The sequence below is a fragment of the Quercus robur genome, chromosome 1, assembly GCF_932294415.1.
Source record: "Quercus robur chromosome 1, dhQueRobu3.1, whole genome shotgun sequence".
NCBI lineage: Eukaryota > Viridiplantae > Streptophyta > Magnoliopsida > Fagales > Fagaceae > Quercus > Quercus robur.
This window is the reverse complement of record NC_065534.1, coordinates 12,435,452-12,563,182: the sequence shown is the minus strand read 5'-3', so window position 1 is coordinate 12,563,182 and position 127,731 is coordinate 12,435,452. Positions and strand designations below refer to the sequence as shown.

The 127,731-nt window shown below is 37.5% G+C and overlaps 7 protein-coding genes and 1 pseudogene across 23 annotated transcripts; 3 read left to right on the top strand and 5 right to left on the bottom strand.

Annotated features, from left to right (window-relative positions):
* Window positions 1-35,532: 35,532 nt before the first annotated feature.
* LOC126719132 (uncharacterized) lies at window positions 35,533-36,429 on the bottom strand. The gene is made up of 2 exons (XM_050421747.1): window positions 36,420-36,429; window positions 35,533-35,921 (listed from the first exon to the last, which is right to left on the bottom strand). Exons 1-2 carry the CDS (start codon window positions 36,427-36,429, stop codon window positions 35,533-35,535), a joined length of 399 nt encoding a protein of 132 aa, XP_050277704.1.
* A 10,401-nt stretch (window positions 36,430-46,830) lies between these two features.
* Window positions 46,831-50,754, bottom strand: LOC126719059 (uncharacterized; annotated as a pseudogene).
* A 2,429-nt stretch (window positions 50,755-53,183) lies between these two features.
* Window positions 53,184-56,361, top strand: LOC126721525 (60S ribosomal protein L10a-like). Its single transcript, XM_050424578.1, has 6 exons — window positions 53,184-53,300; window positions 53,524-53,572; window positions 54,115-54,334; window positions 54,956-55,121; window positions 55,579-55,784; window positions 56,091-56,361. Exons 2-6 carry the CDS (start codon window positions 53,568-53,570, stop codon window positions 56,142-56,144), a joined length of 651 nt encoding a protein of 216 aa, XP_050280535.1. The 5' UTR covers window positions 53,184-53,300; window positions 53,524-53,567; the 3' UTR covers window positions 56,145-56,361.
* A 4,638-nt stretch (window positions 56,362-60,999) lies between these two features.
* On the top strand, window positions 61,000-64,074 carry LOC126721515 (ferredoxin, root R-B2). 2 transcript variants are annotated; one of them, XM_050424571.1, is made up of 2 exons: window positions 61,000-61,209; window positions 63,427-64,074. In XM_050424571.1, the coding sequence occupies exon 2, from the start codon at window positions 63,435-63,437 to the stop codon at window positions 63,897-63,899; it is 465 nt and encodes a 154-aa protein (XP_050280528.1). In that variant the 5' UTR covers window positions 61,000-61,209; window positions 63,427-63,434; the 3' UTR covers window positions 63,900-64,074. The 2 variants fall into 2 exon arrangements, with proteins under 2 accessions (XP_050280528.1, XP_050280523.1); XM_050424566.1 differs by lacking the exon at window positions 61,000-61,209 and adding an exon at window positions 61,261-62,556.
* Window positions 64,075-87,753: 23,679 nt separating this feature from the next.
* LOC126721495 (glucan endo-1,3-beta-glucosidase 14) lies at window positions 87,754-92,129 on the top strand. 5 transcript variants are annotated; one of them, XR_007653892.1, is made up of 5 exons: window positions 87,754-87,928; window positions 88,652-89,694; window positions 89,888-90,034; window positions 90,158-90,267; window positions 90,404-90,708. XR_007653892.1 is itself a non-coding variant. In XM_050424548.1 (3 exons), the coding sequence occupies exons 1-3, from the start codon at window positions 87,877-87,879 to the stop codon at window positions 89,948-89,950; spliced, it is 1,158 nt and encodes a 385-aa protein (XP_050280505.1). In that variant the 5' UTR covers window positions 87,754-87,876; the 3' UTR covers window positions 89,951-90,036. The 5 variants fall into 5 exon arrangements, 1 of the variants encoding a protein (XP_050280505.1); XR_007653889.1 differs by lacking the exons at window positions 90,158-90,267; window positions 90,404-90,708 and adding an exon at window positions 91,707-92,129; XR_007653891.1 differs by lacking the exon at window positions 90,158-90,267.
* Window positions 92,130-94,289: 2,160 nt separating this feature from the next.
* Window positions 94,290-97,350, bottom strand: LOC126721493 (probable calcium-binding protein CML48). The gene is made up of 5 exons (XM_050424532.1): window positions 96,747-97,350; window positions 95,824-95,870; window positions 94,888-95,063; window positions 94,762-94,780; window positions 94,290-94,572 (listed from the first exon to the last, which is right to left on the bottom strand). Exons 1-5 carry the CDS (start codon window positions 97,159-97,161, stop codon window positions 94,462-94,464), a joined length of 768 nt encoding a protein of 255 aa, XP_050280489.1. The 5' UTR covers window positions 97,162-97,350; the 3' UTR covers window positions 94,290-94,461.
* Window positions 97,351-100,491: 3,141 nt separating this feature from the next.
* LOC126718876 (uncharacterized) lies at window positions 100,492-101,151 on the bottom strand. Its single transcript, XM_050421275.1, has one exon. It carries the CDS (start codon window positions 101,149-101,151, stop codon window positions 100,492-100,494), a length of 660 nt encoding a protein of 219 aa, XP_050277232.1.
* On the bottom strand, window positions 101,003-112,313 carry LOC126721435 (receptor-like protein 7). 12 transcript variants are annotated; one of them, XM_050424497.1, is made up of 9 exons: window positions 111,414-112,313; window positions 108,815-111,323; window positions 108,602-108,632; window positions 108,391-108,506; window positions 107,447-107,686; window positions 105,477-105,522; window positions 103,556-103,630; window positions 102,260-102,328; window positions 101,003-101,262 (listed from the first exon to the last, which is right to left on the bottom strand). In XM_050424497.1, the coding sequence occupies exons 1-2, from the start codon at window positions 112,309-112,311 to the stop codon at window positions 109,222-109,224; spliced, it is 3,000 nt and encodes a 999-aa protein (XP_050280454.1). In that variant the 5' UTR covers window positions 112,312-112,313; the 3' UTR covers window positions 101,003-101,262; window positions 102,260-102,328; window positions 103,556-103,630; window positions 105,477-105,522; window positions 107,447-107,686; window positions 108,391-108,506; window positions 108,602-108,632; window positions 108,815-109,221. The 12 variants fall into 12 exon arrangements, with proteins under 12 accessions (XP_050280454.1, XP_050280449.1, XP_050280424.1 ...); XM_050424492.1 differs by lacking the exon at window positions 105,477-105,522 and adding an exon at window positions 103,750-103,802; XM_050424467.1 differs by lacking the exon at window positions 105,477-105,522.
* Between the last annotated feature and the right edge of the window lie 15,418 nt (window positions 112,314-127,731).

The following is a 127,731-nucleotide window of genomic DNA, read 5'->3' as shown; positions in this document are numbered from 1 at the left end:
ATTGTTTACATTATTTTATTGTGTTAAAAGTTAGAATAAAATCACTGATGTTGGATGTTTTGTATGCGCGCCAAAAAATGAGGCTATTGGGCTGGGCCTCACTAGGGCTCATAATCTATTTGTAAAGTGGGCTTGGATTTCCTATGTTGGGTTGTTCTCAGCACAGAAACTCACCAAAACTATCTCTCTCTCACTCTGGGTTACTCACCTCACTCTATTCTCTATTTCTTTGCAAACCTTTCCCACCCCTTTTTCTCATTTAGCTTCTCATATTTATAGCCAAGTGTGAGTGGAGGGATTATAATTTCTTTCAAAGTTAGTGCATTAGGAGGTCCAATATCGGTAATCGTAAGTGGGTGTTTAGGTGGGAGTGGGGTGTGGTAAGAGTGGCCTTGGAACTGATTCCCACTCCAATAGATATGCTTGACAGTGATATTCCCCAAGGCACTACTGGGCATACAAGAGATGGTGTATCCAAACGCCTTTCTTCTTGCTCGAGAATGGTTCGCCGAGTAAGGACCAAGTGGCAAAACGAAGTGCGTGCTAATGTAGATTGTCTACTCTTCAGGCTTTTGAGAAGTACGAAGCTTGGGCCCGTGGCTTTTGTGGGTTCGAGCCGCGGTCATGGGTAGAAAGAGATTGGGGCCATGGGCCACACTGCTGAGTCAGAACCCAAGGCCCAAATGGGTCTAGGTACCACAATGCCGTACATTTTGTAAAAGGTAAAATAGATAAAGTAGCTTTTCATGGAGTCATAAATTTATGGCTCCACCAATGTAGATGCTCTAACAAGCTACTTATTCCACTCTCAATTATCCTTTCTTTCTTCTAACACCATCTAAAAAGTTACTTTATTTATTATACCATCTCACTTTACAATACACCCAACATCTTAGCTTTTATTTTTACATACAACATTTTAAAATAATATAAACAACCAAATAAAAATATCAATAAGTGAACAATAAAATAAAGAAAGAGAGAGACAATAAAATATAATTTAAAAAAATAGAAACTTGCTACAGTAACATTTTACATATAAGACGTTATAGGGTAACACATCTCTTTTGTGGTTTGTGTTGTATATATAGGTATATACAAGGATATGTGATAATAATGATATATGGTTAAAGAGTATTCATTTGTAAAATGAATAAAGTGAAAATTCAAATTTGAAATTCAGTATGTTCGATCGATCAAAGAGGTGAAGGAGATTATCCTAGAGTCTCTACCTATTTCAATTGACTTAATTCCTGTTCGATCAATCTAAAAGAGATTTCGACCGATACTCGATTCCTTTCGATCGATCGAGACTCATGAAAAATGAATTTTTGCAGAATTTTTTAATAACTGTTCTGAATGTTTGAAAAGGTTTGAAGCCTTGTAAATGGTTTTATGAAACATTTTAACTCTCCATACATACCTTTTGAAGGGTTATAACCCTATGGGTATAAATAGTAAGTTTAAAGAAACTCAAGAAATTGTGGGTATTCTTCAAAATTGCTATTTGTAGAACCCAATAAATTTGGTTGTATCTTGGGGACAAGTTTGTAGAACCCTTTAACAACTTGTATATGAGGACAAATATTGTCTAAGGATAACATTCAATTGTACCTCCAAGTCAATCACTAATTTCTATTTACTTGATGTGTTCATTTTGTTCTTCCATGATTGCTCCTTGATTTGGTGTAATCCCCAACAGTTTGATGCTATAAAATAAAAATAGAATATTTGGAGTATTACTACAATCCCACTACTAATACTCAAGCTGGGCTTGGCATGCCAATGTTCTTCTTTACCTCGCTCTTTTTTTAATTTTAACCACCTTTTCGCATCATAGTAGCAGCCCTGCCCCAAGTTCATCTAATTGCAAACTCTTACTTCAGGGAGCAACAGTCTTTCTGCTCCCAATTCTGTGAAATTCGATAATGGATCAATTGCGAGAATCATACTTGTCAGTGCACAAATAACATCTGCTCCAGCTCAACTAAGTTATGCTTTTTGTTTTTGGTTGTGGCTTCTTCTGTGATCAACCATGCAACAGTTTTCTCTTTGCCATTTTCATTCTTTATTACTAAACGGCACTGGTATGAAATCTATTGGTCCAATTCTAGTATGGTCTGCCAACCCAAAGAATCCAGTTGGCATTAATGCGACCTTGAAGCTCACTTTAGAAAGAGGTTTGGTGTTACAAGATACTGATGGAACCATAGCCTGGTTGACAAACGTCAGCAGCAAATTTGTGCCTAGCCTAAACTTAACTAACATGGGCAACCTCATGTTGTTGGATGTAAATAATGCAACAATTTGGCAGTCTTTTAATCACCCAACTAACACTCTGGTTGTTGTGCAAAAGTTGATGGCAGGGCAAAATCTCACTAGTGAAGGAGGATTGTTTTTGCTCTCTCTCACCCATGAAGGGTTGTCTGCTTGTATCAATTATTATGCTCCCTAATGCTATTTTTCTTATAATACAAGTTATTGCAAAACCGGGTATGTTCAATTTCAGAATCAAAGCATCAGTTTCTTCAAAGTTGATGATGATCCATCACTTGAACCAAAAAAAGGTTGAAATACCCATCACTTCTCAGTACATGAAAATTGAGTCTGACAGACATGTGAGACTGTATAATAGCCAATGGAATGAAGTGAAAGATGTTCTCACAGGATTCATTGGCAGCTGTGGTTACCCTACAGTTTGCGGCAATTATGGTATTTGTACAAGCTATTTTCGGCTAATCAATGACAAGCGCCCTAACCATGGATGCTCCCTATTCTCCTTTGTCTTGTGAAGCTTCCAAAAATCAGGTTCTTTTAGAGCTCGGGAACATCACATACTTACTCCTAACATATTACCCACCAGATGTAAATGCAGACCACTGACATAAAAGTTTAGAGAGTTGCAAACAGGCTTTGCTTAAAAGACCGTTCATGCAAAGTTGCAATTATAATTCGAGCAACCACGTGGGGAATTGCTATTTACAATCCCATATTTTTTCACTGATGTCCACTGATGAAAGACAAGAACCTTACTTTAAAGTATACATCAAGGTGCAGAATGTTCCTCCTAGACAGCAAAAACATTAGCTTGAAATAATATTGGGATCAAGCCTTGCATCTTTCTTTCTTCTATTTCTTTTAATTGGAATCTTTGTTTTTCTATTTTGGAGAAGTTGAGGATTATAATTTAGATCATGTGCCTAGAATGCCCACAAGATATTCTTACGATGATTTGCAAGTCATGACAAAAAATTTTAATAACGACATCGGTGCAAGAGGATTTGGCATAGGTTTTTAAGGAACTTTAATCGATGGCACTTAAGTCACTGTAAAGCATCTTGATGGTTTAAGTCAAAACAATAAATAACTAATTCCTCTCAAAAGAAAAGGTGAACTTGAGTCCCACATCGTCAAGCTAGGAACTAACATATAGGTTTAAAGCTTTCGCTAGACTTACAAGACTTAGGCCGTTTTGTCAGTTTACCGTATGTGATCTTAAACCTCATTTTTGTAAAGTTGTAATTTTCAATTATATTTTGTTGGCTTTAATTCCATGTCAAATTTGATTGTATTTCTTCAATTATTTCTCTCTATGTTTGTGGGATTCAATGTAAGGGGTTAGTGTGTGAAATTGATGAAGAACTGTGAAGAACAGAGCAACTCGCGACTTGTTCGCAACTATCTCGCGAGTCGACAACCAGTGAAAGATCACGTGAAAAGCACATGCTACAAGCTGAAGAGTCAAGTGCTAGAGAGCATCTCGCGACTCATCTCGAGACTTGGCCAACTCACGAGATGCTCTACTAGCCTATTTTGTGTGCTTTCTTCATTTCTTTACCCACACTATAAATGTAACACCCTGTAATTTTATTACTAATTTCTTTCTTATACATAAATTAAAAAAGAGGCCCACATTTAAATGGATTTAATTGATTTGGGCCTAAAATATTTAAATCAGATAATTATTATGGTATAAGAGGTCCAAGTGAGATGGCATAAGTATATATATATATATATATATATGCCTTGATAAGCTACACGTGTATAAGAGGGTTCCTTTTGTTTCAGTCGTAACATATGATTGAGCTTTTCTTTTCTTCTCCGCGGCTGTGCATGGAAACTACAAGTATGATTTTCTCCTGCTCTAAATTTAGGAAGTATGAATATTCAATGGCTAGCAATTGTCCCATGCTTACAAGAAAGACATGGATTTGTGCATGAATTTCTTTTAGTACCTATAGACGTCAGTCATGAACCTAATCTATCAGTATATTAATGGAAAAAGGACTCCTATGATTGTTATTATACTAGACTAGGCAAAGTACATTTAGGCATATGTCATGGAATGGAGCTAAGAGGCGTTAGTCTCATGAACCTCCACCTATCCTTATATTAATGGAAAAGATGTCCTAAAATTGTTTTTATATTAGATTAAGAATGATACATATGGTTGTATGTCAAGAAAGGGGTACTCCATAGGCTTTGAGATTGATCGGATAAAAAGTAGTACTTGATAGAGTAATAGGCTTGGACTTTATCAATTTAAGTTTGTCACCATGTGAATGGGAAAAGGTTGCTTTATGGTTGATATAAGGACTCAATTTGTAACGATCCCAAATTGGTGTTAGGTTCGAACGTTAAAGGCCCAAACAATAAATTTATAGAGCGTGAATATTAAAGAACTAGGTAAACTCCAAAAGAGAAACGATTTTTCTTCACGTTTATAGATGGATTAGCCCTAATATAACGATCAATTTCCCTTTGAAACAAGTTCAGTTCTTTCTTTCATATGGTTTTCTTCCCAGTTTTCTTTGTTTTGAAGTTCCGATCCCCCTCCCTCAATGCCTTCTTTCATGTTATATACTGCCCTCTTGATATCATCTTCACCACACACATGTAGGTTGGGTTCAGGGGATCTCTTTCTGTCCCATCTAACACCTTCTGAAACCTCCAACCAGCAGCTGTAAGGCTGCTTCATCACTGTTCATGCATCACCTCCACATTAATGCGGCCAGAGAGTTGGTTGAGAGGCAATTAATGCGGAGGCAACTATTGTTATAGATATTTGTTTACCTTTTCTTTCTTACCCTTGGTCCCATATCCCACCTTTAGTGGTAATGTAGCTCTGAAGTGTGCTTGCAACAACCTAGCATTCAGGTCATTCTCGGACACATATTGCCGAGAAGGATTTTGTCCTTGGACGAGCATTGAACTTATCTCCCTGGGTATCTACTCTTCTTTTCATTTGGTTACCCTTATAATTTGATATGGGCATCCTCGGATAGTTTTACGTTCTCGGATGAGCCACAGGCCCAATTGGCATGGTTTCAATAATTACTAATTAACCGGCTCCCACAATAGCTCCTCAAAATCTTGCTTTTCGACTCCTCGGGAGAAAAGATTGATTTTGATGTCACTTGCCCATACCCTTTTATGTTTTAGGCATCCTCCTGACACTTCAGCTTCCTGAGCGTGGCAGCATTAAATTTTTGCGACGCCCCTGTCTCCCACGTTCAACAATGAGATGTAAATCGAACGGTAAGGGGTCTATCTCGTTTTGCGAGCGGGAACTTTCCCACTCATAACTTCTGCACAACTATAAAGGGATTCTCAAATCAATTCTCTCTCTTATCTTTAGCAATCACACAATTCTAGAGGTCATACACTGAACCTGTCTTTATCCCTTTTCGTCGTTACCCTGGGCGTCTACAAATACTTAAGTTTTGTCCGAGGACCCTCTTTCAAACCTGTAAGTTTTCTCAAAAGCTTTACAGCTTTCATCTTAAGCTTGTCAATTTCTCTACTAAACTCTTTAGGAAAATGGGGAAAACGGAGGGTAAGTTTCGATGTTTGGTTGAGTCCGAGGAGGGTATGAGGAGTTTCCGCGAGAAGTATAGGATCCCCTCAACAGTTGGAATGAGGTACGCAGCCCAAGGGGAATGGGCCGGCGCTAGAAGAACAGGGGAGGTGGTTATTCCCATGATCGCCTTTATAAAAGGTGGGATGACCATCCCCATGGGAACTATTACTAGGAACTATCTTAGGGTTTTTAGGCTATCCCCCACTCAATGTGCCCCAAATATGTTTAGAGTCTTGGGAAGTATAGAGGCTTTTAATGAGAGAATGGATCTAAACCTGACCCATCATGACGTGAACTGGGTATACAACCTCCACCATTTGTCAGGCAGGGATATTATCTCAAGTCGAGGTATCTCGCGGTGAGACTAATTCAATGCCTTCCCACTTCAAACAAGAACCTAAAGGAGGATTTCCTTATCTTCTCTGGGGAATGGCATGATGGTCTACCATGCCCCGTGGAGGAAGGAGTTCTAGATGGGAAAGTAGTCATAGATTCATAACATTTGGTTTACACATACATGTCTTTTGCCCTTTCCGTGGAGGAAGGAGTTCTAGATGGGAAAGTAGTCATAGATTCATAACATTTGGTTTACACATACATGTCTTTTGCCCTTTTTCTCTTTTTTTTTTGTTTTGGAGTTTGAGTACTCTTATCCCTAATGAGGTTTCCTTTCAATTCAATGACTCTGCAGATAAACGCTCACCAAGCCCAAACTTGGTTTAGTCAACAAGGCAAGTTTAGACAAAGTATTGAGAGCAGAGATATACATGAACGAAGCTGACGGTCAACTTCGGGCAGCCCATTTGATCCTCGGCTACACCCCCATCTCGTTTGCTTTCCAAGCGCCAAAGTACGTGATCAGAGCCCGCGATCCTCGGCTTCAACGGGTTAGTGTGGCCTACAAGGGGTTCATCGTTCCAGAAGGTATTCCTCTTCCTGAGAACGAAACCCGCACCGAGCCCCTTTTTGTAGCTGATGTCTCAACAGGAGCCTCCTCATCCCAGCCTGCCCTAAGGGAAGAAGAGGAAGGAGAAGAGGAAGAAGAAGAAGTTGTGCAACTCTCAGATTCCTTGGAAGACTTTGGAGTTTTCGATCAACCTATACAATTCGAGGAAGACTTTGAAGAGATGGGAATACAAAGGAAACCTCAAAGAAGCTTGATGGAGTTGATTAAGAATCAATCCGGGAAGAATGCGCCGGCAAAATCAACACAATCCCAGATTCCATCTCTTCCCACTAGGTCTCCTCCTCCTGCTCCTCACTAGCCTTCTCATCAACCTCCCCAGCCAGTCCGACCTGATGCTGCCGAGTTAAAAAGGCGCAGGGAGCAGAAGGGTAAGGAGGTGGTGGACGTTGGTAAGTCTCGTCCTACTCGCGAGGAGGATGTTTAGCGAGCTGCAAAGCAGCAAAAAACCAGACACCAAGCTCAGTGAGGCCAGGAGAGGTCTGATACCCAACTTTCTGAGCCACAAGCATGGTTGCCAGCACCCATGCATGGCGGGGAGCCCCTATGAGATGATGCATCTATTAGGGACTTCAACGGCGACATTGGGTGCCACATAGCCTCGGCTATAGAGGAGGCCTTGTTGCTCCCAAGAGACATGGCCGAAATAAAGAATGTGAGGAAGAATGAACTTATCCTCAACAATAAAAGATACTTGGGCATAGTAAGGAGCTGACTCTTTTCTTTTTGCGATCATCGCTCACTGATGCGTATTTTTTACTGACTATAATGTTAATTTCTTTTTTTTTTTTAGGTCATCTAGAACACTTTTAAACTGGATGAGATGCTTGATCGCTGCTATAGTTAGATTGGCGATGAAAGGAAGCAACAGGCATCGGCAGTGCAATCTTTGACATAATCCGAGCAGGACTTGGCTGTAGCGAGGAAAAAATTAATTGCCGAGGAGTAAGCTCGCAAGAGCGCTGACTCGACCTTGGAAGGCTTTCAAAAGCAAGCCGAGGACCAGGGAAAATGCTTGCGTGAAGTGAATGCTGAACTGAAATCTGCCCAGGAACAGATCGCTGCTATTAAGAAGCATTTGGAGGAGACTCAAAAGCTGAAGGAGCGAGCTGAGAAGTCTAAGGAGGAAGCGAAGAAAGCAAAGGCCGAGGCCGAACAGGCAACGAATAAGGCTGAACAGAAGGGCTATGAGATCGGGGTAGCTGAGACGGAGGAGACTCTGAGGGCCGAGGTGCCAATGGTGTGCCGCATTTACTGCGCCCAAACTTGGAATGAAGCCCTTAACCGAGCTGAGGTTGAAGCTTCATCTGAGTTAAGGAGGCCAAAGAGCGTATTCTACCCTGAAGCAATCCGCCCCTCAGCTCCTCCACCCAGTCAGGCTGAAGACACTCCCTTAGCCGTTAACCCTAATGAGGGGGTTCTGCCTCCAAGTCTTCCTCCTCCTGGGCAACTAGAGCCAGTTGAAGAGCATAATGCCCCTCTAGGAGCTTCTTTGGACAAGACTGCAACTGCTTCCAGGGCAGAGGTGGCCTCTCAAGGCTTTCAGCAGGATTTGGCTTCCACGGTCATACCCGCTGGGGGAGCTATTAAGGATAAAGAGGGAATCACCACCTCGGAGGCAGATAAATCAGTCAGCCAAGCTCCCAAGCTCCAAATCAAATTGAAAAAATAGGACTTATCTTGTAATTTGATTAGGGCTTTTGTAAGGATATTTATATTTATTTGTTTATTGTTGTTGCCTTTTTATCTTATTTTTGTACTTGCTTACTGTGTTATCTTAATTTGAATAGATTCACTTTGACTATCTTTTGTTTGCAACATAAAAAATAACTTACAAACATCAATAATTGGCGATTAAAAATGGGTGATAAACATTAATACTTTGAGACCTCAGGGAGACCTTTTGGATGCACACATATTCCTTCTAATCAATTGGAACTTAAGGGAATATTCAAAAGTTGAATAAAGTTGGGTCCTCAGTACTTCGATTGTACATTAGGTAATGCTCATATGCTTCTATTTAATACTTCAGTAGATGCTAAAGGGCATTAATTTCCACTAAGTTTGTGGTCCGAGGACCTGACATAACTCAGTTTCTGTTTAATACTTCAATAGATGTCATAGGGTATTAATTTCCACTAAGTTTGTGATCCGAGGACCTGACATAACTCAGTTTCTGTTTAATACTTCAATAGATGTTATAGGGTATTAATTTCCACTAAGTTTGTGGTCCGAGGATCTGACATAACTCAGTTTCTGTTTAATACTTCAATAGATGTCATAGGGTATTAATTTCCACTAAGTTTGTGGTCCGAGGACCTGACATAACTCAGTTTCTGTTTAATACTTCAATAGATGTCATAGGGTATTAATTTCCACTAAATTTGTGATCCGAGGACCTGACATAACTCAGTTTCTGTTTAATACTTCAATAGATGTCATAGGGTATTAATTTCCACTAAGTTTGTGGTCCGAGGACCTGACATAACTTAGTTTCTGTTTAATACTTCAATAGATGTCATTTGGTATGGAAACACAGGATGCATGACTAGCATAAATCAAAGGAAAAATCCAAACTATACTACTTTTATTAATAATAATACCTCTTGAGATTATTTACATTCCAAGGATGAAGTACAGCTTTTTCATTTAGATCTTCCAGATAATAGGCTCCTATTTCGGCTACCGAAGTAATCCGATAAGGCCCTTCCCAGTTAGGCCCCAATTTTCCCCAAGCTGGATTCTTGGTGGTTCCCAGAACTTTCCTCAGCATCAGATCTCCTACGGCTAACGGTCTCAGCTTCACATTAATATCATAGCCTTGCTTGAGCTTATGCTGGTAGTAAGCCAACTGGACCATTACATTCTCCCTTCGCTCTTCAATCAAGTCTAAACTCTTTTCCAACATCCCATCGTTACTGTCCACGGAAAATATACTAGTCCTTAACGTTGGGAATCCAGTTTCCAGAGGGATGACGGCCTCGGCTCCATAGGTCATGGAAAAAGGGGTCTCTCCTGTCGACCGTCGAGGCGTTGTTCGATAGGTCCAAAGAACATGGGGCAATTCCTCCACCCATTTGCCCTTTGCATCATCCAGCCTTTTCTTAAGCCCACTAACTATTACTTTGTTAATAGCTTCTGCTTGCCCATTCCCTTGAGGATAGGTCGGAGTGGAATATCTGTTCTTTATACCTAAGTCTGAACAGTATTGCCTGAAGGCCTTACTGTCAAACTGAAGGCCGTTATCCGAGACAAGGGTGCGCGGAGTTCCAAATCGTGTGACAATATTCTTCCAGATAAACCGCTTAACATCTACGTCTCTGATGTTAGCCAACGGTTTGGCTTCAACCCATTTAGTGAAATAATCCGTGCCGACCAACAAATACTTTTTATTTCCTAAGGCTTTAGGAAAAGGGCCGACAATATCCAGCCCCCACTGAGCAAAAAGCCAAGGGCTGGACAGAGGATTAAGAATTCCTCCAGGCTGATGGATGTTTGGAGCAAACCTTTGACACTGGTCGCATTTTCTGACATACTCCTGCACTTCCTTCTGCATATTTGGCCACCAATACCCTTGAGTAATGGCCCGGTGTGATAGTGACCTTCCCCTTATATGGCTTCCACAAATGCCTTCATGCAGCTCTTCTAGGAATGACTCTGACATCTTGGGATGAACACAAAGTAGGTATGGCCCAGAAAAGGATCGTTTGTATAACTTTTTGTCCTCAGATAACCAAAACCGAGGAGCTTTCCTCCGTATTTTCTCAGTTTCTACTTTCTCTTCGGGCAAGATATCACTTTCGAGGTACTGCAATATGGGATCCATCCAACTTGGCGCTAGATTGACTTGATGAACTTGGCAAACATCAGTTTCTGGTGGGGTGGGGGTACACAAATCTTCGACAATGATCACTCGAGGAAGACTCCGTGCTGAAGAGGTGGCAAGGGTTGCCAAGGAGTCGGCACGAGTATTTTCACCTCAGGGGACATGCGACAAGTCGAAAGATTCAAATTTCGTTTGCCTACGCCTAACTTGACTTAAATACCCCTGCATTCTTAGATCTCGGGCTTCCAGTTCTCCCTTCACCTGGCCGACTACCAATCTTGAATCCGAGAATAATTTTGCTACCTTTCCACCCATTTTTTGGACCATGCTTATTCCCATCAATAAAGCTTCATATTCTGCTTAGTTGTTAGTAGCAGAAAATCCCAGCCTTAAGGACTTCTCAATGATGACATTCTCAGGGGATATCAAAACTAGCCCCAATCCTGCCCCCCGCTGGTTTGCTGCTCCGTCCACATATACTTTCCAGGAGGGAGCGCGTTGTGTGGAGATCAGACCAACCGATTTTTCATCCATGTCATTTTGTTTCATGTTAGCTTCCTCTGGACACTCGGCCTACTTAGCTACCAGATCAGCAAGGACTTGGCCTTTCACAGAAGTGTGATGCATATACTTGATTTCGAAAGCACCTAGGATTGTGCCCCACTTAGCAATTCTCCCAGTGTAGTCTGCACTTCTAAGTATGGATTTGAGAGGTAGTCAAGATAACCACAATATAGGCCTGGAAGTAATGCGGAAGTTTGCGTGTTGCATGGACCACCGCCAAGATGGCTTTTTCCAATGACAAGTATCTCACCTCAGCTTCATGAAGGGGCTTGCTTATGTAATAAACTGGCCTTTAGACGCCACTGTCCTCTCGTATTAAGACGAAACTAACTGCATGAGGGGCAACTGCCAGATAAGCAAACAGCACCTCATCCACCTCAGGACTAGACATGATCGGCGGCCTGGACAGGTACTCCTTCAACTGCCGAAACGCCACAACACACTCCTCGATCCATTCAAATCCTTTCCACTTGTGCAGTAGAAGGAAAAAGGGCCGACACCTCTCGGCCGATCTAGAGATAAATCGGTTCAAAGCAGCAGTTATTCTAGTCAGTTTCTGCACCTCTTTAGGATTCCGAGGTGCTTGTAAATCGTTGATGGCCTTTATCTGATCGGGGTTCACTTTAATTCCTCTGTGAGTCACCATATATCCCAAGAACCTTCCTAAACCTACCCCAAAGGAACACTTTGAAGCATTCAAACGTAGCTTATGCTTTCTCAGTATTTCAAAGATGTTCATAAGATCTTCCACATGCTCGGACACCACTTTACTCTTCACTACCATGTCATCGATATAAACTTCAATGCTTCTACCCAGTTATGGTTTGAACATTTTAGTCATCATCTGTTGGTAGGTAGATCCAGCGTTTTTCAAACCAAAGGGCATCACTTTGTAATGATAGTTTCCAATAGGGGTGACAAAAGCAGTCTTCTCTTGATCGTCCGATGCTAGTGGTATTTGGTGATATCCTTGGAAGGCATCCAAGAAACTCATCCTAGGATGACCCATAGTTGCATCCACAAACTGGTCTATCTTCGGCATGGGAAATGGATCCTTGGGACAAGCCTTATTGAGGTCCGTGAAGTCCACGCACACTCGCCACTTTCCTGTCTTCTTCTTTACCACCACCATATTGGCCAACCATTGAGGATAAAAAACTTCTTTGATAGCCCCAGCCTGCTTGAGCTTGGCCACCTCACTCTTGACAGCTTCGGCGTGCTCTTTCGATGGTCGCCGAGGTGGCTGTCTTTTAGGAATAACGGAGGGATTCACGTTGAGTCGATGACAAATGAAATTCGAATCTACACCCGGGGCTTCATATGGGCTCCATGCGAACACGTCTACATTTGCTCTGAGGAACTCCAGCAATCTCTCCTTTTCTTGCAAAGGCAACTTAGCCCCAACCTGGAAGAATTTTTCCGGATCGTCAGCAATAATTACCCACTCCAAATCTTCACACTTTACCTCGTCGGCTGGTACATCCAAGGGTAATACTGGGGGTTTTAATTGCTATAATTCATTATCAGCAGTAGCCGAGGTCTCTACCTCTGGCCGATGTTCTATAGTCGCTACTAGGCATTGCCGGGCTGCCACCTGGCTTCCTACTATCTCCAATACTTGGCCTCCGGATGGGTACTTCACTTTCTGATGCAGAGTAGACGAGATTGCTCACAGGGTATAAAGCCAAGGTCTGCCCATAATAGCCGTGTATGGAGAAAAAACATCTACGACAATGAAGTCCACCTCCACCACATCCATACCGGCTTGCACAGGTAGTCTGATCAATCCTTTCGAAGCAACCATCCTTCCCTCAAAACTCACTAGAGGGGAGCTGTAGGCTGCTAAGTCCTCTGGCTTCAGACCTAGCCCCCTATACAAATCTGGGTATATTATATCCACAGCGCTACCTTGATCTATCATCACTCTTTTGACATCGTACCCACCAATTCTCAGCGTGACCACCAGAGCATCATCATGGGCCTGTATGGTTCCAACCTTGTCCTCATTCGAAAAGCCCAGAATCAAGGGGACATCCACCCTGCCTCTCTTCGACGCTTGGCAATGATCCTCGACCGGAGGTCGGAACACCGACAATACCCTGGAAGGGCAAGATCCAATCCTCCCTAGGGCGGCAAAAATAACGTTGATCGTACCAAGGGGGAGTCTTGAAGAAGCGTCCCCACGCATCTCCGAGCCTGCTTGGCTTGCCCTACCACTGGAATGATGCAAGAGTTGTTTCAATTTCCCCTCTCGGACCAACTGTTCCAAATGGTCCCATAAATTCCTGCAATTTTCCGTCGTGTGCCCATGATCCTGATGATAGTGGCAATATAGGTTCGGGTTGCATTTCCTAGGTTCTCCCGCCATCTTGTTTGGCCATTTGAAAAATGGCTCATTCTTTATCTTCTCCAAGACCTGCTGCATCGGCTCCCGAAACACCGCATTAACCACCTGAGCGTCAGCAGAACCTGATTGCCCAACGTAGTCTTTCCGAGGTCGGCTACTATTGTAACGGTCCGATCTGAAATCCTTCCTCTCCTGAGGGATTACCTTAACCTTTCCTTTTCCCTGAAGCTGGTCCTCTTCTACCCTTCTGTACTTATCAATCCTATCCATCAACTGGTGTACACTGGTAACAGGTTTGCCAGATAAAGATTTCCTCAAATCATGATGGGTTGGAAGGCCAGCTTTGAAAGTACTTATGGCCACATCATCATGCTCTCCCTCTATTTCATTAAACATTTCCCAGTATCTATCTGAATAAGCTTTGAGAGTCTCGCCTTCTCGTACGGACATAGACAGCAAGGATCCCAAAGGCCGGGGAACCCTACTGCAAGTGATAAAGCGTGCGCCAAAAGCCCGGGTAAGCTTTTTGAAGGACTCGATAGAATTGGCCCTTAAACCGTTGAACCATCTCATTGCCACCGGACCCAAGCTTGATGGAAAGACCTTGCACATCAAGGCCTCATCCTTGGAGTAGATAGCCATCTTTTGGCTAAAATGGCTAACGTGTTCTACTGGGTCTGACCGGCCATCATACAAGGTGAATGTAGGCTGATGGAATTGCCGAGGAAGAATCGCATCTTCTATGTTCCTTGTGAAGGGTGATTTAGAAACTTGGCTCAACGCTTTGTTCATGGGGTTGTTCCCCAAGCCCCTGCTAGGCGGGCTTCTGTGCCTATGTTGATGGCTGTGCTCCTCTTCATAGGAAAAGGTCTCACTAGGCGGAGTTCTAGATCTCCGCCTATAACTAGCTCCATCCGTCTTCTCGATTGATGGTTCGGAGCAAGATAGGGAACGTTCACGCTGGGCATGGCGCAACTCTCTCTTCAACTCGTCAACCTCACGTCGTAGGTTCCTGTCACTCTTTGCATGGGAAATGTGACTCTTCCCACGAGAGTGACTTTTGGTAGTATGAGTTGTGCGCACACTCCCCTCGCGGCCTTCTCTCCGTTCGGGACTCCGGTGGGGATCACCACGCTGGGAGCCCCTTGACTCTGCTTGGAGTGGGTTGGCATCTTCTTGATGTGGTCCTGTTGCATAGTGATGTGGACCTGCTTCCACCATCATAAACGTTGCACCAGATTTCTTTTTAAGTTAGATCAAGCTCTCCCCACAGACGGCGCCAATTGTAAGGACTCAATTTGTAACGATCCCAAATTGGTGTTGGGTTCGAACGTTAAAGGCCCAAACAATAAATTTATGGAGCGTGGATATTAAAGAACTAGGTAAACTCCAAAAGAGAAACGATTTTTCTTCATGTTTATAGATGGATTAGCCCTAATATAACAATCAATTTCCCTTTGAAACAAGTTCAGTTCTTTCTTTCATATGGTTTTCTTCCCAGTACTCTTTGTTTTGAAGTTCCGATCCCCCTACCTCAATGCCTTCTTTCATGTTATATACTGCCTTCTTGATATCATCTTCACCATACACGTGTAGGTTGGGTTCGGGGGATCTCTTTCTGTCTCATCTAACACCTTTTGGAACCTCCAACCAGCAGCTGTAAGGCTGCTTCATCACTGTTCAAGTATCACCTCCACATTAATGCGGCAAGAGAGTTGGTTGAGAAGCAATTAATGCGGAGGCAGCTGTTGTTATAGATATTTGTTTACCTTTTCTTTCTTACCCTTGGTCCTATATCCCACCTTTAGTGGTAATGTAGCTCTGAAGTGTGCTTGCAACAACCTGACATTCAGGTCATTCTCGGACACATATTGCCGAGAAGGATTTTGTCCTCGGACGAGCACTGAACTTATCTCCCTGGGTATCTACTCTTCTTTTCATTTGGTTACCCTTATAATCTGATATGGGCATCCTCGGACAGTTTTACGTCCTCGGATGGGCCACAGGCCCAATTGGCACGGTTTCAATAATTACTGATTAACCAACCCCCACAGTTGATATATATCTTCCTTATCATCCTTCTAGTGACGTGTATTCAACTCTAATTTATTGTAGTAGGCAGCAATTTTTTTTCAAGCCTAGAATATCTTTTTAGCCCCTATAAAGTAGGAATAATAAATTATATATTATCTAAGTTAACCAATTTGTCATCCTAGCACTGCATTGTTCATAAATTTGTCTAGCAATATCTTTAAGTTTTGCGGCATCAAGGGAATAATGGGCTAGCTATGGAATTGATAAATTAAGATATAACATATGGCTTCTATTATTAGATTGATTAGATATCCATCATTTAGCCATATTGAAGTTTCATGAATATCTATGATTATATTAATGGAAAAATCTGATTAGGCAGAGTCAAAAATCTAGTTATGCAACAATATTTTTTTAAGCTCAAAAATCTGATCAAAGCTGAAAGTGAACTAGATAGTTGTAGGGACTAGGGCCCAAAATAATGTATTGGGCCTTGAGCCTTGTCCGAGGAGGATGAAATAACTATCAAATGATTCTCAGTAAAAGTCTGATAAGCGAGAAATGAAGGGAAGGAGATCCGAGGAGGAATTACTCCTCGGACACGGTGAATATAGTCCAAGTATATACTCTAGCAATTGAAATGTGCCCCATGAACATATGAGAGGGAAAGAGACTCAAAATATCTAAGGAAAAGCTGCTACCACCGCATTAAATGCACTGCAGCTACTTTCCTGGCCGCATTAATGTGGAGGGGACCTATGAACAGTGCTATCGTGGCTATCACAACTTATAAAAGGTTGAAAGGAGTGTCCGATGGGATGGACACTCAAGTAGGGATTCAAATGATCAACAAGTGTAGGGTTAAGATGATCAGAAATGAGCTATATAATGTAGAAGAACCCCCATAAGAAAGGGATCGAAAAAATAAAAAGAGAACACTGTAGCAATCTAAAACTGTGATCAATATACAATAATGGTGGCCTTCTCGAACTGAAAGTCTACTGACATCAAAATCTTTTATTTGTGCTTATTTGTCATTTGGTCCAATACTAGCCGTTATCCAACTCATTAGGACCCAGTTCTTTGACCCATTCTCTACAAATTCATTATATTGTGCTCATTGGACCAAGACTCCATACATTTGGACTCGGGCCCTAAATTGTGACCTTACAATTGGCGTTGTCTGTGGGAAAGAACTTGGGTGTTAGTGAGTACAACAGTTAGACATGGAAGGATCAGGTCTACACTAAGAAAACCCACGCCAAGCGAGTCCCCAACGGATAGACCCCTTGGATCCCAGCGACAAGGTAATTTTCCTGGCCCCGAACATGAACGAAATCAGGAAAATGAAAGGAATCGAGAGGGGAGTGTGCATATCACCCAGACGAGCAAAAGCCACTCCCAAGTGGGTAGTCACGTATCCCAGAGACGAAACAACCACCAAGCCATACAACAGGAGATAGACGACTTGAAAAAGAAACTGCGCCATGCACAGCGGAGACGGTCTCCTCCTCGCTCTGCCATATCCTCTAATGATGAAGAGGACGACAATTACAGGCAAAGATCAAGAACTCCTCCAAGCAAGACCTTCTCTTATGAAGACGAGTACCGTCACAGACGAAAACACAAGGGCCCATCCAGTAGGGGCTTGGCTAATGATGCCATAGTAAGGCTCTAGATCAGATCTCTAAGTCACCCTTCACGCACGGGATAGAAGGGGTTAGGCTACCTCGGCGGTTCCATCAGCCTACGTTCACCATTTATAATGGTCGAACGGACCCCGTAGAGCATGTGAGCTAGTTTAACCAAAGAATGGCCATCCACTCCCAGAACGAAGCTTTGATATGCAAAGTTTTCCCGTCCAGCCTAGGACCTGTGGCGATGAGATAGTTCAACGGCTTGAAAACAAACTCCATAGATTCCTATAAGCAGCTCACCCAAGCCTTTGGTTCTCACTTCATTATGAACAGCAGGGTTCCTTGGCCTCTGAGTTCGTTGTTGTCATTATCCATGCGTGATGGGAAAACTCTAAAAGCATACTCGGATAGATATTGGGAAATGTATAACGAGATGGACAGCAACTTTGATGACGTCGCCATCAGCACCTTTAAAAGCGGTCTCCTGACCAAGCACGGCTTGAGGAAATCCTTAACTGGCAAGCCTGTCACTAGCGTACGTCAACTTATGGACCGAATTAACAAATACAAAAGAGTGGAAGAGGACCAACTGCAAAGGAAAGGAAAGGAGAAGGTTATCCCTCAAAAGAGGAGTGACTTCAGGTCGGACCGATACAACAATAACAATAAGAGGAGAGATTTCGCAGGGCAATCAGGATCAACCAACTCACAGACGGTTAACGCCGTATTCAGAGAACCAGTACATCAGGTTTTGGAGAATGTCAAGAATGAGTTATTCTTCAAGTGACCAAATAAGATGGTTGGAGACTCCATAAAGCGCAATCGGAGTCTATATTATCAGTACCACCAGGACCACGGACATACTACAGAAGACTGCAGGAATCTTTGGAACCACCTGAATCAACTAGTTCGAGAAGGGAAGCTGAAGCACCTTTTGCATCCTTCTAGTGGTCATCAAGGCCAGGTAAACCAGGAGCCCTGAAGAGACACGTCCAAGAGACACGTCCTTAAGACCTCCCATAGGCATGATAAATGTCATCCTTGCTGCTCCGGGAAGGATCGGCTCTTATCCTTCCAAAGTATTGTCTGTGGCTCGGCTCTCCACCAAGGATAACGATCAAGAGTCCAAAAAGGTCAAGAAGGGAGCCTCACCTGTGCTGGGATTCTCGGACGAAGATAAAGTCGGAACTATCTAACCCCACGACGATGCTCTAGTAGTTACACTCAGGATTGGGGGATTTGATGTGAAGAGAGTACTGGTGGATCAGGGCAATGCTGTGGAAGTAATGTACTCCGACCTATACAGGGGGCTGAATTTAAAACCCGAAGACCTAACGGTGTACGATTCCCCTTTGGTAAGTTTTAAGGGGAAGACCGTTACTCCAAGGGGCCAGATCAGACTGCCTATATAGACCGGTTCGGACGTGGTGGAGGTAAATTTCATTGTAGTCATCACCTATTCACCCTACACGGCTATTGTGGCCAGACCTTGGCTTCATGCCCCAGGGCCCGTCCCTTCTACACTGCATTAGAAGGTGAAATACCCATCGGAAGGCCAGGTAGAAGAAATTGTGGGGAATCAGACCATGGCCAGACAATGCATGGTAGCTGCCATCTCACGCCAACCCAATGCCGAGCCTTCGGCATCTACCAGAAGGGGCTTATAGCAATCAGCCCCCTCGACATTGCCCGGTAACGAATTAGCTGAGGAGGTAAAATGTGAAAATCTAGAAAAGGTAGCCGTTGGCGCTAATCCGGAAAAGTTCCTTTAAGTCGGCTCGGAACTGCCTCCCCAAGATAAAGAAGAGCTGATTAGGTTCTTTAGGGAAAATGTGAACGTGTTTGCGTGGGACGCCTGCGAGGCCCCAGGGGTTGATCTGAGCTTCATCTGCCACCACCTAAACATTAACCCACCTGTTACTCCCAAAAAGTAGCCACCCCAGCGCCTGTCGAAAGAGTATGCCAACACCGTTAGGGACGAAGTGGTGAAGCTCAAAAAAGCAGGGGCTATCAAGGAAGTTTTCTATACCGAATGGCTGACCAATACTGTAGTGGTAAAGAAGAAGAGTGGGAAGTGGCGAGTTTGTGTGGACTTCACAGACTTGAACAAGGCGTGTCCAAAAGACCCGTTCCCAATGCCTCGGATAGACTAGTTAATGGACGCAACTGTAGGCCATCCTCGGATAAGTTTCTTGGATGCCTTTCAAGACTATCATCAAATATCACTAGCCCTAGGTGATCAAGAAAAAACAGCATTCGTGACTCCTATTGGAAATTACCATTACAAAGTGATGCCATTTGGTTTCAAGAATGCTGGGTCTACCTACTAAAGGATGATGATTAAAATGTTTGAGCCACATTTGGGCAAGAGTATTGAAGTATGCATTGACGACATGGTGGTAAAGAGTAAAGTGGTGTTCGAGCATGTGGGAGATCTCGGAGTTATTTTTGATATCTTAAGGAAACAGAAATTGTGTCTCAATGCCTCTTTAAGTGCTCATTTGTCGGGTCTGGCAAATTTTTGGGCTATTTAGTAACTCATAGGGGAATTGAGGTGAGCCCAAATCAGATCAAAGCAATCCACAATCTGCAACCTCCTCGGAACCCTAAAGAAGTCTAGAAACTCACTGGAATGATTGTAGCCTTGAATCGATTTATTTCCAGATCTGCGAATAGGTGCCGACCCTTTTACCTCCTGATGAACAAATGGAAAGGATTTGATTGGTCCGAGGACTGCGCTTTGGCCTTCCAACAACTTAAGGAATACCTATCACGGCCACCCATTATGTTCAGCCCTAAGGCCGACAAGGTTTTGTTCGCCTACATTGCAGTGGCTCCCCATGCTGTAAGCTTGGTGTTGATACGAATCGATGGTGGCATACAACGGTCAGTCTATTATGTGAGTAAATCATTGCATGAGGCCGAGGTGCATTATTTACCATTGGAGAAGGCGATCTTGGCAGTAGTGCATGCCACGCAAAAACTCCCTCATTACTTCCAAGCGCACACGGTCATTGTTCTAACTCAACTTCCACTTAACTCCGTACTCCGAAGTGCCAGTTACACGGGAAGAATTGCCATGTGGAGCACAGTTCTAGGGGCTTTCGATATCAAATACATGCCTCGGACCTCCATCAAGGGCCAGGTCCTCGCTGATTTAATAGCTGAATTTGCCGAACCTCCGATAGAAATAGTGGCGAAAGAGCAAAACATGGATGGAAAATCGGTTGATGCAATCTCCGTGCAAGAGCCCTCACGTTGGAAAGTGTGCGTTGATGGTGCAGCAAACCAAAGGGGATCTGAGTTGGGGCTAGTTCTAATATCCCCTGAGAATATTACCATAGAGAAATCGTTAAGACTAGGGTTCTCGGCCACAAACAATAAAGCTGAATATGAGGCTTTATTACAAGGAATGGAAATGGTACAGAAAATAAGGGGAAAGGCGGTGGAAGTGTTCTCAGATTCAAGATTGGTTGTAGGCCAAGTGAAGGGCGAGCTAGAAGCTAGAGATGTGAGAATGTAGAAGTACTTGAGTTAGGTCAGGCGCTTGTAATCAGATCTTGAATTCTTCGACTTGTCACACATCTCTAGGAGTGGAAACACGCATGCAAATTCATTGGCCACTCTTGCCACTTCCTCGGCACAGGGCTTACCTCGAGTCATCCTTGTCGAGGACTTGTATAGGGTAGATGTAGTCAAGGAGGACATGGTTCGAATCCATTAAGTCAGAGTGGGTCTGAGTTGGATGGATCCTATAGTGAGCTTTCTTAAAGATGATACACTACTTGAAGAGAAATCAGAAGTTGAGAAAAGACGAAAAAAAGCCCCTCGGTTCTAGCTGTCCCAAGATCACAAGTTGTATAAACATTCCTATTCTGAGCCGTATTTGCTATGTATACATCCTGAAGCATCAGAATTACTACTCGAGGAGTTGCATGAGGGAATTTGCGGAAGTCATATAGGAGGAAGATCTCTGTCCCATAGAACCATCACCTAAGGGTACTATAGCCGGTTGTATGCAGAAGGAAGCCCAAAAGTACGTCAAGAAGTGTGATCAATGCCAGAAGTTTGCTCCAAACATCCGCCAACCGGGAGGGGTCCTCAATCCTCTCTCCAGTCCTTGACCGTTTGCTTAGTGGGGCTTGGATATTGTAGGTCATTTCCTTAAAGTAGCAAGAAATAAGAGGTACCTATTGGTTGGCACAAACTATTTCACCAAATGGCCTTTGGCTAACATTAGGGATGTGGATGCTAAGAAAATTATCTGGAAGAACATCGTTACTCGATTTGGCGTCCCTCATACCCTTATCTCGGATAACGGCCTTTAATTTGATAGCAAAGCCTTCAGGAGATACTATTGTGACTTGGGAATTACAAACAGGTATTCCACTCCGGCCTACCCCCAAGGAAATGGACAGGCCGAGGCTGTTAATAAGGTTATAGTCAATGGGCTGAAAAAGATATTGGATAATGCGAAGGGAAGATGGGTGGAAGAACTGCTAGACGTCCTGTGGACATATCGGACTACACCACGTCGGTCAACAAGAGAGACTCCCTTTTCCATGACTTATGGGGCTGAGGCTGTCATTCCCTTAGAGACTAGCTTCCCAACGCTAAGAACGAGTACCTTCACTCCGAGCAATAATGACGAACTACTGGGAAAGAGTTTGGATTTAATTGAAGAAAAAAGAGAAAAGACAATGATCCAACTAGCCTATTACCACCAGAAACTCAAGCAAGGGTATGATGCTAATGTGAAGCTACGGCCACTAGCACCAAGAGACTTGGTGCTGAGAAAAGTTTTAGGCAATGCCAAAAACCAGTCCTGGGGAAAGCTGGAGCCCAACTGGGAGGGTCCATATCGCATCACTTCAGTAGCAGGAATAGGTGCATATTATTTAGAAGACATAGATGAGAAAGCTGTACTCTACCCATGGAATGTAAATAACCTAAGAAGGTATTATTATTAATGAAAGCAGTTTTATTTGCGCTATGATTTATTGTAATTGCGTGTCATGTGGTTCGCAACTATCTAAGTATTAGACAGAACCAAGGTCTTGCATGGCTCCTCGGGCCACAAACCTTGGGGAAACTAATAACTTATGGCAACTATCTAAGTATTAGATAGAACCAAGGTCTTGCATGGCTTCTCGAACCACAACCTTGGGGAAACTAATAACTTAAGGCAACTATCCAAATATTAGACAAAACCAAGGTCTTGCGTGGCTCTTCGGACCACAAACCTTGGGAAACTAATAACTTAAGGCAACTATCCAAGTATTAGACAGAACCAAGGTCTTGCGTGGCTCCTCGAACCACAAACCTTGGGGAAACTAATAACTTAATGCAACTATCCAAGTATTAGATAGAACCAAGGTCTTGCATGGCTCCTCAGACCACAAACCTTGGGGAAACTAATAACTTAAGGCAATTATCCAATTATTAGACAAAACCAAGATCTTGGCTCCTTGGACCACAAACCTTAGGGAAACTAATAACTTAAGGCAACTATCCAAGTATTAAACAGAACCAAGGTTTTGCATGGCTCCTCGGACCACAAACCTTGGGGAAACTAATAACTTAAGGCAACTATCCAAGTATTAGACAGAACCAAGATCTTGCGTGGCTCCTCAAACCACAAACCTTGGGGAAACTAATAACTTAAGGCAACTATCCAAGTATTAGACAGAACCAAGGTCTTGCGTGGCTCCACGAACCACAAACCTTGGGGAAACTAATAACTTAAGGCAACTATCCAAGTATTTAGACAGAACCAAGGTCTTGCATGGCTCCTCGAACCACAAACCTTGGGGAAACTAATAACTTAAGGCAACTATCCAAGTATTAGACAGAACCAAGATCTTGCATGGCTCCTCAGACCACAAACCTTGGGGAAACTAATAACTTATGACAACTATCTATGTACTAAACATAACCTAAGCCCAGCGTGGCTCCTCGGAGCATAGGCTTAGAGGAAATTAACCACCTTTGATGACTTCTCAAATAACAAACGGATCTTAAAATGGGTCAGGTATTTTGAACCACATATGGGGATGAAACTATGCATTTTGTGATCTTAAAATGCATATATGTAGAGGTTTAAACAGGACTTAAAGCCAAAACAGACCCAAGGCAAACTTAAACTTGTATTTATGCACAATACACAGACTGTCTACCCCTTTTTTGTTTCTTTTCCATATGATATAAGTCTATGCATGCCAATCTTCATTACCTAAGGTTCAATTCACAACTTTACTCTTGACACTTAGTCAGGTTAGCAAACAAAATATTATTGTAAAGTCTAATTGAAGGCACAATTACATCAACTCAGAGCTATGCAATAAAATTCAAATCACATCAGGCAAAAGAACAAAAGACGAAAAGAAGAGCATTTTCATTAAGTAATAAAGATAATACATTACGCACGGACATGATGTCTTTAAATAAAAATAAAATAAATACACTTCTACTACAAATGCTTTTACAAAAGAAACCCTACGGGCTAAGCTTTAGCAGGAGGGTCTTCGTTGTGGCTTGGCTGAGAAGAAGGAACATCCTTGGCCTGGGGGTTAGCTCCCTGATTCTCGGCCTCTGTTGGCTTCTCCTGGGCGGCATCCTTTGACTTGGTAGAGAGCTTCTTCCCTTTGCCCTTGCCTTTGCCCTTCTCCCCCTTGGCTCCCTGGCCTTGATCGCCAGCTTGGCTAGACCCCTTCGTAGTTTCAGTTAAAGGAATAGCATCTGGGATAGCCATAGGTTGTTCGGAAGATTCTGGGGCATTAGTAGGGACTTCCCGAATCTCTGGGGGATAGAAGACGCTTCCAGGCAACCTCCAAATAAAGTCTGCAGGGACACCTGCAACGCTAAGGGCCTTGTCCCACGTCACGCTGCAGTAATCCCTGCATACCTCTGATAGCTCCTCGGTAAGCATTACTTGCGTTTCCTCCACACCAAGTTGGTATGCAGCTCTCTTCTCGGCCTCAGCTGCTTCCTTGGCAAGCTGGACTTCTTCTTTGGCCTCCTGCAACGCGGCTTTGAGATCTAAGACTGTCTATTTCTCTGTGACTAGATTGATCTCAGTCACATGCAGCTTCTGGCACTAATCCTCAGCTTGCTTCTCCGCGCTTTTCAAGCCAGCCTTGGTGCTTAAACGAGCTGATTTTGCCTCCTTCAGCCTCTCAGTTAGCTTGTATTGCTCCTGCTTGATAGCCCCTAGTATTTTCTCAGTCTCGGCACGAGAGAGGGCTTCAGCATCGACCCGCTTGCGAGCATCACGATACCATTCCTCGGCCACAAAAATTTGCTGATTAATCCGCCCAAAGGTCACAAAACAACATGAGTTAAGACAAAATACGACTCAGCATTTATGTTTATAAAGGAATAAGCTGCCTTACCATTGCAAGGTCCCTCTTCAGGGACAGTAAGAGGTCATTTTGCGAGAAATGCCTGTAAGCCTCCATGTCCCTAGGAAGGAGTATGGGCTGCTCTAGGGCTTCAGCTATGTACCCTACTCGGCCCCTCTAGTATTCTCGGACAGAGGCGTTCCAAGGAATCGATGCCCCATCCACCTTGAGCCGAGGGCTCCAAATACGTGGTGCTACACACACTTCAGCTCTCTCTTGCTCCTCACGGCTGTCCACGGACTGGGACCTTTTGTCCCGAGGCTCCTGGACCACCTTTTGGTGCTTCGTCCCCTGCCGAAGACCCACCTCGCCTTCCTTGAGTGACTCGACCGGCCTTTTCTTCTTCAGGTCGGGGTTAAGCTTTAGGGCGGGGTTGGTGGGGACTTGTGAAGGGGAAGGAGGAAGATTGGAGGGAGCTTGGGACTTGGGAGGTGCCTTCGAGGTTGACCCCTTGCCCCTAGCAGCCATGAGCTCCCTTAGGCTCTTATTGCCTTTGTTTAAGGCCATGTCGTCTTCCTCCTTGTCAGAGGAGTTATCCGAGTAGGCGATCACTAGAACGGGGGTGCGAACGCCGGAATTCCTGTCTAACTCACCCTCGGCGTCCAAGAGGTTAATTAAAGGAGCCTTTGGATTGATTTCTTCGAAACGGAATTCGTCTATCTCCTCCTCTAATGAAAGGCGGGATGAGGCAATCTCCTCTTCAGGAAATGCTACTACTTTGACAAGGTTTTGTGGAGGTGGTTGTGCAGCTGGTAGAAGAATTTGTGGAATTGGCAAGGTAACCGGGGGAAGATCCCTTTGAGCCAAAAATCCTGGCTTAGAGACGTCAATTCGAGCCAACCTTGAACTCCCGGCCCTTATCACTTGGCCTATGTCCTGGAAGGTACGGGACAGAGGCTTGTAATCCAAGATCAGATGAGCAGCTCGCAATTATCTGTCCTCGCTCACAAAAATTTCCGACCTCAGAAGGTAATTAAGGGCCTGGACGTTGGTGTGGCTAAGCCGCAAAGTAACGTGAGCCTTATCTGCAAAACAGCCGAGAAGGAAATCATGGTCAGATCACCAAAAGAATATTTTCTACCAAAAGAAGACGAAATGTCAAGTAAAAAGAACAGAGCTAAAAGCCTAAGTCCCCTTCCAAAGGGACTAGTCCTAAAGGTACCACACCTGGATCTCCTGCCTGAGTTGGACAATGAAGACCGTCGCTCCATTCCCCTGAGGCAATTAGGTAGTCATCCTTCATACCCTTATTGGACTTGGGGAGACAGGATATTAGCCTAACGACCTCGGACTGGGATTTGAGGTAGTAGCCCGCACTGGCAAGCTTGTGGCATTCGTACATATGAACCACATCGTGCCACGTGAGCCCTAAACCCATCTGCTCGTTCAAGGTATCTATGTAGCCCAAGACCCTAAATAGGTTGGGGGTGCACTGGTAGGGGGTTAATCTATGGTTAAGCAAGTAGTCTCTAGTTATCCTACCTATGGGAAGCGTCATTCCTCCCTCTATGAAAGCAATCATGGGAATGACAACTTGACCCACATCTCTCTCAGTCAGTACTTCTTCTGAGGGGCAATATTCTAAAACCACCCCCTGTGGGATACGATACCTAGCCCTAAAGCCCTCCATACCAGCCGGTGTGTCTACTAAATGTTTGAATCTACCCATCTAGAAAAACTGAAAGGCCGAGGAGAAAGTTCGAGAGGAAAAAGGGTAATATAAAGAAATGAAAACTTACGGGCACTCGTATGACAATCTCTGAAACTTTGAGAGATTTTTTCGAAAGAACACTTCTTACAAGAAATAACTACGGAAACTCAAGAGTTTGGTGCATTTTATGAAGACTGGGCATTGGAGTTCTCTGGAGTTCTTGAAGATTCCTAAAAAAAAAAAAGGAAAAGGGGCTTCTTTCAAGGCTTTATATAGAAGGAGAAAATGGAAGGGAGTACTCCCGCTCAAAATACTAAAAGAAACGTCAGCCGTTGGATCTACATTTCGCCGTTGGATGCGAGGGACACAAAGCCGCCTGGAGTAATTAATAACGCTTCGTAGACTGCGAAGCGCCAGAAACAATCAAGAAGCACACAAAACCACACTCCCACACGTGTGAATCAAAAATCAATTGATCTTATCTCTTAAAAATCAAAACCCCACTTTTTCTCCTCGGATGGAAGGGAAAAATCGGAATTTTAAGGGGCTATTGTAGGAATTAGGGCCCAAAATAATGTATTGAGCCTTGGGCCTTGTCCGAGGACACTAACAAGTCCGAGGAGGATGAACTAACTATCAAATGATTCCTAGTAAATGTCTGATAAGCGAGAAATGAAGGGAAGGAGATCCGAGGAGGAATTACTCCTCGGACACAGCGAATATAGTCCAAGTATATACTCTAACAATTGAAATGTGCCCTATGAACATATGAGAGGGAAAGAGACTCAAAATATCTAAGGAAAAGCTACTACTATCGCATTAAATGTACTGCAACTACTTTCTTGGCCGCATTAATGTAGAGGAGACCTATGAACAGTGCTGCCTTGGCTACCACAACTCACAAAAGGCTGAAAGGGGTGTTCGATGGGATGGGCACTCAAGTAAAGATTCAGATGATCAACAAGTGTAGGGTCAAGGTGATCAGAAATGAGCTATATAATGTAGAAGAACCCTCATAAGAAAGGGATTGGAAAAATAGAAAGAGAACATTGTAGCAATCTAAAACTGTCTTAGTATCTAACTGTGATCAATATACAATAATGGTGGCCTCTTCGGACTGAAAGTCTACTGACATCAATATCTTTTATTTGTGCTTATTTGTCATTTGGTCCAATACTAGCCGTTGTCCAACTCATTAGGACCTAGTTCTTTGACTCATTCTCTACAAATTCATTGTATTGGACTCATTGGACCAAGACTCCATACATTTGGGCTCGGGCCCCAAATTGCGACCCTACAATAGTTAAGTGAATTAATGAAAATTTTGGAAATATCAATGTTGTCCAAGACTATATTGTTTAAGTGTGAAAACAGATTTTTAGTGGGGAATTCGTGTATTGATGGGCCTATTTTTGGTGTTGCTAGATTCTGATTCTACTAATTTATTGTGACTCAAGGGTGGTTGGTTTTATTTTTGCAACTAAGAGGTAAGCGATATTTACTAATTTGGGGATTTTTCCAAAAAAAAATTTGATTATGAAACTATTCTTATATCAAGGAAGTATGTTGATATTCTATAAATTTTTTGATAATTTATAATGTTTGATGTGCACATTATATGGAAACGTTGACTATTTGTTATATGAAAAACTAGTGGGACAACCTAAACTTATTTAAACTTGTATGTGTGGATAAATCTTTGTATTTTTTTTTTTTTTTAGTATTATAACTGGATTATTTGTTGAGAGCATCTTGAATTTGTTTTAAATTGTATGGCAAGTCATGATTAAAAGCTCAGTCTTGTATTAGTCCTTAGTAAGGGACAATCATACTGTAACCAGTCCTTAGCAAGAGACGGTCCCATAAAAGGGGACAATGCACATTTAGTAGCTCCTTAACAAGGAAGTATACCATTGAGGATCTGAAAAGTGAGCTCCTTAGCAAGGGAGTGCACCTTTAGGTTCCAAAGGAACCAACCTTCAGAAAAGGGATGAAAAGGGGTTTCAGCCTCAAAAATGGGACAACATAACCCTGTCAACAGGACGTAAATGTTGACCACGAGAAAAGTCTAGGAAATTGTTTATATGATGGTGTTGGTATATTATGATGGCTCACAATATAATGATATTTTTTATAGAAAATATTTGATGTTAAAAATATAGATGGTTTGAAAGTTATAAATTTGTTGTATGGATTATTCATTTAAAAGATTTGTTCCCACACCCCAATGTTAGTGAATTCCACTTATTGAGTTATCTCACCTCCCTTTTATTCCCCCTGGATACATTAGAGGGATTATTGGATTAGAGATTCTTGGAAGACAACAGTTACAAATTTTTTTTTTTTTAGAAATAATTACAACATACTGCTAACCCCACAGCTTGAACCTTTTCCCCCTTAGACCCCCAAGCACTTTGTATATAGGGAGGTGCCAATTCAGCTACAAGGCCTTTGGCGACAACAGTTACAAATTATATTGTGGAATTGAGAATTTTATTATTATTTTTATGGTATTAAATGTTGTACAGGGGAATTATTTTGAAGATATTTTATCTTTAGTGGGATTAGAGCTTTAACAATTATGATGATATTTTAGATTGCTGGTTGCATTTATTTAATGTTTTTATGGATTATTTAGATTGAATAGACTTTTATTATTTATGATTTTGGGGTGTTACAATAAAAGCGCACATTACCCACAAAATTGTAAGGAGAATCTTAGAGAGAAAACCCTAGAAGTCCATTTGAGAGTTGGAGATTGCACACCCACAATCCTCTACAAAATTCTCTTAGTTTTCCTCTACTCTTACCTCTCTAATTCCATACTCATTGAGAGGTTCTTAGTCCAAACACATACCACACCTAATTTGAGTATTGTGAGTTGTTTTGGTGCATTTGGGCAGCATTGGAGAAGCCATTCTTTGGTAGATGCAATTAGAGCTAATTGTGAGATTTGGATAACTAGTGAAGACATGACTCGGTGAAATCCATTGGGAGTTGGAACTTGGAGGGTTCAAGTACTTTGGGTAGATTAGGCTAGGAGTATCTTTTTGATATCCTTGTACTCCAACTTTATTCACTAATGGATCATTTCATCTTAGAGGGCCGCGAAGAGGTTTTTACATCAAGTACTTTAGTTTTCCTCTTCGATAACACATCACCATATTATCTGTGTTTGCATCTCTCTTCCCTTACTTTTTGTGTTTTACATTTAATTCTTTAGTATGTACATCTATGCACTAGAGAGTAGTTCCGGTTAATTGCATTTTGTTTGCTCTTATTCCGTACTTAGTTGAGTAGATTAAAAGCAATTAAGTCGTATCTTGAAAATTGGGGTCTAAACAAGTTTTAGTAGTTTTGATTAAGCTTTCAATTTCAACTTGGTGAGACTAATTAGATTTTGTGCTAAGATCTCTCATAGGCATCTTGTCTAAGAGCACATGTCTAATGAGTCTTTAGATAGATAAGTATTTGACAAAAATAATCCTGATATTTTGTTTGATTTGACAGCAAAGAAAGAAGATCATCCTTGACATAGCAAGGGGGATAACTTATTTACATGAGGATTGTAGACAGAAGATAATTCACTTAAAAATAATTAAAACCCCAAAACATTCTTTTAGATGAGAACTTTAATGCAAAATTCTTTCATTTTGGGTTGTCTAAACTAGTTGACTGTGAATAGAGCCAAGTTGTGACAACCAGGAGAGGAACTCCTAGTTATATGGCTCCAAAATGGTTAAGTTCAATAATTACAAAAAAGTAGATGTTTATACCTTTGCAGTAGTGATCTCTAAAAAAGTTAGTGGAATGAGAAATCTTGATCGCTCATTGCCAAAAGAAGCAGCATATCTACTTGATCTATTCAAGAAAAATATTGAGGTTGGATTTGGTTGATAAGTATAGTGAAGATATGTAATTACATAGAGCAAAAGTTGTGAATATAATGACGGTTGTTGCAACATGATGTTTGCAAAATGATTTCACAAAGAGGCCTTCCATGTCCACTGTGGTTAAGGTTTTGGGGGGTGTTGCGAATGTTGAATATAGATAAAATATAACAAAATATTCATAGCAAGTACCAATAGAAACACAACCACAACCACACAAGAACATAAAATCCCCAATTTATCTCATTGTGTGCATAGCTTGAGCAAAGAAAATCTCTCTACTTTTTCTTTTTCACTTACTATGTTCTTACACTATGTTTCTCTCAGAATTTTGAATTGCTTGCATTCTCACGATGTTTCAAACTCTATGCTAATAGAAGAAAAAGTCTAGAAACACACAAAAAAAAAATGTGACAACATTTTCATAACATTTTTGTTTTCAATTGTGATAGTTCCAATCTAACATTTTATTATTTAATTTAAATTTATTTTGACCAATGAGAAATTCACATCTTAGTTGTTTTGAAAATATTGTCAAGTGATTGGGATTAAGAATTGGTGCAATAATACAATTGCATCATGCAATTATCATCTCATGTGAGATGTAAAAAGTGGTAAGAATTTTTTTTAAACCTTTTACTATACTATTGCATCATTTCCTTATTTCTATGATTCTTATATTGGTGTTGATATAACTTCTATCTTATCTAACACTTAATAAAGGTAACAATGAGGTAAAACTCTTCTTACTAATCTATGTAAGTAACAGACAAGTTATCCCATCTCACAGGTTTAAACTTACTCTGCTCCTTACTTATTGGTAAGTTTAAAGGAGCAAAGGGATAATCAATTCTTAAACAAATGCCGGTAAGCCTGTAAATGCTTTATGTGATGCTCATGAACATCCACTTGAGTTTGCTATCACCATGAAGATCTTTGCCGTTTAGAGTAGCTGATCACATTTGACATTCAAGTAATTAATAAGAAATACTTATTTTACCTTAAGTATGTGGTCCAAAAGATCTGAGATGGACTAACGCTCTGCTTGGACATTTGTCAAAAATGATAGGAAGTATAAATGATTTAAAAGATAAATTTATCCAAGGTATGTAGTCTGAGGAGCCAAGCGTGACCAAGGTTCTATTTGATATTTAGATAGATGTCAAGAAGTATTAATTTTCCCAAAGCATGTGGTTCGAGGAGTCAAACATGGCTAAGGTTTTGTTTAATACTCAGAAAGTGATTAAAAGATATCAATTTACCCGAGGTATGTGGTCCGAGGAGCCAGACATAACCAAGGTTTTGTTTGATACTTAGATAGATGTCAAGGAGTATTAATTTCTCCAAATCATGTGGTCCGAGGAGCCAGGCATGACTAAGATTCTATTTAATACTCAGTACAATGATTAAAAGATATCAATTTACCCAAGGTATGTGGTTCGAGGAGCCAGGCATGACCAAGGTTCTATTTAATGCTTAGATAGATGTCAAGGAGTATTAATTTCCCCAAAGCATGCGGTCCGAGGAGTCAGGCATGGCTAAGGTTTTGTTTAATACTCAGAACAGTGATTAAAAGATATCAATTTACCCAAGGTATGTGGTCCGAGGAGCCAGACATGACCAAGGTTCTGTTTGATACTTAGATAGATGTCAAGGAGTATTAATTTCCCCAAAACATGTGGTCCGAGGAGCCAGGCATGAATAAGGTTCTGTTTCATACTCAGAACAGTGATTAAAAAAATATCAATTTACCTAAGGTATGTGGTCCGAGGAGTTAGGCATGACCAAGGTTCTGTTTGATACTTAGATAGATAGAAAAAACGCATGACACACAATATAACAAACCCAAACAGGGTGAAGAACGCCTTTATTAATAATAATATCTTCTAAGGTTATGTTCATTCCAAGGGCGTGGTATAGCCTTTTCCTCTAGATCTTTAAGATAGTATGCACCTATTCCAGCCACTAATGTGATACGATATGGCCCTTCCCAATTAGGTCCAAATTTTCCCCATGCTGGGTTCTTTGCAATTCCTAGAACCTTTCTTAAGACCAAGTCTCCCAGTGCCAATGGCCTTAACTTTACATTGGCATCATACCCTTACTTGAGCTTGTATTGATAGTAGGCCAATTAGACCATGGCATTTTCCTTTCGTTCTTCAATTAGGTCTAAGCCCTTCTCCAATAGTCCATCGTTGCTACTCAGAGTGAAAGAACTTGTTCTTAGTGTGGGGAATCCAGTTTCTAGAGGAATAACAGCCTCGGCCCCATAAGTCATTGAAAAAGGTGTTTCCCCAATAGACTTACGAGGTGTAGTCCGATAAGTCCAAAGGACGTGAGACAGCTCTTCCACCTACTTTCCCTTCACGTCATCTAGTCTCTTCTTGAGTCCACTTACTATGATCTTATTGACAGCCTCGGCCTGTCCATTCCCTTGTGGATAGGCCGGAGTAGAATATCTATTCGTTATTCCCAAATCGCAGTAGTACCTCCTAAAGGCTTTACTGTCAAACTGAAGTCCATTGTCTAAGATAAGGGTATGAGGGATTCTAAATCGAGTGACAATATTTTTCCAGACAAATCTTTTGGCATCCATATCCCTGATATTCGCCAGTGGTTCAGTTTCTATCCACTTGGTGAAGTAATCTGTGCCGACCAACAAATATCTTTTATTCCCTGCTGCCTTAGGGAACGGCCCTACAATATCCAAGCCCCATTGAGCGAAAGACCAATGACTAGACAAAGGATTAAGGACCCCTCCAGGTTGGTGAATGTTTAGAGCAAATCTTTGGCATTGGTCACATTTCTTTACATAGTCTTGCGCTTCTTTCTGCATACTCGGCCACCAATAGCCTTGTGTGAGGGCCCTGTGAGATAAAGATCTGCCCTTCGTGTGGCTTCCACAGATTCCTTCATGTAATTCTTTCAAGAGTAACTCAACTACTTCAGGGTGTATGCATAGCAGATATGGGCTAAAAAAGGACCTCTTATACAACTTTTGGTCCTCGGACAACCAAAATCGAGAAGCCTTCCTTCACACCTTGTCAGCTTCGGACTTATTCTTGGGCAAAACATCTTCCTTCAAGAATAGTACAATAAATTCCATCCAGCTAGGACCCACTCTTATTTGATGAACATGAACCATATTTGCTCTTGCTTCAGTAGGTTTACATAAATCATCCACAAGGATTACCCGAGGTAAACTTTGTACCGAGGAGGTTGCCAATGTGGCAAGAGAGTCCGCGTGGGTATTTCTACTTCTAGGGACTTGTGATAAATTAAAAGACTCAAACCCAGACTGTAAATGTCTAACCTGGCTCAAGTATTCTTGCATCCTGGGATCTCTGGCTTCCAACTTTCCTTGAACTTGGCCCACAACCAACCTCGAATCATAGAATACCTCTACTATTTTTCCACCCAATTTCTGAACCATAGTCATCCCTACTAGCAGAGCTTCATATTCAGCTTCGTTGTTTGTGGCTGAGAAGCCCAATCTCAAGGATTTCTCAATTGTAATCCTTTCTGGGGATACCAGAACTAGCCCCACTCCAGATCCCCTGTGGTTTGCTACACCATCAACATAGGCCTTCCAGGTCAAAGGTTCTTTCACGAAAATTACACCAACTGATTTTCCATCCATGTTTTGTTCCTCTACTTTCTCTTTTACTAGGGTCTTAGCAAACTCAGCCACCAGGTCGGCGAGGACCTGGCCCTTGATAAAGGTGCGAGGCATGTACTTGATGTTAAAAGCCCTTAGAATTGTACCACACTTTACAATTCTCCCTATGTAATCAGCACTTCGAAGTAGAGATCTGGGTGGGAGCTAGGTCAAGACAACAATTGTGTGTGATTGGAAGTAGTGGGGGAGTTTACGCATAGCATGCACCACTGCCAAAATGGCCTTCTCCAGTGGTAAATATCAGACCTCGGCCTCATTTAGTGACTTGCTCAGGTAATAAACTGGCCTCTGCACACCACTATCAACCCGTATCAGCACCAAGCTTACTGCATGGAAGGCTACTGCAATGTAAGCAAACAAAACTTCATCTATCTCGGGCCTGGACATAATGGGCGGTCGAGAAAGATACTCTTTCAACTGCTGGAAAGCCAGGACATACTCCTCAGTCCATGCAAATCCTTTCCACTTGTTCAACAACTGAAAGAAAGGCCTACACCGGTCTGCTGACCAAGAGATGAATCAATTTAAAGCAGCAGTCATTCTCGTTAGCCTCTGGACCTCTTTGGGGTTCCGAGGTGGCCGAAGATTATTAATTGCTTTGATCTGGTCAAGGTTAACTTCGATTCCGCGGTGTGTAACCATGTACCCCAAGAATTTTCCTGATTCGACACCAAAAGAACACTTGGAAACATTAAATCGTAGCTTGTGTCTCCTCAAGATATCAAAAATATTCCCGAGGTCATTAATATGCTCAGACTCTGCCTTACTCTTTACCACCATATCATCAATATAAATCTCAATGTTTTTCCCTAACTGTGGCTCAAACATCCTGGTCATCATCCTCTGGTAGGTAGCCCTTGCATTCTTCAAGCTAAAGGGCATCACCTTGTAATGGTAATTCCTAATAGGGATCACAAAAGCTGTCCTTTATTGATCATCCAAAGCCAAAGGTATCTAGTGGTAGCCTTGAAAAGCGTCCAAAAAGCTCATCCGATGATGACCTACGGTGGCATCCACTAGTTGGTCTATTCGAGGCATGGGGACAGGGTCTTTTGGGCAGGTTTTGTTCAGATCTGTGAAGTCCACACATACTCGCCACTTCCCAGTCTTCTTCTTTACAACCACAGTATTGGCTAACCACTTAGGGTAGAAAAACTCTTTAATAAACCCAGCCTACTTAAGCTTTATCACCTCGTCCTTGACAACGTCCAAATGATCCTTAGATGAGCCCCGAGGTGGTTGTTTCTTGGGGATGACAAACGGATTGACGTTTAGATGATGACAGATGAAGCTTGGGTCCACCCCGAGAGCTTCGTAGGCATTCCAAGCGAATACATCAACATTCCTCTTAAGAAATTCCACCAACTCTTTCTTCTCTTGAGGCGGTAGCTGAACCCTAACCTGGAAAAACTTCTCTGGGTCATTGCCTATAGCAAATTTCTCTAAGTCCTCACATTTCGCATCCTCGGTTGGCCCATCTATAGGTGAAGCTGGAGACTTTGACTGCTATAAACCTCCTTCAGCAGAGGCCGAGGACTCTGCTACAGGTTGACGCATAATTGCAGCCACGAGGCACTGCCTGGCCATGGACTGACTCCCTACCAGCTCCTCAATCCGGTCCCCTGATGGATACTTCACTTTCAAATGCAAGGTCAGCGAAATGGCCCCTAGGGCATGAAGTCAGGGTCTTGCCACAATGGCCGTGTAGGGAGAGTACGCCTCCACCACAATAAAGCCTACTTCAACCACTTCTGAACCCACCTGCACGGGCAGTCTAATCTGACCTTTTGGAATGACAACCTTTTCATCAAAACTCACTAAAGGTGAATCATAGGCTGTTAGGTCTTTGAGCTTTAAGTTCAACCCCCTGTACAGATCAGGATACATAATCTCCGCACCACTGCCCTGGTCAACGATTACCCTCTTCACATCGTATCCCCCTATCCTGAGGATGACCACCAAAGCATCATCGTATGGTTGGATGGTTCCTATCTTGTCCTCATCCGAGAAATTTAGCGCAGATCGGATCTCTACTCTAGCTCTCTTCGGCTTGGAATCAAAGTCCTCGACTGTAAATAAGGATGTCAATTTTTGCCCGACTTGCGAGTACCCGACCCAGCCCGACCCTAATGGGCCAGGTTTTACTTGATCCGATTAGGAATAGGGTCGAGTATGGGTTTAAAAAAAAACTTGAAGTGGGTTCGGGTCAGGTTCGGGTTTTATCAAAAAAATCCGAGACCCAACCCAAAACCCGACTCGGATAAAAACCCGGTACCTTGAAATTACAAAAATTCCCTCTATATATATATATATATACCTATAATCTAACCCTAATTCCTCATTTCTTTAGCAGCAACTCAGAACTCACGCCTCCCTCCCGCAGTCCTTACCCTCACTCCAACACTCCCTCTCCCTTAGCTCAGTCCTTCATTTCAGCTCATACAGTCAACCAGTCACTCCAACACTTCCTCACCCTTACTCCCACACTCCCTCAATCACGCCTCCCTCGCCTCCTCACCTTCACTCTGACCACTTCCTCAGCACACGACCTCACAGCCCTCACTCACTCTCAGTCATTGCCTCACGCACACGCCCTCACTCACGCAGTCACGCCATGCCTCGCCTTCTCATTCTCACAGCCTCGCTTTTCCTCAGGACCTCAGGTACACCTCGCTCTTCCTCTGTTGTCCGATTTGTAAAGCTTTTTTATATGATCTCACTCTTTGATGATAAAGAGGCAAAATGTATGATCTATCCAGGTTTTTGTTTTAAAATTTTGGATTTTTTTTTTTAGTGTTTCATTAAAATTTGTTTGGAGGTTTTGATTGTGTGGTGGTTCATTGAATTTGTTGTGATGATAATAATGTTTATTTGGGTTTTGGGTGGGTGAGGGTTTGGTTTATGGGTTAAGGTGTTTGTGGTGTTATTGGGTTTGTTTTGGTAATTAGGATTGGATTTGATTATAAGTAATACATTGGGGATGTTGAAATCAGTGAAACTAAGTGTGAAATATGGTAGTGAATTTTTGTACACATATCTTTTACCTGATTCAAGTCTCAAAGCATTCTGTTCCCTTGTTCTTTCCCTTCATATCTACATAGTTTGTTTAATGGAAGAAATTGTTTGTTGTTTTTTGTGTTTGTTGGGAATGTAGAGCCTAAAACGGAGATGGAAGACACAAACACAGACACAAACAAATCTGGTTCTTTCTCGCCAAACGGCTCTCCCTTGAGATCTAGACATTGTCCCTTGCCAATTATGCGGTCTTCTTCGCCATTTTCACGATCACCCTTGCCATTGTCGCCTGGCAGCTCACCCTCAGGATCACCATTAAACAATGAGTAAGTATTTGAATTTGTAGTTAATCATGTTTAATTATGATTGCGTTGATAAAATTTGTGAATCTATGTAATTATGAATTTGTGACTATTAATCAATAAGTATGTGTAATAATAAATTTGTGATAATTTGTTTTGATTCTAACTCCCAAACTTCTGAACCAATTAGGAATCCGAAATCCCTAACGGTGGACTTAGTGGGAGAAGACTTAGAGGTAGAGGAATAAGAAGGGACAGAGAAAGAGGGAGAGCAAGAGCCTACAAATGAGGACTTGGATACAAGTAAAAAAAGAAAGACTACCTCAGATATTTGGGCTCATTTTACAAGGAAGAAAGTTGATGAAAAATTTAAAGCCCAATGCCATCATTGTAACAAACTTTACTTGGGTGATTCTAGCCAAGGTACAACTCATTTGCGTAATCATTTAGCAAGATATCCACGAATGAAGTTTAAAGATATAAGGGATATGTGACAACAAGTCTTAATTAAACAACAAAATAAGATGGATGGAACTATGAGTTTGAATACTTACCAATTTGATCAAGTTAGAGTGAGGAATAAGCTTGCTCATATGGTCATCCTACATGAATATCCCCTTTCAATAATTGACCACATTGGGTTTAAAGAATTTGTGGCTGATCTTCAACCTATGTTTAAACTTGTCACAAGAAATACTTTGAAGAGTGACATTCTTAAAATCTATGATAATGAGAGGGGGAAAGATTTGAAGATGACGGACAAGAATGGAAGTAGGATGGCAATTACAACTGATATGTGGACTTCAAGTAACAAAAAAAAAAGGGTTTATGGTCATTACCGCTCATTTTATTGATCATACTTGAATGTTGCAAAGCTGAGTTTTAAGGTAATTTTTTTTTTTCTATAAATTGAATGTTAAAGACTTTACATTTAGAATGTTTATTGAGTTATGTTAAATTGAATGTTTATTGAGTTATGTTATAATTTTCATATTATTTTTCTAGGTTTGTTTATGTTCCTTCTCCACACACGAAAGATGTCCTTGTTGATTGTTTTTTAGAGTGGAACATTGATAGGAAGTAGTCCACAATAATTGTTGATAATTGTAGTATTAATGATGCCATGATAAGACTTCTCTTAAATAAGCTTGATACTAGTTCTCTTATGTTGGGTGGGTCTATGTTGCATATGAGGTGTGCCGCATATATTTTGAATTTGATTGTTCAAGATAGGTTGTCTCTTATTGGTGATGGTATTAAAAGGATTCATAATAGTATGATTTATTGGACTGGATCACCAAAAAGGAGGCAGAAATTTGAAGAAAATGCACGTCAATTACATGTTCAATGCACCAAAGAGTTAGTCTTAGATTGTAAAACTCATTGGAATTCAACTTACTTAATGCTTTCTATTGCATTGATTTATAAAGATGTTTTCTCGCGTTTAGCTAAACGTGAAACATCTTATACTTGTCTGCCACATGATTATGATTGAAAGGTAGCCAAAGATATTTGTGGGAAGTTGGAGTTGTTTCATAGTGTGACTGAGTTTTTCTCTGGTCGTAAGTACCCCACAACTAATATATATTTTGAAAGTTCAAAAACGTGTACAAAACACCTTTGAACGTTTAGACCCCCAAATTACAACTTAACCAATTCAAGCAATATGTCAAACAACTAGTGTGCGGAAACTTAACATATGCTATAATGTGAAATTGGTTAAAAACTATCTGAGCCATAACAAAATAAAATCCACAGCAGATAATAAAAAGGCAAAGATAGAGAGGAAGGAAAATGCAAACACAAAGACAACACGCGATGTGTTATCGAAGAGGAAACCGAAGCCCTCGGCGTAAAACCTCTCCGCCGCCCTCCAAGTGGTAAACAATCCACTAGAAAATGCAGTTGTGATACAAGGACAGCAATAGACCCTCCAAGTCTAATCTACCCAGTGCACCTAAGCCCTCCAAGCCTCTTGCTCCAACGAGGTTGCGCCGAACCTTTTTCTTTTCTAGCTTCCCGGATTCCGCTACTAGACCGTAGTATCAACCAATGAAGATTGGTTCCTTCCTAACTACTTCCCAGAAATCCAAACAACTGTCTCACAGTGATGATAATGGTGAGAACCAGGTTTGGTATAATGCCTCTCAAGGATTTGACAATGGAGAGGAAGAGAGTTGAGGAATTTGAAGAGACTCTAAGGTAGAGATTGTGGGTGAAACAATCTGGTTTTTCTTTAGGGTTTCTCTCTCAAAATTCTCTCTGGAAGCTCTCTTTCAATCGTGGGTAAAAGGGGTATTTATACTGGAGTGGGAGAGGAATGTGAAACGTCAGGTTTTACAAAACAGGGGTGGCTCGCGGCTTGACTAAGTCGCGAGATCTAGTCGCGAGTTAACCGTATGGCCAGTTGTCCTGTTTTGTCCTGTAGTGCTCCAGCTAGCATGACTGTTCATCTTCCAGCATGCTTGGCACGTGTGCTGCTTCTGGCGGCTTGCAGCCGCGAGTCACCCGTGAGTCCCAGCCACGAGTCTCTGTTTTCTTGCACACTCTTGAGCAATCTTCACTCTATCTCACTCACTACCCTTACAACAAACCCACCTAAATACAGGGTTACTAAATGCTGAATTACAAGCAAATTTGGCACGGAATAAAGCCAATTAGATGGTTGAATAAATTCAACCTTACATATTTTGCTTTGGTGTGTGAGTTGAAAATTGCATTGAATGAATGGAGTTTGTCTTCAAGTGAGATGATAAGTACGATGGCAGAAAGCATGCTTGCTAAATTTAATTCTTATTGGGCTAATGTTAGTGTTGTTATGGTTGTTGCTATTATCTTAGATCCAAGATATAAGATGAAGTTATTGGAGTTTTATTATCCTAACATTTATGGTGATAATTCTAATTTAGAGATTGAAAAAATTAAGAATCTTTGTTATGATTTGCTTGATGAGTATGGAGATTTAGATGAGTCTCCTAGAGATAATGACGGAAGTTCTCATATGCCTGCAAGTACTTCAAATCAAGTGGCACAAATGAAATTTAGGTTGAGTGGGGTAATGTCATGTTTTGATTTGTTTGTGAACAATAGTTCAAGTAGTTCAAAGAAACATAGGAGTGCTAGAATGGAATTTGATCATTTCATTGATGAGGGAGTGTTGAAGAGGAGTGAAGACTTTGATATTTTGGCATGGTGAAAAAGTAATGGTCTCAAGTATCCTACTTTACAAAGGATTGCAAGAAATATTTTAGCCATTCCCGTTACAACTGTTGCTTCAGAATCTGCCTTTAGCACTAGTGGGAGACTTTTAAGTCCACACCGTAGTAGGTGACATCCCAAGACTATAGATGCAATGATGTGTGCTCAGAATTGGTTATGGAGTGAAATCAACGGTTAGCAATTGTTTAATTTCTATTTATAAAATCAAAATTGTGTTTTTATATTTGCTAGTTACAGTTTGATGAAATTTATTCCATTTTTTAATTCATTGCTGTTGTAGGTTCTTCAACTATATCTGGAGATTGTACATTTCAATCAATTCTTGATGATGGGGAGCCAAATGAAAATGATGGGAGTTGTGTCACAATTGTGGATGACTAAACATTTTGTATTAATTTAGTAGCTTTTTTAATTTCTTAGCCTTATTGGATTAATTTGTTGGTTTGTAATTATTCTAAACTTGTGGGATTTATTTTGTAGCTTTTTAATTTCTTGGACTCGTTGGACTTTTGATACTTATTTCTTGGACTTGTTGGATTTATTTTATTTTTATGTTTAGCTAGTGATTTTAATTATGATTTTGTTGATTAATGATTAGATGGTTATCTTATCTAGGTGATTTATTGATTTAAAATCTTAGTTATGATTTATATTGAATTATGATTATGATATTAGTTATGGTTTATTGATTTATAGATTTATAAGTAACATGTGATTTATTGATTTATGATTAGTAGCTTATGATTTGGACTGATTTGGCATTTGGGCCATGTTATCTAGGCTTGAATTAGAATATGTAGGCTTGAATGTAGGAAAAAATAAATTTGGGCTTCAATTCTTTTTTTCTTTTTTTTTGGTTGGGCTTGGCATTTGGGCCACGTTATCTAGGCTTGAATTAGAATATGCAGGCTTGAATGTAGGCAAAAATAAATTTGGGCTTCAATTCTTTTTTTTTTTGGGCCACAAATTGGCCCCAATCCCTTAACGGGGCCCGCGGGGCCCTTCGGGGGCGGGTCCGGGCCCTAGGAAAAAAACCCGCTTAGTAAACGGGCCAGGTCTGGGCCACGGGTCTTGGCTCGTGGGTCGGGTCCGAGTATGGAAAAACTTGGCCCGAACCTGACCCGTTGCCATTCCTAACTGTAAACCGAGCTATCGACATTACCCTGGAAGGATAAGAACCAATTCTCCCAGGTGCAGCAAAGATGATGTTGATTGTGCCTATCGGGGGCCTCGAAGAAGCATTCCCCTGAGCTCCTGACCTTGATTGGTTTCCTTGCTCGTTAGGACAGTACAAAAGATGCTGTAACCTTCCCTCCTTAACTAGTTGCTCCAGATGATTTCACATAGTTCTGCAGTCCTTGGTGGTATGCCCCCGTTCCTGGTGTTATTGGCAATGAAGGCTCTAATTGCGTCTTAAGGGGTCTCTACTCATTTTGTTCTGCCAATTGAAGTATGGCTCGTTCTTGATCTTCTCTAAAACTTGATGCACCAATTCTCGGAACACAGTGTTAACGATTTGAGGAGCTGTAGGCCTAGATTGCCCAGCAAAATCCCTCCAAGGTCTGTTATTGTTATAGCGGTCCGACCTGAAATCCCTCCTCTCTTGAGGGATAACCTTACTCTTTCCCTTGTCTTGCTGTTGGTCATCCTCGACCCTCTTATACTTATCAATCCGATCCATGAGCTGGCGTACACTAGTAACAAGCTTCCCGGTCAAAGACTTCCTCAACCCATGCTCCGTAGGTAGGCCGACCTTGAAAGTCCTGACGGCCACATCGTCAAAGTCACTGTCTATCTCATTGAACATCTCCTAGTATCTATTCGAGTACGTTTTCAAGGTTTTTCGTTCTCGCATGGACATAGACAACAAGAAGTTTGAGGTCTGAGGGACCCTACTGCATGTGATAAAGTGGGACCCAAAGGCCCAAGTGAGCTCTCTAAAGGAATTAATGGAACCTGTAGCTGGGCCATTAAACCACCTTATCACCACAGGCTCCAAACTAGAGGGGAAGACCTTGCACATCAAGGCCTCATTCTTGGAGTGCACAACCATCCTCTGGTTGAAATGGCTCACGTGCTCCATGGGGTCTATTCGGCCATTGTACACTATGAATGTGGGCTGAGTGAACTGTCGAGGAAGCATCCCTTCCTCAACCTTGCGCGTGAAAGGTGATCCGGAAATTTGGTTGAGTGCCCTACTCATGGCATCATTTCCCAAATCTCTCGAAGATGAATCTCTATTTCTGTGCCCATAAAGGTAATCTTCATCATATGAGAATGACTCAGTAGGAGGGGTCCTTGATCTGCGCCTATAGCTAACATCCTCTTCACCGTCTGAAGAGAAGTCAAAAACGGAAGGAGCTTGCTTTCTCCGTTCGTGGCGTAAGCTTCTCTTCAAGTGATCAATCTCCAACTGCATGGCTTTGATATTTTTCTCATAAGAGAGGTAGCTACCACCCCTAGAGTGGCTCCTATTAGTATGGGTAGTATGCACACTCTCCTTCTGGTCTCTCTTTTGCTCAAGTTCACAGAAGTGATCTTAACGTTGAGACCTCATGGATTCTGCCTAATTTGAACCTGAACCTACCACTGTTGATCGTTAAACTCACTGTAACACCAGTAATTCCCACAAATGGCGCCAATTGTAAGGACCAGATTTGAGTTCCTAGCCCAAGATGTGGATGAACTTAGGTCCAAAAAACCCAGAACAATGAATTTATAGAGAGTGGGTTGGAAAACTGAGTTTTAATGAATCAGACCAACACCAAAATAGATTCAAATGACAAGGGAATGAAAATAGACAGGTTTATGATGAAGATAATCGTCCTCGGCAAAGTTCGAGAAGATCTATTCTTATATATTGTTCTTAAGTTTGATTACAAGTTTAGTTCTCGGTTGCTACAGTGTTTCTCTCTTGATTTCTCAATCCCCCTTTCCCACGGCTTCCTCCTTCTTTTATGCTCTCTTCCCCTTTCATCTTTTTTCTCCACGTGTATACTAGATGGTTGTTCTTGATACTTGTCCCATAAGCTTTTTCCATAAGTCTTTATGTAGTAGCTGTAAGACTGAAGACCACTGTTCAAGTATCACCTCCACATTAATGCGGCCAGAAAGTTAGCTGCAGAGCATTTAATACAGTGGCATTCCCTTAAGATATTTTAGGACTCCTCCCCGTCTGATGTCTCTGCAATGCTTATCCATACCAACAGAACTTCCTAGAACGTTACCCTAGACGACAAACCACCACTTCGAACCTCAGCTTTGGCTAGCCGAGGAGGCATTTTTCCTCGGCCCACCATCCTAAGCCATTATGACCAACACTATCTCCTTTATTTACTAACACAATTTCTTCTAACAAAGATTTCTCCTCCTCGGACAAACTCTCGTCATCAATATTGTTGGCATCTTTTAAAGATGATACATAATATTTTTGAGAAGAAGAAGCAGAGACGATGCTAACACATAATATAAAATTATTAAGTTTGCGTGATTTAAATTTGTGGCAAAAAAATATTAATGAATCTATGATAAAAGTTTTTATCTAAATGATATATAGTAGTTCATATTTTTTTTAGACTTGATTCAAAAAGTTCATTCTCAATAGCCTTTTAAGTCTACAAATTGCTCAATATATGGGCCTAAACACAATCAAAGGGTGCTATCTAGATTATAAATTATATGACCCTTTATCACACAAATATTTTAGTTCTCCCAATGTATGGTAAAGGAAGGCAAGTTTTGTTTAGCCATTTTTCTTGATTTGTGTTGCGTAATTTAATAGTATGGAGAATGTGATTGGATTTTGTAGGGGTAAAATTCCCAAAGTCAACAATGGGCCTTGGGCCCCACACGGAGCCCAACCATGACCCAAAGGGAAAAGGGGGACCAAAAGACTTCTGGCCCAATCTTGTTAAGCCCAATTTCTTTTAAAAGACGTCCGAGGAGGAATGTCTCCTCGGACACACAAATATGGGCCCGATGTGCAGCCCCTCCACAGTGAAGAACCATCCCAGACAAACGTGGGTAGTAGGATGAGCTTCACACAGCAGGAAAGAGAAAAATGTAAGACGTCCAGGGAGAAGCCACAACTGCCGCATTAAATGCAAGGAAGCTACTTTTTCAGCCGCATTAATGTGGAGAAGACAGGCGAACAGTGTTACATTGGCCAGTGCAACTCACAGAAAGATAAGGTGGATGTCCGATGGGACAGGCACTCAAGTGAAGGTCCAGATGGTTAACAAGTGTAAGGTCCTTATCAATTTAAGGAGGCTATATAAGAGAAGGAAATCCCCATGAAGAGGGGATCGGAGAATTTAGAGAAAAGAGAGAGAGAGGGTAAAGAATTTTGTAGTCTGTAACCAGAGTAAGAGGTGCACTTATACGTCTCCTCGGACCGGTATCCTATAAACTTAAATGGAATATTCTCACATTCAGACTGTTGCATGGCATACAACTAACTAACATTCACTTCGTCCAGCCCTAGTTCTATAACCCGCTCTCTACAAATTCATTGTCTAGGGACTTTTGGGCCAGAACTACTTACTTGTTGGGCCTGGGCCCCAAAAACCGTCCCTACAGATTTAAATGTTAAATAAAATAAGATGAGAGGAAAAAAGAGTAAATATAAAATATATAGCAATAAAAATCAAATTATCCAAGTCATTTTATATAATATAATAACATTATATTATTATATACTATATGAATAATGTAGTAGGATAATATTTAATCAAAGAAAATATAAAAGATAACAGATTAGAACACAAAACTAAATTGCATCAACCTAAAGTAGAATTCTAATTAACACAAAAATTCATCAACCTAAAGAATTGATGCAATTAAAAAAAATCAAACAAAAAATGAAAAACAAATTGTGAGAGAGAGAGAGAGAGAGAGAGAAGTAACCTTTTTTGTGTGTGAAAACTATGCATAGAATGAAAAAGAAAATGTCAAATTTATAGTAAGATATTAAGAATAAGAAGAGTCAAAATAAAGGAAGATAAAAAGGTAGAGAAAGAATGATATTAAGGTAGAAAGTAGTAGGAAGATGAAGAGGTAAAAGGGATGGAGAGTTTTGGAAAATTAATGATAAAAATAATGGTAAAAAGATATTTTAATTTTTAAATAATGTAGTTTTAAAGTCACCTTTAATGAGAAAATGTTTTAAAAAATATTTAAGAAAAATTGGAAAAAAAAATGATAATATGGCTGCTAATGTGGCTCAACGTGAACGTAGCAACATTAAATGCTACGCTTCAATTTTTAGTAATACTAGTCGCTAACTCGTGCAATGCACGGGCTAGTTGTGAAATTGGATTACTTGTAAAAAATAACTTACCTAATTTACTTAAAATTTATTTAAGGAAAATCAGTCCTAATTTGATCAAAATTTATTTAGTATTGGTCTTGTTGGATTAATAAATGAAATAGTATACTTGCATTTGTTTATAGTGTAATATGAGGCTAGTCATACCACATCAACCACTTTATCAAGATGTAAAAAAAAAGTGAAGAAAAGAAAAGAAGAACATTATCAAGCTTTTCAATTCAAAATTAACAATAATACTTCAGAAAGGAACTCTTAATCTTAGCCAAAGAATAAATGAAACTTAGAAACTCATAAGGTCCAGGCATATTTGATAAATTAAAGAATATACATCCCTAAATTTGCCATGGTCATGTCCAATTTAGGCCAAATATATAGGTTAAATTTGTTGTGTGGATTCTCTCTAGATTAATTCTTGGAGAAGTATATGCAAGTGAAAAACCCATAAACAACATTTCAATCACATGAATATGGTCTAAGCATATTTGATAACTCGAAAGATATGCATCCCTAAATTTGACTTGGTAATGTTCAGTTTAGGACTTTATTTGTTATTGGTGGTTTGAGTAGGTGCAGCGTGCTGCCTTGTCTCGTATCCTGCTTGCAGGTCATCTAGTTTGAATATGATTCTTATTCAAAGAAACAAAACAAAACAAAACTACTTAGTACTTACCCATCAGACAGTTTCTTGTCCCTCATCAACAAATCTTTCTCAAACACACTGAGATAACATTTCAAAATTATGTGGTCTTAGTGATGGCAAATCTTCCCAGAAACGGTGGCAAGGTCATTCAAACAAAATGGTGCCACGAATTATTTAACAAAAATAACAATGATTCAGGAAAGCTAATTTAATAACACTAACAAATTTCAATTCAAATCCTTTTCGTATGAGTTAGCTATTTTGCTCAGGGAATGCAAAAACTCTCCCATGGGATCTTCTACTTCCATAATAGTGACAATGCTCACAAGAAACATACTCCTACGAATTTATTTCTGCCAGAGCCTAGTTTGACAAAGAATTCTTTGGTTAAAGGACTATGTCACTGATTTATACCTCTATTAACTCAGTTGAATTGCAATTTCTCATCTGAGAATCAGCTTCTACCATTAACTTTATATTGTCTCCAAAACAGCTGTATGCCTGGGCTTGATGCAATACACACTGGATCCAATATGCTCAAGCTTCAAGACCAGTATTGGCACAATTAATGAAGAATAGGGACTCGTCTTCCTTCCCAATTCTGCGTCTCCAACTCGTTAAAAAATCTGGCCAGGGCAACTGGACCCTGCTGTTGCCAGTAAGAGGCATATAAATATAAGCAAGATTATCAATTTCAGTCTATCACATATAAGAACAAGATTTGCTATTACTGTACCACCATTCAGTTCAATATCCATCAGTGGAGCTGCTTTGTTATCCTTGGACTTGTAACTTTTGAGAAGAATGGAAAAGAGTCTTGATCAAGTTTGCTTATTGTTTCACATCTACAGGCAGAGAAAAGAAAAACATGTTAGGACTTACTTATTTTTCCTATTCTCTTTTTGGAGAGGTTTTTTTTTTTTTTTTTTTAAGGGTTGGGGGTATACAGCACTAGGAATATGTAATTTCCCGTTGGTAAGAACATCAGCTTAGCAGCCCTGGAGAGTACATGTTGTCCAGGTGGTTTGACAAGACAAACTCTTTCTCTCGAGATGGGCATCATTACCTATTTCAACAAAAAAAAAAAAAAAAAAACACACATACACAAATATTAAGAACTACTTTTTCCTTTTCTCTTTCTAGAGAAGGTGTTTTTCTTTAGGGTTGGGAGATATAACACTAAGAATATGTAATGTCCTGTTGGTGAGGACATCAACTTAGCAACCATGGAGAATACATGTTGTCCAGTTGGTATGACAAGACAAACTTTTTCTCTAAAGATGGGCATCATTACTTTTTTTACCAGACAAACCTCATCTGATACATTTGTGCTTAATCAAATTGTAAAGATAATCCAAAAATCACAAAACCAAATATTGTGAATATACTTTAACAACATCTTAACAAAAGTTCACAAGTCCATCCAGATCTACTTTCATAATTTTTGCTTCTTTTGATGTGAAACTATTTATAGATGAGATTGCCAACTCAGAATTTCTAGATTTATCCTAAAATTATCTATGTAATTAAGGTAGAGAGGGTGGAAAAGTTCTCACCAAAAGAGCCATAAATATCCATTGCAGGATATATAAATGAGATTGCCAACTCGGAATTTCCAGGTCTAGTGATGCATTGAAAGTATCAAGAATCAACTATGAACCACTCTAAAACAAAGACTAACAATGCCATGATATACATGACAAACCACAAATGACCTTATCCATGTGGCAACAGCTGAAAGTAGTGTCGCCAGTTTTTGACACCATGAGTGACTGTGACATTAACAGAGACAGTATATCAGTAAAGAACTCAAATGCTTTTGCTCCACCATTTAGCCCTTTTAGTATTCCAAACCTCCACAGAACTCCTAGGTAAGTATGGTGAGTCTTTTTGTCACTTAGCTTAGGATATTTCTTGTACTTTAGACTATTAATGCACCTTCCCCCAAAAGAAAAATGAAAAAGAAAAAGAAAAAGAAAGAGTGAAGTCAGACAAAATTTAACAGATCATAAGCTTACAAAATAAGATATCATTAGCAATAATCAGGTCTCAGTCTGAGTCAGCATCTAGAAAGGTGTCTCCCCATGTATCTGATAACATAAGTGTGGTCTAGAATTAGTAACACTTAATAAAAAAACACATAAGTTATTAAAATTGAATAATAGTGAAGGAGAAAATCAAGAAAATTATCTTCCAGTAGTAAGCCACATAAAAAGAACCCAAAGTTAGATTTCTCCAACTAATCACATCTGAATGCCAAATTCTATGCAAAACATGGCTCAAATAACCAAGGGGGCATAGAAGAGACTCACACTTTAGGTGAGGAAGGACAGGAGTAATCCCATTAGCCCTGCAGTTATGAGCTAACACATGTTCTCTTCAATTTCCTGATCATCATAGTCTGATGTTGTAATGTCTAGAAGAAACAGTTTTCGAAGATATATGGCTAAAGCACTGGTGCCACTGCCATTGAAAAAAATAAACAACATGACAAGAAGAAAAAACATATACTAATATTTGTAGGGGTTCTTTATGCTCTTGGGCTAGGGTCCTTTTTGCTGTGGGTTGGAGAGTTGGGTCTGGCCTGCTATCCTAGTAGGACCTTGTTGAAGGGCCAGTCTATGTACAATACAAGCATCCCAAAAGAAAGACAACAAATAATGGCAAATACATGCACATGAATATTAAATACATTAGCAAATGTGTTGTGGCAGAAAAGGTTAGTAAAAAAAAAAAAGGTAGTGTAGCTAAACAGCAGAATGCAAAAGTAATGGGTCTTTCTGCAGGAAGTGAACTAAAAGAGCCCAAATCCCAACTTGGACAACCTTATTACTGGGCTAGACCATTAAAGTTGCACATTTTGAAGAGCGGGTATAGATAACTACTTCTTGTCTTGTTGGGAATTACAAAGGGTGAGTTTGAGGTAAAAGAGAGAGAAAAGATTGTCTATTGATGCATGACTTTTTTGCCATATTCACTCTTTCTTTTTTGCCTTCACTTCGTTCTTTCTTTTTCCTCTCTTATTTCCTTTTCAATTCTCTTTGCTCCTTGCCTTAGTCGTTACCTAGTCGTTACCCCTTCCATATATGGTTACTATTTCTATTTATACTAGGTTGATCATATGAGATTTCTCTTTTAACCCCTATTGTTTACCAACCATTTTTGTCTGCTGTGAACACCTCTTTAGGCATGCCCAGTACTTTTCTCTTTCTTCCACTACTCATCCCACGACAAATCCTTATCCATTTGGGTCTGACGTGAGTCTTTCTCTCTCATCTCGATTGGTAATGTTTTGGATCTCTCTCTACCTATCTCTCTAGCTTACATGAAGTGATCCCAACCATTTACTACCTATTTTAGGCAAAGATGTCTTCCCAATAGAGCACCTCCCAAAAGAGGCCTTGGCTAGATACTAGAAGTAAGCCCTTTTTTCCCCCTCCATCAAACTACATGCTCTCTAAATCCCTTGAGCATTGGCCCACCTCCCTTGCATTGGTTAGGTATAGGCTGATGGTGCTCCGACTATAGCGTGGTTATCTTATTACTTCATGCTTTTATTTTCTTTCTTTCCCACGTTGTTTTTGCCGTTGCTACTTGGCTTTGTCTCATTCTACTCCTAAATCTCCTTCGCCCATACTCGTCCTTTATGGAGAAAGGTATGGGCTCATTAGGCTTGCCCCATTTTTGCCTCTTCTTGGGCTTGTGGGCTTGCCTATTGCCGGCTTCTACCAAACGGGCCTGTTAGGCCTCTTTCTTTCCTTTGGGCTTTTATAGCCCTTTGCTTCTGTCATTACTTTCTAATCTTTTCTTTATTTCCTTTTTGCTTGTTATTGGGCTTTTTTGCTATTGGGCTCCCTTTATAAAAAATGGGTATCAACACTATTTATAGCAATTGAATATGAGTAAGCACATTGGACTTGGCAAGAGTAAATTTCCATGAGCTATTATGCAACACGCACACACATATGCACCAAAATAAAGATTTGAGTGTCTAAAAATGTGTACAACCATGAAGGATTTGATTCAATTCTCATGCCATACCATCAATAATGCATCTATGTCTTTGCTAATTGTGGTGTTAGCTATATTAGGGTAAGACACAAATGCATTGCCTAAGAATCCTTCCAAGGAGAGTGGATATCGAAAGAGAAATAGGAAGAGTTTTTCTTCTCTTTTTCATATACACATGCAGTCTTCTACCCAATGAACATTCGACTCTATCTATGGCAAGTTTGGATATAGGGGGAGTAGAGGAGAGAATGGATCATTTTTTTTTGGGAGTATTTTTCTTTATAGAAAGCCTCCTAATTGGATTCACATCTACTTCTTTGGTAAGGCAGTTTTGATAATTACCCTGCACGGTAAGGCAGTTTTGATAATTACCCTGCACGCTCCATTGAAGCACAAGTCTACCTAGTTGGAACAAAAACAGTGATACAATTAGGGAATTTAAGGCACAAAGAACCGATGTATCCCCTTCATCAACATTCACTTCACCTTTAAAAATCCAACGGATCAAATTGAATAAGAATATTTTTAGTTTTTCTTTTTTGTACTTGACAGCTCTAAATAAACATTTTCTTAAAAAAAAAAAAAAAAAAAAAAACATACATTCATGGTTACATTACATACACTGATACACACACAAAAATAAGCAATAATGTTGTCTTTGTGAGGCATGTAGAAGGATTTTGATTTTCTTTATCTGTGAATTTAGTAAAATTGGAGGTTGATGTGGGACACGAGATGAGGACTATATGTACAATTAGTTTTTTTTTTTTTTTTCTTTTTTCTTTTTTAATTTAAAAAATGCAAAATACCATCTGTACATGGAAAAAAGAAAAAGAAAACGAAGATGAGAAAATTACCATCCATCTAGAAACAATAATGCCAATCGGAAACAAAGGCCATAAGGTATATCTTATTATTAGGTTTTTTTTTTTTTTTTTTTTTTTTTTTTTATAATTCAATAATTACACTGAGAAAAGGGAGGTTTGAATTTTGAGGGCTCTTCGCTCCTCTTTAATATTTACTAGTCGCTAACCCGTGCGATGCACGGGATAGTTAAACAAAATTTATACACATTCACTTTTATTGGTACAATCATTTGAAAATAATTCTAACTAATACCCAAATATAAGAGACACATTGACTTACTATTTAAAGTTGCCTTCTGAAGAATTTACACATATTGTGCAACTGAGCCTTAATTTCTCATCAACGGTTAGAAATATAAACTGCAAATATATAAATAAAGACCATGACTTGAGAAGGACGCATTAAACTTCAAATTAGAGTAGTAATGTTACTTTCTCAATCTTTGCTCAATTGTAATAATAATATAGAGGAAATTCAAAACATGGAAAGAAAATAAAAATTATAATAATTAATTTCATTATCTTTCATGCTATATTTTGTAATTGTACGAAATTAAGTCAACTCAATTTAAGTAGTTGCAATAAAATTGGCTTCTACTATTCTCTATTCTATAGAGATATTAACATATTGGATTTCTCAAACAATTACTGGTATTGCAATAAAATGATTTATTATTGAAAATAAGAAATAAAGAAAATCTCTCTATAGCTTAAGAAACACAATATACTAAAATTAAAGAGAGAAAATTTTCAGATGACAAAATATTATAGATAATTTAAAAGAATTTTTGTTTAATTCCTGAACACTGTAACTCCATAAAATTCATACTAATAATATTTTATGATAGCGCAGTTAGAATTTTGGTTTAATTCTTGAACACTGAATTGGAAATTGATTATATGAGTATTCAATGGTGAACAAAAATGAAGTTAAAATTTGAGCATTGTAACAACTTCTTCACACAGTATTCTACGAGTAGCAACGAATTTAATTTGATTGTGTTACTATATAATCCAAACTTATTAATATATCAGGACTATGAATTAGCTCAATAAAACTATCAAAGCCTTTCCACTACAAGAACATGTGAAGATTCTGTTAATTTGAGCAAACTTAAACCCCTCCATCAACTTAAATTTTAGAAACAGATTATACACTTAAAAAAAAAAAAAACACACAAAAAAAAAATAAAAAAAAACACCCAATTAACAAAATTGATCCAAAAGGGTCTAAAAAGCACACAAAATCAATTCAACAAAAATATGAGACAATGTAATTACTTTCCGCTGCCAATGAAATTGTCTTTTGTATTACTGTTCCAAACTGCAACACTTATCTCTCTAAGGCCTTCAATTAACGAAAACACAAACTTCTCATGGAATACCGAAGTATTATGACTATCTATACACACACACACATACAAAAAACAAAATCAACATAACTCACTATAACTCTATAGAAGCCTCAAAAATATAAAGATAAATTAAAGGGGTTGAATTTGATATTTATGATTGGAGAGAGAGAGTTTGCAGAAACCGTGGCTTTATATTTCTTAACTTGAGAGAGGGGTAAGATTGCTAGGGTTTTGAGGAGTTATAATATTTTTATTTTTATTTTTTATTTTCTAAATATTGTGCTGACGTGGAAAATTGTGGTGCCAACAGAGGCTTCGGTTTTATATATATATATATATATATATATAGATATATAAATTAGGTTGAAACACCACATCACAACTAATAATTTGTGCACTAATTGGGTGGGAGCTGAAAAGCCCAATTCATTTGGGTTAATTTGTGTGGGCCAGGAAAAAATGCTTAATACTCTTTAACAAAACTTGGATCAGAAAATCAAACAAGACTGACTTAGGCCTTAAGGCCAAGCCCATCTATCAATGATGTATAGCCCACCGAAGCCCAAAACAATTTATTACATAAACACCCTTTTAGGGTTTATCACAGAACAGAGTATAGAGCGAGCGCCTCACACCAGTCATTGCTTTGCTATATATACTCTCATTTTAGCCGCCACAAACCCTAGCTAGGGTTCCCTTCTCTTTCTTCTGGTACTTTCTCTCTCTCTCTCTCTGCAACCAAGTTTTCTCCTTCTTCGATCTGTAATTTCCGTTTGTTTCCTGAGAAAACACGGGAAAATATAATTGTAAAATCTGAGATTTTCATTTCTTGTACTGATTTTGTTTTATTTGAAAGATCATATTTTGTTTGATTATGTATGTGGATCCTTTTTTTTGGGCTTTCCGTGTGATGGTTTAGGGTTCTTTTTTGCAGGTACAAAATCTGCTAGTGGGTGTTTGGAAACAAGAGTTTCAAAGATGAGGTATGTGAAATGCCAGTTTGTGGGGTTTTCATTTTTTTCGTTGATTGGTTTTTGCTTGAATTGAAACATGTTAAGCTGGGTTTTGATTTTAGAATTTTATGAAATGGTCAACATTGAAATTGTAGGATGATTAATGCTGCAAATTGTATGATTGAAGGTTTTATATTCTATATGTGTTGTAAATCTATTTCTGAAAAAAACATGGATGAAATTGTGATTATTGAGACTATTTTATTGCTAGTTGAATCCATTTTATGATCTCATTTATTAAGTAAAAGTACCAATGATTAGTGGTAGGAACATTCATTTGAAATGGGTGTGATGCTTGTAGTCACATTTGATGGCTGCAGATGTAAAAAATGCTGTCTATGATTTGAAAAACGGCACCTTTTTTACCTTTTGGGTCCTTCCGTCCTGTAGTGTTCCATTAATGTGCCCTAATTATTTGAAACTTGTTCCTCCTTAGTCATGATAAATGAGAGTCATCGGGTGATGCTTCTTGATTTTTCTTCTGCTGACTCCTTTCATCCTTGTTTTTACAGTAAGCTTCAGAGTGACACTCTAAGAGAGGCTATCTCCACTCTTTTTGCTGGATCCAGAGATAAGAAGAGAAATTTCACTGAGACCATTGAACTACAGATTGGATTGAAAAATTATGATCCCCAGAAAGATAAGCGTTTCAGTGGTTCTGTTAAATTGCCACACATCCCTCGCCCAAAGATGAAGGTTTGCATGCTTGGTGATGCTCAGCATGTTGAAGAGGTAAAAATTATGGGCTACCTTGCTGAGACCACAGAAATGAAACTAAATTTCTAATTGAGTCAAACTTGTATATGTCTGGCTACATCCATTTGTATCATTTGAACTTTTATGATTCCTAATGCCTTCTAGATTTAAATGTATATGTTCTTTTGAATTGGTGGTATATTAAAGGAAAATTCTCACTACCTAAAAGTTGGAAGGGCAGATATATTTCAAGACTCTATGTTTCATCATACAGATTTGTTAGAGTGTAATACATCATGGTGTATTCTCATTATTGAATACATCACTAGATAAAACCTTTGAAAAAGCATCAATTTATTGATTGCTTTATAATATTACGTAGTCCAGGTTTTCCTTGATTATGGGGTTTGGTGCACTGACAAAAACTATAATTTGTGAATACTTTAAGATAAGATGTTTTTATATATTTTGTCAAGCATAGTAGCAAAGATGAGTCAAATATTCTCCCCCCAGAATTCCTGTTTTATTTGTGGAGGCATATGCCTACAAATTTTAATCTTTCAGTGACTGTTGCAGTTTAATTTTGTTGTTTACTATTTATTTGGTTAGAGATTATAGTCCTGTTCACTTCACATTGTTTGTTGATATGTACTGCAGGCTGAGAAGATGGGTTTAGATTATATGGATGTTGAAGCATTGAAGAAGCTTAACAAAAACAAGAAATTGGTCAAGAAACTTGCCAAAAAATACCATGCGTTTTTGGCATCAGAATCTGTCATTAAGCTGATCCCCCGTCTTTTGGGCCCTGGTCTCAACAAGGCAGGCAAGTGTATTAGAAATGTATTGCATCTGCTGTTGTGGTTTTTTATTAGTCAAGATACATGGCTTTCTCTGGAGTACATTTGAAATCAGAACAAACGTGACTTATTGTGCTGAACATGTTTTTTTATATTTCTTTTTGTCATTTGCATTTTTTGAATGGATTATCTGATATAGGCTTCTTAAACTATAACAAGCATGTAATCCTTTTGCCCAGTCACTTTTGCTGAGCAATTGTATTTAATTCTAATGTTATATATTGATTTAACAATAATAATTATATATCAATGTATGCCTCTTTTCTTGAGTGGTTTGTTTGCAGTGTTGTAAGTTATATTTTAAGATGCATGCAGCATTGAATATTAGTCCTTAGTAGAGAGCCTTTTTAATTGGGCGTAATGGGTGTCCTTCATGCAATTTTATATTTCTTTCTTATATACCCATTTATTATAATAATGCAGGAAAGTTTCCAACTCTTGTCACACATCAAGAATCCATTGATTCTAAAGTTAATGAGACAAAGGCTATGGTTAAGTTCCAACTGAAAAAGGTGCTTTGCATGGGAGTTGCAGTGGGCAACGTTGCTATGGAAGAGAAGCAGGTCTTCCAAAATGTTCAAATGAGTGTTAATTTCCTTGTTTCACTGTTGAAGAAGAACTGGCAAAATGTAAGCTATTAACTTTAAGATTAATTCCAGCTTCCTGTTTAAGTTTGTTTTATGGTTTGTAGGCACAATTTTTTTTTATTAGTATTTTTGTTCTATATTGTTGATTTCTTTTCTATCTATTTCGAATTTTCTTAGGTCTGTTTCTGTGTTAGTAATGGGCACTATCCTTGCAATTGAGAAATTTGTTTTGTTCTGGATTTTCTTCCTGCATTTGGCTTTCGTTCTTATGAAGATCTTGTTGTCTCTTCATTTTTATCTCGGTATCGTGTTTGATTTGAGGGTTTTTATTTTCTTGTTGGAAATCAGGTGAGGAGCTTGTCGCTGAAGACTACCATGGGGAGGCCAGTGCGCGTATACTAAAATCTTTTGGCAAGGGAATTTTGTAGGCGAGCTGTAATTCTTATAAGGGTGCTTTGAATGGTCAAGTTTTCTTGTTGGTTGGCTATTTTACCTTTTAACTGTTCTCTGAATTCTTAGATGTCATGGCCCTAGAATTGTTTTGGAATGTTTGTTCGAGGGTTGAACCAAGTTTTCATTTTCACTTGCCCTATAATACATTGATGAATATTAGGTCTTATATATGTTGCCGTCCAGCTGGAGTGAAATTGATGGTAAAATTTAATTATGTGGAAGATAAATTGCCCTCATTATATACTTGAAATCTGGCAGGCTGTGAAAATATGGACTAGAATTAATGCAGTTCAATTAGCACTTAAATTTCTTGTTTTCTCGAACAGTAATGGCTGTTTGGATTGAGGGGTGAGGGGAGAGTGGAAGGAAGTAGAGTAGAGTTGGCTAAAAATAGGTTAATTATGAGCCAACTTCACTCTACTTTACTCCTCTTTCCCTCTCAATTCAGTAGGCTAGGAACAATTTTTTTTACCACTTGCCTCTCACTCCACGCTGTTCATAGTTGTTTCAGAAAAACATGTCACTGTTCATAGACAACAATTTTATGTAAGTGGCCGTGTTCACCGATGGGCCTGCTCATCTGTTGAGCCCATTTGGAATTCTTTGCCAATATTCTGTATATTATTTCCTGCCCCTCCTGGGAGTTGCTCTGGATGTTTAGAATATGATTCGTCCCTGCGTGTTGTCTAGATACACTATTTCTGAGTACCTGAACAGCAAGGCCCAGGGAAAAAAAATGAAAACCTTTTCCAGAAAAATAGAATTACAATAATTTCATTGGACCACAAGAAATAACCTGAAAATTAGGGGGAAGAAAAGTGAGGCGATACAATTTTGATCCGTTCTTACGCCTGGATTAATTGAACTGGATGTCTAGCTTTTTCTGCTTAACTTATGGTAAAATTTTATGGAATGGTAAAAAATTTAATGGCATTTACCACATAAAAAATGTTACGTCTGTAATATTTTCACAAAAAATCATAGGGAGTTAATTGTTATTAATTTAAATTTCAATCTATCACTTAAATTACTTTTTTGTTCTAACAATAACAACTTTTGTTATGAAAATGTTGTGTACATATCATTTCTCTTTACCTAATTCTATTAAATTTAAAGGAATATTAAATGTTTTCCATAAGGCATCTCGCAAAATTTTGATTTTTGTTGTTAAATTCAAGCAATAATTGAAGGGAATATTGTTTAAGTTTTAATATTTAGATAGGCTGCAAAATAATTAGAAAGGAAAGTGCAACCTACCTACTGTTAATTTGTTATTCGTATTACATTGTCAGTTTGCGATGTTTTGACTTTCAAAAAAGAGTATATTTGTTGGTGAAGAAAGAGACCTCTAGTCCTTTACATCATTACATTGTGAATACTTAGTCGATGTCCCAGGGCCCAAATTTAGACTAGACTTCAGATGCCTCCTTATGCATTTTATGATGCATATGAATCTAGCATATCATAGTACTCTGATTGTTAGGTAACCTTCCATCCCATTGAAGACTGAAGCCAACATATGGTTGTTACCTTCTATTCGTTGCTCAAGAATCAGCCACCAATACAAAGAACCGTTGTTTCATAACTAAATGAGTAAAAGTATTGTTCAACTTGTTTTCTATATGATTATCCTTGGATCATAGCTCAACTATTTTGAAGATCACATCAAGAAACCTATAACTTGGTGGGATTAGAAGAACCAAAGCCAAGGTAGAATGACGAGAAATCGAATTGTATAGCCGCAAAGGCGGCATCCATCCTATGAATTGTGCTGACCAATTTTAGCACAATGGTGAAGAACTCAACTTAAAAATGAGCGTATGTTATTTAGCTTTGTTTATAAAGAAGGAGAAATTATATGGTCATCATGGTGGACCATTTCACTTATTCACCATTCCACTAAAAATCTCATACTTACTTAAAATTACTAAGTCAGTAGTTAGTTTTTGTTAAATATTTTTTTTGACTTAGTAATTTTAAATAGGTGGGAGTCATTTAGTGAAATGATGAACCATGTCGTTTGTCCACCAAAAGTACCTTATAATATCTCCTAAAAAAGAGCTTGTTATATAGATGCGATCATTTTGACATTATTACACCACAACTGTTTCACATTATATTTAATGCAACTTGTCTGTAATCATTTAAGTAAAATAATTGTAAAGTGGGTTGTCCATTCTTAATCGATCATTGTTACAATATATTTATTTAAATTAAATTTTAATAACTTAATAATATTGGATGTACTTATTTTATAAATAATTGAATAAAACTTTAAAATTTTCAAGAGGTTACCATAGAGCTTTAAGATGCTTTTAGGGGTTAGCCAAGTGATTCTTAAAGGCTCATGATATCCTTGATATCTTGAGTTCGAAACCTTTTATCAGCATCTTAGGGACATTTTATGAGATTCTTCCCTGTAATTACTTGGTGTGTGGAGGACAAGGGCATTGCATACACCTGAGAATATAATCAGATACTCGAAGAAGTCTAAATTCCTTTATTTATAAATAATAATAATAAAAAGTTAGGGGAGCTATGGACAATTATTCATCAGAAAAAAGTCTAGGTATTTGTTTGGATCCACGTTTACTCCTACGTTTCATGTTTGCGTTCCAACTTTTTTTTTTATTTTTATTCACGTGCAACAGCTTTTAGGAGACAATGCATTGTTCATGCACTATTTGTGCACTGTTCATGCATTGTTCACGCACTATTCATGCACTGTTCACGAGTCTCACGATACTATTCACACATTAAAAAATTATTTTGCTACAATGTTTTCAGTTTTCAATTTTCAATTTCAGCAAAAATAAGTTGTATCCAAACGGGTCCTAAGACTACAAAATATTTCACAACTTCTTGTCATAATTGTGACATAACATAGTGTGATTGGTGAAGAAAAAATTGTGAGTCTATATATAAGTGACGATTAACCATTCACGTGCAACAGCTTTTAGGAGATAGTGCACTATTCATGCACTATTTGTGCATTGTTCATGCAGTGTTCACGCCTTGTTCATGCACTGTTCACGGGTCCCACGACACTATTCAACATTAAAAAATTATTTTGCTACAGTGTTTTCAGTTTTCAGTTTTTAGTTTCAGCAAAAATAAGTTGTATCCAAACGGACCCTAGAACTACAAAATATTTCACAACTTCTTGTCATAATTGTGACATGACATAGTGTGATTAGTGAAGAAAAAATGTTGAGTCTATGTATAAGTGACGATTAACCACTCACGTGCAACAACTTTTAGGAGACAATGCACTGTTCATGCATTGTTCATGCACGGTTCACGGGTCCCACAGCACTATTCACACATTAAAAAATTATTTTGCTACAGTGTTTTCAGTTTTCAGTTTTTAATTTCAGCAAAAATAAGTTGTATTCAAACGGAACCTAGGACTACAAAATATTTCACAACTTCTTGTCATTATTGTGACATGACATAGTGTGATTGGTGAAAAAAAATGGCGAGTCTATGTATAAGTGACGATTAACCACTCACGTGCAATAACTTTTAGGAGACAGTGCACTATTCATGCACTATTGGTGCATTGTTCATGCATTGTTCACGCATTGTTCATGCACTATTCACGGGTCCCACAACACTATTCACACATTAAAAAATTATTTTGCTACAGTGTTTTCAGTTTTTAGTTTCAGCAAAAATAAGTTGTATCCAAATGGACCCTAGAACTACAAAATATTTCACAACTTCTTGTTATAATTGTGACATGACATAGTGTGATTGGTGAAGAAAAAATGGTGAATCTATATATAAGTGACAATTAACCACTCACGTGCAACAGCTTTTAGGAGACAATGCACTGTTCATGCACTGTTCACGAATTGTTTATGCACGGTTCATGGGTCCCACGACACTATTCACACATTAAAAAAATTATTTTGCTACAGTGTTTTCAGTTTTTAGTTTCAGCAAAAATAAGTTGTATCCAAACGGACCCTAGAACTACAAAATATTTCACAACTTCTTGTTATAATTATGACATGACATAGTGTGATTGGTGAAGAAAAAATGGTAAATCTATATATAAGTGACGATTAACCACTCACGTGCAACAGCTTTTAAGAGACAATGCACTGTTCACGAATTGTTTATGCACGGTTCATGGGTCCCAAGACACTATTTACATATTAAAAAATTATTTTGTTACAGTGTTTTCAGTTTTTAGTTTCAACAAAAATAAGTTATATCCAAATAGACCTTAGGACTACAAAATATTTCACAACTTCTTATCATAATTGTGACATAACATAGTGTGATTGGTGAAGAAAAAATAATGAGTCTATGTATAAGTGACGATTAACTACTCACAATTTACCATGTCAGAATTATGACAAAAAAAAAATTGTAAAATAATTTGTGTTCCGTAACAATTCAATGGCTGTATTTATAATGTGTCCAAATACCAACGAGTCAGTCCACGTAAGGAAAAATGAAAAAATGAAAACAAGGGGAGATGAAAAAACAAAAAGGAGGGAAAACAGGAGCCTAAGTCTTGTTAGACTAGCGATGGTTATAAGCTCCTAAGTTAGTTCCTACTTTGGCGATGTGGGACTCAAGTTCCTTTTTCTTTGAGATGAATTAGTTGTTAAGTTAGAACACAGGGATTTGGGTAGTGTACTAACGGCTTATTGAGACTAAACTCTGACCAAAGGTAATCTAACTTAACAACTAATTCATCTCAAATAAAAAAAAAAAAAAGGTTAGGTAGGTTTGGTTTGGGCAAATGACAAATTACTATTTAGGGGTCTTTGGGGTTTGTGGCTCATTATGGTGCCCCCAGCTTCCCACAGATGCCAAAAGCCGTCCTTTTATGCCAAAATCTATGTCACTCTATTAACACTCTAGAACATTCCCTCTCTCCCCTGAATTATTTATATATTTGAATCAGAGTTAGAGAGAGAGCTGAATCGTTTGAGTCTCTGACTTTTTGTCTTTTGAAGTTGCGCTCTACCTTGTATTCTCCGCTCAAACCAAAACCGTAAGCTTTCTCTCTCTCTCTCTCTCTCTTATCTCGTTTGCAATATTTCGTTTTCAACTTTGTTATATTGAAATTAAAATACGATAAAACATTGATGACTCTACTCTCCGTTTTTGTTGTTCTGAGATTTTCATGAGATCGGGTTTCAGGGCGAGGTCCGGTCGTGTTTGGTTCAGCTTATAATCCAAATGACTAGGATAACATGTTTTCCCACTTCTTCTTGAATATGTCCTTTTTTTTGTTTGAGATTTAGATTTATCCCTTTATTTATATTTACGGAATCATGAAAATCCCATGATTTAGATTTTTTTTTTTTTTGCTTTCATTTCTGGGAGACCAACTATATTAAACAGACCCATTTCACCACTGAATCTAAAGTTTGGAACTTGGACACTTAATTGTTATGCTGATGATAGACTCAACTATAGTATTGGGGTTTGGTGGTGTCAACTGTCAACTATAGTATTAAATTTCCGCTATATTTATTGACATAGTATTTTGTTTTTGTTTTGAGTTGTGCTTCAGTCACATTGAAATCTATGGTCTTTACTCCTTTGTCATTTATGAAGTACAGAGTGTGAGATGGGCTATTAGTTGGAATTAAAGGCAATGTATTTGTACCTTTCACACAAACTTGCTTATTGATGGAAATTCTAGTGGAACCAAGCTTATGCTGGGCCATCATATAGTCAAAACTGTGGAAATGAAAAACTATTGGTGTTCTATATGTTGCATTTTACTGCAGGATAGCCACCAGTGAATCACTTTACCAAGAGGTTAACTTATGGTTAGGTGCAGGTGGAGATGTATCATCTGGGTCATTTTTCTATTGGAGTTTTTTGGACTTGGAAACTCCATGCAATTCTGTGTTGGGCCAACATGGAGAAATATCATAAATTAGAAATCTTGGATGTTATATGCAATGCACAGTACTATGCTGTCTGTATCAGTAAATATTCAATTAATCATTGGTTACCTACGTTTTATCTGTATTTTTCCTGACAAAAAAAGGGTGCATTTGGGTCTATATTGTGAGGGGACCTTGACTCAACAGACAGACTAGTTTCAGACTACACATAGACTTTGATTAAATTATAGAGTGATACTATTTCTATTGCGCGGTTATTAAAATGGAGCCTCGAGTGAAGAGCAGAGAGCCTTTAGCTTGCATCTTCTCATAGTGCTCCAGACATCAATTGCCCTTTTGTTACAGAATGGATCTTTTATTCCGTTATTTGTAAACTTTTATAAGAGGCATACAAAATCCAACCCCCTTAGCTGCAAGGATGCTCAGCCATCTGCCTTTTGGAATGATTGCAAAAACATTCCTAGATTGAAGGGTGATAGGTACGTTTCCGCCCTTATGGAATTCTTTGCAATGATTGCCCATCCATTGGAGAAATGGATGCTTCATATTTTTCTTTAATCTATTTTTAATTTCCTTATAGGGGGTTGGGACTTGGGATCAACATTGTGAGTTTCCTATTACTTGCCTCACATTGGGTAATTGTGCCCAATTTTCCCTTCATACTTAATTGCCTTATGCAATGTAAGGGCCTACCCCCTATTTTAGCTCTTTCACATGTTGCTGCTGTGCTAGCTGTGGGGATTTCCTTAGTATCTTGAATTGGTTTTCTTTTCTAGTTGTGCCTTACAAAACGGATCTAATACTTTTACTGGTGTGAGGACAATGTGATTAGGAGTCATCATTCTCAACATTGTGAAAACAAGAATATATGCCCTGATCCTGGTTTTGGAAATTTTGTTTGAACTTTTAATCAGTGACATTGTACCTCCTCTTCGGCCTTTGTCCTTGGCTTCTGTGGTAAAGGGACAGTCCTTAGGTTTGAAACTTTGCGTAGCCTGGAAAAGATTAAGCATTGAAGGTCATTGCAAGAAGAAGGGCAGATAAAGAAAATAAAAGATGTTCTTATAAAATAAAAAAATAAAATAAAAGATGTCCATGGAGTCACTGTGCCTTTGTTATGTATGCATTTATAGGGATTTTTTCATGAATCCCAGATTCCTTAAGCAATTCATATTTGCTACTTCTTTCCTTGTTAATTTCTTTCACTAGATTGATGTTATATACATCATTTTCTTAGTTTTTAATGGTGGTGATGATATAGACCTTAATTTCATTTTTGGCATTATGTTAAATTCCAGTACTGGGTGTGCAATTAGTAATTAAACCAGCTGAAATTGTGTTGGATTCAGGGGCCAACATGTCAACCATGACATCTGTGAAACTTCCCTCCCATTGCATGTTCAGAAATGCACCTCAGAACCGTTTCAACAGTGCTATTATCAAATGCCCATCCTCTCTTGGACCTGTAAAGAGTATCTCCAAAGCATTTGGCCTGAAAGCATCCCCTTCTTTCAGAGTATCTGCAATGGCAGTATACAAGATCAAACTTGTAGGACCAGATGGTGAAGAAAATGAGTTTGAGGCCCCTGATGATGCTTACATCCTAGATTCAGCTGAGAATGCAGGAGTTGAGCTGCCTTATTCATGCAGGGCTGGGGCTTGCTCTACCTGTGCTGGGAAGATGGTGACAGGCTCAGTAGACCAATCTGATGGTTCATTCCTTGATGAAAATCAAATGAAGGAAGGTTTTGTGCTGACTTGTGTCGCGTACCCAACTGCAGACTGTGTGATTCACACACACAAGGAAGGTGATCTTTACTGAGTGGTTGTGATTGTTAGAATAGGTTTTTGGAAATCTTATTGTCTAAAATGGTTATGATAACCGGATGTTCATGTATCCCTTGGACCTCTGGATCTTTGAGTGTTTGTCATCTCTTTGTTGGAATGCCATTTAATTTGATTTTAGTAATAATAGCATTGGATACATCAATTTTTAAGTCTTCTTAGTATGACACATGATTCATATTAGGGAGTCCTTTAGTTCTCTGAACTTAGTAGTGAGTTCCTCTCCAAATTCTACTGGTTCTGAATCTAGCAGAAAATGTGTACATAAAAAATGACAGCCTTAACCGGCTGCATTATCCTCTAGCTGGGAGTGTCATCCTTCTAAACTTTTGAATTATGTATTAATGTTTGCAGGAAAAAGTAATATATGTGCTCTACGCTTAAATCAGTATAATGGATGACCTTTTTCTATCTTAGTTGAATCATTCATAGAGCTTAGACGTTCAGAGCTGAGCCTGCCCGCCTAGCACCTTTATTAGTTGATCTCTGTTTCTCAACAGTTTTCGATGTTACATGATATGGGTAAGAGTCCCTTTGGGTAAGTTTGATAGGTGATTCCCTGTGAAAGGTATTATGCTAATGTCCTAGAGATGGTGCTAATATCATATCAATTAGGACACTGATTTTCTTTTTCTTTAATGTCATGGAACCCCTCCATGGTGATGCGCCGATGCCTACAATTGCCTGCAAACTACAGGTATCAGGGAGGTGAGGATGTTGTGTGGGTCGAACCAGGACATCCCAGCTGGAATGTTGGTCCCATGACCAACTGCTCCACACCCTTGCATGCTATTAGGAAAATTAGTTGGTTTGTAAGAGTGCAATATTTTTTAGCAGAAGAGGTTTAGATTAGTATGTGAAACAGAAAGAGTGCAATAACATGTAGAAGTACACAGGTCACATTCAGAAGAATTAAGAACCTTTCCATGGCCTAATAGAACGATTAGAAATAATATGTGAAAGGGTGCTTCGATTCTTAGGATGAGCTCTCTGGGATGGAGAATAGGTTGGGCATAAGATTATTGTTTAGTACAATCAGATTTCTGCCCTTTAAGAGACTTTCTACCCAATCAGCATCTAATCGATTGGGCCATGAAATCTGCTTCCATAATTTCTTAGAAAAGGCCTCATTTTTTTTGCTACATGGAACACTAAAAAGCAAGGGGTCAATTGTGAATCTTTTACCATTGAAAAGCTGTCCCGTAAAATTAGTAACATCCAGAGGCAATGAATTTCTCAAGTCAGTTCTTTCGGATTTGGTAAAAACCTTACTAGGAGACAGTTTTGCTGAATGAAATTTGCTTATTTATTGATTAAAATATTTAAAATAGTAAGACAAATAATCATAACAAATTTGTTTTTCTAGTTCTTCATAAATGTAGAGGCCCATAACATGAAGATGACATCTTGCCATAGCCAATGCCCATTTGGATTAATTTTCTTGTTCGGATTTAATATTACAAATCTAAAATTATATCTAATATAATATTATTTTAAAATTTAAATAATATAACACCATACACCGTTAGATATAAGAAATCAAATCGTTAGATGTAAGAAATCAAATCTTATTCCTACTATGAGGTGGTGGGCTGGATTGGGCTTTGAATCCTCTCAAGTTTTCACCTAATCAAAAGAAGAAGAAAAAGGTTATATATTTCGAATGCACCAAAATGCAAATGCCCATTTATAAGGACAGAATTAGAGGATTGATTCATATGTAAAGCAAATTTGGTTCAACAGAAACAAAGTTATACATGATAATACATGCTCTTCTCCCTCCCAGACTTGGCAGATGGCCAAAAACTTAATTGAGGAGCTCAATGATGCGGTAAATATTGACTTATCCACTCCTAGACCCTCTCACCAAGCTGGCTGGTCCCCTCCTCCACCCGGTGTTTTTAAAGTCAATGTTGATGGGTCTTCATCTGATCTTGAAGAGTCATCCAGCGTTGGGGTCATCATCAGGGACTGCAAAGGCCAAACCGTTGCTGCCTTCTGTAAGCCTCTTCAGTCCCATTACACGGCTGAACTGGTGGAGGTGTTTGCAATGGAGCAAGGTATCTTGCTTGCTCAAGAGTTACAACTCTCCAAGGTTATGTTTGAAAGTGATGCTCTCGCAGTGGTTGATGCTATCAATGAATCTGCCTTTGGAACCCCTCACGGACATATTATCCAGGACATTTCTCATGCTCATCAATCCTTTGTCTTCTGCTCCTTCAGGCACCTCAATCGGGCTTTTAATGGTGCTGCCCATGCGCTGGCCCAGTTTGCCCGTTGTAATAGGACTGTCCATTTGTGGAAAGGGGTTACCCCTTCTTTTCTAGATCCTATTGTACTTGCTGATATGCAGCAGTAACCTGCTTGGCAGATTCTATTTGTATCCTCCTTTTATTTGCAATGCAATGCTATTTTCTCTTCAAAAAAAAAAAAAAAAAAAAAAAAAACATATTAACCGTATGTCCTTATGTTTTACATGCAAAAGCAAAATCCAATCAATAACAAAGACTACGTATATCAATGTTTAGAACTATATAGTCTTTCACAACTTTAAGTTGTGATTGGAGCAATCTCACTTTCAGATAGGACCAATTATGACGGAGCAATGTTCGATGAATTAGATGAAGCTGGCCTCGGTGTAGTCATCCGAAATTCTGAAGGCCAAGTTATGGGCACTCTGTCCGAAAAAATCAAGAAACCACCTTCAGTTGTGACTTTGGAGCTATTGGCAGCAAGAAGAGTAGCAGTGGTATGGAAAATTCCATTGTTGGACATATTATAGAAGACACTTTGTCTTATGTTAGCTTGTTACAAAGCTATTCTTTCTCTCATGTCAATAGGCAAGGCAATGCAGTCGCACACGCCTTTGCTCAAAGAGCAAGACTTTCCTTTCCTTTACAAGTCTGGATGAAGTCTATTCCACCAAATTTAGATGCTGTTATTTTGGTTGATTTAAAGCCCCTTGATTAAAAGTCTGAAAGTATTTTCTTCTCAAAAAAAAAAAAAAAAGATAGGACCAGACATTGATTTTATTATACACTAATTTTTTTGAAAGGATTTTATTATACACTAATCAAAACATATTACATCAATAATTGTGAAAAAAAATTTATGCCCCAAAGATTGATTGATATTCTTTTGTGCACTCTCGTGATACACTATAATCGATAATGATTTTTATTCTCTTTTATCACATTTTTAACATCAGTTATTTCACATCCATTTTTTCTGTATCAATTGTAGACATGTATGTGAAATAATAGATCGTACACTAGCGTGAAAAGATATTTTCCTAATCAATAATGGTCTCGTTTGTTTGTTGGAAGGGAATGGAGTATGTACAATCCTTCATCATTATCTCTTTGGTTTTCCTTTTCATATTTTGGTTGGGGGGGGGGCTAAGTTAGTAAATTTACCGAACTTCAATTATTATGAGGAAGAGGTACGGATAATGAGAATTTGGCTATTATCCAAGATTTTAGAAGAAGCATTGTAGGCAATCATCATATAAGGACTAAGGAGGATGGATAAGAAAAAAACACACATTTGTAGGCAAAATGGGCTGATGTGGACAAGACTCATCAACGTACTTTTTATCAGAGAAGACACCTCAAGAAGGTGTTGGAAGACATGGATAAAGCACCTTTTTCATGGCCTTCTAAAAAAAATCAACAAGTATTCAGCAAAAAAAAAAAAAAAAAAATCAACAAGTAAAACATGAGTGAGAGTGCAAGTTACTCTTACTTGCCCATTCATATGATAAACTTTGAGCATGGAAAAAGCTCAAAAAGCCCAAAAGGTAATGAGAAAGAATGCATACAACCTGGAAAGTAAATTTTGGGAGAGAGCTTTCTGTTAGGTTTTCCACAGCAAGTACAGTTCTGTCCTGTGCTTACTCATCTCTATGGATTAGGCCACATAGATGACAGTCATAGAATCATAGAACCAACCACAAAAGTTGGAACTCAACCAATTGTGGATGTGATTTCACATTGTCTTTTGATTTTTTGTATAATTATTGGTGCGTGTTGTTCTCTAAAGTCAAAAAAGTGTGTGTAGCCATAGCTTAAGTTACATTCAAACTAGTCAAAAATTAAATAATGCCACCTGATTTATTTTATGCAAGGTGGGTTATTGTGTACCCAACTCATCTCTACTTTCATTGCCCAATTACTCTCTTCATAAATGTATATCATCTTCAAGATCGACGGTGTGGATGAAACGCATAAAGCAACCTAGAGAGGAATTTGTCTTTATAGGGTCAAATAAAAGAAATGTGATTCTTTGAATGTAATTTCTACTGTGTAAAGTAGTATTAAAAAGTACTTTAAACTCAATATGTGTACTAAGGGTTCGTTGAGATTGAACTTATTCTTACTGAAACTGAAAATTAAAAACTGAAAACACTGTAACAAAATAATTTTTAAATGTGTGAATAGTACGTGGGACCCATTTTTAATATTTTTTTCTGAATAAAGTGGCTGTGGATCCCATGAACAGTGTATGAACAGTATTGTTATAGTGCATGAATAGTACTGCTACAGTGATAATTGTCCCCTGGCCTAAAGCAAAACACGTGAAGTGAAAAAAAGAAAAAGAAAAAAAGAAAAGAATGAACGCAGACGCAGACGCAGACGCAAACGCACACGCACACGCAACTTTCAGCCCAATCCAAACGGCACCTAAAAAAAAATTTATTTAACTTAATAAAATTGTCCTAAGATTGATAAAAAGATTTGATATCTATACATATTTAATTAATCATTGAGATCGATTTAAAAAAAAAAAAACAATAACACAAAACTAAACATCTTTATTATATTATACCTAGACCTTTTATTTTTATTTATAAGAGAGTTAGAGTCATAAGATACCGAATAAGAAGTGAAACCCTCAAAGCCAACTAAATTATTTGGAAGATATTGCATAAAAAATATTATATAAAGTATATTTTTTTTAATTGAGATGTGGAGAGAGCATAAATATAATTACTTTGACCGTTCATACACAAGCATATTCACTAATTATAATTTAAAAAACTTTGGTAGCTCTGTCACTGAGAAAGTATGTTAATATATGTAATTGGCTTAATGACTTGCTTTTGTTATGGCATTATGCTATTCTATTCTCTTTATGGTGGTTCCGGTTAACTCAATTCAACTAGCAAAATCTATTGTCATATCATCTAAAAAGAGATCTGTGTTCGGACTCCATCTACACAAAAAATCAATCATAGATTGAAATTCTATTGCATCTAAAAATAATAATCTCTTTCATGTAATTATTATTGCTTGTCAAGTGATAATACATTTTTTACCGAAAGCTCGTGTGGTAAAGTATTCCGTTTAGAAAAAAAATTTCTCTCCAAAAGAAAAACTCTTCAAACTTCTTATATATATATATATATATATATATTGTTAATTTTAAAAATCTAACCGTTGAGTTCCATGTTCCTTATGTTCTTAACATGCATATTAAATTTCATTCAAATCGGATATTATTTACTATTCGATTAATAAACTTATTTTTTATACATAATTTTAGATCACAAAAACTTGAAATTTTAACATTTCTTTGATGACATAGCAATGATTTTTGATCTTTTTGAAATTTTGTAAACATGAAGGATATAATAAGAACATATAATACAACGGTTATATTTTTAAAATTTACACTCAATATAAAGATATATAAGGAGTTTGAAAAGTTTCTCTCCAAACTAGTTTGAAAAAAAAAAACTTTGTTCTTCCGTTCACGCATTATGATCCTATCATGACCTTTTTGAGCCAAAACTAAGTGCTTTTCATTGAAACGAAAATGAATCGATTCCAAATTGAATGAAAGCAATTGAATCATTGTTCTTTTCACCCCTTAATATTCTGTTCTTTTCGTATAACTCTTTTCCACGTACCATCTTCAACCAGTGGGAAAACCTTTTCAGTGGGACGTGGGTGATGACTAGATGCCATACCAAATTCCATATAATTTCAAACCCTTGAATGCTTGCTTCGACGACATTTTGTTGTGAAAGGCATTTTACGTGTCTTATGAGATCAGAATCCTATTACTTTCTCTAAATTATGGGTCTTTCTTACTAGGTTTTTCTTAGGATGGACAAAAATGCTGACTAGCTTGAATTGTTATATATAGCATAGTTTCCCTTTCAGCTTTTCAGTTTTCTAAAACATCAAAAGGATTTGGATAATTGTTTCTTAAAACACACGCAAACGCTTCTATTAGCTGCTTGGGTCTTAGAATTTTGTACTTTCGATTTTTGAAGCATCGCATGTGCCTTAACTTATGTGCGTGCATGTGTTCATGTGTGTGTATTGTTTCTTTTTCTTGGTATTATATATATATATATATATATATATAAGATAAAATTCTACGCTAGTCTAATCTAAATGTATACGAGTAGAAGAAGGTGATCTGAGTTGGCGTCTTTTACTTAAGCGTGACCATAATGACACTCTACCCACTGAGCTAGATCTACAAGAGTAGAGGATCCGTGCATGTGCTCATGTGTGGATTGTTTTTTTTTTTTTTTTTTCTTGGTATTCTATATATATATATATATATATATTTATATTACAAGATAGAATTCTAACATAATCTAATCTAAGTGTATAAAGGTAGAATGGAGCGATTTGAGTTGGCGTCTTCCATCTGAGGTGATCATAATGACCCTCTACCCATTGGGTCAAGCTTGCGGGAGCAGAGGATCTGTATATGTGTGTGAAGTTCTCACTTGAAGGCCCAGCTCTTGCCTCTACACTTCACAAAAATTTTGTACTTGTGGAGTAACTATCATACTTGGTATTCTAATTTCTAGGTATCAAAGCTTTTTCACGATATGTTTAGATAGTAGAATTTGAGCATGTGGATTTTTTTTCCTAGTAATTAAAGTTCAAATACTTTGTTTAGACATTTTAAAATATCAAGAATTTGGATTTGACTAAATCATTCAAAAATTTTAAACATTTAAAATTATTATATTTGAAATTACGTATATTTGAAATCAATGAATTTCAAATCAAGACATTTTAAATATTTTGAATGTTAATTGTGTGGTAATTTTAGTTACATGTCATGATGACAATGACTTCACGTGGGTACTAAAAAAAAAAACAAAGGTAAAGGTTATAAAACTTTTTGCAAAACATACAAACTTGGGCTCTTTTTTTCAATATTTGAGAAGATACATAATACTAGACCTGTAATCATCAAACTTGTCCCTCAAACCAAAATAAAAAAATCATCAATTAATGTTGTCTTACATTAATTTCGCTTTCGTAGGGAGGAGACATGATGATTCATGAGAGTGATTATTATTTCATCTTCTTGAAGTAAAGGGAAAATAGGACGAGTAATTAGTCAGATGAACAATAATTGTTGTGATAAGCGGTAGGGTTTGGTCGGTGTTGGTTCTTAGGTCGGTGTTGTTGACATTTCAGCTTATTTAATAATTTTGATAAATATTAAAATAATTTTAGGTACACCAATCTACTCATTTTGATTTCATCAACAATTTTTTATTATTATTTTTTTTATAGGGATTTGATCAACCCACTGTTGGATATATAAAGTATAAACGAAACTAGTATGATGCACTGCTTTGTCAGAATGATACATAAATTTTGTCTTATCTAAGTAGAGCATGTGGAATGCCTCTTGTGTTAAAATTTTTCCTATGTTTGTGTTTAAAAAAAAAATAATAATAAAGAATAATAATATGTAAATTAGAATATAGTTTAATAATATAGTTAAAAAGAATAATAAAAATACAAAAAGATAATTTAACTTATACTATGACAAATGTACATCGTCCAACAGGACCAACACCACGTTTGTATTAAAGAAAGCTAAGATTATAATAGATTATATAATAATTTAAAGTAAATTTTGAAACTTCTTTTAACTTTCTTGAAATTTTGGGTTTAAACTCCATAGTAGTATTTTATTTTTTTCTAAACTTTTCTAATAGAGTTTCACTTAAAAAATAAATAAAAACTATGTTAATGGTTTTTATTTATTTATTTATTTTTATAAAGTGTTTCAATCTATGGTGTTATAACTCTTTATCATCAGAGGTGTAGGCAGGAATTAAACCTCGAATATTTTATTCATCCATCAGAAATTTTACCAGTTGATGGTATAGGCGGGGATTTAACCCCAAATCTCTTATTCAACCAACAGAGACTTTACCAGTTGAGCTAATTGAAACCCACATGCTAATGGTTTTAATATACTTACAATGAGTTACCAACCAAAATTATGACATATAACTTGCAATGCTTATTTAAACCACAGTGTAAAAATGACATATAGGACCCAACTTTTAATATTTTAATAACAAATTATGGTAGATTACCAATATAATATAATATAAATAAATGAAACTTATTTAAAATTTCTATAAACTCGTGGCAGTCAGAATTTCATTGAAATAGTATAATAAAATTTCCAACTTTTTGAAACTTTGGAAATAAAGTTCCATTTATAGCAAATATTTTGATGGTTTTAATGTCCACTAAAATTTCCAACTTTTTGAAACTTTGGAAATAAAGTTCCATTTATAGCAAATATTTTGATGGTTTTAATGTCCACCAAATAATATATTGACTCAGAGAGACAGTGGATATCATGTCAAGCGAGTCTGCCGTTAGGTCAAGGGAAGAAGACAATGCATTACAACGGAGTACAAAGAAATTTAAAGAGAGTTATCGCGATAGAGATTCACCAGAATGACCTTCTTCGGATCGGGGTGGGGGAGGAGGGTCTTATAAGGAAAAGTTAATAGGACTTAACCTTGGTGCATTTGAACATGAGTTTGCCTTTGAAAATGACATGGACACCGAGGTGGAGTCAGATGCTGATGAAGAGGACTTGCCTCCAGGGGAGGTGGTTGTTAAACTATCTAGAGCAAGGAAAGCCAAAATATGCGCTGCCTGGAATAATGCGCTAATTGTTAAGGTGTTAGGCAAAACGGTAGGTTACCATTACCTTGTCGCAAGCCTAACCAGCCTTTGGAAGCCAAGGGGTAAGATGGCCTGCATAGCTCTTGGCCATGATTTTTTCCTCATTAGGTTCTCGCTTAAGGAAGATCATTCGAGGGTGCTGAGGAATGGCCCATGGTTTGTGGGTGGGCATTATCTCTCCATCAAACGGTGGGAGGCCAACTTTAAACCGTCATTAGCAAATCTTTTTGTAGTAATGGTTTGGATTCGCCTTCTGGAATTACCTATAGAATACTATGAAGAATCAGTCCTCCAAGATATTAGGAGAGCCATAGGGCCAGTTCTCAGAGTTGACACTCATACTACATTGGAGGTCAAGGGGAAGTTTACTCGGCTTTGTGTGCAGGTGAACCTTGATGAACCCATTGTGAAGACTATTAGAGTTGATGGGATCAGGCAAATAGTTCAATATGAAGGTATCAACTCCCTCTGCTTCTCATGTGGTAGAGTGGGGCACAAAATTGAAGGCTGCCCTTACAAGGTTCAATGGCTGGTGCAAGCCCAGGAAGAAGCTGGAACGGAGAATCAAACATGCACGAGCAAGTCTACAACTCAAGCCGAACCTGACGAAAGTCAGTTTGGCCCCAGGGTTCTTGTTGCACGTAAAAGGAAACCAGGAAATAAGGGAAGTAAAGTATTAGATTCTCAAGCCCAAACTAGCATGGCTGACCAAAGTCCAATAAAGCCCAACAATACGTTGAGCCCAACAACAGGCTCTGTCTTCTCTGGCCTAGACACAAACAAAAATCCCCACTCACCTTTAGTTCACCGTGCACTAGAGATGCCCAGTCCTAATTGTGATAAATCATCCATTAAGCCTGACCTGTCTAAACCAAAAAGTCGTGCCACTAGAAACAAAGAAACAAGTAGGAGCCAGAAATTCAGGCCAAGCCAGGTTGAAAAGACCGGTCAGAAAACAGCATGCTTAAAAATTTCCTCGGAATGGAAGATGGTAGAGCCTAATCCATCGGAGTTTTCGCCAATGCCGGCAGCCAAGAAGAGAATACCAAGTGATTCTAGATCGTCCATGACTTTCAAGGGCTTCAAAGCTAGAGGATCATGCTCGGATAGACATCCGACGACGGATTAGGTTCCAGAGTCTGTTTTTAATGTGCAAGCTGTGAGTAAAGCACACGGGGATATGGAGATGGGTTGCGCTAGCTCTGGTAATAAGGAAATTGAGAACCAACCTCAGCTACAATATGAACTTTAGCGGCGGCCACCTTCTGAAATCCCTAAGTGCAGCACGTCCAAAGAGGGGGAAAATCATATCTATTCCCACGGGGTTGCTGAAAAGAATTGATCCCACTCTCCGACCTAATAAATCGGGCAAGGCTGATGAAAAGGAAGGGGAATATGACTTGGAGGATCATAATTAGTTGGAGGAGGTTGATGAACTTCACCGGTCTAAGGAGATTGAAGCAACCGAGGTATCCATGCAAGTTGAGCAAGGAGGTGCTGTTCCTTTTCCCCTTTGCTAATTGTTTGGTGTTCTCTCTGTTTAATTTTATCAATGAATATGCTAATTTGGAATTGTAGAGGGGCCTTAAACCCCACCTTTTGTGATGTTGTTAATGATTTGATTCGTTTGCATTCCCCTGCTATCATGATTGTGGGTGAGACCAAAGTTTTGTGGTGAGAGAGCTAATAGGATCGCAGGTAGATTAAATCTTGATGGGGGCTATATTTGGGAACTCCATTGGTCTTTCTAGAGGGTTGTGGATTCTTTGGGATTCCGACCAAGTTGAAATCTCGAAATTAGCTTCCATTGAGCAAGAAATTCACGTGATTGTTAATTCAGCTTCAAAACCTCCCTAGCTTCTCTTAGAAATTTATGCTAGCCCCTGGTTGGCTAAAAGACGCCTTTTATGGGAGAATTTGGAATCTGTGGCAAGTCTTCACTTTTTGTCATGGGTTATTGCAGGCTTCAATGAAGTGCTCATGGAGGAGGGTAAGTTTGGTGGTAATTCAGTTAATATTCGCAGAGCCCTTCAATTCCAAGACTGTTTGAACACTTGCAAAATGATTGACATCGGTTTCTCTGGGCCTTGCTATACCTAGTCAAACCATCACCCTTTTTCCCAACTTGTCCAGGAGAGAATAGACAGGGTGTTTGTGAATACTGAATGGAATTCTATCTTTCCTGAATCAGCTGTGCACCATTTGGAAAAAAACCCACTCAGATCATTGCCCAATAAAAGTGTGCTTTGAGGTAATTGGTAGGGGTCAGTTTCCCAGGCCGTTTCGCTTTCAACCTATGTGGCTTTCGCATCCAACTTTTCCGGAAGTAGTTCGAAATGCCTAGACAAGTTCTGCCTCCCTTCATCAAGTAGTGTCAAACTTCTCATCTAACGCGACCAATTGGAACAAAAGCCAATTTGGCAATCTTTTTCATAGAAAGAAAAGGATTCTGGCCAGGCTTAAAGAAATTCAAGATTGCTTGTCTCGAAGACCCAACTCCTTCTTGATTGACTTGGAAGGTAAGCTTAGATTGGAATATGCAGAAGTGGCAAAACTGGAAGAGGAGTTTTGGGCTATGAAAGCTCGTATTCTTTGGTTGGTTGAGGGAGATAGAAATACCTCCTTTTACCACACCTCAACTCTTGTGCGCCGCAAGCGGAACCGTATCTTATGTATGAAGGACAGAGTGGGTAATTGGCTAAATGAGGAAAGGGAGATTACTGGTTTTGTCAGACAAGGTTTCTTGGATCTTTTCACCTCAAGTCACATCAGTGCTCTATTGGCTGCCTAGGACCCCCCTGCTTGGAACATTCATCTCAATGAAGCAGCCTTAAGTCTTTTAGACATCCCAATCACAGACAAAGAGATATCCGAGGGTCTTTGGGCTCTCAAACCTTTTAAAGCCACGGGCCTAGACGGTCTTCATGTAGGTTTCTTTCATTGCTTCTAGCTGGTTGTCGGGGAATCAGTGAGGAAGAAGGTTAAAAACATTTTCAATTCAGGGGTTGTTCTAGATTATCTAAACCAGACACTTATCAACCTTATTCCCAAGTGCAAAAGCCCTGAATCTCTCTTTAACTTCCAGCTAATCAGCTTGTATAATACCATCTACAAGGTAATGACTAAGATCATAGTCGGTAGAATTCGGCCTTTTCTGCCTGATTTAATCTCCCCGCTCCAATCAGCTTTTGTTCCTGGGAGGAAAGATCTTGATAATGCCATTATACTCCAAGAGCTTATTCATACGATGTCGAAAAAGAAAGGCAAAACAGGGTATATGGCAATTAAACTCGATTTGAAAAAAGCCTACGATCACTTTGAATGGAGCTTCATTAGAGATACCTTGAAGCTGTTCCATTTCCCCAATCATCTGGTTTCTTTGATTATGAGCTGCGTGTCCACGACGTCTATCTCCATTCTCTTTAATGGGGGGACCCTAGATGCCTTCCATCCATTGAGAGGAATCCACCAGGGCAATCCTTTATCATCTTACTTATTCATCTTATGCATGGAAGTTCTTGGGGCATTAATTGAGGGTAAGTGCCAAGAGAAACTCTGGAATCCAGTGAGAGCTTCTCAAGGCGAGCCAGCATTCTCTCACTTGTTTTTCGCTGACAATCTTATGTTATTTGCTAAAGCTGACCAGAAAAATTGTGTTGCCATTAAGGATGTCTTGGAGTCCTTTTGTGATCTTTCCGGGCAAAAAATTAGTGGTGAGAAGACCCGGGTGTTTTTCTCTCCTAATGTGGATCTGGATATGAGGAATGACCTTTGTGATGTGTTGGGTTTTAGATTTACCCCTTCTCTCGGGAAATATATGGGGTTCCCCATTAAGCATAGAGGGGTCCAGCAAGATTTTGGCTTTATCTTAGAGCGTATCCAGAACAAGTTAATGGGCTGGAAAGCAAACCTTTTGTCTATTGCAAGGAGGGTTATCCTCACTCAGTCAGTTACCTCCACTATTCCCAACTATGTGAAGCAAAGTGTTGCTCTGCCTCCCAAAATTCTTCAAGGAATAGATAAGCTGAATAGGAACTTCATTTGGGGTTCGTTGGAAAATAAGAAGAAGATTCATCTTATTGGTTGAAGGAAAATCACAAAAGCAAAAGAGGAAGGTGGGCTAGGTATCCATGTAGCCAAGCCCAAAAACACTACCCTGTTAGCCAAGCTTAATTGGAAGTTTTATGTGGAGAAGTCTTCTTTGTGGGTGAGAGTGTTGACAAATAAATATCATAGACATGGAAGTAATCCAAGGAGTACAACAGGCTGCTCCTCCTGCTCCCCTACCTGGGCCGACCTCAAAAAAGGAGTGGACATATTTTCTAAAGGCTCCAAATGGTTAGCTGGTAAGAACAGTCTTCTCTCTCTTTGGTTTGACAAGTGGTTGAACATAGGCACCTTGAGAAGTCTAATATCAGGTCCTTTAAACAATGGTAAGGACAATCTTATGTTGAAGGATATCTCTGGTTTTTTTGGGTGGAATTGGGAGGGCTTATCCTTTGATTTCCCTGCTTATATTCAACTGGAAATAAAGGCCACCCCTCTTCCGTTTTCTAATCAAGGCAGAGATCGTCTTTCTTGGTTCTCTTCCCCTAACGATGAATTCAAACTCAAGAAGGCTTACTGCCTGGCTAATTGGGATAAGAACAATGAGGCAGGCCATTCTTTCAGAGGGGAATGGGTGTGGAAAGTGCAATCCTTACCCAAGATCAAGCTTTTTCTCTAGCAATGCTGCCATCTTAGTTTACTGGTCGGAGCTATCCTGTCTAAAAGAGGTATGGATATTCCTTTTCTCTGCCCCATGTGTAACAATGCTCCGGAGACAATCTTACACACCTTAAGGGATTGCCCTACAGCACAAGTGCTTTGGAATTCATTAAATCCTTCGATTCAAAGGAGTTTGTTTTATGGAGCTAGTCTGGTGAACTGGCTGAAGCTGAATTGCCAAAGCTCCAAGAACAGTTGCATCTTGAGCATTGAATGGAGTATTCTCTTCCTTTTTGCTCTCTAGAGTCTTTGGCTTCACCGAAACAGTATTGCCTTTGAAAGAGCTCATTCCCACCTGGACCTTAAAGCTGAAACGTTGGCCAAAGCAACTGAATTTTTTTATATTGGTATTAATGGGAAGCAGATCCGAACCAAACAAAAAATTCAAGTTAGATGGCTTTGTCCTTCTCCAAACTGGTTTAAGCTGAATACAGACGGCTCTTCCTTGGGTAATCCCGGCTTGGCTAGTGGAGGTGGACTCATTAGGAACGAGAAGGGTGAATGGGTTAAAGGCTTTGCTCATGCAATAGGGACCACAACTAGTGTGGCATTTGAACTTTGGGCACTTAGAGATGGCATCAGATTATGTATTGCTCTCAAGCTACTAGTAGTGATGATTGAACTTGATTCTAAGTTGGTTGTTGATCTCTTGAAGAAAGATTTGAATAATCCTAATGATAATGATGTTTTGGTGGCTGACTGTGGGAACAACCTTAGGATTATTCCCTCTGTTAGGATTCAGCATTGTTATAGAAAGGGAAATAAGTGTATGGATGCCCTCACAAGACGGGGTGCTTTCCTTAGTCAGGATTTTTCCATTTTTCTTGATCCCCCTTCTAATGTTGCTTTTCTTCTCAGCCTTGATGTGGCTGGAGCTGTGTATGACCGGTTTGTTTCCTCTATTTTAGAGGCCAGTTAGTTTTCTGTTTAATGAAATATCCTTTAAACCAAAAAAAAAAAATGTCCACCAAATAACATAAGGAGGAAAAAAGAAGAAGCGAATAATTAAAAAATAAAAGGCATTCACTTGTTGCCACCACAACGAATAAGACATAACTTTTATTCTATAATACATTATTTTATATAATTTGGAAACGTGCTTCTCTAATACAAAATTTTATTTTTGGTAAATTTCACAAAACTACGATAAGGTTTGGGCTAATGTCAACCAAGTCCAAGGCTTCACAAAAGTGACCAATTTGATCCCTCAATATATTTTGGTCCTTAAACACTGTTACTTACCTCTCTTCTGCTTCTTCTCTCTCAAAACTCTCTCTTCTCTATTAAATGTTTATGTTTAATTCATTGTGATTATATGGATATAAACATGCATTTTGAGCACACATCACAATACACATTATGTTATAAAACACAAACACACAACCATATAAAACCCAAATCCCCCAAAAATCCCATATCATAAAGTATACTCACATATTTATAATCATACATACACCAACAAAAGCACCATATTAGACCCATTTTGAGACAAAATTCAATTCAGAAAATAGTCATAGATCCACAAATGACCATAACCTAACCCCACCTTTCAAACCCAAATAAAATATCACCAATCCTTATCACCATTAAAAATAAAAATAAAAACGAATCCCTAAATTGATCAAGACCCAAATCAACAAACAACCAAACCAAAATAGAAATAAATAAAAATAGAAAGTAGAGTAGAGAAAGAGGAGAAAAGACCGGTAGCCACTATTGGTTGCGTCGGCAATGTGTTTTGTAGCCTGTGGTGGTGGTAAAGCTTGTGGTTCTTAGCCAAATGCTCCCTTGGCATTTGGCACCCAAACCCAAACAAAAATGCAAATGCAAAATTTCCCTTCCATGGCTTGAAATGGTAGCACCCAATTGGAGCTGTCATCAAGGAACAACAACCCAATTGTAGCGGTGGTGAGGCGAAGCTCAATAATCCCTAGCCCAATTGTCTCCATAGCCATTGATTCGAAGAGAGAGTACAAGATGGTAGTGGCAAAACATGGGTTTCGACCATGGCCAAAGCTTAAGGGAGGAATCTTCAGCCACCGTGGGTGAGAGAGATTAAGAGAGAAGAGAGAGCTAGATTGGTCTGAGAGATATAAGAGACGGGTCTGAGAGAATCAAAGAGGGATGAGAGAGAAGAGAGAAGAGACAAGGGAGAGGAGAGAAAGAGACTAAGAAAGTAACAGAGATAACAGTGTTCAAGGACCAAAATGTGTTGAGGACCAAGTTGGTCACTTTTTAGAAGTCTTGGACCTTGTTGACATTAGCCCAAATCTCAGGGTAGTTTTGTGAAATTTACCATTTTATTTTTAACGTTTAGATATTATATAATTGATTAATTAATATAAAATTTCACAACACTCAAATTGTGTATAAAGCATCTTATATGTTCATATTAAGTTGTGTGTGTGTGTGTTCTAATAGGTTTTAGTCGTATGTTAGGTGAATTTTATTACTTTTAATTAATAGTGACTCATTGAAGATGCAAATTAAAACAATTTAAAAAGTTTATAGTTTTAATTGAAGCCTTTAAAAATATAGGGTTTAATTTGAAACCGTCACAAATTATAGGCGAATTGTCAATTTACCCAATAACAAATTATAGCCACTTAGTACAAGGACAATTTAATCACTTGCCACAAAAATAAAATAAAAATGACCATATATATATATATATATATATATATTTTTTTTTTTTTTTTTTTTTTTTGAGAAGGATAAAAATGACCATATGATTAGGCCTTTTAGCCTTTTAGACCTATTTTTGTTATATAGTATAAGATTTGTCAATAAAGTTTTCTAATATTTATTAAAATTTAGTATATATTTTTTGAAATTCCACAAGGATCATAAAGAGCACTAGTTAAAATGCATTTAATTCTTCATTATTTGATATTTTTACTTCTTTTTGAAAATTAAATTTTGTTAACAACTGTCCTAAGAGCACAAATTAAGATACATCTAATATTACATTAAATAATTTCTCCCCTTTTTTTCTCAAAAATAAAATCAAATTGTACACAATTTCAAATTCTAGATTGTTGCCTAACTTTTGCCCTTGCAAAAGAATCCCAATTGCTATGATGTCTTGTATGCTAGATAGTGTACAAAACCAACATTTTCTTTTTGTAATGATAATTATAGATAAACAATACATACAAATGAGATAGAGTCTTCTCAAATCAAATTTCTTAATTTTTAGCATCATGCTAGTTTGACTAGCTTGATGTGAGTGCTCTTATAAGCACTACCAAAGCATTGATTAAAGATATGAAAGCTGTAGCTCCATGTTTCACCTAAAAAACTAAACAAGAATTTAAAAAGACAAAATTGAATGAATAAAAAAAAAAAAAAATTTCTTCGAATATCTGACAATTCCTTTGAGTGTATGTAATCCCCTTATTCCACACTTAGCTATTACCTTAAGAAATCCCTTAGATGGCCCCAAGAATTTTGTTTATATATATATATTTCATAAGATTTTACCTTGGAATTGGAAACTATTTTTGGGAAGGAAAATCCATAAATGGAGCGGTGGTATTCAGGGAAGGAACGTGACACATGCAGCACGTGCTGATGCTGAGGTGTCTACCGACCTTTCTGACGAGGATAGCGTAGAAGCCCGCCTGAGACTCAGACTGAGATTGAGATCAAGCGGTGCTATAACACGTGCGCATAACTAAGATTCCCCGTCAGCAAATCCATTATTTATAGATAACTAAAAGCCTTGATTAATTAGTATTTAATACTATTTTAATTTATATAGACCCTTTTTTTAGATCATTTTGTGTACTTAAAAAAATTTAATTTATTTTTTCTTAGACAAAATTTAGTTACAAAATTAGTTATAACTTAAAACTACAACCTTACTTAATATTTTTTTTATTGGAGGTGAATTTTGACAAATTCACAATTAAATTACATTTTTTAAATTGAAAGTTTTTATAATTTAAAATTATACATAAAATATAATTTTATAGATTATATAACAAATAATATTTGATAGTTACTAAATTTGATATGGGTATTAAGAGCATAAAGAACATGCAATTTAATAGTTAGATTTTTGAAATATGTAGTAATATTAATGATATTGAATAAGGTTATAGTTTTAGATTACAACTAATTTTGTATCTAAATTTTGTCATTTTTTCTTTCACTTTCCAACCTTTTTAATTTCTTTATTTTTAGCCCAATGAAAGATTCTGAGACCAACACCTGTTCACACTTCACTGGCTCCACCTGTTGAATTTTAAGTGGATACAATCTGAATTGGTAGAAAACAAATGTTTTAAATGGTCCATGGAACACATTTCCACGGTATTCTAGAGAGCCCACCGTCTAAATAAAATAGAACAGTCCATTAATTATGACGTTTAAGGAATTTTTTTTTTTTTTTTGAGAAGTGAAATACTTGTTGATATATTAATCAAGAAAAGGATAGTCATCCAATACAAAAGCCATAATATTCATTGGAACACACTCCAACCAGATTTGAGGTAAGAAAGATTGTCTCGCTCGCTGGGCTAAAGCGTGTGCAACGGCATTGCCTTGCCGACCACTGATGCAGGGTGTCACTTGATGGGAGGAGTTTTTGTATTACTTCACTTGGTGAGTGGTTTGAGTGATAGCTCCATCAAGACCTTGATAATATGCGTAGTATTATTCATTATCGTTATACGGCATGAGCTCAATGAGTCCATATTGAAAACCTCATTTTTCATGCAGCAAAAAACAAAGAGGCATTTTTCACGACTATCTTATAAACTATTTTCTAAATCAATGACCTTAAGGCATTGTTAACTTTTTCTTTTTTCTTTTAATTTAATAACAAATAAATTTTTTTTATGCATCAATATTTAGGGGTGAGAGAATTAAAACCATGAATATATCAATTAAAAGTATGAAAAATTGTCATCCAGTTAAGCTACAACCTATAACCTATAAGACTTTTGGGCAAAGGCAAAAGGCAAATGCAGTATAGCATTGGCGGCCATGCCCCCATCCCCACCAAAAGGCCAAAACTATAAACGCCCCTTATAATTGTATATAAAAATAAGCAGGACATAACCTGGCTTTCTACAATTGCACCGATTCCCCCCCACCACCCAAAAAAAAAATAAAAAAATCATAGAACCCAGTCTACTATCTAGTTTGTATGTTTATCCCTTCGAAATCTGGCAATGACAAAAACACTCTACTGTTAGTTTCTTATGTAGAACCCACCCATATGAAATACACGCTTTTGACAAAGCCTAATAAATACCTAGTTTTACCATGTGTCCTTCCTTTTATATTTTATAATAAGAATGTAAAACTACTATGTATTCCTTGTGAGTTCAATTTTGAAGTGCATTGTGCAGAGTGCACTGGACTAACTTATGAGGGTTTAATCTCCCAAAAAAAAAAAAAAACTCCCAAAAATTTGGGTCCATTTCCTTTTCAGTTTTTAAATAATATTATTTTTTTTTTATATACTTTTTCATCTACACATATTTCAAAAAATTACAAAAAATATTACTTAAATTCTTCTACCAAACCGCCCTTGAATTTTTTTTCTCATTATCTCATTCTTTAGATTGCCATAGAGATTTATTTATTTTAAAATTTGAATAGGAAATCCTATAAAATTGATAATGAACCAATTTTATTCTATGAAAGATCAACGCCAAAACCTAACTTTTATAGGAGATGCTAAATCTTTTTTTTTTTTTTTTTGGTTCATGTTTATAGCAAATTAGTCATTTTTGTACATTGATTGAGTTTAAAATATTATCAAATTTCATTAATTATATTGTATAGAGAAATGCCATGTTTATAATATTTTCACAAAACTTTCACAATAAATCCTAAATGGCAGGTTATTACTAGTGGATAAAAAAATAATTTCGATGATAGATTCAAATTAGAATCAATAATGTTTTGTCACTTATAATTTGTTGTGAATATATCATAGACTTTTCTTTTGTATATAATGTATATATGAACTATGCCTCCCCCCACCCCAAATAAAATATCTTGGCTACGCCTCTGCTCTTGGCAATACTAGAGCAAATTATTAATCCCTCAAATTAGTGTACTTTTCATCTCAAACACATCCGGTAAAAAATCCCATGAAAGCTTTGCATATGGATTGCTATTATTAATTTATGAGTTCTTCTATGAACATAACACATCTCATGATATTTTCATAATAAAAGAAGATATTTTATCACCTTACACAGACATAGACGCACCACAACTCACAACAAATCACCCCTATCCATGCACTTTATTTTATTTCATTGTCTGAAAATTTTCTTTAAAATTCTGTCTTGTTTCAAATAATTTTATAGTCTGTAACCTCATTTGATGTAGACCACAACTTTTCACTTTTTTTTTTTTTTTTTTTTTTTGATGAATAAAAAAAGGGTTTCTCCAGTGTGGGCTCATTAGTCCTACGCCACGTGACGGTAATGAGTAATATCATGTATACCACACGGGCCTTGTAGGGACTATCGCTTGAACTGCTCATCTCTGGGTGCAGAATAAGGACTCCCACCATCAAATCACACCTCCGTGTGGTACCACAACTTTTCACTTAAGCGAGTAAGCTGTTTTTAAGGTATATATATATTGATACGATACATAAATACTATTGCACTTCAAGTTGTTGGTCATGTATTGCTTTTTCTATATCTCATGGACTTCAATCGTTCAATTCTTATGTTGCTAATATTAGGGTTTTTTTAACTCTTTCGCTGTTGACTATTTTACTTTAATACTTTCACTTAATATCAAAACATTCGTTAGATGTGATCTCCAATTAACTCAATTTGTAAAGGACAAAACTTTAGTATAGTACCCTAGGTGCTGTTCCTTAGGTTCCCCTCCTAAGATTTAGCCATGTGTCTACTTAATTAAAAATATATTTTCATCCCATGAGAAAAAATCCACGTGGCAGAATTTTAAAAAAGGAACTTAAGGAATAACGCCTAAGTACTGTACCTAAGTCTTACTCATTTGTAAAACTCTTATAGTTAAATAATAAATCTAAGGATCAATCATTGCTTACACTAAAAATTAATTGATGTTTTAGCCCAATGATAAAAAGTAATTATTTATGGACTGGAGTTGTCCAAGGCAAAGCTTGACAGGAGAAAGATACTTCAAATATATATGTGTTTTATTGTAATTAACGCTACTTTGTTTTGTGGCAAAATGATTTCAATTGAAAACATTTTCAGTGAAGACATTTCCAAGTGTTTGGTGTGACCTAAAATGAAAAGAAAAAAAATCTCATATCATAACCTACCAGAAATCACAAGATTAACATAATCTGACTCAACCACCTAGCAGTTCGTCGCAATTAGAGCTTGCCACCACCAAATTTGCCCAAAACCAGATTGGATCCATGACTCTAACCACTAGATTGGTGCAACCCCAAGGGATCCATGACCCCAGGCACAAAATTAGCGCCCTCAGCCACTAGATTGGCGCTTCCCAACCACCATCAATACCCCTCAGCTGCAATTAGAGCCTTCCAGCCACGAATCAAAGCTTCATTACCAAAACCCAACTACCAACCATCACAAACTAGGCTCTGATGACCACTGTGATTCAAGGCTTTGACAACTACCATAATTTAATTAGGGCTTCGATGAACACCTTTGTGTGCAAGAAAGGAGAGGCCGGGGTGGAGGTTGGACAAGTGTTCAAGGAGGGTTTGTGCAAGTTGATCAATTTGTAAAATATTTTACAAAAGTTTTTCTTTGGTAAAACGTTTTACAAAGGGTTTTATGGCCAACTGCAAATGTTTTTAGCTTTTATTAACATTTTACAACAAAACAAACACAATATAATGTTGATATTTTACCACAAAACAAAAGGAAAATACGTAACACACATGTAATCATTCCGTTTGACATGTAAAAAATTTATGGCAATGGATATATACGATGGCAAAGGTGACATTGAAATGTGTTTAAAAGAATATGATTAAACTAATACAAAAACTTATCCAACGATCAAAATGATGACAAAAACACATTTACGCAAAATCATTTTCACCATATTGTACGGTTCACATTTTCTTTAGATGCAATAGGATTTGAAACTTTTAACATAATAAGACTTTATAAATTTGATGCTTTGAGCTAAATTGGAAACCAACGTTGCATGGATCAGCCTTTGATGAATATATGAAACAAAAAAAATATACAAGATGGAGAGAAACGGGAGTGAATTTGTAGAGTAGCATGAGATTGCCACAATATATCATTAGTTAGCAGGAATCAGGAAGAAGTTTGGAGAATAACATCTCGGGTCTTTAAGGCTCGAGTTCAATGAAGAAATCGAGCCTCAATGCCTCAAAATCGATTGCTGACTTGGAGATATATTTGCTACATGGAAATCGAGTCTTAAAGACTCGAGTTTCATAGAAGAAAAAGATGAATATGAAGAACACGATGAAGATCTGAGATTTTGAAGAAATTGAAGACCACACAATGAAGATATGAAGAAATTGAAGAAAGACCACGATAAAGATAGGAACCCACGGAAGAACACTGCCTAGGGAACCCACGAAAGAACACGATGAAGATTCATCAAACCAAAGACCCAAAGAAGAAAAACCTTCACCTGGAGCTTCGCCACCGCTGCCTTCGTCGCTCCTGGGTTAGGGAGATCTAGGTTCGTGTAGGTGTTTTTAATTTGGGTTTTCTGATTTGTTGTTCATGTATTTGTTTCTGAGTTGTTGTTCTAATTTGTTGTTCCTTCGTGTTTCTTCTGATTTGTTGGTTATTCTTTTGTGTTTCTGTTCTGGTGTTCTTCGTGTTTCTCTTTATGGAACTCGAGTTTTTAAAACTTGAGTTCCACACAGGAAATCGAGTTTTAAATACTCGATTTCCATAGATTTTTTTCCACATCAACTTCCCATCACATACAAATCGAGTTTTAAAAACTCAAATTCCACCTTTGAACTCAGGTTTTAGAGCCTCGAGATGCTAGTTTGCTACATAGTTTGTAAACATGACAACTAATTAAAATATTTCAAAACTAATGTTAAATGAAAAAAAAAAAAAAAAAAATTCAGAGAAAAGGCCTAGTAAAAAAATAGTGGAAAAAGTAAGGTAATTTAGGCCTAGTCGGTTCCCGTACGACTTCCTATTATTAGAATGAGAGTTTGGGCACGGGTTAAATGATGTCGGTTGATCACCTGTAACTACATTGAGATAGAGACGAGCAATACTTTATTACGTGTAAACAAACTATTGGAAACATAAAAGCAAAAAATAAATCAAATAAAAAGACAAAGCTGCCTCTGACCGACTTAGAGAAAACTCCTTTTAACCTAGTACTTGGTGGTTTGTAAACTTATTCATTTGTAAAATTTAAACAAATTATGTTACTAATTGGGTGATTAAAAATACAAGTAATGGATTGAAAGATTTTTTTTTTTCTATTGGTTTGAAAGGTTAACTTTTTAAATAATTTTAATACCACACTTTTTTAGTTCTCTTACAAAAGTAACCAAACATAGCCTTATTTAGAGTCAGTCCAGTCAAGACAGTTCATATTCTCTATGATCATACGCTTGAGTTGTGCTTGTATGCTGAAGCTATAAATACACCAGAAGAACCTTGAACCGTAAGCCTAAAAGTCAAACTTCCCTTCTCCTTTCCAACCCCTCCCAAGAACTGGCGGACAAAAACGACTAAACAAGGAATTCTCTAATCCCTTTGCCGCTTACTGAAAGCACCTTCACTTATAGAACTTATGTATTTGGCCGTGAGTTATGGAAAAAAAAAAATGATAAGATAGTTGTGCTAAATGTTGTAGTCACTCCACAAGTTTAATTTCTTGTGGGTGCATGGGAGGCAAGAGTCAGACCAAAATTTAAGTCTTAGGAAGTTTCACATACATTAACATTCAAATTAAGTTAGATTTTTATCTCACGTACCCAACAAAAAAAACCTGTAACATTTTTTTTTTTCAAAAAAAATATGAAATAAAACTAGTGGAGCCCTGCTGTCACACGCGCAGAGATGGTAGGTGTACACGGAAACAGCAGATTTTTTTCCTCCAAATCCCAACTATATAAACGAGAGGACGTTCGTTTGGTTAACCAAACGATGAGTCGTAGCAGATAATTTGACATAACAGCGGTAGTTCTTTGTGGTGGCGGTGGTCTTGGTCGGCTAAAATTTAAAGGCCAAGATCAGTTCAGTAATAATGGCTACCTGTTCTATCTTCCAAGCACTTTTGTTGTTTCTTACTCTTTCAGGTTTCTTTTCTGGGCTTCACTTCTCTCTCATTACTTAGTTCTGTTTCTAAGATATTGACAGAAAATGCAAAAACGAAAAGATAAATTTTTAAGTTGACAGTAATGAATGTTAATTTCTATGTTAAAGAGTTCTGCCCAGGTGTTTCTCATGTAAAGTATATATATAACTCTTATTTCAAGTTTGAGTCTTCTTTTATTTTTGCAGCTAAAACAACATGGTATCATTTTTAATGTTTTATCATTTATAAGATAGACATATAGTGGTTGAGTTCTGTGAAACTCAACTGGGTTGAGTTCTTATTGTTCTCTCTATTTGTGTCTTTATATATGTAAATTTGTGATCTGATTGATGGCTTATTATTGCCACAGTTTATTGAAAATTCTCTCTAGCTCCAAAGCATTCTTTTTACTCAAGCTTAATGCACTTTTTTAGTAAATTGTATTGATTTCAGTTTTTGAACATTGATTGAAGCATTGGAGTTATGTATGGACAAGTGTTGATTACGATAAACATTTCATAACAAAATAGTGTATATATTAAAAGTTTGACATCTTGACTATTTTTAAATTGGTTTTGGATTTAACTATCAAATTAGAATGCCCCATCTGGAGATGTGAAAATCAAAACTATTGGTCAAACAGAAATGCAAATTATGCAATAATGCTTTTCACTTTTATTTTTTATTTTTTATTTTTATAACTCTGTTTCCCACTCTGTTTCAGACTTATTTGTCCAAAATCTCAGTATCGGAGTAGGAATTAACTATGGACAAATTGCCGACAATCTGCCATCTCCATCTCGTGTTGCCAACCTCCTTACATCTCTCAACATTAGTAGAGTAAAACTCTATGATGCCGATCCGAACGTCCTGCTCGCCTTCTCTAACTCGAATGTTGATTTCATTGTTGGCCTAGGAAATGAGTATCTTCAGAGTATGGCTGACCCCATAAAAGCTCAAAATTGGATTCAACAGCATGTTACACCCCACCTTCCTCAAACAAAGATTTCCTGCATCCTTGTGGGAAATGAGGTATTCTATAGCAATGACACTCAGTTAAAATCTAGTCTCCTCCCAGCAATGCAAAGTGTGTATCATACTCTTGTTAATCTTGGACTAGATAAACAAGTTACTGTCACAACTGCACACTCTCTTACAATATTAGGTAATTCGTACCCTCCCTCAGCCGGAACTTTTAGGGAAGATCTTGCCCAGTATATCAAACCTCTTCTGAATTTTCATGCTCAGATCAATTCACCCTTCTTAATAAATGCATATCCATATTTTGCATACAAGGGTAACCCAGGTCAGGTTCAATTAGAGTATGTGCTATTTCAGCCTAACCAAGGGATGACTGATCCAGTTACGAATTTGCACTATGATAACATGTTGTATGCTCAAATTGATGCCGTGTATTCGGCGATGAAAGCAATGGGGCATACAGATGTTGAGGTTAAAATTTCGGAGACAGGTTGGCCATCTAAGGGGGATACTGATGAGGCAGGAGCTACGCCAGAGAATGCCGAATTATATAATGGTAATTTGCTGCAAAGAATACAGGAGAGGCAAGGTACTCCAGCAAAACCGTCTACTCCAGTTGACATATACGTGTTTGCACTTTTTAACGAGAATTTAAAGCCCGGTCCGGCATCAGAGAGGAACTATGGCCTCTACTATCCTAATGGTACCCCAGTTTACAGCATTGGATTACAGGGCAGATTACAGGGCTATCTACCAGGGTTTGACATTTCAGCATCCAGTAACAATGTAAGACATGTATTCTCTATAATTTGTGTCACCTGTACAGTCTTTCTTCTCATAAATAAATGTTTTGATGGATAAGTCCTCTTACTGATTTATTGAAGTCATTTGTTAGCATGAGATTCGATTGGTAAATTGGTTCAAGTTCAAGTAAAACGATGCATCTAATTCAAGTTTTGTAAATTTTTGTATTTTGCAGGCTTTGTCTGTTTTTAGCTTTCTTATCATTCTTATGGCAAGCTTAATCTGTGAGCACTTGTGAATTCTTGAACGGAAGGCAGGAGAGATCAAAAGAGAAAACATAGGAATTCCTAGAGATCATTTAATGCAAGAGGATTTTCGACGGGTGAGAAACTCAATTACTTTTACTCGATGCTAACCATATATCTTAACTAACCCCAACTCCTAAACCTGCTACCTGTGGTCCATACCTTCTCATTTTTCTTTATCTTTATTGTGATGTACTCAGATTCTCTTGGACTTTCATACACTAGAACCAATTAGAAAAACTTCAAATCATATGATGGGAAATTCGGAAATACTTTATTTTTTAGACAAGTTTTACCACGAATCTATAAGGTAGAGCCTGTCTATATTTGTTTACTTTATACATGCATTGAACAGAGCATTGACATTAAATATTTATGATTAATGAGCCGTATCAAACTCTAAATTCGTGAATACAATCTCATCTTTTTTGCATTTTTTATTAAAGATACGGTGGTGGTATTCATGCTTCTCACCACCCACTTGCAATGATGTGTATGAATCTTGCTGTACAAAATTCCTGTTGTCTTCAGCTAGACAAAAGTCCAAACCGGCTTCTATCAGATAAGAGGCCATTAGAGACCACCTTTCGGCAGCTGGCATCTGGTGTTTCTTATTTTTTTCCCAAGTCACCAAAACTGAAACCTCATTAGTTTTATGATTGATTGTGAATCCTATCTCAAAGATGGCTGCCTCTTTGTCTGCATCTTTTACTTCCTATTCCCAATAGAGAATTTGTATTATCAGTCTTAATTGAAGCAGTCCCATTTTGATTTTATGCCTACATCATTGTATGGAAGGCCTTTTCTGTCATAACAAAAATAGAGTCACTATACTAATCACATCAGGGTCAATCTGTGATCGCTAATACATCTTTAAAATATGCCATTAACTTTCTTTGGTGTCTTTTGGTCTAATCCAAGCATATTATACCAAAGCAGTTGGCTACAACTTATTATCAAACTTGTTGAAATTATGTTAAAAAATCTATTCATAATTAGATACCAACCTAATGATTCCTGCATTTTCTTTGTTGTTGAACATACTGTTGAAATTTTTTGCATATGTAACATCACATAGGATACTTGAGCCACAAGGTGCAATGGTGGATTTCAACATCATGGACCATTCGAATGCACCCATAAGATTCTCACATCAGCATGGCCCAGAGGATAAGATTGCCAGATAAACGAATCCACTGAGAGTTAGACTTATATAGTGACTGGCTAGCTACTACCGCTACTATATGGCTGACCCCCAATTAGCATGTATTTTCAAGTAGTTCACTAGTCACTAATCCATGAACATGGCCTTTCTTTGGTTCCAACCCCATGGACATACAAACCAAATTGCTTTGAGGCCCATTAGGTTTTGTTAGTTTGATGTTGAGGAACCGTCTAGTAATGTGGGGTTGGACAAACATTGAACTACCTTAGTAGTTGTGGTCCAAGTTGCCCATAGCCAAAGAAAAAACTGACACCGCAACAAATTTAGTTTTCTTGCGTGGCTTTCAAAAAGAAAAAGATAAATAACTTTATAAATAAATCTGACTACGCACACCCCTTGATTACCAGACAATATTTAATATATGGAAGCTGGTACACCATCAAATGAAAAAGATTCAACCAATTTTGCATGTTCAAAGTTGAATATTTGGTTCACAGCATTTAATTATTCAAATATTTAAAGTATGGTAGGTTTGTGGGTTTATTTTTATTCATGTGATTTGAGCTGTTGTTGCATCTGTGCAGGGAAACAAAAACGTACGTGGAGCTTTTATTTCTAATATAAAAGCTACTTACTCCAGCAGTGACAGATCGGAGCTTTTCTTTTATAAACCGCACAAGATTCATCATAGAGAACAATAATCATATATGTAAATATAGTATAAACCATTCATTAACAGATTAGGTAATTCATCTTTAAAAAATAACAATAATCATGAAGAAGCCATGAGGTAATTAGCTAAGGTAGGTAGAAAAGTAATAAGAACTACAAATTGTTTAACAAAAATCTAATAATTAGTGTTAAGGGAGAACTTGGTGAAGATTTTAGAGGGCGATTTGTGGGATTCTAGGACTGGCAGCATTTTGTTGTATATGGAGCAATAGAATTGATTTTACCATGTAAGCACAAGTCTAGAAATAAAAATATTTGCTGATGGTATCTTGTTAGCTGTTCTCTCTCTCTCTCTCTCTCTCAATATATATATATATAGTAAGTATGCACTCTCCGGTTATGAATTTCCCCAACTGGATCTTCTAAAGCATGATTACTTTAGTTTCAACAAATGCATCATGTGAAGGTGTTTCCACATAATTGAGGGTCGATTAAAAATCATGGAGAGAGAGAGAGAGTCACGAATGGATGATAAGGAGAAAATCTATTATGCATCGGGTGCGTGTATCCAACCTCTCACATGGGGTAGATACATGCACCCTATTACCACCTTGATGGCAAGAGACAAATTATTCTTTAGAAACTATTTACGAGAAAATTTTGTATAATTAACAACCACTCATTAATTTTTTTCACTAGTGGGATTGGAACAAATTTTGTTAGTCCAAAAGGTTCGGTGGACTTGTTGGAGTTCAATTGTGGGTTGAGTCTTCAAATTATCCGATTTGGGTTTGGTGGCCTATGTCTAGTGCTTCTCTGCAATAGACGTGATGGGCACAACATGTGGCTTAAAGTTGCCTTGGGTCAACTCAATGTCTTGTCTTGTGCATATGAGTATTAGATGAAAATCTTATCACATTTATTTGACTAAACAATTGTGTTATATTTAATGTGTACATTTTATACATCGTGTTTTGATAATATTTGCCTCCTAAGGGCTTGGTCTACTAATTTTTTGGCCTCATGTAATCCATGAAGTTCTAGGATCAAGTCTCCTAATCCTAAGCCATAACCAATAACTTTAGGATCACTTGCAAAGATTTTTGGGTGTTATTACCCAATATGTGAGGGACAAGGGACTATATTAATTTCAGGAATTTATCAAGGGCAGAACACTCACGTTAGCACAAAAAACAACAATAATAATAATATGATAATTTGCACCACTCGCCATGATACCAAACATTGTCTTTGTTTGCAAATAAAAAGTGTACACCCTTTAAGTTCTTGATCCGTTAGTTTCTCCAAAAAAAAGAAAAAAAAAAGTTTTTTGATCCGTCAACTTTAGAATTTGTATTTTAATTCCTAACGTTTGAACTTTGTTTTTAATCTCGATCTTTTTTGCTTTCTGTCAATAACATTGCAGTAAAATGTCAACTAAACCTAAAAAAAAATTACACGTTTTGATCATGTCAAAAGAATAAGATACCCAGTTTTAGTACAATCCACAAAGTTAAATATATATCATCCAATAACCCTTTGCAACATCTTACGTCAAACTCCTCCCTTTGAAAAGAAATCATCCTTGAGTCAAAGTCGGGAAAGTGAAATCTTCAATGCCAAGGGAATAAATAGTTTGAGAAGTTCAATATCCTTGTGCTATTTCCATATTTTCAACCATAGACATATTGTAATACTTTGTTGTTCACAAATTGAATTGGATTATCCAGCTTATGGGTCATGAGCTTCTGATTTGATTTTATTTCAAATTAATCTTATTTAATTGTCTCCACGCACTTGATCTCGATCTCACTTTCTCCTTTCTCAAAAGAAAAAGAAAAAGAAAAAAAATCAAGATCTCACTTTTATTTTTTTGGGTAATGGGCTCTTCATTAATCTTTATAAGAATCTCCTCTGTTTTTCTTTTTCTTTGATTTGTGCATAATCTTTAAGAAATGTATTTTTTGTCATCACATAAATTTTCAACCTATGGCTTTTGTTCATATTCTTCAAAACTAACTTTGTGCTATAGAGTTACCAAACCTTTTATCTAAGCTGGGCTGGGCTAAGTTCAGTGCTTTAGGCTTCACATAATTTGTGCATTTTTGAGCGTATGGAGACAAATATGACCCACGCCTACATGTTTGATCTTTTTGAGGATTAGATCGCCGACCTATCACCGCCCCTAAATGGTCAAAGATGACAGCTCTAGTCCACATATTGTGGCTATGGAGTTCAAACTACGCGGCATCTGTTCTTATCATATTGTGTGTGTAAAACTAGTATGGTATTCTTTGAAAATTGCCAATGAAATCCACTGATTGGAGTCAGATTACTATTCATGTGCAGATGCAAAGTAAGGAACTTCTTCTCTTTGCAGCAGAGTTTAATTTGACCAAATTTTGTTCCTATACTTTCATGAGTTCATCAATTATAAGATACTAGAAAAGGTGTAAAAAGGTACATTCATGTGTGATTTCCCACTAATGTTGTAATGAGATACAAAAGGAAGGATTACTTTTTTGCATTAATAAAAAATTCTAAGTATACAAAGAAAATGCTTAACAAAACTCACTTTAACTCTACAAGCTCTTGCTCACCTCAAGAGAATTGGTTCCATACAATCAAATGAATCAAGAACACAAAAATGACTAGCATCACATCAAGTTAATTATAAGATACAAGAAAAGGAATGACCATAGACATGAATGTGTCATAAGAAAGCGTTGCTGAACCGGTACACTGCCTATCCTTCTCTTTAAATTTGTCTGTCAAGCCCTGAAATCACAGTCACATAAGCCATTAGATGGATGTACATGAAATCTCATCAAACAAGGTTGACAGTTTTCATTTCAGATTATGTTTATCCAATATATTTAGTATGACAGAGAAAGTAAGTAACAAGAGGAAGTTAAGGGATTAAGAGAAATTTGAAGTTTAGACTTTCAGAGGAATTTGCAGTCTCACCTTCAAAATCAACCCACATCTGCATGTCCAATAAAACATATCATCAGAATTATAACCACATAGCAATCTCAACAACAAAAAGTAAAATTGATGATGAATGTGAAGTATCCTAGTTAGAAGACTTACTCAACAAAACTGTCAAAATTAAGTTCAACCCTCCTGCCACTTCCATCATCATACTTGGAAACCAGTAGTTGGAGAATAGAAGCTGGGATTGCATAGCCAATACCATAGAGAGCATCTCTCAGCTCAAATGAGTCAATTTTACCACTCCTATCTTTATCATATCTCTGAAAAATGGCCTGCAAGTGCGAGTCCAATACCAAAAGTTCAATTTGACATGCATCAAGCAATATTAGGAAAAACGAAAAAGTAATTGGTTGGACAAAATGTTCTCTATGTGATCAGCATTATAGTGCTTGTCAAAATGAGAGTGTCTCTGATCATGTTGTAAGAGCAGAGACATTAACGTGGGTGAAAATGAAGATGAAATCATGTAAATTACATAGCAAGGAAATTCCAATAAGATACATGCTTAAATTTTAAGTTGTATATAGAATCTATTGCCTTAGTGCAATAGCAAGTGTCTTCCACACAAAAATGACAAGTTGTGGGTTCAAGTCTAGTAATCAACCTCTTCTAACAAAATTAGGGATAAGACTACCTACCATGATCTCTTCTAGATCCTGCAAAAATAGGAGCTTTGTGTGCTACATACAACCTATTTATACAGAATCTATTGACTTGTTATAGTAATTTGTACTATATCATTGTAGTATTGCATTAAATGAGCTGGATGGGGAATCTAGCCAACTGTTGTCACCATATATCCCATTAATGCCAAGGAAAATTGATTCGCTTCACTGCCTAAATATTTTAGATTGTCAAAAAGAACTAAGGAAAAAGAGAAGACAAGGCTAGAATTAAGTAAAGTTTTTTCCTTATTTAACCAACTATTTTCATGAATCAAAAAGGAATTTGTAGGTTTCTAATACAAATACCGTAATTGATTTCTTTCAAAGTTGTTACGTAAAACGAAAGAGATGGGATAAGATTACTCACTTGCCATTGACCAAGACTAGTCCATAGTGCAGCAAACTCTTTTGGCCCTGTAACAGCAAATTAATGTACCCAAATCAGTATCTGCAACAAGACCAAAATATTTCTTGCCAAAAGCTTTTGCCTATTTGTTAAAAGTTAGTTAAAAGTATAATTATATTTAGTCTCCGTTTATTTCAATGTTAACATTTTTAGAAAAATAATTCATTTTCTAAAAATTGTTTCCTAGAAAATTATATCAATTTTCTATGTTTGGTAATGACCTTAAAAATAAGTTGGATAACAATCTTTTTAGTTTTCTTTATTTAACTTGTCATAAGATTGAGTTGTTTTCGAAAATTTTAGTGGAAAACAATTTCTAAAAAATAATTCATACTTTTAATAGAAATTTCTATTGACCATAGATAGTTTTCTTTACCTATTTTCTTTGATACTACCAAACATAAAAAAAATTATCTTCACATCAAATTTTTCATCAAAATAAACAGAGCTTTAATAAATAATTTTGAAAAAAAGAAATGTACATAATCAAATAAGCCGTAAAGTAAAAAGAAAAACCAGTCAGATAAAAACTGGTCAAAGCAAATAGTGTGGAAAGCTAAATTTGATAAAGTAAAGTAAGAATGTAATTTGAAACTATAGTACTTTATCCATTGTTGTATATTTAAATCACACAAACTCCTTTGAAAATCAACTAACACCCACATAATTCATAATTGTAAACAGGTAAAATAAACGTGCTCGATTAATTATGTTCAAACAAACACGTTTGGCGGCGGAGAAAATTAAAACCCAGCAAAAGAAAAGAGCAAGAATTGAAGATGTTCTTGATACCAAAGATAAGGAAGATACGAATTGCATTAATTCAAAATCCAACCCCATATTTATCTTTAAATCAAATCCAAGAAAAAGAAAGAGAAACTGACCAATTGTTAGAGGGGCATTGGGATTCTTGAAGAGAAAGATGAGCAGCCGAATGGTCCTAAGAGAAAACCTGTGGTAAGTAGAAGAAAGAGCTTGCTGCAACTCATTCTCATCAATAAAACCACTCCTATCCCTATCCACCGTCTGAAAGCTTCTTATCACATCTGGGTGTGTCCCAGCTGGAAATTCTGATGATGATGATGATGATGATGGGGGGTACTGTTGCCCATATGAGCCATAAGCAGAATTGGAGGAAGAAGGAGTAGTAGTCCCATGAGGATAGGATTGGGAGTGGTGGGCATAGTAATTTGGAGCAGCTGATGCAGAAGTATATGGTGATTGTTCTCCAGGAAAGGATGGTGCAGAAGGAGCATAAGACTGAGAATTGTTGTTGTTGTATCTGTTTGAGTACGCCATTGATATGAGAAATTAAGTATATACGTGAGTAATGAACAATTTGTTGCAGAAAAAGGATATATATAGCTGTGAAATATAGGTCAGAAAGTTATATATAGTAATGAAAATAGATAGATACAGATAGTAGACGCTTGAAGTTGGGGCGGCGATATCTAAAAAAGAATATAGAATTCAAGATTTTGGTTTCTGAGAAGTTTGGCCTTTGTGAAAAGAATGATTATATTTAATGAGCGTGTTCTTATCTTTTGTTTTCCTTTGACTTTTTGTATTAGTAGTCGTAGTTGTCTTCAAAGCCGACAATGCTACCACCGCAACAAATGACATTACTCTTGCCACAATTTTTTACGTGTCGAGTTGTGAGTTTTGGTCCTTTTGGAGTTATCGACCCACACGGCCCATTACTCTTTTTTTTTTTTTTTAAGTAATCAAGATTTATAGCGTGGGTGAGTTGTGCTAATCACGACTTGTCACGTCGGCGAATTGAGAAAGTTATGGCAAAAATGGTAAGTTGTTGCGGCACTAGCATTTTATGAAGAAGGCAGAAGGCAAAAGAGTGGAAGTCATGAGGTATGGCACCGCTTCAGCGTGTTGATTCGAGATTACTCTCAAGTGGCTGTGGCTTAGCATACAGTGTCCAGATTTTTTTTTTTTTTTTTTTGGGGTAAATGCAGTGTTTTATTTACAATACAAAATGACCACGTCTTGTTGTTGTTGCGTAGTGCACACAAATTTTACAATTTATAGTTTTTTATTTTAATAATTTGATAGTAAAGATAATACTGTACTAGTAATAATATAGTAATGTCTGAAGAAATTACATTTAAATTACAAAATTTAAATTCTTGATTTTGATGACTTATATAGCTGTAGCATTACCCTTATTATTTTAACTTAAACTGCGTTTACTATCTTTTTTTCTTTTTCTTTTTCATGATCAATATTATGATACTATTATTAATAAAAATCAGTATGTGTCATTTAAATTTCAAAGTCTTAAAAAAAATTTCATTTAAACTTTATAAGTAAGTTTCATTTCAACCTCAAATTTTGAAATTAATTTCATTTAAACCAATTAGTGGTGTGATATTTAATGGTGTTAACTTAGAAACAAAAATGTGATAATAGATTTAAATGAAACATCTTTAGAAACTTTAAAATTTAAATGAAACATATTAAAAATTCTAAAGTTTAAAAAGTAACTTATCCTTAAAAAAAATGTATAAAGGATTGTCTTGAAATGCCATTTATTTAGTTTTGTTTTGAAAAAAAAAAAAAAAAAAACAATGGCAATATAAATCTTTTAAAACAACACATAGCTTTGTAAGAAAATTTAAATAACATACGCATACATATTGCATCTATTGACTTGTTTTAGAGGAATAATTATTGGTCAAAGAATCACATATAAACATTGGATGGTTACCACAAGGATGGTAACCATTGTTTTATATAATTAAAGTAATGCATTACATTAGCAGGATGGGGAAGCCTCTTGTTGTCTCCATGTCATATCCCATTAATTTATAAAGGAATTTGAATTGCATCACTATCAATGTCTTAAAAAAGAAATATGAGTTTCAGTTAACTCAACTGATAAAATTTTTTATCGTCAAATAAAATATTTAGGATTCGATCCTAACCTATACAAAACACCAATTGGTGTCTTGGTCTAATAATATAGAGTAATCGCCAAAAGTGAAAGCCATAGATTGAAACTATCTTTGAACAAAATTTAAAAAAGAGGAGAGGATTTGTCTCTATATATATTCTCTTTTTTTCTTTTTTTTCTTATTTTCACAAAAGAAAGTTAAATAATTTTTTAATATCATGCAGTGAGGAGTCAAAAGGTGAACAAGTTGAAAGCAATGAGCCACCATCAAGTCATCAACTAGTTAAAGAAAATTAGGTGAAAAGCCAATTTGACAGTGTCAAAATCAAATCTAAACCCAAATAGAGAGCTCTTTTTTTTTCCTTTTTTTTTTTTTTGAAGAGTGAGAGATCATCTCTACCTTCAATGAGTTGAATTAGATAAGGGAAGTTAGGGAAGTTAGAAAATAGAGATAAGCATACGCTCAACCGTATTTTGACTTATGTCATTCGTCTCTCTCTCTTTTAATTTGTTTTTTATGTACAGTTTTTCCAATGTTTGTTAGGATGGAAAACACAAATCAAATAAACTAGAGATATAAATAAACTAATCCATGACTCTACATTAAAATAAAGTAGTATGTAACTCATGTTTACACACAGAAACATTCAACAAAAGTGATTATGAGGTAGTCTTACCTAGATGAAAGCATTTTTTTAAGAAGTTTTTTTCATTCTAACTAACAACTACTTAATAAATAAAAAAATTAGTGCATACATGATAAAAAACTAAAAAGGTTACTTATGAATTTTAATGCATCATAAAAAATATATTATGCAATTATTCTCCAATCCTTGTAATGCATTTAATAGGAAGATTACCCTCCAAGAAAAATAAAAATTATTATGTTACCATACATAATTTTTTTTTTTTTTTAGAATATTAAGTATTTTTAACACACACACACAAAGGGAGAAGGGAAAATGTCATAAAGAAACTGACAGTAGTGTATATTGTAACATACATAATCCTTGTGTTGCATAATTAGGCACTCAATCTCCCTATAAATAACAATAGCTATAAGTCTGCAGGTAAAGAGATGATTAGGTTACACAATATTTATTACAACTTCAAAGGCTGGCATTTCTTAGCATAAAATATTGTTTTATTTTTTTCTAAGTAAACTTGTTTGTGTAAAGTGAAGAGAGACAAAAAATTCTTCATGATATAGTACTCCATTATAATGATTACTTTGACCCCAAATTCACTACACTATAATAGGAACAATATAACAAATTCATATTTCTTGTATCTCCAGATAAAAGTTTTGGTTCCTACATGAATTAGAAAGCTAATTAAGGCATATACATCTTAACTCAATCATCTAATAATTGTAGTTCTATCTTTTTTGAATAATATTTTTTTTTAAAGTGTGAGAATTATATTTCTAACTAAATACATTTCTTATTTGGGTACATTCAATAATATTTACCTAATCAAAAGGACTTTAATATCCCACAAAAGTAATTAACCACACCACTATTATATGTTTAGGCTAAAAATTTAAGCACGCTCTACGGTTCCTTGATCATCTCTAGGGGGTTTTTTTTTTTTTTTTTTAAAAAAAACCAGTCAATCACAGACTATTTATTATTACTTGAAAAAAAAACTAAAAGAATTTAAAAACATCTGGAGGGAGAGACTCCATCCAAACTAACAAACGACACGAAAGCCTAGCTCTCCTAGCTAAGGTATGAGTAACAAAGTTGCCTTCTAGTGTGAGAGAAGGAAAAGTTCACAAGTGAACTAGCAATAGACTTAGTGTCTTTAACTATGTGTCCAAAGGACGAAAGGGGAGTAACATCAGTAGAGAGAGCCTTGTAAATAATCTGAGAGTCCCCTTCAAAGACTGAGTGAGTAATTCCAATTTCAAGAGCAAATTGGACCGCTCTCTTAGTCGTAAGCATTTCCACCATTACAACTGACCCAGGCATGGCTATCTTCTCGAACAGAGCCCCCAAAACTTCACCTTCATCGTTTCGGATCACCACACCAATACCTGCTTCATTAGTCTCCTGAAAAACTGCTCCATCATAGTTGGTTTTAAACTCATCCTTATCTGGAGGCTTCCACTTAGAATCTGACATCAGGCTTTGAGATGGAATGACTAGTCTTCTCTTTTGGAAATCTGTCAGGAGTTGAGCTACCGAGATCAAAGTGTTTTGAAGAGGGATACTTGATTCGTTTGCTCTCAATTTATTTCTTCGCTGCCAAACATACCAGGCTACTACTGCAAACAGGTCCAATTTCTGCTTTCGTTGCCCAACCAGCTCAACCAAGTCTGAAAAGCAATTTAAGGCCGGGAAATCACATCTAACCCAGCTGAACAGTTTATTCCACATAGGTTGGATATCACCACAGTCCCTTAAGGATTTGAGAATTTCCAATATATCACCCTCAGTTTAAATTCTGTAGCCTAGCAATGAGAGTCAATCAATAGCTTTGTATAATCCCTGTGACAAAGAAAGGCAACTTAAATCAATTCTATTTTTGGTAGAACAAAATGGTATATAATTAAACCATATGGTTGTTACCCCAAAGTCACCAATCGTAGCCAAACAAAGAGAAGTATATAGGTTGATAATTTTAGAGTACTCTATTGTCCAATAGAATTGATAGTAGAAATAGAACCAACAATCATCAAAAGCTTAATCAAAATGTTAATGACATAAAACAATCAAATTACAGCCCCTAAATTGACAATTACTACCCATTATTATAAGCACTCATAACTCACCCAGACCCCCAAAAAACCTGCACGTATAAAAAACAATTCATATAACAAAAAAATTACACTAAGGTAGTAATTTTCTAACCAGACAAAATTATTGCTAAATGAACTTCAATTGATTTGGGACATAATAGATTACACTTCAAAGAAAGCTAATGTGGGCAAGAGGCAGTAGTAACATGAAACATGCCTTTAACTATAGGTCTATGATATATGCAAAATTACTTTAATTAAAACTTCTTTCATATGTGGACTCTCTAGTGCACTGCAATCCAAAATCTGTGTTATGGAACTCTTTGTTATGCAAATACAACGTCAACCATTTGTTTTAATACGTGAATAGCATCTTGGAATTCACAGTTTTTTGTGGAGATGCCATCGGACAGCACTTTTCCCCTATAGACATGTTTAATACATTGTCCTTGAGTTTCTTTTGATCAGTTTCACAAAATTTAAATTAACATACTTTTTACCTTCTTGATTTTTCAACATTCAAAGGTTAAATGTTTCAATTAAAACCCAAAAGTTCACCTAACTAAACATCATATATACATATCTTTCATCAATTGTTAATAGCTCTACAATTTATTTATGCATCAAAAGCAGTGTCTAACTGAAGGAAGAGAAAAAATTACATGTTACCATGAACATCACTTCCAAAAGCATCATTAATCAAAGATTAAAATGAAACTATAATTCAAAATAATTCCAGCAGTTACCTGTGTCCCTAATTGTAAGCTTCAACCTTTTCCCACCAATTGTGAGCAGCTTAATCTTAAAATCTACACCTGGAAATGGTTAAAACAATAATGAAAGCTCATAATACAATTGCAATCCATAGAATGAAAATGGTGTTCCCTAGAAAAAGAGAAATAAATGGACATGAAAGCTCTTGGTGCACCTAATAGTACAGAGACTAAGGAAGCTCTTGGCCCACCCTGATAAGGTCTTGGGTTTCTCAAACCAAACTAATATTGATTATTTAACGCAAATGTTCAAATAGCATTAAATGCATAATTGTGACTAATGAAGTTAAAAAATACACACACACACTAATACAAATACATGAACTCCAAAAAAAGGAACTTAGCAAAGCAAGCAAAACCTCTATGATTGGATGAGAATAAATGCAAATCAAGACTAAATATCACATATCACATGTCTAAAATAAATTTCACAAAACACGTCATGTAATAATAACTAAAAAGAGGTCTTCCAAGTCGTATAAGCAAATGAGAGGGTGAGAATACTTTGTATAGTCACAAGATAAAGCCTAAAAACCAATGACATTTTAATTGAAGACATGTTAGGCATGTCTCTTTTGTTTTTTTATCTCTACAACAGTTCAAAAGTTTGGTATTTTGCTTGCCTTAACATGAATGCATCAAGTTTAGCAAAGCATATATCATGACAAATTCTAGCTCCAACACAACCAACAACTGCATTGAACACTTGCTTATCAGTGCCAACTCAATTTTGAGGAAATGACTTATCAACCAGTAAATCTCAAAGATAGATTTGTGTTAGCTTTCAAAATAATTATTTTTCAAATTCTGTTATACCACAGTCTCACAATTAGTCTCAAATAAGCCTCTGATGATGACACCTAGTCACACCTTACAAAACCATACCCACTTTATCTAACTAGGCACAAAAGGAATAGAGCCAATGCTCTTAGAAGTAGGGATAATACACATTTATGGTGCATGATTTCAATACAATCTGATCACAAGTTCACAACAAATGGTAGTAATTTAAGGTTTGAGTCTAAATCATATATACCTATGTCCGCAATGGTTGGCAACCCAAATTTTAAAAAATCTGGGACAACTCCAAAAATAAAAAATATATTGGAATTTTGTTTGTGTTTGTGTAGTAAAGGGAAAAAAATCCATAAAGTTATAATTAGAAGAAATATTAAACAAGTATCAATTTCTGAATAAAGCAACTCCATGCTTCAAGTGCATCACTAGAAACAAAAAAATCACAACGGCGTGAAATTAGGGAAATCTTACTGATATAATTCCACTAAGGCAGTCAACAGTACACTTCCCTCTGTTCTTCAAAGCCACCACTAGCCAAAACAGCACCTGCCATGGAAGAGTTACAGAAAAAAAAGAAAGAAGAAAAGAAAAAACAAATAGAATTCAGATAATGAATTTGAGATAAGAAGAAAGAAGAAAATGATAACATCAACAAAAGAACATACAAATTTGAAAATAGAAGATCTTTTGCTGGAAATCCTCAAAATTCTCTCTGTCTCTGCCCATAGAACGCAGCACTCGCTCAATCCCATTTTTTTCTTAATGATATATTTAAACCATCTAATTAACCTACTCCCTTAGACTTCAGTACTAGACTCATTCCTATTGGTTAATAATTATGACTCTTTGATATTTGTAATGACTAATAAGAGCCTGTTTGGTTTAAGTGTTTCCGTAACTCAATTCTCAGTTTCCATAACTCATAACTCAAAAATGGTGGGACCCATAGCAAAAAGGTTGTTTGGCCAAACGATAACTCTGTTTTCATAACTCTGTTTCCATCACTCAATTCTCTGATTTTTGAGTTATGAGTTATGGAAACTGAAAACAACAAAAGGCTGTTTTCAGTTTCCATAACTCATAACTCAATGGCATTTCCGTAAATAAACACACATGAGGGACCCACAGCCGCAACTTTTGACCACCTTTTGACTTTTTTTTTTTTTTTTTTTTTTTTTTTTTTTTTTTTTTTTTTTTTTCTGGGTTGGCGTTGGCTGTTTTTTTTTTGTTTTTTTTTTTTTTTCCTTTTTCTTTTTCTTTTCTAGGTTGGCGTTGGCTGTTTGTTTTGTTTGTCTTTTTTTTTTTTTTTTTTTTTTTTAAAGTACCTAGACTCACCAAACTTAGTGAGAAAAAAAAAAAAAAAAAAAAAATCCAGACCGAACAGCCAACCCAGGAGGGAAAAAAAAAAAAAAAAAGAAGCTGCTAGTGAAAAAAAAAAAAAAAACACTGTACCGTGACAGGTGTGGGCCCTCCAAATAGTGTGAAAAATAGTGAGTGATGAAAACTGAGTGATGAAGGCAAACGGATGTGAAAAATTGAGTGATGAGTAATGAGTGATGAGTTATGAGTGATGAGTGATGAGTGATGAGTGATGGAAATTGAGTGACGGAAATTGAGTGATGAAAAATCCTTACCCAAACAGGCCCTAAATAGCTGCAGTAAAATTAATACATTGAATTAGACAGGTGGTGCAAAATTAGGCTTCCAATTTAGAATCTAATTGGATTTTATCTGAGTTTTGGCTTTAAATATATATATATATATATAGATTGTTTCCCAATACATACAAAACATAAACCTGAATAATACTTTCAACTTTTTAGAACATGCAGCATTCAACTAATTGATTTTGCTACTTGAGTAGTGTTATGATCAAACTAATAGTAATCCCAATTATTTCAACTGCAAATCATCTTCCTCTGACAAGCACTCCCAAATTTGCAGCAACAAGCTGCTTGAGTAGTCTTATGACAAAACTTATTATGCCCATTTCTTTTCCTAGTAAGACATAACATGGATCTATTAGATCCAAAATAATTGAATATCATAAATACAACAAAACCAATATCTCAACAAACAACTATCTATATTTTGGCCAAGAAAACTAAGGTAAAGAACACGTACAAGATGTAGCATAGATCTTATATTCTAAATCTTTTTTTTTTATTAGGTTAAGCCTGTAAGTTTCTATAATTTCATCTCTTATCCAAAGCAATGGAATATTAAAAATCTATTAATATGATTCTAGAAGACCAAATATCTTTTTTGGATCAATCAATTGAATTGTTGTCTTGATGTTTGAATTCAAAACTTGCACTTATTTTTTGCAATTCAAAATCTAGGAGCACTTCCAAAGACGGTTTTCTGAACATAACCAAAATGAGTTACCTACCCTATTAGCAACAGCAGAGTAACATCTTGATGACTTTGACATTAATCTGTTGTAATGGCAGTTTTGCATTCTTAGTCAAATGGATAGCCAAATAAAGATTTGAAACAATTAGTTTTTACAAAAAGAATTGAATTCCTAATCATAAATGAAAGTTAATAATAAAATTTTAGTACATGCTATATCAAAGGAGCTTACTTTTTGCTTTACAATCCAACATGTTCCTCTAAGTGTTAAAGTTGAAACTAGGCACCCAAAAAAAAAAAAAAAACAATGTATTTTGCTACTATTGAATGGAAAGGAATATTCGATTTAAAATATTTTCAAGCAGAGTATGTAAATTTTAGTATTGATCCTCCCATTCATGGATATTCACTAGAACATCACTAAAGTTGACGATCCACAAAACAACATCAACATCTCTATGGTATTGCCTCAGAGGTTTTAAACACTCATGAACACTTTAAACAACCTAAAAAGAAAAATGAAAGTGTAGTTTGGCCAAAAAAGTATTACTTAAGTGAGAACATTAAGGTTTGACTGCAAGGGAATTTAAGTTAGAGTGCATGCCATTTTCGTAGTTTGTTTGGCAAGGTAGAAAATGAGTAAGAAAAATGGTCCAGGAGAATCATAGATAAACGCAAATTTTTTTCTTTCTTTAAATGAATGAATTTTTTAAAGTAGACAAACTATACAAACAACAAAGTAAATAGCAACTGGAACCATACTTAAAAATAATCAAACTAAAGCCCCTCAAATATGGCTATCATACAAGATAGAGAAATGCAATCCCCCCTCCCCCTTCCTCCAAAGAATTACAACATAAAACTATTCACTAACAAATTTTTCACTCTCTTCACAAACTCAACTTGGGCATTGTTTCTTCTTATCAAAAGTAGGATAGCCTCCTCAAACTTGACATTGCCGCTAAACACAGCATATGGTTCTTTTAAAACTTTTACCCTTCAACCTATACATACCCCACAGAACCACTTACGCAAGCTATATACCTGGGATTTTATTAGACAAATTTCTCATAAGACTCTTTGATAAAGGATACTAAAATAACAATTGATGATTCTGAGTCTCAAAGGTTGCTCCTGCAGAGGCACATAACATGCCACCTTGATCATTTCAACAACCTAACTGATGATTCCTACTCTCAAAGGTAGCTCTTGCAGAGGACACATAACATGTCACCTTGATCATTTTAACAGCCTATCTCAAGTGGAAAATTTTTTTCACTAAAATAGAGAAGTGGATGATTGAATGAATTTATCAATGAAACAAACCATAAAATCAGCAAACACCAGCAGAAGACACAAAACACGAAGCTACAACTAAACTTAAAAAGAGTTAAATTTACAGAGCAAGCATAAAACTAAATAGAAGCTGCAACCAAACTTATAAAACATCGAAGTAAAACCCTCAATTGTGACTATCACCAAATCAAAGGAATGGACCCCCCCAGACCCCACCAAAAAAAAAAAAAAAAAGACTATTCACTAAAACTGTGTTTGGGTTCCACGTCTGCTGCGTTGCGTTTCTGAAGCTGCGTTTTTGTTCTTTTTTTGTTTTCACGCGTTTTGGAGTAATGCGGTTACTGTTCATTGAAAAGTAACCGTAAATGTTGACTTTCCACAATGAACAGTGTATACGTGCACTGTTTACGGACCCACAAATTACACTTTTCAGCAACTTTTTCATTAAAAATAGGTCCTACGGTACTATTCACACATTTAAAAATTATTTTGCTACAGTGTTTTCAGTTTTCAGTTTTCAATTTCAGCAAAATAAGTTCTATCTAAACAGACCCTAAGAAAGAATTTTTCTCTCTTGAAAAACTCAAATCAGGCCTTTATGCCTCCTCAAACTTGACGTTGCCGATGAATACACAAACATTTCTTTTAATAAAAAATAATAACCTACTACAGTCATAGCAAGTTTGCTTATAGTGCTTTTAAAACATTTACCTTAGATTTTATTAGACATCATGACTTAACTTGCTCCCATAACCTCTTTGAAAAATGATACTCAAAGAACAAGTGATCACCATTCTCAAGACAGGTCTTGCAAAAGACAGACAACACATCACCTTGATAACCCTTCTAACAGCTTGTCTCAAGTAGAAAGTCAATTTCTCAAAGCAAGTCAGCAACAAGTGGAATGCTAGGAACTGGATTAATTTCCAGATCTTCATTTCAGTACTTGGTCTTGATTTGCTCCCAAGCAGATTTGCAAGAGAATTGCAAAGTTTAGTTAGATTGAATAAAGTTTAGCAGCTTCTTCTAAATGTGATTAATCTCACTACCTCCTACTCACAACATGGTTTAAGGCATAGATCTTTTTATACATTAATTAGATGGAAAAATGGGGCTACACCTTGAAATCAAACATGGATGAAAACTAACCTTTTGCATACCAACTATTCCTAAAAGGGAAAAGGAATGGGAAAAATAAAAGACATATGAAACCAGGAAAGTTTCCTCTACAACTGAATGCAGTGAAACTATTCAACCAAAAAAAGAATACCAGATACTTTAATATATACCTACACTCCACATTCATATATCAGAACTAGAAGATTGCAAATAAGAAAAGAAATCATATCAAGTCTACACCTACAAGTTGACTTATAGCTCACCCAATTTCTATATATAATCTCAAAATCATCCTGAATTTTCAATCAAATTGAATTCATATTTTTCGTTTTTTAGTCAAAAAGTGACAATACTCACATTCAACACAAATGGAAAGTGTATAATTAAAAACCATCATAAATTCCATAGCTTTGAAATATTAAGAAATGTATTCACCAAAGAATCAAAAAATGGACACGAAAAACAAAAGCAAAATTTAAATATATAAGTATATGGTACCGAACCCAACAATAAAAAAAGAGAGACTGAGGCCTTACTGTCCACATAGAGGTCTTGAACAATTCAAGAGCACAAAGGTTATTAATATTTTCTGAAACATCAAAGGCATCAACCTTGTACGTTACTGGGCATTTGATGCTAAGCAAAGCAGAAACTATGCACCCAAAGCAAACAAAACAGATCAATAAGATACAAGTATTATAACAACTGAAAACCAGAATGCAAGGCAGAAAAGAATCTTGGGCCTACCAATTATTGCAACAGCGACAACACCAACCAGCTGCATTAAAACAAAAACAGAAACAAAAACAAAAACAAAAAAATCAAATCAAATACTTATTTTATAAATAATAATTACAAAGTTTAGCTGCTTGATTTTCATATGAATGATCCTTTATATTTAGAGAAAGAGAGAGAAGAAAGCGACAAAGTCACCCCAAGATGAAACAAAAGGAGGCATACCTTGGCAATGAATGGTGTCCTGTGTCTTTGGGAACCATAAAAGAAGGGTAATATTCTCCCAAATCACCATTATGTGCTATTTCTGTTGTTTGAAAAATGAAGAAGATGGGAGTGAATAAGGATGATGAAGATGGCGAGTGGAAACGGAAGCTTCATCTTTATCCCAATTCTGACACATGGAAGGAGTTGGAGGAGAGCTCCATTTTCCGCTGGGCTTTTCCGTGTGCATCAAATTAGAAATATGTTTTTTCTTTTCCCCTGGAGCTAGATTCCAGCATGTCTGTAATTTCCTCCATGGTTGAAAATTTTCCATGATCTAGAAATGAAAAAACCTACAATAGATGCATTCTACTTGGACTCCCAACCTTTTCATCAAATTGAAGTGATTTCCACATTGTTTTGACTTGTTATTTTCTGCCACCACTTCTGCGGGCATTATTCTTCAGCCTTCTAAGCAAGATATGTTGCTCTAGTTTGACCATCCTCACAATCCACTTTGGTTTTCCAATTTTAAACATAAGATATCCCATTAATGTTCCGAATATCACTCCACATCCATAACCTATTGATACAGCTTGCCAACCAAACCCATTTTTAGGCTCTAAGTTGTCTTCTTGTTGCAAGGTTGATGATGGCGGTTGCTTTGACTCGTGGTTGTTGCATGTTCTTGACAAAGGATATCCACATAATCCAGAGTTCTCGATGTATGAATCATTGTCGAATGTATTGAATTGCTTCCCTAAGGGTATGTGTCCTACAAGTTGGTTATGCGATAGCTTTAAAACTTCAAGCCACGGAAGATCGGCTAATTGCTTGGGAATCTCCCCACCGAGCTTGTTGAAAGAGAGGTCTAACCATTCAAGATTAGTCAAATTTCCAAACGATGATGGAATATTACCTGTAAGGTTATTGTGAGAAAAATTGACCCCCAGGAGTGATTTAAGCCTTCCAATTATCTGTGGCATCTCCCCTATGAATCTATTGTTTGAAAAATCAATGGTTGTGAAGACAGTTTGGATTCTCACCAACTCAATATTCACCCCTTTCATCGTCACATTCAAAGATTCATGATAATAATTATTTCTCATACCTACCACATTAAAAAAATCACGATAATGATTATTTCTCGGGTCTCCCACATATTTCAACCCAACTTCTCCTTCAGTCGCATTCACCATGGCTTTCAAATATTTGAAAAAATTTCTTGGCAAAGGACCATTAAAATCATTGTTAGAGATGTCTAGAATTCGCAAATTTAAGAAAAGAAATTGGGTCTTAGGATTGCCTATACAACCTCGAAATTTATTTGATCTAATGACTAGAACCCGCAGTTCTAGAATACTTCCCAACCAATAGGGGAAGGTGTCATTTATCTTATTGTTTCCAAGATCTAGACATTCTAAGTTTCTACAATTTTCCAAAGATCGTGGCAATGGCCCTTCCAATTGATTGCCATTAAGGTTAATATTTCTCAAATTGCTTCTCCCTGAAAATGTTGCAGGTATTGTACCATTAAGGCTATTCATTCGCAAATCCAATACTGAGAGTTCATTAGAGAGTACCAAACACTTTGGAATTGTGCCACTAAAGTTGTTATGAGACAAATCTATAACGTCAAGGTAAGTTGCATTGCAAATGAAAGAAGGAATTTCCCCAGTTAAATTGTTATTAGAGGCAAAGAGATAATGAAGGTCTAGAGCATTTAACGTGGGGAATGGTCCTTGAAGCAAGTTCTTACGAAGATCAACAAAATGTAGGTTCTTCCAAGGAATCTTATCTATACTTGTCAAAAAGTTGTGAGAAAGATCCAGAGATATTAATGAATTCCTCCCCACAGCTTCCAACCATTTTGGAGTTTGACCATGAATTTTGTTATTGGAAAGGTCTAACAGTTGTAAATTTGTTGTTGTTCTTAGGAAAATTGGGAATTCACTAATGTTGCAAGAAGACAAGTACAATTCCTTCAGATTGGGCAAGGTAAATGTTAGATTGTTGTTGATACTGACTAATAAATTGTTATGTGAAAAATTGACAAAATTGAGATTGTTGAGGTTTGAGAACATTTCTATGTCCAACATAATACTCAGGTTATTTGATGAGAGAGATAGAGAAGTAAGGTTCACAAGTCTAGATATTGAGCTAGGAATAGAGCCCTGTAGGTTATTTGATGAGAGAGATAGATAAGTAAGGTTCACAAGTCTAGATATTGAGCTAGGAATAGAGCCCTGTAGCATATTATAGCTTAAATCAAGGTAGTCCAAGGAATTATTATTCTTGAATTCCCCAATCTCACCGATGAATTGATTATGATCAAGAGTTAACTTCACCAAAGAGGTCAAACTGAATAACCAAGATGGGAGCGTCCCATTTAGGAAATTTGAATGTAAATGGAGATAATTTAGGAGATTCAAACCACTTACATGATTAGGAAGGGGTCCAACAAGTTGATTGTAGGAAAGGTCTAAAATGGAGAGATTCGGCAAGTCAAATATTGACGACGGCAGCAAACCTGTTGAATCCACAATAATTAAAAAATTGTCAATTTAATGTGTCAGCCAAAAACACCTAAAATTTAAAAGTGGCAATTTTTGAATCTCACCGCTGAAATTATTATATGACAGATCCAAAAACTCTAAGGACTTTAGACTGCCGATAGAATCAGGTAATTCTCCTGAAAAGCTTGTCCAATAGAGAGCTAAGAACTTGAGGGGACTACTGCTCCAATTAGACTTTGGAAGGGAACCTTCAAGATTTGGATTGTTCCGAAGATCAAGGGTTTGCATACTTGGAAGGCGGAAGATGTTTAATTCGAGTTTTCCCTGCAAGCCACAGTCTTGGAGACTAAGAGTTGCCAAAGAGGAGGATAGATTCATCATCCAAGAATTAGATGTAATGGAGGGCATATCTGTCCCATCCAGAACAAGTTCCCTTAACTGGGTAAGGTTACCAATGACTCTTTTCCAAACTGGTGTTTTGATAAGTAGAAGATTGAAAGAAAGATCAAGTGAAACAAGCGAAGACAACTGGGAGATTTCATATGGGATTTCACCAGAAAAGGCAGAACTAGAAAAGTTAAGATGAGTCAAACTCTGAAACTTGCCAAACTCAGGTGAAATTTGGCAGAAATCGAAGATATTCCCAGCAAGATTCAAGGTCCTGAGATGACGAAGAAGGAAGAGGGTACTGTTGGAATCAATTGAGCCATGAAGCGAACTGCAAGTAAGGTCAAGGGCAATGACATGGCGAGTGGAATTGTCACAGACGACGCCATCCCAAGTGCAGCAATCCTTATCCTCCTTCCAAGACCCTGTCTTTGGATAAGAATTACTACCACACGAAGAAGAAGCGGAACTATCGAGAGAAAGAGAATGATTAAAATGGAGTAGAGCAGAGCATTGTGAGTTTGAAGAAAAGGAAGAAGAAAAGGGGAATTGAGAATGGAAGAAGAGCAAGGAAAGTAGCAGACTGAAATACTTCCAACTTAAACACGTGCCCATTTTGATTTTGGTTTTTTTTTTTTTTTTTTTTTTTTTTTTTGATCTTCAAAAAATGAAAGACACGAATATTTGTTGTGATATCGTTCACTTATCAGTAAGGCATGCGATGGAATGAATATTAAAGATTCACATTTATATATATACGCTGCCAAGTCAATCTAAGTCTTCTATCCTTCTTTCCTTTTCTTTTTTTCTTTTTTTTTTGTTCATTATTGCAGCTTTATTGCTCAACCATGTGTTGTACGTGGTCTACTTTTGTTGAAATATTCTCATTCATTAAAAAAAAAAAAAAAAATTGAGGCTTAAAAGTTATCATGGCTTTTGAGTGAAGTTGTAGTATGCATTTGTGTTAGAACTTCTTTCCCTCTCATTTGTGTGTGTTTGTTTCTCAAAAAAAAAAAAAAAAGTGTTGTACGTGGTCTACTCTTATTCATTAAAAAAAAAATTGTAGCTTTATTGTTCAACCATGTGTTTTCCATGGTCTACCAAATCTTGATCAAATATTCTCATTTGTTAAGAAAATAAAGGGTATTTTCAATAATCATTTATCAATCAAAATTGGTAAAAAACTAATGATGGACCTCACCATTGTGGGAAAATACCCATGTGAGACTAAACTTACAAACGTCATAACTATGAGGCCCACATATCAATCTCTTATACAGAAGTCATGTAAGTCACACTTCACATGCTTTTTTCTTCCAAGTTAATAACCCAATTGATGGTAGCATGTAAAGTGAAACACAAGTTATAGTTTAAGGTGATAATTATGCATTCTAAAAGTTTAGGATGATAAGTGTAAACTGAGAATATAGATATAGCTTATTGTTGTAAGTGTAATTACCCCTTTTTTACTCCCTCCAAAGTATTTTTTTTACTTAATAAAGTCTCCTCTAAAGTCTTTGCCTTTTGAAAGTTCATGTCCTTTCTCTTTTTTTGAAATTAATGTGCACGTCTTTTTTAATTTTTTATTAGATAAATCATACATTGCTCGAATCACTTGTTAAAGATCGTCCAAAAGCATTATTGACCCCATAAAAATTTAAAAAATAAAATGCATTATTGATAGAACTTTACCAATGACTCTAAGAAAATGAGACTCCCTTTAGCATGGAGACCTAAAGCCACATAGTAATGCTACCGACACAATAAACTAACATTTTTATACCGTAAATGTCACTTAAAATGATATTATTTTCCATTTTTTACTTTCATTCCAAAAGTAATATTTCTTAGTTAGATACACAGATACTATTGTTTCAAAAAAAAAAAAAAAAAAAAAAAAGAAGTCAATACATATATTGATTGGTATGAATGGGATTTGAACTTAGGTCTCTTGTTTGATGGCAAGAAAATTTTTATCAATAGAGCTATAGTTGAAACCCATGAATAAATGGTTTTGTTTCCCAAGTATAATTGATGCTCAATAAAAAAAATTAAAAAAAAAAAAAAAGGGTTTTAGGGTTGAATTTTGTGGTGTCAACCCATAGGATTTATTATTTTTCTAATTTATTCACTAGAAGAATGTAAGAGATTACCTTTAAAGGAACTAGATTGTAACTTGTGCTTATACACAAGAACATACGACAATGGTGATAAAAAAGAATGAAAATCAATAAAAATTAAACTATTGAAGTTGCAAAATTCCTAAATTGACACAAACCCATAAGTATTCCAAATAAGAGAATCAAAACACAAATTTATTCACATAAGATTTTTTTATTTTTCTTTTTTGGCTTATATTAAAAGAAAGAAGAAAATGAAATAGATTCAAACACAAATGCATCAAGTTGTCCAAAAAAAAAAAAAAAACACAGACACACCAACATAGAGTGAGAAGGAGTGTTAATTTAGTGTTTGTTTCTTAAGAAAATTCAAGAAAAATTGAGATAATTACTATAAATTAATATTTAAAATTGAAAAAGTCTTTTTGTTTTTTTTTTGAATTTTTGAATTTTTTCAGTTAAAATTATTTTTTTATTTTTAATTAATTTATATGCTAATGTGGCATTTTTTAAATGCCAAATAAATTTTTTATTATTATTTTATTAGCCACGTCAGCATCTAACATGCCAACATTGCATTCGGTTTGCCACATATGCATTTTCCATTACTGGGTTGACAACACAGTTCAAAATGGACATGATTTTTCGTTTTTAAAGACTAAGGTAGACGCGAAATCAAATTAGAGATTAAAATGAAAATAGATCCAAAATATAAGGACCAAAAATATATTTGCACCCAAAAAAAAAAAAAAAAAAACTTCCATCTTTCTTTCCCGTCTTTCTTTTTTCTTTTAAGTCAATCAAAGTCCTTGAATTACAAAACTACATCCACATTGCAGCTTTATTGTTCAACCATGTGTTGACGTGGTCTACTCTTGGTGAAATATTCTCATTCATTAAAAAAAAAAAAAAAATGTATCTTTATTGTTCAACAATGTGTTGCACGTGGTCTACCAACTTTAGATCAAATATTCTCATTCATTCATTAAAAAAAAGTTTCTATCTTTTTTTTCTTTTTTTCTTTTTTTTTTAAGTCAATCAAAGTCCTTGAATTAAGAAACATTGACATTGCAGCTTTATTGTTCAACCATGTGTTGACGTGGTCTACTCTTGTTGAAAATTTGAAATATTCTCATTCATTAAAAAAAAAAAAAATTTGTGACTTTATTGTTCAACCATGTGTTGTACGTGGTCTACTCTTATTCATTCAAAAACAATTGTAGCTTTATTGTTCAAACATGTGTTGTACGTCGTCTATCTACTCTTGATCAAATGTTCCCATTCATTAAAAAAACTAAAGGGTATCTTCAAGGACCATTCATCAGTCTTGTTAAAAAAAACTAAATGGTATTTACAAGAATTATTCATTAGTCAAAACTGGTAAAAAGCTAATGATGGACCTTACCATACAAAACATTCGCATCTGCTATCTTTAAACTATTCTATTTTACCATCTCAAAAACTACTTTATCAATTATTCTATACCATTTTATAAAAAAATTGGTATTGGGTCTTGCAAATGGTATATGTTGGTGAATTTTAGCATTAAAACACAAAACAAACCCATTACCCGGTCTTCTAATTGCAAAATTTTTTACAATAGTGCTAAAATTTATGATGGTCCTGTAGTAAAATGGTATAAGTTTTTAATATATTTTATTCCCACTTCTCTCTCTTTCATCTCTTTCACTCTCTAGGAAAATAAAAGTTGTGTTGTATATTTGTGTAAATATATTATTTTAATATAAGAAAATAAAAGTTGGGAGATTAGGTGTATTCAGAAGTATCTATGTGAGACTAATTTGTGAGTGTCATAACTATGGGATCCACATGTCAATCTCTTATGCAGAGGTCACATGAGTCACACTTGACAAGCTTTTTCCTTCCAAGTTAATAGCTCAATTGATGGTAGTATGTAACGTGAAACAAAAGTTACAGTTTAGGGTGATAATTGTGCATTCTAAAAGTTTAGGATGATAAGTATAAACGAAGAATATAAAAACAGTTATAACTGTAATTGCCCCTTTCTTTACCCCCTCTAAAGAATGTTTTTACTTAATAAAGTCTCCTCTAAAGTCTTTGCCTTTTGAAAGTGCTTGTCATTTAAAAAAAAAAAAAAAAAATCAATGTGCACTTCCTTTTTAATTATTTTATTAGATAAATCATACATTGCTCAAATCACTTGTTAACTATTGATCAAAAGCATTATAGACCCCATAAAAATTTAAAAAATAAAAAAGCATTATTGATAGATCTTTACCAATGACACTAAGAAAATAAGACTCCCTTTAGTGTGGGGACTTAAAGACACATAGTAATGCTACCGACACAATAAATTGACATTTTTATACCGTAAATGTCACTTAAAATGATAATATTTTCCTTCTTTTTTTTTTTTTTTTCATTCCAAAAGTAATATTTCTTAGTTAGATACACAAAAACTATGATTTCAAAAAACAAAAAAAAAAATCAATACATAAATTGATTGGCATGAACGGGATTTGAACTTAGGTCTCTCGTTTCATGGCAAGAAAATTTGTATCCATAGAGCTAATTGAAACCCATGAATAAATGGTTTCGTTTCCCAACTAAAATCGATGCTCAATAAAAAAAAAAAGGGTTTTAGGTTTGAATTTTGTGGTGTCAACCTATAGGATTTATTATTTTTTTAATTTTTCACTAGAAGAATGTAAGAGATTATCTTTAGAAGAATTAGCTTGTAACCCTTGCTTATGCACAAGAACATTAAACAATGGTGATAAAAAGGAATGAAAATCAATAAAAATTAAACTATTGAAGTTGCAAAATTCCTAAATTGACACAAACCCATTAGTATTCCAAATAAGAGAATCAAAACTAAATGAGAAATTTGCACACAGAGAGATATAAACCTTAGTGAGAATGATTAAAAAAAAAAAAATCCAAAGACAATAATTGAACATAAAGAACTATTTGCTTAGAGAGAGAGGAAAGAGACCTAAGGTAGAAAATGATTGCACAATGAAAACAAGGAGAACATAAAGAACATGTTTTTTTTTTTTTTTTATATATTCTCTATGTTTGCAAAATTGTCAAAAGATCAAAAATTAATAGTCATGTCATCAATCAAATGCTTAAATTTTAAATATTGTAGCATAAAAAATTATGCATAAAAAATAAGTTTATTAGTCGAATAATAATTAATATCCAATTTGTACAAAATTTGACATGCATGTTTAAAACATGAAGAATATACAATACAACAGTTGGGTTTTCAAAAAATATCGCCATGTTAATTTTTTTTTTAGTAAAATTTATAGTCATTGGTTACAATTAAGTTCGTAAACAAATTATATAAAATAAAATTAAAAAGTTACCTACCCTAAACTATATTCTCATTTGCACTTACCACCTTGAACTTTCAGAATGCACAGTTATTACCCTAAATTATAACAAGTGTTTCACTTTGCACCCTATTGTCAATTGGGTTGTTAACTTGGACAGAAAAACATGTTACGTGAGCTCTGCATATGTGGCACCATATGAAAATACAGAATTGCTACTTTTCAATCCCTTGAAACAATTTGTTTAACAAATTTATCCCCTATGGTGACACATAATCTTTGTTTTAAGAAATTGAAGACGGGTAATTTGGTCTTTAGTGTGGTGCTACATATGAAAAAGTCATATTAGTGACATGTGACATGTTTTTCCTTTCAAGTTAACTGCCCAATTGATGGTAAGGTGCAAAGTGAAACACAAGTTATAATATAGAGTAATAATTGTGCATTCTAAAAGTTTAAGATGGTAAGTGTAAACATGAGATGTAGTTTAGGGTAATAAAATATAATTTCTCCTTTTTTTTACCCCTTCCAAAGTCTTTTTTTACTATAATAAAGCCCCTTTTGAAGTCTTTGTCACCATTAACTGGTCAAAAAAAAAAAAAAAAAAAATAGGTGAAAAGCCAATATGACATAGTGTGTCAAAATCAAAATCAAACTATATTGATATTGCGCTCATTATAAAAATGTAAAAATAAAAAATAAAGTATTTCCAAGAATCATTGAGAGAAATGTGTTTTTTTTTATACAAGATAGAATTTCTACTCTAGCCTAATCTAAGTGTATATGTGTATGAAGTTCCTTCCTGGAGACTTGAACCCCGGCCCTTGCCCCCCATATCCCACAAGTATTTATATTTGTGAAGTGACCACTGCACCAAGGGTGTGCGGTGGTATTGAGAGAAATGTGTTAAGAGGGAAATTTTGTCGAAAGAATAAAAATGCTCCCTTGCCAGCCGTGTCTTCTTTAAGAGGACAATTTTGTAATTTTCTATTGCTTACCGTGTAGTGTTTTTTCATCCATGTATTCAATATTTTTTTATTGCTTGCCGTGTTGTGTTTTTTCCACTTGACTTTGAATGATGAGAGCATTCTCATCAGGTGTGCCAAATGCCAAATATTTGGTATTGGCACACCAAACACCAAAAACAGAGCATCATGAGGTGTGCTAAATGTCTCAAAATTTTGAAACATGCTATAGTACACTCTCAAATATGAGAGCGTACGAACAGAAATGCCATTTTGGTTTAATATTTTTTTATTCTCTTTTCTCTCTCCTCTCTCATCAGTTTATTCTTTTCTCTTCTCTCTCATTTCTTCTCTCTCCATCACTCTCTATCTCTTCCCTCTCAGTCCTCCCTACTCAGGATCTCTCTCATCTTTACTCAAGATCTCTCGCCACCTCACTTCGCCGTCAACCTCCACAACCCTCGCCGCCGACCTCCACAGCCCTCACTGCTGACCTTCAGATCTCTTAATCGGGTCGTGGGTGTGAGATTTGGGATGAGTTTCAATGTGTGGGTTTTGGGTCATTGATTGATCGGTTGGGTTGGGATTTTGGGCCGGTGGTGGTGTCGTGGTTGTGGCGGTGGTTGGTTGAGTTTTGGGCCAACGATGTTTGTGGCTGTAGTGGGCGGCGGTGTTTGTGGCTGTAGTAGGCCAGCAGTGTTTGTTGAAGATTTTGAGTTTTTTTTTTTTTTTTTCTTTTCTATTTTGTTGAGGTTTTTGGATTTGGAATTTGTTGGAGATCCAGTGATTGTGATTGTAGTTTGTGGAGGTTGATTTGCCGTTGGTGGTGATTTGCCATTGTCGTTGCCGTTGGTGGTTTGTGGAGGTTGATTGTGATTGTAGTTTAATGTGTTGGAATTTGTTTAATATTATTTAATGTGTTGGATATATTATTTTAATGTATAGAATTGAAGAATAGAAGATGTGATAAACGGTGAATTGTAAAATGATGTGCTAAAATGATAAAGTAGGTTTTTGATGTGTAAAAATGGCATTTTTTATAAGAGAGCTGATGAGAATGCTCTGAAGGATTCTTGAAAATACCTTTTATTTTTTTTAGTGAATGAGAATATTTGATCAAGAGTAGGTAGCCACGTACAACACATGGTTGAACAATAAAGCTACAATTTTTTTTTTTTTTTAATGAATGAGAGTAGACCACGTCAACACATGGTTGAACAATAAAGCCACAAATTTTTGTTTTTTTTAATGAATGAGAATATTTCAACAAGAGTAGGCCACATCAACACACGGTTGAACAATAAAACTAGAATGTGCATTTAGATATCGCTTATTTTGCTAAAAACTAAAAATAATTAAAAAGTTACTGTTTGAGCTTTGATTACTATTCATATACCTGATTGCACTATTTATGTCCCATCAACCGTGCAAGAGGCACTAAACTTAAAAAAAAAAAAAAAAAAAAAAAAAAAAAAGCCAGACGTAGGCGTGGGAAGCGCAAATCGCGCTTCCCAAACGCACCCATAATGTCAATGTAGTTTCGTAATTCAAAAGGACTTTGATTGACTTAAAAGAAAAAAAAAATTGGGGGAAGAACATGAACAATCACGTTCATGTGAAGAACACGTCTTCCAAAAATATAATAAAAGAAATGAATATTTTATTTTATTTTTTCAAAAAATCATAAGTTTATTTTAAATTTTTTTTTATGTGGCTATTTATATATTTAAAATGTTGATCGATCATTTATTAATTGCCAGATATATTTTTGTATTATTATTTGAATGACCATGTCAGTATTTATTGTATGAATACTGTACTCTATTTGCCACATAAGATATCTTTATTAAGTGAGTAATGGTGGGGACTAAAATAGAATGCTTTTTTTTTTTTTTTTAATGAATGAGAATATTTGATTAAGAGTAGGTAGCCACGTACAACACAGGATTGAACTTTAAAGCTACAATTTTTTTTTTAATGAATGAGCGTAGACCACGTCAACACATGGCTGAACAATAAAGCCACAATTTTATTTATTTTTTTAATGAATAAGAATATTTCAAAAAGAGTAGACTTCGTCAACACACGGTTGAACAATAAAGCTGTAATGTTAATGCAGTTTCGTAATTCAAAAGGACTTTGATTGACTTAAATGAAAAAATATATATTATTGGGGGAAGAACATGAACAATCACGTTCTAGAGAAGAACACGTATTCTAAAAATATAATAAAAAGAAATGAATATTTTTTTTTTTAAATCATAAGTTTATTTTTGTGGTTACACGATTTTCCTGACCCAACTTATGTTGATTAGGCCCTGGCCCAAAGCGCAACCCACAATAATTATTTGTAGAGGATGGGTCAAAGAACTTGGCATCAGTGAACTTGTTCGGTCTAATGCATGGACAGTATGGTTTGCAAAAAGAAAATAGAAAACATCAGAATGGATCTTTCTCAAGTCTGATTTTATTTCTTTTTGTTCCTGATACAGTTCTCTCGTCCCCTTCTTTGAGGGACTCTACTACATTATATATTTCTCTTCTTTTCATCTCAACCTTACACCTGTTAATCATCCAAGCATCCACTTGAGCACCTGTCCCATCAGACGCCCTCATCAAACCCTTTGTGAGTTGCAGAGGCCAAGGCGGTACTGTTCAGGAGTCTTTTCCTCATTAATGCGGCCAAGAGGGTGGTTGGGGCGCAATTAATGTGGTGGTAGCCTTCCATGAGATATTTTGGAATTAATTCATTTTATATGTTGGGAAGATGAGCTGAAACGGCTGGGGAAAGTTCCTCGTTTGGGGTTTCGTGATGTCCGAGGAGGAGTTACTCCTCGGACAGGTTTCCTTGGCGCTATTGGGGTTGAGTAACGCTTCATATGAGGCTTCTCTTCGGACAGTACGCTCCTCGGACGGGCCTGAGTTTAGAATAGCCCATCATTTTTGGGCCGGGCCCCACAATAGCCCCTCAAAACTCCGGTTTTTACCTCCCTCCAAGGGGAAAAGCGGGGTTTTGATATTTGTGAGTGGAGGGAAATAAGGAGATCGTGGGGCGCGCGTGCGGACCGTTACTTTTGACGCGTTACAATTTACGAGGCGTGGCCATTAACTTCTGGAGGCGTTATGTTCCCTTCATCCAACGGCTTGGCGTGGATCGAACGGCCATCGTTTTTTCCCGTATTTTTAGGCAGGGATGATATTTTCTCTCTCCTCCCGGCTATATAAGACGTCAGAGGGGTTCAGTTCCTTCTTTCATCTGCATTTCACAAACCTCAAAAGACTCCAGAGAACTCCATAGAATCCCAGAGATATACGAACACTTGCGTCCGTTACGCCGCCGTAGCCGTTTTTGTGAAGCATTTCGTCCAAGAGAGATTTCCAGGCGTCCCCTTGAGCGTTTTGTGAAGGTACCAGTACATTTCGCTTTTCTCTCCGTTTCAATTCCCTCCTCGGACTTTACTTTTCTTCGTGGTCTCTACTTTCATTTCCCCCTTTCAGTTCAGATGGGTAGATTCGAAAAATTAGTAAAAACTCCAGCCGCTATGGAGGCCTTTAGGGCTAAATATCACATTCCCCCTGGGGTTAGGCTGCGGTACTGTCCTCTGGAAGGATATTGACAGATAGAGTTGTGGGAGAAGTCGTTATCCCCATGATTGCTTTCATAGAGGAAGGGATGACACTTCCCATGCGTAGGATCACGAGGGAATACCTGTTCAACCATAGGTTGACGCCGTATCAGTGTGCCCTGAATATGTTCAAGATACTAGGCTGTGTAGATGTCTTAAACGAGTGGATGAATCTAGGCCTTACTTGGCACGATGTGGCTTATCTGTACGAATGTCACCGCCTCGGGGATGATGGGTATTATCTTAAATCCCGGAACGAGGACGTTAGGTTGATCTCTTGTCTTCCAGTTTCCAATAAGACCGTGAAGAATGACTTCCTCATTGCTTCTGGGGAGTGGTTCGACAGTATTCATTGTCCAACTCGGGCAGGAAACCCAGGTGCGGCGCTTTTAGGATTGATCCTTTTCGGGGAAAGGATTTAGTGTTGAGGGGTTATTTTTCTTGCTTTCTTTGTAATTGGAAAATTTCATGGTCTAACCTCACTTTTCTTGGTTTGTTTGCAGATAAAAGTCACGTTGCTCCTCGGATAAGCTTTGTGAACGTGCCAGCGCTGAACTATCTTCTCAGGTCGGAGATTTATGTCGCCCAGGACGAACAGTTGCGTGCAGCCCATCTGGTTCTGGGTTATCAACCTCTGAGCAGCGCTTTTCAGGCAGTCGGTCACGCTATAAGGGCTGGCAGTCCGAGGCTGGCTAGAATTGACGTGTCCCAGGACGGATTCCTAGCTGACCACGATTTGCCACCAGTTGTGTTGCCAGGTGTCAGAAATCCCTACTTAGCAGAGCAGCTACCTCCGGTAAACGAGCCTGGCGCAGCTGTTTTGGTTGAAGAAGAGGCTGAATCATCTCGTCTTTCCCTTGAGGAAGAGATAGATAAGTTTTACTTCGAGGAGGAAATTCAGCAAGACCCCTTGGTGGAGCTTTCTAATCCCGAAGCAGAGCAGGACCAACATTCCGCAGTTGGTATTCCCTCAATCGTTATCTGCTCGGACGATACTTCAGACGAAGAGATAGAGCCCATGGCAGGAAAGGGAAAGACTCTAAAGGAGCTAATGGCCTCCCGAGGGAAAGGTCAGTCATCAAAGGTTCAGTCATCGAAGGGACCAAGTCCATCAAAGGGACCAAGTCCATCAAAGGTCAAAACCTTTCCCCCTGTGATCCCCCAGGGCGTCTCGGACCCTGGCCTTAAGGTTAATTCGGACCTGAAGAAGAAGAGGCCGGTTGACACTCCTGAGGAAGGTGAGGTAACTGCCCAGCCGACCAAGCAGCAAAAGACTACGCGGGCGCCAAGGAGCAGAAGGGGTAACTCCTCGGAGAGCCGGGATGAGGAGAACCTTGCTGACGTGCGCGCCTCCCCTCGTGCATGGAACTCCAAGCTGGAGCTGGATGGGGTTGCCATCTCCTACAATGCTTCGGTCCGAGAGTATAACTGAGGCGGAGCAAGGTACGTGGCTGACGCCCTAGAGCAACCCCTACTCCTTCCTAGGGACATGGAGGCCTATAGGCGGTTCTCCCAGCACGAGCTCTTCCTATCCCTAAAAAGGGATCTCGCGTTGGTAAGTAATCCTTTTACTGTTCTATTGATTTTCCTATCCTGTTAGATTTCTTTAACACTCTTGTTTCGTTCGCAGATTACTCAGCAGGTGTTCGTGGCTGATGAGTTTTGCCGCGATAGCCGTAGTCGGGTTGAGGCTGAGACCCAGGCTCGGGCGGAGATGGAGAAAGCCTTGGGATCCCTCAAGCACGAGCACCTCCAACTCACAGACGAGTTCAAGGTGTCGGAGAACCGGCGCAAAAGTGCAGAGGCTGGTTTAAAGAGTGCTGAGACCCAGGCGGAGGACGAGCGCAAAGAGCTGTACACGACGCAGCTTAACCTCATCACCGAGAGGCAGGCAATGCAGGATCTCAAGATTACCCTGCAAAAAGTAGAGGATGAGCTGAGGCAGGTAAAGGAGGAGGCCCAGCTGATCCGAGAGGCTACAGAGGCCGAGAAGAATGCTGCTCGCCAGCTCGGGGCTGAAGAGACGGAGGCCAGGCTGTCTGAGGAGATTCCCGAGGTATGCAGGGAGTACTGCGGCATTTCATGGGCTCATGCTCTCGATGCTGCAGGAGTTCCTGCGGACTCGGCACTAAGACTGCCCGAGAGCATCTTCTATCTTAGAGAGATCCGTGCGAATCCTGAAGATGCCCAAGTGGCTTCGGAGCAGGACCTGGCGGTGCCTGATGCCGTCCTTGTGCCTGATATGGCGGAGGATCCCGCTGCAGACTCTACCATCGAGGTTCCTCCTCCTCAGCCCGAGCAGAAAGAAGATCCTCTTGCTCAAGCTTAGCCTTTTTGGCTTTCAATCTCTGTAAATAGTTTTTATTTTTTATTTTATTTTCTTTTTCTTTTAAATGAGAGTTATCCTACTTTTCCCTTTTTTGTAAGGACCTCTCTTTCTAATGTACTCGGAATATTAATATAAAAATGTTCGTTTTGCCTACTACGGATGTGCGTTAGTAGCACTCTTCTTTAAACATTTACGATCGATGTGGATATGGGTAATCGGTCAAAATAAAATGGGTTTCTGGCGCTGCGCATTTGACGATTGCGATGGTACTAAACTGCGCGCACGCATTAAAATGATTTCCTTTAAGTAATAATCTCCCAATCTATCACAAGTAATAATCTCCCCAAAAGTCTGTGGTCCGAGGAGCCTGACAGGACTTAGGTTCTGCTTAAAACTATGAATTGTCATGAGTAATAATTTCCCCAAAGTCTGTGGTCCGAGGAGCCATGCAGGACTTAGGTTCTGTTTAAAACTATGAACTGTCATGAGTAATAATTTCCCCAAAAGTCTGTGGTCCGAGGAGCCATGCAGGACTTAGGTTTAGTTTAAAACTTATAAATAGTTGGCTTAAGTATTAATTTCCCCCAAGTCTGTGGTCCGAGGAGCCATGCAGGACTTAGGTTCTGTTTAAAACTTATAAATAGTTGGCTTAAGTATTAATTTCCCCCAAGTCTGTGGTCCGAGGAGCCATGCAGGACTTAGGTTCTGTTTAAAACTTATAAATAGTTGGCTTAAGTATTAATTTCCCCCAAGTCTGTGGTCCGAGGAGCCATGCAGGACTTAGGTTCTGTTTAAAACTTATAAATAATTGTAATGTAGACTGGCAAGCGGCAAATAGTCATAAAAGAAAACGTATGCTAAGCCATTCTTATTAATAATAATACCTCCTGAGGTTATTTACATTCCATGGTCGAGGTACAGCTTTTTCATCCAAATCTTCTAGGTAGTAGGCGCCTATTCCGGCCACGGATGTGACAAGGTATGGTCCCTCCCAATTGGGCCCCAACTTGCCCCAAGAGGGGTTCTTTGCGCTGCCAAGAACCTTCCTCATCACGAGATCGCCTGGACCCAGAGGCCGCAATTTGACGTTAGCATCATACCCTTGTCTTAGCTTCTGGTGATAATAGGCCATGTGAATCGTGGCCTTTTCCCTTCTTTCCTCGGCTAGGTCCAGACTTCTTCCTAGCAACTCATCGTTATCGCTTGGGGTAAACGAGCTAGACCTCAACGTGGGGAAATTGTTCTCGATCGGAAGCACAGCCTCAGCCCCATAAGTCATTGAGAAGGGGGTTTCACCGGTTGAACGCCGCGGCGTTGTCCGATAGGTCCATAAGACGTGCGGTAGTTCTTCTACCCATCTCCCCTTTGACTCATCCAGTCTTTTCTTCAATCCGTTCACTATGACCTTGTTTACGGCCTCGACTTGCCCATTTCCTTGTGGGTATGCGGGGGTGGAATATCGATTAATGATCCCAAACTCACGGCAATACTCCCTAAAATTCTTGCTGTCAAACTGAAGACCATTGTCGGAAATGAGTGTTCTCGGAGTTCCGAAGCGGGTGATAATGTTCTTCCAGATGAATTTCTGGGCGTCCACGTCCCTGATGTTGGCCAAAGGTTCAGCCTCCACCCATTTAGTGAAGTAATCGGTTCCGACTATTATGTATCGCTTGTTCCCCGCAGCCTTGGGGAAAGGCCCGACAATATCAAGACCCCATTGCGCGAACGGCCATGGACTGGAGAGTGGGTTGAGAACCCTTCCGGGTTGGTGGATATTTGGGGCGAATCTTTGGCACTGATCGCACTTCTTAGCGTATTCCTGGGCCTGTCTCTGCATGTTCGGCCACCAGTATCCTTGGGTGAGTGCCCTGTGCGCCAGCGATCTTCCTCCGGTGTGACTTCCACATACTCCCTCATGCAACTCCTCAAGAAGAGACTCGGACTCCTCTGGATGTACGCAGAGTAAGTAAGGTCCAGAGTAGGAGCGCCGATAAAGTCTGCGGTCCTCTGATAGCCAAAAACGAGGAGCATTTCTACGTATCTTCTCGGCTTCTAGTTTTTCTTCCGGTAAGATATCGTCTTGGAGGAAATTCCTTATGGGGTCCATCCAACTGGGGCTCTGTCTAATCTGATGGACCTGGGTCGGGTTTCCGCTGATGGGACTGGCCTTGACTAGATCTTCGACTAGGATCATTCGTGGCAAATTACGTGCCGAGGACGTGGCAAGAGTGGCCAGCGAGTCTGCATGAGTGTTTACGCTCCTGGAGACGTGCGTCAGACTGAAGGATTCAAAGCTCGCCTGTAGCCGTTTGACTTATCCCAGATACTTTTGCATCCTAGTATCTCGAGCTTCTAGCTCTCCCATCACTTGTCCGACCACTAATCTGGAGTCCGAGAAGGCTTCTATTACTCTTCCACCCAATCTTTGAACCATTGCCATTCCTTGAAGTAAGGCTTCGTATTCGGCTTCATTGTTCGTAGCCGAGAATCCGAGTCTTAATGACTTTTCAACGACAGCGCCGTCCGGCGATATTAACACTATCCCAACTCCTGATCCTCTCTGGTTGGCCGCGCCATCCACGTAGACCTTCCAATGCATGGTCTCCCCGGCTGAAACTGCGCCAATCAGTTTTCCGCCCAGGTCTTTCTTCTCGGTCATCGTTTCTATAGAGGGCTCAGCAAACTCCGCTACCAAGTCTGCGAGGACCTGTCCTTTGACGGAGGGTCTGGGCATATATTTAATATCAAAAGCCCCCAAAAGAGCACTCCACATGGCGATCCTTCCTGTGTAGTCCGCGCTTCGAAGCACGGCTCGAAGGGGAAGCTGAGTCAGAACGATGACCGTATGCGCCTGAAAGTAATGAGGAAGCTTCCGGGTTGCATGCACTATCGCCAGAATTGCCTTTTCTAAGGGTAGGTATCGCACCTCGGCCTCATGTAGTGATTTGCTCACATAGTACACCGGTCGCTGCACCCCATTATCATCCCGTATCAGTACCAGACTTACGGCGTGGGGAGCTACGGCGATGTAGGCAAACAGCACCTCGTCTGCCTCCGGACTGGACATGATGGGTGGTCGGGACAGGTAGTCTTTAAGCTGTTGGAAAGCCTGAACGCAATCCTCCGACCATTTAAACTCTTTCCACTTGTTTATCAGGAGGTAAAAAGGCCGACATCGATCCGCCGATCGCGATATGAACCGGTTTAATGCCGCAATCATGCCAGTGAGCTTCTGCACCTCCTTCGGGTTCCGAGGAGTCTGTAGACTGTTAATGGCTTTGATTTGGTCGGGACTTACTTCTATTCCCCTATGGGTGACCATGTACCCTAGGAATTTCCCAGACCCGACCCCGAATGAACATTTGGAGGCATTCAGCCGCAGCCGGTGCTCCCTTAAGATAGCGAAGACTGTTCCAAGGTCTTTTACGTGCTCGGACTCCCTTTTACTCTTCACAACCATATCGTCTATATACACCTCAATGATCTTGCCCAGTTGTGGCTCGAACATCCGGGTCATCATCCTTTGGTAGGTTGAGCCCGCGTTCTTTAGCCCGAATGGCATCACCTTATAATGATAATTTCCGATGGGCGTCATGAAGGCCGTTTTCTCTTGGTCCTCTAGCGCAAGGGGTATCTGATGATAGCCCTGGAAGGCGTCCAGGAAGCTCATTC

Bases quoted from the DNA above. Each gene is read 5' to 3' on its own strand.
- LOC126721525 (XM_050424578.1), top strand. The intron at 54,335-54,955 runs GTAAAAATTATG...TATGTACTGCAG, and splicing joins ATGCTCAGCATGTTGAAGAG to GCTGAGAAGATGGGTTTAGA. The intron at 55,122-55,578 runs GCAAGTGTATTA...ATAATAATGCAG, and splicing joins CCCTGGTCTCAACAAGGCAG to GAAAGTTTCCAACTCTTGTC.
- LOC126721515 (XM_050424571.1), top strand. From the start codon at position 63,435: ATGTCAACCATGACATCTGTGAAACTTCCCTCCCATTGCATGTTCAGA.
- LOC126721495 (XM_050424548.1), top strand. From the start codon at position 87,877: ATGGCTACCTGTTCTATCTTCCAAGCACTTTTGTTGTTTCTTACTCTT. The intron at 87,929-88,651 runs GTTTCTTTTCTG...ACTCTGTTTCAG, and splicing joins GTTGTTTCTTACTCTTTCAG to ACTTATTTGTCCAAAATCTC. The intron at 89,695-89,887 runs GTAAGACATGTA...TGTATTTTGCAG, and splicing joins TTTCAGCATCCAGTAACAAT to GCTTTGTCTGTTTTTAGCTT.
- LOC126721493 (XM_050424532.1), bottom strand. From the start codon at position 97,161: ATGGCGTACTCAAACAGATACAACAACAACAATTCTCAGTCTTATGCT. The intron at 95,871-96,746 runs GTCAGTTTCTCT...TTGCTGTTACAG, and splicing joins CAATGCCCCTCTAACAATTG to GGCCAAAAGAGTTTGCTGCA. The intron at 95,064-95,823 runs GTGAGTAATCTT...TCGCACTTGCAG, and splicing joins CTAGTCTTGGTCAATGGCAA to GCCATTTTTCAGAGATATGA.
- LOC126718876 (XM_050421275.1), bottom strand. From the start codon at position 101,151: ATGTGGAATAAACTGTTCAGCTGGGTTAGATGTGATTTCCCGGCCTTA.
- LOC126721435 (XM_050424497.1), bottom strand. From the start codon at position 112,311: ATGGGCACGTGTTTAAGTTGGAAGTATTTCAGTCTGCTACTTTCCTTG. The intron at 111,324-111,413 runs GTGAGATTCAAA...TGGATTCAACAG, and splicing joins GTCATATAATAATTTCAGCG to GTTTGCTGCCGTCGTCAATA.